The 144,179-nt window shown below is 35.7% G+C and overlaps 1 protein-coding gene across 1 annotated transcript; it reads left to right on the top strand.

Moving 5' to 3' along the window:
* The first annotated feature begins 136,470 nt into the window (after positions 1-136,470).
* Positions 136,471-138,674, top strand: LOC131856491 (uncharacterized). The gene is made up of 5 exons (XM_059208285.1): positions 136,471-136,584; positions 136,684-137,001; positions 137,055-137,300; positions 137,430-137,990; positions 138,207-138,674. The coding sequence occupies exons 1-5, from the start codon at positions 136,471-136,473 to the stop codon at positions 138,672-138,674; spliced, it is 1,707 nt and encodes a 568-aa protein (XP_059064268.1).
* Positions 138,675-144,179: the final 5,505 nt, after the last annotated feature.

The raw sequence follows: 144,179 nt of genomic DNA, 5'->3' as shown, positions 1-144,179 counted from the left end.
AGGCATGATCTCAAATTTAAAATCTCAGTTATCTATGAAATTTGAAATGAAGGACTTAGGAGCAGCAAAGTACATTCTGGGAATGGAGATCAAAAGGGATAGATCTAAGAGGAAACTTTGGATTAGCCAAAGAAAGTATATAACCAATGTTCTTGACAAGTTTCATATGTTTGACTGTAAATCATAGATTGTTCCCATCTTGCAGGGAACTAAGATATCTATGCTTGACAGTCCAAAATCTCCCGAAGAGATTGCTGACATGAAAAACATCCCTTATGTAAGTGCTATTGGCATTTTGATGTATGCTATGGTATGTACAAGACCAGATATTTCCCAGCTAGTGGGAGTACTTAGCAGGTTTATGTTGAATCCAGGAAGGCAAAATTGGGATGCTGTAAAGAGAGTGTTTAGATATCTGAAGGGAACTTCAGATTTGCTTTGTGCTATCATGGTAATCTAAATGATTCAAAGAGAACTCTCAACTTTTGTGGTTATGTGGATTCTGATTGGGCAAGGGACATTGATAGTAGAAGATCCACCAGTGGATATATTTTTGTTTTGAATGGTGGAGCAATAAGTTGGATGAGAAAGCGACAGTCTGTAGTCGCTTTGTCCACTACAGAGGCAGAATACATGGCAGCCACACATGCTTGTAAAGAAGTTGTTTGGCTTAGGCGTTTAAGTACAGATGTTGGTTTTGATGTAGGGTAGATTGAAGTGCGATGTGACAGTCAAAGTGTTATATGTTTAGCAAAGAATCCCACATTCCATGCTAGGACTAAACACATAGATGTGCAATTCCATTTTGTGTGTGACATGGTAGAAGATGGAAAGGTTAATATGAACAAAGTAGACACTTAGTAAAATGTTGTGGACACATTAACAAAACTAGTGAGCACTCACAAGTTCAAGTGGTGTTCTAACTCGATGGGTCTCAATACCCATCCCTCTCTATAATGTTTGGAAAGTGCTCAAGCAGTCCAGTGAATTCCTCGTCAAGTGGGAGTTTGTTGGAAATGTGCCTCTAATTCACTTGACCTTTGTCCATACTGATCGGGTTAACTCTGGCTGATGAAATAGTATGAAGAAAATCTATGAGCTCTATCGATATAACCTTTGACGATGAACTCGACATATCAGAGTAGGTATTGGTCATCGAGAGTGGTCTCAGACTGCTATACCAATACCCGATGAGTCCATCTTCCTATGTCTTGAACTATAACAAAGCTCAGAGAAGCAGGTTTGAAGTCATCCCGATGACCTGATGAAGTTGTCTTCAGTCATCAGGGTAGCACTGGCTATTGGGTGGACCTGTTCGACGTTATGTCGATACCCGATGGAGTTGCCTTAAGTTGACATTGGCTATTGAGAGGAACAGGATGGAAGCTACACCGAGTCTCGATGGATCCTCCTTGGGTCATCAAAGTGCTATCGACTATCAGAGGAGTCTATGAGAAAATACGCTGATATCCGATGGATTCGCCTTCGGAGATCAGGTCTACCTATTGAAGGCTATCTTGATGAGCCATTGGAGCTGACCTGTTTGGAGCCACATTAGTGGAGTCATCTACCGGTTCATCGGGAGATCAGAGCAACACATTTGTGGTCTTTCTGATGGCCAATGGAGTAGAGACCGACTATGAGTGTGCACTCGAACCGAAGTCCAAAAGGTGAACACTTGGACACTAAAGATGGTCTTGTCAATGTATATGAATACGAACTGACCCCACTTCCTAGTGCATGTGGGATATTGTGTTTCTCATGAATGCAGACTGATGCAGATGGTTAGAATTCCAACCATTAGTGTTGTTGCTTAGATGAACTGTCAACAATTTGGTATATGAAGCCATTGGATAACTATTTGTGTATTAACTAATTCTGTAAGCCGATTGTGGTGTCCAGTTTGTGAGAATTTGAGAACGAATACCTATAGTTGCAGACTGAAACTTTGTTGTAAAATTCATTTACTAAAAATAAAGTGTTCAACTGTTGGTGGTGGGTTTTTTCTCAAAAGGGTTTTCCCATGTAATTCTTGGTGTTTTGTCTTTGTGTTGAATCTATTTGTTTTTGTCTATGATATTCTTAAGGTTCTGTAAAAGTTTTAAACTTCATTCTTGTATGATCTTCCCTGCTAATTGACATTAGGAAGGCATTTCTGCACTGTGCTTTTCTTTCACAACCTCACTATTAGAAACAACAACTGACCCTACCATCTGATCTCAATCAAAATCTCTATATGCATTCAATGTGAAATCATCATCCTTCTTATGCCATAACGCATAATCTAGAGTCCCTTTTAAATATCGAAACATCCTCTTCATTGCTAGATTATGAGATTGATTAGGAATATCTTGATATCTATCCAACAATCAAATAGTCTACATAATATCTAATCTTGAAGTACTCAAATTCAACAAACCTCTAATCATAGATCTATAGTTTTTTTATCAACATCTAGAGATCCATCATCCTTGCTTAACTTACAATCAGTATTCATAGGGTTGGAAACTAGTTTAGAATTCTTTATCCCAAAATTATTCAATGCCTCTTTCATATACATGGTTTGAGAAATAAAAATATCTTTTTTTGATTGAGTGACTTGTAGACCAAGGAAAAATGACAACTTGCCTATCATAGACTTACCGAATTCATTTTGCATCTCTTCTAGAAACTTCCTACAAAAAGTATCATCTCCTCCAAATATGATATTATCAACATACACAACAACATTTAATAACCTATCACCTTTAATATATTTTAAAATAAATATTACTATCCATAGTAGCTTTTGTGAAGTTATACTCTAACAAATACCTATGCAACATTGCATACCAAGCTCTAGGAACTTGGTTGAGTCCATACAATTCCTTCTTGAATCTACAAACTACATCCAAACCCATCTGATTGTTTAATGTATACTTTTTCTTCAAGTTCACCATTCAAAAAGGTTGTCTTGACATCCATGTGATATACCTAAAAGTTCTTATAAATGGTAAATAAGAGAAACATTCTTATAGCTTCCATCCTTGCTACTAAAGAAAATGTCTCCTTCAAATTTGTACCTTCAACTAGTGAATAACCTTTGCAGACCAGCCTTGCCTTGTTTCTAATGACTTTTCCATATTCATGTATCTTGTTTTGGAACACTTGCTTGGTTCCTATCACATTTTTGTCAACTGATCTAGGTACTAGTTCCCATGTCTAATTATTTTCTATTTTATTCATCTTCTTCCATTTCTTTTATTGAATTCTCATGTTCACTAGCTTCCATATAGGTCTTCATCTCTACTTGAGATAGGAAAGAATAATTTGCTTGTTCACTAGATTCTACAATTTTTCTTCTTCTCTCCAATGATATGATCTTTTAGGTGATTCTTAAACATATAAATTTCTATTAGAAAAAATACTTAAATTGATTTCCTCTTGTATTAGATACCATATATTTATACATGCAGATATGATGATTCCCATGTAACAACTTGTAACCACGAGTTCAACAGATAGCTTAAATTAAGCTAACAAATAATAAGAACCCAAAAAAGTAACAAAAACAAATTAAAAAACATTACCACAACCTATCTATGTGGAATAAATAATGGAGTAACAAACATTCCCCCCTTATTACACCATTTCTTTAAAGTGCTAATAAGAGAACCCTAAAAACTTTCATACTTCACACATGTAAGAGGCTTGGTGAAGATATCAACACATTGTTCCTGAGTTGAGAAAAATTAGAGCTGGATGTTGTTTTGTTGAACATGTTCTCAGATGAAGTGACAATCAAATTAAATATGCTTGGTTCATTCATGGAACACTGGGTTGCAAAAAAGCTTGAGAACACTCTAATTATCACAATAGAGGATGACAAGTTGATTTTGAGGTATGCCCAGTCCTTCTAATATGTGATGTAGCCAAACTGCTTCACATATTGTTGTACTTGGTGCATGATATTCTTCTTCATTTGAAGAATGAGCAACTGTTGCTTGCTTCTTACTTCCCCATGAAATGGGTCCTGAACTAAGAAAGAAAACATAGCCAGAATTGGATTTTCTATCATTGATTGAACTTCCATAGTCTGCATATATGTACCCTGTTATGAAGAATTGATCATTCTTTTTGTATTTCAAACCATGATCCATTATACCATGTATATACCTTAATAACCTATTTACTACATTCCAATGAGATGTTTTTGGTTCTTGCATGAATCTTGATAGATAATTAACAACAAAACTAATGTCTGATTTGGTATAAGTTAGGTAAATCAAACCTCCAATCATCTGATGATAGAGAGTTGCATTCACCTGAGATGATGATAGAGAGTTGCATTCACCTAAGATGATGTATCAGATGTAGATAAATGTAAACCTACATTCATGGGTGTAGAAATGGGTTTGGAATCCATCATTATGAACTTCTCAAGTAATGTCTTGGCATATTTTCTCTGTGACACAAATATATGGTGATGTGTTTGCCATACTTCTAAGACAAAATAATAATGGAAGGAACTGAGATTTGCCATATCAAAATCCTTCTTGATATCATTTTTGGATGACTCAACCATTTCTTCTGAGCTGCCTGTGATGACTAAGTCATCAGCATATACATTATTGATCACAATATCCTTCTCTTCATCCTTGAGCTAGAGATTTGGATCATATGGATGCCTAGTGAGCCCATGTTACAACAAATGCTCATCAATTGTGATATACCAGGCTCTAGGGATCTGTTTGAGACCATATAGGGATTTTACAAGTTTGCACACATTTTCTTCTTTACCAGGTGCAACATATCCCTCTGGTTAGGTCATATAGACCTCTTCCTTAAGGTCTCCATTAAGAAAGGCACTCTTTACATCCATTTGGTACAATTTTCATCCAAATTGGGCAGCTAAAGAAAAAATCATTCTACTGGATTTTATCTTTGCAATGGGAGCAAATGTTTCCTTATAGTCTATCCATTCTTTTTGGGCATAACCCTTGGCTACAAGTCTAGCCTTATGTTATCTAAACTACCATCTTCTTTAAATACTTATTTTTAAAAATCCATTTACAACAAATTGCTTTCTTACCAGGTGGTAGACCAACAAGCTCCCAAGTGTTGCTTTTCATCATAGATTGATACTCTGCATCCATAGCCTCTTTACAAGGATTTGATTCAAGTGCCTCCTAAATAGTAGATGGCTCAAAATTTTCAACAACTGAAGTCATTAGTGCAAAATTTATCTCATTACGAGCCATGTTGCGAGTCCTTGAAATTGAAGTTGAAGTGTCTATAACTCCATCTAGCTTTCATCTCAAATTGTACTAGTATACCACTTTGGCAATGGTTTTTTGACATTGATGGATGGTGATCGACTATCAACATTCCCATCATTTTTATCATCTATATTGAATATAGGAGCACTATCTTCAGTAGGTGAAGATGTAGGAGGAGAAATTACATCATTCTTCTCATCAGAGATTACATCCCTACTAATATATATGTTCTTTGTATTAAGATCCATAAGGCCATACACCTTAGACTCACTAATATAGCCAAGAAGTATACATTTCATGGATTTTTCATCAAGCTTCTTTCTCTTTGTTTAAGAATGTGCATATAGGAAGTGCATACAAAAACATGAAGATGTAAGATAAAAGGCTTCACCCCTATCCATGCTTCTTCTGGAATAATGCCATAAAGGGCTTTGGTTCGAGCACGATTCAAAAGATAAACTGCAGTGTGTACAACTTCAGCCCAATATGCATGCTCTAGTTGTGAATCTTTCAACATATTGTGGACCATCTCCACAATGATTTGATTTATCTATTTTGCACCACCATTCTGTTGAGGTGTGTATGTTATAGTTAGCTGACGCCGAATTCTATTTTCCTTTAGATATGTGGAGAATTTTGTGTTGGTGTATTCCCCCTCGATCTAAGTAGAGGACACAAATATTATGATTCGTGTCTTTCTCTAGAAGTGTGCAAAACTCTTTGAAGTAGGAGAATGTCTCATCTTTATGCTGCAAATAATACACACACATTTTCCCTATGTGATCATCAACAAAAATCTAAAAATACTTGTATCCATTGTGACTAGGTGGCATAGGGCCGCACAAATTGGTATGCACTAGCTTCAAAGGTTGGTTGGCACGATGCTCACTTAGATATAATGGGGCTCTATGTTGCTTGGCAGTAAGACAACTAGAAGAAATTTTATTGGACTTTTCAAGAGATGGAAGCCCTTTGACCATGCTATTTTTACAAAGGTTGAGCAAGTAACTAGTGCTCAAGTGACCAAATCTATGATGCCAAAGAATTGAAATTTCATTATCTTTAGTCACTAAGGCTTGATTATTAGAAATGGTATCAAGCCTAAACATTCTACCAACCTCAGTAGCATGAGCAACAATCTTATCACTTTTAGAATTATCTTTGACAAGACATACCTTTTTATCCTTAGTTTAATCAAATTCAATCCTAAGGTTATGATCAAGAAATTGAGTAATAGAAAGAATATTTTTGGTAAGTCTTGGAAGATACAAAACATTAGTAACCATGCACTTATATATGCCAAATTGTAAAGAGATGTCACCAATAAATTTGATTTCATTGGTGGTATCTGTAGACACCAAAAATTGTCTAGTCTAATTAAATAAATATTTTATTTATTTAATTATCTAAGCTTAATTCTTCTATTAATTAAATAAATCTTTATTTATTTAATTAATTCATTTATCCTCTTCTAACCTTATTTCTCATTTAAATAAATACATTTATTTATTTAAATTATCCTTTTCCTAAATTAAATAAATATCTTATTTATTTAATTGATCCCACTTCTTCTATTAATTAAATGAATCTTTATTTATTTAATTAATTCATTAACCTTTTCTACCCATGACACATTTCATTCATCTCTTAATTCATACACTACCTACCCCTTTCATTATTTTATTATTTCTTTTACCCACCCTCTAATCATAGCCGACCTCCTTTTACACCTCTCAATCTTGTCCCTCCATTTCATATAGTGTCTTCTATATAAGGAGATTCTTCCTTCATTATCAAACCCTAATCAATCATTCTAACTACTTGATCAATTTGATTACTTGGCATATGCGATCCTACTTGCAACCACATTCCATTCTTTGTTGAGCTCTTGTGCACATAAAATCTGAGAGCAAATATATCAAGCAAGATCAATGGAGATAGGAAGAATGGAGATCCAAACCCTATTGGACATGTGATGGTATAATATTTGTGATTTCATTTGATTTGCATTGTCTTAGGTAATCTTCATATTTTATGGTGGATTTTTGTTGTTGTTAGGCTAGGGTTTTGTGGTTGAATTCATTTAGCCTTTCAATATCGTTATTATTGTTATCCATTTTCACCATATACATTTTGGCACACCCCATGGGACATGGATTTTTGTTAGATCTATGTTTTTTGTAGATTTTTCTAACCCCATATTGCTGTTTTGTAAAACAATTTGGAGAATAACCTTGTGCAGCTAGGGTTTTGGACACAAAATCAAGATCTTGGAGAGATTTGATCATATCTCACAAACGGCTAAGAAATTTTGCACCAAATTTTTTTTGCAAGTTGAAATAAGTATCAGGAGATCTAAATCTAAAATTTAGAATTTTTGGAGCACATTTTCATTTTCTATGAAGTTTTTATGATTTTTCATAAAAAATTAATTTTGAGAGCAAATGAGAGAATTTTTCAGATTTTCTTACATTTTTTGAAATCTCTCATAATTATACATAGGATCTATTATTTGTGATTTTAATTTTTATGCAAAATATTTCCCCAAAAATTGGATCTTTAAAAATTAGGGTTTTTCCTTATTTTGATTAGATCTCACAAACAGCTTCAAATTTTGACATCAAATTTTTTGTGTAGGTCAGAAACAGTATTAGAAGGATCCAGTAAAAATTTCAGATTTTTTAGATCAATTTGTCAATTTATATGAATTTTTTATGAGTTTTCATAAAAAATTAATTTTGAGAGAAAATTAGTGAATTTTTTGGATTTTATTACATTTTTAGAAATCTCTCAGAATTTTAATAGGATATGTTCTTTTTGATTTTAAATTTGATACAAAATAATTCCTCAAAAATTAGATCTTTGAAAATTAGGGTTTTGCATTATTTTACTCATATCTCACAAACTGCTTGAATTTGTTGCAGAAATTTTTTTATGCAAGTTTGGAAGACTATCAAGACTCTCTAGTAAAAATTTTAGATTTTTTGGATCGATTTTGCATTTTATATGAATTTTTTATGATTTTTCATAAAAAATTAATTTTTGGAGCAAATTAGCAAACTTTTTGGATTTTCTTACATTTCTGGAAATCTCTTGAAATTTTATAGGTTTTTTTTTTATGATGAATCAGATCTTTGAATTGGTCAACAAAATGCATTGTTGAAGGCCCCTATTTCACAAAGTCTTTTGGATCTAAAATTTACCTAACTTGTGTGCTTGCAGGAAGGGGTGATTATTTCAAACAATACAAACTACTAATAAATCTTTGTTGCAGGTCCTTGGCAAGGTTTTTTGGATTTTTATTGTGTGCCTTATTTTCATAGACTAGCAAACACTTCAATTGGTGCACTAAAATTGAATCATTGTCTTTTGTGTCATGAGCAATAGGCTCTTTTTGTTTAATCTTTAGAGGGCCTGTCTTCCCGTGTGGTCATTAGGACTACTAGTGAGAAGAGAATGACCCAAGTGGTAGCAAAAGAAAAGCCATCTTCTTCCAAACCACTATAAATAACTGTATTCATGGTGAAAACTATGAATAACATGTGTTGATTAGTTCATACCGACACTATGTCTCCCCATAAACCCGTTTGATCAAATTTATTTGATCAGTTGTAGGGCATAACCCCTACCGGCTGGGAGCCTTCTGTATTTACAGAGTTGAAAGTGCCGCATGTATGGCCACATGAGCGGATGCCCTTACTAGCACCTTTTTGTTTTAGAAGCCCAAATCCTTCTAGTTGTTGGGGCAGGAGCTCGAACCTCTGGTAGCGGCCCACACACATACGGTTCTTAGTAGAGATACAAAGTTCGCCATGGGGAGTTTTCATGGGGACTGATGCTTGGCTAACCCGAGAAGTGAGTGCCGAGGGTGGAGCCAGTGAGGTCAAGCATCTAAGTATCTGCTCTGAATAGCATAGCCTTGGGGGTAAAACCCCATGTGGGATCAACAACTATTGTCTTGGCCAGCCATAAGAATTCTGCTTGACTTATTTTAAACATTCAAAACATTCAAGACCAAACAACAAAACATTGTGTCTTTTGTGTCTTCAAGTGTATGCAAAACATTTTTACATCAAACAACACACTTTTCTTGGAGTCATTTTGAGTCTAAACACTTGCAAACATTGAGTCCCCATCAACATTGTGTCCTCTTGTCACGAAAAATAGTGAAACATTCAGATTTGGTCACAACCAACAGCTTCACAAATTGGAAAAATTTTATAGTCCAGCAAACAAGAGCAATCAGTTTTAGAATTCTTGAGCTTCCTAGGTTGTTTCTCCAGGTTTTCATCTAGCATTCAACTTGTCTTTGGGTCTCACAAAGTCCATCATTGCTTTACATCTTGCATTAAATTTACATTTGTCTAAACTTGAGTCAAAAGGTCACTTGCTTGTCCTCATCATACTTTGTCAGCACACTACATACAACAACATTTTGCTAAGTGGTCCCTCATCAAGGTCTATCACCTTTGGGTCTCCTTTGGTCTTACTTAGAGTCAAGATCAACTTACCTCATCAAGAGAAACTATCCTCTCTTTGGAAGTCACACCTACTCTACTACATACATACTTGGTCTTACACTTTGGACATTGCAAGTACACCTCAGATTCATTTACATTCCATCCAACTCTTGGTCTTCCATACTTTTTCCATTTTTCATCTAGTCTCACACATCTTGGTCAATACCTAGTTCATGGTTGAAACCCGTCTTCAAAAATCTAGTAGAGAAACTAAAGAGGCCCAAGAGTCCGTAAACATGAGTTCTTATGAGTATGACAATGATATCTTTTTTAATTCTAATCATACTACATTACCTGACATGGATGCCTATAGAAACATTCCAAATGTTGAGAACATGGACATTACAAACAACAATGATACACACAATGATGATATGGACAACTTTTTAGTACATTTAGCAGATGTGGAAGACACCATTATGAATCCCCATTTCAATCGATTGGTTGAGGAAATAATGAGGAGGGATAGACAATACTTCTTACAAATGATGGCACAAAGTGGAGTCAAGATACCTCATGACTTTGACATGTCTCAAATAATGGAAAATCGACCTTTGCAACAACCTCACTCCAACATGAATCAAAGGAGGCCTAATAGTGGAGGCAATAGAAGACCACATCTTGTGCCTAAATCACCATCATCTTTGTTTCAAAAACCAGAGGTCCCACATACACATGGTCAAGCATATGATACTCACCTTCGCAAACCATTATGGAAGACTTATGTAGAGAAATATGCTCAATCAAATATCAATGCTGAGGATCAACCACCAAAGCAATTGGATATTCAAAGGCATGCTCAAAATTTGGACACAAGGAAACCCCGTGTCAAATTTGGGGGCAACACATTAGAACATGACATGCCAGTAGAGTATGGTATACATGGACAAAATAGATATTTCATTCCTCAACATGAATCTATAACAAGTGGTCCATATATGCAACATCACTATAGACCTCCTCCATATGAACATGTGTATGATCAATATCATCCATATATGCAACATGCTCCGCCTCCAATTGGTGCCTCAAGCATGGGGTATGGTCCAAGAAGTCGATCGCCACCTAAGAGCAATTTGGAGCAACAAATTAGGGACTTACAAAAGAAAATGGAGGACATAAATACACTGAAGCCAACATACACAATGAGAGACATATGTCCTTATCCATTTGACAAGAGCATTCCAATGCCTCCTTTTCCTACATACTTTGTGACGCCTAAATTTGATAAGTATAGAGGAAAAGGGGATCCTAAGGCACACATACGATAGTTTTTCATAGCTTGCATTGAGGTAGCTTCAGAAGAGACATATTTGATGAGATTATTCCCACAAAGCCTAGGCGATCAAGCTATGGAATGGTTCTCCCAACTTCCACCTAGAACTAAGTCATGGGGTGACTTAGCAGAGGCATTTATTCAACATTTCTCCTACAATATACAGACAAACATCTTAGTCACTACTTTGTGCAACACCAACCAAAAAGAGGGAGAGTCTTTTGCATCATTTTTACAAAGATGGAGGAATCTAGCCAGCAGATGCTCTTGTGAAATTCCACAAAAATAATGTAGTGCCCCGCCAGGAAACCCCTAAGGGTTTAAGTTAAAAACACTCAATTAGAGTGTAAATTGTTTTTTTTTTAAATAATAATTAAGAGCGTTAATGAAAAGATACATTATTAAGATAGATTGAAGTTATCTCAAGTTATCTCTAGCTAGATAACACAGCGGAAGGCTAAAACGATCCTAAGGAGTTTCCCAACGCGATTACACAACCTTACACCTAACCCAACTTGCATCATTAGATCCATTAAACAGGTTATCATAATTACGAGATAATACATAGGTCTTGATTACATATGTGTCCAATGGTTTAACACCTTATAACTTTAGGAAGCGTCCATTTACTTTGGGTGGATTGGAGGCCTTTGATAGGTTATTTGTTCGATGTACTTAAATTCATAATTTCAGTTAGAGGTCTCCAAATAGGTTCAAGCGTTTAAAATGTAACAAAGTTCATTCATTAGGTTTTTTTAAGATAACCAACCACACTTGACGTCATCCTTTATTACTATAAATATGCTTAACGAGATTCATTCGTTTAGGGCTAAACTACGATTAGTAAAGCGAGGATTCCTTCATTTGATTTTAAAATATTTACCCACATTTGATATCTTTCTTAAATATTAAAAGATATGGTTAGTAAGAAGAATTCGTTCCTTAGGGATTAACTACAACAATTAAAGTGAGATCCCTTTATTTGGTTTCATGCATAGCCAACTGATGAGTTGAAGATTCTTATGAAAGGTATAATGTGAGTTGCCATGGGAATTCATTTGAAGTTTTAAAATACTACTACTAGATGGCTAGAACCATTACATTGAAAATGTAATTGGGCCACAAGAGTTCATCCTTTAACTTCAAGATATAGTTAGCAAGATAATATTTAACATTTCAAGATTGAAGTATAAGTTCCAAGAGATGTTCCATTAGGATTGAATTACATTTATCTTGTTGCATATCTTTTTTTTTGTTAAACGAAATTAATAGGAGAGAGATACTTTTACTAAGATTTAATGTATAAACAACTAATCAATTATTTCCCATTCTAGTTCAAATTTAGCAAACATGAGGGATTCCTTTTATAAGGATTAAAATATGGATATCTAATTGAGCTCACCCAAATATAAAATAAATCTGGTGAGGATTATTGATTATAATTACAACATGGATTATTAAGTATATCCATCCAATATACAACATGGATGCCTAGTTGAGTCCACACGAATTATCAAATTAATCTGATGAGGGTTATTGGTTATGATTAAAGAGTGAAATAACTTACACAAATCATCCAATGCAATGAAGCAAAATTAACATGGCGTGAATTTCATTCACTAAGGTAAAAGGATAGATGTTGATATGATGTTCAGCCTTTAGATTTCAATCTAGGAATTGTGACATAAATTTTAACTTTGTTTCCTTTTTACGTCCATTCCATTTATATACTTAATAACAAGTTAATCCAATAATGAAAACTAGCAAGGTTCCTTCCATTATTACTACATTTATTTAACCTTATCAAAATACTCCTTTCCACAACTCTAATTACAATATTTTAAATATTTTGCCATATTCATAATTTACAACGTTTTATGAACTTAAATAACTACATTTAACCATATGAGTAATGTTATGCACTTAATTTTGAATTCATTAAATTTTCACCATACACTTATGCAAGAATACAATCGTTCATGATAATTTAAAACATAAAACAAAGCACGCTATAAACATCGCATAACACAGATATGATCTCAGAGTTCACCCCGGATGGGCTACATCTCCGGGTCTGCTCAACTGCAAGACCCCTCTGGCATTTAATATAGTTAAGATTACAAATTTACATGTCTTTTACAATCTTGCCCTTAGGCGAACACATACACTATTCAACGTCTACCTCGATTGATTATTACATAGTGATCCCTTTTAAAAGCGGGTCAAATTGATTTGTAACCAAAAGAAAACAACAAACCTAGAGTCTATTGCTTGACGGTAGCCTAACTAGGGGCTTGACCGACTTATAACCAACCACTATCATGACAAGTCTTGCCATTACATAACCAAATTCTATTAAAGAAATTTAAACCTACATAGGCAGAATCCGATAGAGGTATTCGTTTTATCATATTGCCCTGGCTAATAATATCGATACTTCGGTATACTAGCTAAATTAACTTTTATTTAAAACTCTTATTAAACCACCATCACTATTTATTCCATGTTAATAATGAGTATTAACTCGAGTATAATGTAATCAACATGAAATTAAAAACTGGTATTAGCGTAAGGATTTACTAAATGTTGCTTCTCGAACTCCAAATATATTATTTACTAATTTGAAATTAAATAAGATAAGATACTGAATTTAAAATTACTTAATATCAAGGCAAACTAGATTCAAATCCCTTAAACTAATTTTTAATTCACTAAATAATCTGAATTCTCTTTTTTTTTTATATGTGACATGCATATATCTCTTTTTTTTTCTTTTAAAACATATTATATAAAATAATAAACAAATAATAATTTAAAATCAATTAAACTAAACTTTTTTTTAGTTTCAAAAAAAGGAGGGAGGGAACCCACGTGGCCCCCCCCCCCATTGGCAGCCTACGCTACATTTGGTAGCGCTGCTACCAAATGGTAGCAGAGCGCTACCTTTGGTAGCGCTGCTACCATTTGGTAGCAGTTCGCTACCACTGGTAGCGTTGCTACCAGCTGGTAGCAGCTACCAAGGCCCAAACAAAAAAACAGTTTTTTTTTTTAAATTTTCTTTTTTTTTTAAATTTATTTTGTTAAAGCCATTAAAATACAGTCTAAAAAAAATAAAAGAAATAACAAGTTCTCAGTGCACTCACACAGCCTGAGACAGAAAGAAAAGAGCATTCTCCAGCAATTTTTATATATATTTTTTTTGAATATCATGAACAAAACACCCCAAATGAAAAAGTAAAAAAAATAAATCCCTATTTTTACAGTCCTAAAATAGATTTCCAGATTTCTCATAGCAAACAACCAACTGGGGAAACTATATTTTTTGAAATGATCATAAACAAACAACCAAAACAAAATGTAAAAAAAAAAACCCTCATTCATTTTTATTTTTATTTTGTTTTGTGTTTTCTATTCAATTTCCAGATTTTCCCAAAACTTCATTATGGAACAAGTGTCCCCACATCCGGTTTGGAGACACAAATTTCTTTAAGAAACAGAAAATTCATTTCATGAACAACCAAACTGTTAAAAGAATCTGAAACTAATTTTCAAGAGCCTTCATGGTTTTAAAAAAAAACATTTCTTTCTCTTCTTTTCTCAACATTTCATGGAGATCATAACAATAAACAAACGGGTAGATAGAATCCTACCTCCAAATGCATTCCGGGAAGAGTTTTCTTTGACAAAGAGCTCCACCTGCAACTCCCATGCAAATCCCCCATTTTTTTCCAAAAAAAAAACTCCCCAAGCAAAAGAACCCCCCAAAATGCTTGCAAAACTAGGTTAAAAAGAAAAAGCCCTAATTTTGCCCTAATTTTCAGTTTCGAAATTAGGCATTTATTTTTAAAATAAAATGAATGAAAATCCCAAATGGAAGTCATTCCTTTCCATTATTTATTAATCTTATTTGTTTTCCCTTATTAAAATTAAAATGCTTCTTTTTTCTTATTGAGTTTTAAATTTTAATTCCTCAATATTAATTTTAGGCCTACTTTTATAATTCGGAACTATTGACCAAGAAGGCGTTTTGATTAATTTAATTTTCTAAAAGTCAAACTTTTATACTATATCGGCTTTTCAAGTAAAAAGGAAATAATTTCATTTAAATAATAATAATTTATCCCTTTTCTTCCAAAATGCGAAAATGAGTAATTTAATTCTATCTCTCAAATGACTTTAAAATTTTTCCTTTCTAATACGCATAACTCGATAAATTCGTTATTTTAAAATTAACTATTAAATTAACTCGCTATAACATAATAAAGCGACATTTTTAAATAAAAGACTAATCTAATGCAAGAGTCTTGTTTATTCAAATTTCTCAACTACAAATGCATAAAAGTTACAAATGCGTAAATGAGCACACTAACCCCAGTTAAATACCTTAAGCTTGGTACAATAACAATTTAAAGCAATCTCTTAAATTAATGATTAATCATATAAAAGAAGCTACCTATTTAAATTCCTATATCACTATTGTGTACGCCTACTCATTAATTTTGAATTTAATACTTAGGATAACAAACCTCACTTACCTCGTGCAAGGCACGCTAATCAAGGAAGTCCTCCAAATCTCTCAACACGCATCCCAATGAAAAGCAAGCCCCACGAATCCACACACGATGCTCACCTAATCATGGCTAAGGCAAGACGAGAGTTATATGACCACTAAATCCGAATTCAAAAGATGAAGGAGCATACTCAACCTTGCAAATCTCAAAGGAGATGAACCTTGCCCTAAGCGGTGTTGTACTTGCAATCTCCTGCACCCATGAATTCATACAAGCATGCATATACATATACATATTCAATGAAGGCGTTAGCTCAAGATTTATCTCAAGGGTTAGGAAACAATTACATTTACACGAGAATCGATGCAAAAGCACAATAATAAGTATGCACAATTTATTTCTATTATCTAAACTACACATTGCATATCGGTTAATCTATCATTCAAGAATGCCACATAGGAAGTCAATCAAGGTTAAACGGGTTTTAAAAGTCCGACTAGGGTATGGGCATTACAAATAAATGATAGAAATGTTCACCCAAAATGTTAACAAAGAGATTGGTTATGACTTAAGGAAAGCTTGTTTGTCCACCTTCAAGGACATCATTGAAAAAAGCTTAGCAACAGAGAAGGTCCTAAATGAACAAGGAGTCATTAAGATATTCAAGGAAAACAAAGATGACTTTAAAGGAAAAGACAAGTCAAGATTTTGGAATAAAAACAAGAACACAGTCAATGATGGTGTTGTTGATGCCAATACAGTTCGACCCAAATTCATTTTTTTTGGATCAAATCAGGTGAATACTCAAACAACTTCTAAATCACAAAGGAAGTATACTCCATTGGGAGAACCACTTGAGTTAGTTTTCAAGAAGCTAGTGGCAAACAAAGTAATCACAATTCCAGATTTTCCTCCATATGAACCAAAGGTTAAACCAAATTGGTGGAATGATGATGAATATTGTGAATTGTATAAGAGCAAGGGCCATAAGATAGGAAATTGTTATCGATTGAAGAACATCATACAAGATCTCATTGATAGAGGTGACATTGAGATTGAAGGACACTCATCCAATCAAGAACATGAAATGTTTAAGGAACCATTCCCAAAACATGACAAAGGAAAAGCTAAAGTCACAGATGATCAAACCAACTATACCAGAGCATCCTACAACTATGATTCAACTATCAATCACATCTCAATAGACAATTATGTCTCTACCATTATCATCAAGGACAAAAACCCTGAGAATTCTACCCAGAGACCCAAGATTGTCTTAAAAGGTGTTGGATCTTCTTCCGAACCTACCTCTGAATGTCATGTTACAACCCATCAAGGTAAAATCACTTTGCAAGGTGCTCCAGCCAAGAACACCGCTTTCTCATCAACCAAACCTGAGTATGACCTTGTAGAACAATTATGGAAGACACCTGTGCTCATCTCCATTCTTAAGCTCCTATGCATATCCCCTGCACATAAATCCATTCTTGACAAAACTTTAAGAGACACTTCTATCCCCATTGATATAAACATGGACTAGTTTCAAGCCATGGTGGGATACCTTTCCATTCCACACTCTCTTACATTCACAGAAGCTAATGACGCCTCTGTAAGTCAGCCACATAATGCACCTTTACACATTGAAGCCTTCATACACAAACATAGAATCAAATGAGTCCTTATAGATGGAGGAGCAGGTCTAAACATTTGTACATTGAGCACTATTAAACAACTGGGATATTCTGATAAAGCTGTGAATTCTACAAATAAAATTACCATCAAGGCATATGATGATGAAGAACATTCATCCAAGGGCACAATCACCTTACCTCTCAAAGTTGGGCTAGTTACAAAGGATGTGGTTTGTCAAGTCCTTGATCTAGATCTCACATACAACATATTACTAGGACATCCATTGATTCATGAGATGAGTGCAGTCCCATCTACATATCATCGATGTATCAAGTTTCCACACAATGGAGTTGAAGTGACCATCAAAGCTGATCCTAACCCATTCATATATTGCAACAATTTGTGACCTAGATCAGAAATAACAATCCTAGTCAATCAAGAAGCTATTCCTTCATCAAAATATGTGGATCCAGAATCCTTGAATCTTTCTACATCAAAGCAAGTAGAGCTCAAAGAAAAATTCAAGGTTAAAGACCTAGGATGTGGTGAGTATATCTTTCATGTTGATCAACTCCCACTATCTCCTAAGACATTCAGTCAACAGGAACAATCTACAAACAATTTGCAATGCCAAGGAATTGGGTGTGAACCACCTAGTGTTGTGGCTACTAAGTCTAAATACAAATCTCCTCTAGTGGTGCAAGCATCTCTTGATATCAATAGTCCTAAGAGTGGTTCCAGAGAAGAATCTATTGAGTGTATTGTCAGCCCTCTTGAGAACTCACATAGCCTTACCATTTCATCCACTTGTTCCATTTCCACTTCTCTCCCAGACTTGGATCAACAAGAATTACAAAAGCCCTTACTCATTGGGGATCAAAAATCAAGCTTTGAAAAGAAAAATCTAAAAGTCAAAAATAAAGAGAAGTTCTGTAGTCCAAATCAAAATCAAAAGCTATTGGACTCTGCAAAAATCAAAGTTAAGGATAAAAATCCTATGAAGAAAAAAGAAAAAGAGTTGATCTCCCCTAATATCAAAATAACTGGGGGCAAAAGTTCTAAAATTTTGAGTCAAAAAGCATACTTGTTGATCCTAAGTCTCCATCATGCTATCCTACTTTCACTTCTTTTCACAATCATAAGCCTCCATCACTCATCCACTTGTTCCACACATCCTTTCCCTTTTGGCGATACATCATGGACTTTTAATGGAGCTTCCTCAAGGGACTTTGTTATCAGGGATGCCCAAACTTCTTCAGGTGACATGCATACGGGCCTGTGTAGTCCACACACTAGCAATTCTATCTCAGTCTCTTCATCAAGGAAGATAGTCACTCAAGCTAGATATCATTTAGTCAAGGAACAACACAACTTCAATCACAAAGTCAAGCCTCGCACATTTGAGGTAGGTGACTTGGTTCTCAGAGAAAACCCCAAAAATTAGCAAGACAGAGAGAAGAAGGGCAAGTTCGAACCAAATTGGCTTGGTCCTTACATCATTATAGCAGCATATGGATCTGGGGCGTATCAGCTCTCAACTACAGAAGGTGAACCTTTGGAGGATCCTATCAATAGCATGCACCTTCGCAAGTTCTACACATAGCTCTTCAAAGTATCCTAATTCAAAAAATACAAAAAAATCAAAAAATTCAAAAATACAAAAAAAAATTATAAAACAAAAAAAATCATTACTTGGTGAAAACTTGACAAACAAGCGCCTTGTGACACAAAAAAAACAAAAAAAAAAAACATTGAAAAATCAAAAAAAGTAAAGAAAAAATATTTCGTCCAATGGTGAAAACCACTTCGGTGGCGCCCTGGGCAAGTACCATGGTAAAAACTAGGTCACTAGCGCCATGCGTAGAGACATTGCTCCTCCCTCCTTTAGGATTCACTTTCATCCTTTCACTTTTCACACACTCAGAACCTATTTGTTCATAATAAACTTACCCATTCCCATCATGGCTTGTTACTGATCTACCCAAGATTGGTTAGCCATTCATAATAAACCTCCCTTTCCATCCACAATAAATCAGATCCTATCTATGGCTAAGGCAAATCCTATGTCTAGTGATGGGTATGGAACTGAGAACATCACATGTTTCGAGGAGTACAGTTTCTTCCAATTTTCTTCAGTCTATCCGTGCACAATTCGCAATAAAGCAACATTTGCATCACAGATCCACAATAAAGTTTCAACTTCTCCTCAATAAAGTATCAATTTCATGGATTCAGTCAGTTTCAGATGAGACACAACAACAACAATGGGCTTCAACAAATCAAATCTTTCAACAGACTCAGACAACATATGGTTCAGTGCTATCTATCCTTTTTGTGAAAGTAAACATTGTGACCACAATCAAATAAGACTTATACAAGTGACAAGAGACACTAAATTTGAGGACTACAGTGGATGTTGGTGTCGAGTCTTGGTTTTCTTTTGATTTTATCTTTTGGTGACATATCTTTTAGCTTTTCCAGGATGTCTCTGACTAGAGACTTTATTTCCAGGATGTCTTTGACTAGAAAGGTGAGGATGGGGTATTGTCACCTATTTGTATTTGTTGTCTGCAGATTGTCTCTTAGTAATGCTATGACTTGTCCAAGGATATGAGGACACTATGAGTCTAGTATGAACGTGTGATCATTGAATGAGGATATGTTCAAATTTTTTTGGCACATTTATTCTTGTCTAGGGAAGAAGCAAAGTGGATTGCATCTAATGCATAGCGTGTGATAAGTTACACAGATCGATGAAGCGATGATCATTGAGCAGTTGAAATTGTCTTGAAGAATGTGAAGAGATTGTCATGATTTCTAACGATCAAGATTGTACTGACTTGTTTGTAATCTCGATGATGAGAATTAGGTTTTTGTTGTGTTACCGACCTAATTGTTTATGTATTTAAGGTCGATGAAGTTGTTGTAAAGGTTGTTGGAAAGATTGATAGAAAACCTATTGAGTTTGTAGTTGCCTAACTAGTGAATGGATCTACACTTTGAGTGAAGGCATATTGAAGGTTATAGAAAGATCTAATCAAGCAAAAGTAGTGTTATTCAGACAGATCAACAAAACTGTTGTTTTCTAACAATTATAGTAGAAGTAAAATCCCTTAACTGAGTAAACTCTCAAAAGCTTGGTTAGTCATTAAATCCTCTAACAAGTTGGTCCATTAGCTTGGATTCTCAAATCCTCTAGCGAGGTTACTCCTAACAGGGTATTGTGCTTTTCATCAAGGCATATTTGTAAAATCCCTTAACCGGGTGATTCCTAACTAGAATTAGTTCTTAACAGGACTTATTGTAAAGCTCTAATAGGCTTTGGCTCCTAACAGGGTGAACTTTAGAAGAGTTCAGATAGCTATCCTTGTGAGTCCCATCTCACCGTGGTTTTTACCTATTTGGGTTTTCCACATATAAACATTTGTGTCAAGTGGTGAATGATTTTGTAGTTGTGACTTTATTTGTTGGTATGGTTAATTTCTGATAAGGCATGTTATGTAGAAGCATTGAGAGATGAACATGTTGAAGGTTATGATTAAGATTTGCTGATGTTTACAATATTGAAGTTGTTTACTGTTAAAGTTGTCATAACAGTTAAACTGGTTGATGTCAATTATTCCTATGAATATTGATCTTGACTGAGATATGTTAACTTTGTTTGATTGAGTATGAGTTTGGGAACTTTGTATTAGTTTTTCAATATACTAATTCACCCCCCCCCCCTCTCAATATTCTACCGAATACTTATTCTTTCATCATACCATCACTACTCACTGACCTTCTCCCTTAAGAAATGATGCTTGATAGAAATATGCTTAGTCTTTAAATGTTGCACCAAATTATTAGACATATTGATAGCACTAGAATTGTCATAGTAAATAGCAGTAGGTTCATCATATACAACTCTAATATCCTTCAATATTTGTTTCATCTAAACTACCTGACTATAGTTAGTAGTAGTAGCAATATATTTAGCTTCACCATTAGATAAGGAAACTAAATCTTATTTCTTACTTGCCCGTGCAACCAACTTCTTTCCCAAAAAGAATGTACCACTAGAGGTAATCTTTTAGTCATCAACAACACCTTCCCAATCTACATCAGAGTAAGCACACAACTTGGAATCATCATTCTTTGGATACCACAAACCATAATCAACAGTTCCTTTCAAATATTGGAATGCCCTTTTTATAACAATCACATGACTTTCCTTCAAATTAGCTTGATATCTAGCAGCCATGCACATAGCATGCATAATGTTAGGTCTAGTCTGAGTTAAATAAAGCAATCCACCAACTATAGATCTGTACAATGTCTGACTAGGCTTCAGAGATTCATAATTCTTAGACAATTTACAACTAGCCACTAGAGGAGTTCCAACCGGTTTAGAGTCATCTAACCCAAACTTCTTCAATAATTCCTTAACATACTTAGCTTGAGATATAAAAATGCCTTTACCAATCTGTGCAATGTGCAATCTCAATAAGATTTTCATCTCACCTATCTTAGACATCTCAAATTCTTTTTGCATATCACTGGCAGACTTCATACTCAAAACATCATTACCACCAAAAATAATATAATCAACAAAGACCTCAACAATAAAAATGTTATCATTCTCAATCTTGAAGTATAGATTACTACCAATAGTACCTTTAGTGAATCCCAATTTTTGCAAATACTTATCCAATCTAGCATACCAGGCTTTAGGGTCTTGTTTTAATCCATAAAGAGATTTCTTTAGTTTGCATACTATTTCTCCTTCATCTGATAGAGAAAATCAATCTAGTTTCCCAATGTAAAGCTCTTCCCCAAGTTCACCATTCAGAAAAGATGACTTGGCATCCATCTGATACACCTTGAAATCTTTGTAAGCAACATATACAAGCAATAGTCTAACACCTTCAAGTCTGGCTACCAGAGAAAAAGTCTCTTCATAATCAACTCCTTTTTGTTTTCAATATCCTTTGCAAACCAATCTAGCTTCAAATGTTTCTAACAACTTCATTGGCTTCATTCAATTTTTTTCTGAATACGCATTTAGTAACAATCACATTTTTGTCTTTAGGTCTATGCACAAGTTCCCAAGTGTTATTATTTTCAATCTGATTCAGTTCTTCTTTCATAGCTTTTATCCAATTTTCATCTTTACAAGCTTCAACAATAGTCTTAGGTTCAATCTTAGAATTAAAACATATCTCTTCTATAGCAAGTCTTCTTCTACTCATAACACCCTTATTCTTGTCACCAATATTCTAATTTTTTTAGAGTGATTCAATCTAACATACCTTGGAGTCCTCTGATTTGTCTCTGACTTTCAAGGTCTTGCACTTCTTCACCAGCAACAACAATATTTGGATTAACAGTCTCTACTAGATCATTTTGCTTCAAAACTACAATTTAATTAGGATTTGAAATATCTTCCGGATCATCATTGTCATATCTGCGAGCTCTTATTTCTTTTCCAAAGTTTTAATCCACTTTCATATTTGCACTTTCTACTATCTTTCTCAATCTCTTATTATAACACATGTAGGATTTTCTCTTATTAGAATAACCCAAGAAGATACCTTCATCACATCTTGCATAAAAATTTCCTATATCCTTATCTCTCTTGATATAAAATTTGATTCTAAAAATTTTAAAATATTTAACAATAGGAACATGACCAAAACATAGCTCATAAGGAGTCTTGCCAGTATCACCTCTTATATGCACTTGGTTGAATGTGTATACAATTGTGCTAACAACTTCTCTCCAATAGGTGTTCAGAATGTTTCCTTCATTCAACATGTTCCTTGAAGCATCCAAGATAGTCATGTTCTTCCTTTCAATAACTCCATTTTGTTGTGGCGTTCTAGGAGCTGATAATTCTCTTCTAATCCCATGCTTCTCACTGAAAGAATCAAACTCGTGGGAGAATAATTCTCCACCTCTAACTGATCTCAAACACCTCAACTTCAATCCTATATCAGTCTCCACCTTAGCTTTAAATATCTTAAATCTATCCAATGCTTCTGATTTCTCTTTCAGAAAAACAACCCACACCATCCTGGAATAATCATCAATGAACAACATGAAATATCTATCACCCTGCAAACTTCTCAATCTTGTAGGTCCACACAAGTCAGTATACACAAGTTCTAATGGACTATTACATGTATATTGCTTACTCTTATAAGAAATTCTTGTTTTCTTTCCCATCTCACATTCTTTAGATACCGGATTAACATGCTAAACAATTTTAGGCAAATATCTAATAGATTGAGTAGAACTGATCGTAATCCTTGAATCAAAATTAACATGACACATTCTCCTATGCCATAACCAAGTTTCATCAATCTAAGAAATCAAACAACTTTTCTCACTGATATTCAAATGAAAGATGTTACCTTTAGTCTTAGTTTTGGTTGCAATCTCAATACCAGATGCATTAAGGATCTTACATTTTCCATTATGAATTGTAGATGATATCCCTTGTCAACCATCTACCCAACACTCAAAAGATTATGCTTCAAACCTTCAACATATAAGACATCATTAGTGTTATACTTACCATTAAAGGAAATAGAACCTCTACTACAGATCACACAAGATTTATCATCTCCGAATCTCACTATACCACCATCATACTTTTCCATATTCACAAATTTTCTTTCTATTGGTATTTTGGTATGGTTTTGTCATTGATGTCAACACCTACTAACACTTATCAACTCTAGCACTTTGGAGTATAGTTTATGTTCACTGGCAAGCAAGTGACTTTATGTATAGTCACTGGTATTTGGTACACTAGTAGGATATATTGTTCACCGGCACTTGGAATGATATGGAAAACACTTGGTTATGTAAAGACAGCGTTTGGACACTTTATCTTGGAGATTTATTCATTGGTATATTCAAGTTTGCATATTTGCCGTTACCAACAAATAGGTCCAGAAGAAGCATCGACGGGCTTATCTATTCCAGATCAGCATGACATGCTATGGAGATGATTTATTAATATTGTAAATGCATTAAGCCGACATGTTGAATTGGATATTGCATCAGTTATTGATTTACTTGTAAATTGATTTTATTGAAATATCTTTTAGAGATGACCTACTAAAATTGGTCTTAGGTTATGGTATAAATGTAAGATCTTATTTGTAATATCGATATATGATTTGGAGAAAGAATAATAATTTGGTATATGCGAGAATAAGTAGAGCTATACATGAAAACATCATTTGAAGGTGAAGGAAGGTTTTTGTGAAGGCAATCAAAACTACACCTATACTGAATCTAGCTTATGAAGATGCTATTTTGAGCAGTACATCTTTATTGGATCTAACCATCCAATTGTAGTTAGTGTGACTCCCATTTGTGTTTGAGCAGTGAGCTCTAGGCGCTTGGCCTTTCTACATGTGCAGACCCCATTTGTATACACATACTATCTGCAGTAGCATTATCTGATTATGGGTAAGGTTTCCCACCATATTTTTTCCCCTTATAGGGTTTCTACATACAAACATTGGTGTTATGTGTTGTGGATGTTATTGTCTTTCTGTTTCATGCATTAATCTTTATCAGTACTGTAATTAATTGATAAACTATCTACCGACATAAAGTTTGGTTTATTAGCATTAAGTATTAAGCTTTGGTTAAGTTAATTTTGGTTTGAATTTATTGACAACTGATTCAGCCCCCCTCTCAGTTATCTCCAGGACCTAACAATTGGTATCAGAGACTAATCCTCTTTTTGTAGAAGTTTAATAGCTTGAGGAGATCCAATGTCTACTAACTATTTTCGGAAGGATAGTCCTAAACTTGATGGAACCAACTATGGCATATGGAAGATCAGGATGGAGACACATCTGAATTGCATTGGAAAGGACATTTGGGAAGTTATAAAGAATGGCTATACTTCTCCTACTCAAAGTCAGCCTAATCCACCTAACTTGGCTAAAGATGAAGAAAATGATTGCAAAGCAAGAGAAGCACTTTTGAGTGCATTATCAGGTCAACAAATCAAGGGATTAATAGATTGGTCTACTGCTAAAACTATTTGGGATCATCTAGAAACACTAAATGAAGGTGATTCCATAGTCAAAATTGCAAAACATGAAACTTCCGGGTCAGGTATGAAAATCTGAAAATGGAAGAGGATGAAAGGATTTCTTCTTTTATGGAAAGAGTAAATGAAATTGTTTTGGGTATTAAATGTTGTGGAGGAACCTTAAGTGAAAATGAAATTGTTTCAAAAATTTTAAGAGGATTGCCACCGGCATACAAAATGAAAGTTACTTCTATAAATGATTTGAGAACAATGCCTAATACATCAATAACTAGGGATACATTGATTGGAAAACTTTTAGCTTTTAAAATTGAGGAATTTGGTCCTGTTGCTACTATAAAGACAAATTTAGCTTTTAAAGCATCAACATCATCTACATCATCATCATCATTTAACAAGTCTGATAGGAAAGCCTTTTATGCAAGAGAACTTGAAGAAAGCAGGAGAGAAAATGAAGAACTTGAAGAACTTAAAGCACTATTTGCAAGGAAAATGCCTAAAGGTCCAATTGGAAGTAAGTATGAAGGTAAAGCGCCCTTTAAATGTTTTAACTATAATAAGATTGGTCATATGGCTTCAAGATGCCCTAATAGACATGCAAGATTAAGACAAGAAGCTAGAAGAACATATAAACCTAACCCTTAATATCAGAGATATTGATTTAAGAAGAATAAAGACAAATCTTGTTATCTTGTTGATGAAGGAGTCACTGATGATTCTGATGAGGATCTGACAGACAATGGATGGGTCTTTGTTGCTATAACAGAAGATCAACCGACACCTATTGTTCAACCGATAGAGTAAGCCCTGGTAGCTAAAGTTGAGAACAAAGATGAGTGGATCATTGATTCAGGATGTTCACATCATATGACTGGTGATAAAAGTAAATTATTGACTTTTCAGGAACATAATGGAGGTCTAGTAAGATTTGTAGATGATAAAGCTTGTTTGATCAAAGGTAAAGGTACTATATCTCTTGATGGTAAGCATAATACTGACAATGTTTACTATGTTGAAGGTTTAAAGCACAATCTATTGAGTGTTGGTTAATTAGTTGAGAAAGGATTTTAGTTACAATTCAGGAATGGAAAATGCAAAATCATGAACAGAACTGGTTTGGAAATTGCAACCGGTAATCAAACTAGAGGTAATATCTTTCATTTGAATAACAATGAAAAGACATGCATGATTGCACATATTGATCAGAGTTGGCTATGGCATAAGAGACTCTATCATGCAAATTTTGATTGCATTGTGAAAATCAATACTACTAAGGCAGTTAGAGATTTACCTAAGATTGTCAAACCTCACAATCCGATATGTAAGGAATGTCAATTTGTAAAACAAGTTAGAGCATCTTTTAAAAGTATTCCAGAAAAATCCAATAATGCTCTTGACTTAATTCATACTAATTTATGTGGTCCAACTAAAACTAAAAGCTTACAAGGTGATAGATATTTCATGCTAATCATTGATGACTATTCTAGAATGTGTTGGGTTACTTTTCTCAGAGAAAAATCAAAAGCACTTGGGAAATTCAAGCTATTCAAGGAGATGGTAGAAAATGAAACCAGTAAGAAAATCAAATGTCTGAGATCAAATCAAGGAGGTGAATTCACATCTAAGGAATATAATACATTATGTTAAGTGAATGGAATCAGAAGACAGCTATCAGCACCCCGGACACCACAGCAGAATGGAGTTGTAGAAAGGAAAAATAGAACTATCTTGGATGCAGCTAGAAGTATGCTATCAGAAGAAAATCTACCACATGTATATTGGAGAGAGGTAGTAAGCACAATGGTTTACACATTCAACAAAGTTCACATCAAAGGTGAAACTTGTAAGACCCCTCATGAACTATGGTTTGGTGTTACTCCTACTCTTAAATATTTTAGAATATTTGGAAGAAAATGCTATATTAGAAGATATGAGTATATTGGAAAATTTGATCCTAGAAGTGATGAAGGAATATTTCTTGGTTATTCATCTAAGAGCAAGGCATATAGATGTTTTAACAAGAGATTGCAGAAAATTGTTGAGAGTGCAAATGTGAAAATTGATGAACAATTTAGAGGAACTTCAAGGCATATAGACTCTGAACCGGTAATAGAGATACTGGCAAATGAACCTAAACTAAACACCCTGGTGCAAAATTAAGATCCAGTTACACCGGTATCATCTGAAAATTCCACAGTAACTGAAGAACAGCAACAAACAAAGACACCCTGGTATGTAAGATTGAACCACTCTGAAGATCAGATAGTTGGGAATAAGTATCAAGGAGTTATGACAAGAAGAAGACTAACAAATGAAGAGGTATGTCTTATTTCTCAAATTGAACTATAAAGTGACTAATGATGACATCTTGGTTATAGAAGTTTTGTTGATGATATAATCTTTGGAGGAGAAGATGGACTATGTAAAGACTTTTCTATTGAAATGCAACAAGAATTTGAAATGTCTATGATTGGAGAGATAAAATTCTTTTTAGGATTGGAGATCTCATAGACTGATAAAGGTATATTCTTGAGTCAATCCAAGTACTTAAAGGAGTTACTAAAGAAATTTGGAATGGAAAACTCTAAACTGGTAAGAACACCTATGACTACAAATGACAAATTATCTCTAAGGGATGAATCTACACCTGTTAATCTGACTAGATACAAATCTATGATAGGAGGCCTACTGTATTTGACACAAACAAGACCTGATATTATGAATGCAGTATGTATTGTTTCAAGATTTTAGAGTAATCCTAAAGAAAATCATGAATCAGTAGTAAAAAGGATTTTTTGGTACTTACAAGGCACTACAAATCTTGGCTTATGGTATCCTAGAGATGAAAACTTTGAATTATGTGCATACATGGATGCAAATTGGGCAGGAGATGTGGATGACAGAAAAAGCACCACCGATGGAGCATTTTTTCTTGGAAACAGATTAATTTCTTGGTTGAGCAAGAAACAGAGTTGTACATCACTATCAATAGCAGAATTAGAATATGTTGCAGTAGCAAGAAACTGTACACAAGTATTATGGCTTAAACAAATGTTGAAGGACATAAAGGTAAAATGCAAGGAATCTATAACTATCTATTGTGATAACACTACAGCAATTGATATATCTAAGAATCTGGTACTACATTCTAAAACCAAACATGTTTCTATCAAATTGAATTTTCTAAGGGAGAATGTTGAAGTGAAAGAAATAAAAATGGTTTATGTAAATACTAAAGAGCAGATTGCAGATATTTTCACTAAAGCTTTGCCTAAGGAGACCTTTGAATATCTCAGAGATTAGCTTGGGGTCATACCCCACCGGTAGAGACTTAGACAGTTGATGTTTGTCATCAACCGATAGATATAACAGACAAATCTTTTATTCCAGCCTTGATGAGGAAAGCTACTTCTCAGAGGGAGTAGTTGGTATACTGAATAAGTTGGTATTTTGTACCTATTTTTAGCTTAGGCATTTCATGACAAAGGGGGAGAGATTGATATGGAAAAACATAAGGAAAAAACATGTTACTCCTAGGGGGAGAGATTGTTACTTTGGGGAGATATTATTGGAGAGATTGATTACTCTCTGTACCTAAATTTTGATTTCTGGTTATTATCTCTTTTTGGGAGATTGTTGGTTTTTGGTATTTGGCATTTTTGTTTTGGCACTTTGATGGTTTTTCCATCTTGTGTTGCCATCAATGTCAAAGTGGGAGATTGTTGGTATTTTGGTATGGTTTTCTCATTGATGTCAACCCCTACTAACACTTATCAACTCTGGCACTTTGGATCAAAGTTTATGTTAACCGACAAGCAAGTGACTTTATGCACATTCATCGGTATCTGGTACACCGGCAGGATATATTGTTCATTGGCACTTGGAATGATATGGAAAACACTTGGTTATGTAAAGACATCATTTGGACACTTTGTCTTGGAGATTTATTTGTTTGTATATTCGAGTTTGCATATTTGTTGTTACAGGAAAATACATCCAGAATAAGCACCGATAGGCTTATCTATTCCAGATCAGTATGACACACTATGGAGATGATTTATTAATGTTGTAAATGCATTAAGATGACATGTTGAATCGGATATTGCATCGGTTATTGATTTACTTGTAAATTGATTTTATTGAAATATCCTTTAGAGCCGACCTACTAAAATTGGTCTTAGGTTATGGTATAAATGTAAGATCTTATTTGTAATATTGATATGTGATTTGGAGAAAGAATAATAATTTGGTATATGCGAGAATAAGTAGATCTATACATGCAGACATCATTTGAAGGTGAAGGAAGGTTTTTGTGAAGGCAATCAGAACTACACCTGTAATGAATCCAGCATATGAAGATGCTATTTTGAGTAGTACATCTTTATTGGATCTAACCATCCAATTGTAGTCAATGCGACTCCCATTTGTGTTTGAGTAGTGAGCTCTAGGTGCCTGGCCTTTTTGCATGTGCAGACCCCATTTGTATACACATACTATCTACAGTAGTATTATCTGATTATGGGTAAGGTTTCCCACCATGGTTTTTCCCCTTATAGGGTTTCCAAGTACAAACATTGGTGTTATGTGTTGTGGATGTTATTGTCTTTCTGTTTCATGCATTAATCTTTACCAATACTGTAATTAATTGATAAACTATCTATCGACATAAAGCTTGGTTTACCGGCATTAAGCATTAAGCTCTGGTTAAGTTAATTTTGGTTTGAATTTATTGACAACTAATTCAGCCCCCCTCTCAGTTGTCTCCAGGACCTAACACTTTCATCACCGGTCATATGATGTGAACAACCACTGTCAATCACACATTCATCTTTCTGCTCAACCTTAGCAACAAGAGTGTTTTCTTCAATAGTGCAGCTTGTAGAATCAACAGGTAATAGATTATCTTCTTTGATAGTAATGAACACAATTTCATGTTGTGAATTTCCATTTTTAGACTCATCATCTATCACACCTTCATTAGTAGCATAATAGCAATTCTTCTTATATTTATGCTTTTGGTTAGGCTTATCAGGATTTTCATACTTCACATGCTTCTCATATTTATCATTCTTATCAAATTTATCATGCCTATCATACTTAGACATTCTCTCTAGACATCTAGATGTAAAGTGTCCTATCTTGTTACAAGAAAACCATTTTAAAGGTACTTTTCTATCATTCTTACTAGCTCTCTTAGGCAATCTTCTAGTAATCAGGGCTTCAAGCTCATCCAATTCTCTTTCGTGCTCTTCCATCTCTCTCTTTTCTTTCTCATACCAAGATATTCTACATGAACTTTATCCTTGATCATATATTTTCTTTCTGGATACAAATTCTCTAAATGCAATCTCAAACTTTCCATGTGATTCTCCAAATTCGCTCATCTCAAATGCAACAATCTTTCCAACTAGCAGATGTCTCTTGTTACAGTAGTCACACTTCAGATTTTATCAATATCAGCTACCTATGCTTGTAAGTATCTGAAAAATGATCTCAACACCTTAGCAACAATATCATCTTCTTCAAGAGTTCCACCAACACATATGATTCCTAGGACAAGCTCATTCACCTTGGTCATAAAGAATGATATATTTTCATCTTCACTCATCTTCAACTTCTCATACTTCCCTTTCAAACTCTCCAATTTTGCAACTTTGACATGTTTATGTCCTTAATACAAGGTTTCAAGTTTTTCCCAAATCTCATCTGCAATCAAAAGTCCCATCACATTATTCATTTCAAAATTCTCTAGGGCACTCAGCAATGCTTCCTTTGATCTAATATTATGTTCTGCATCTTTGATCTCATCAGGTCTACTTTGATCATTCTGAGGTACAACATAATTATTCTATAATATTCTAGTACTCATCTCCGAGACATTTCAAATGAACTTCCATCCGGTTCTTCCATACAACATAGTTGCTTCCATCAAACCCCAGACTCTCCTTCTTGAACACATAGGTTGAAGTGGCCATCCTAGATCTCGTCAAGTGGTCAAGCTTCTTGCAAAGGATCTAGTTCTAATACCAATTTTTGGCAACAACAATGAAGGAAAACTAAGAGGGGGGAGGTGAATCAGTTTTCACTAGAAACATAAATTCAACCTTAAATGCAAATCTGATGAACTGCAACAATAAGAAAGATAAACACAATAACAACACAAACAAATAACACCAAGATTTTGACATGGAAAACCTAGTTAATGGAAACACCATGATGGGAACCTACCAACAATAAGATGATACTCTACAATAGTATGTGAAATAATTATAATGAGAATGCACTTGCATTAATGCTCACTACTTAAGATACAATAATCCAAAAGGTTACAACCCTTAGGGAAGGTTCGCTACCTTACCAGGAACTCTCACTGACTTATAAAATATTCAAACAATAATCTGAAATCAAATGAAATGAAGAAATAGCATCTGCAAATTTCTGATGATAGTTCTGGTTAAGCACACTTTTCTTCTCTGCACCACTTCAATCTCTATTCAAACCGAAAGATATATTCACTATGCTTGCATAAAAAACCTCTACTGATAATAAAAACCTTCACTGATCTCAAAAACATATGAATAATGCATCCATATATATTGATCATCAACCTTGAATCAAGGTCAGCTCAACCCAAATAGACTTAATTAAAATAACAACACCTGATAAAAATGGCGACCATCAAACCAATATAATGACATAAATTAAATAACATGTTCCCAAATCAAATGTCCAAACATGCAACACCACTGAAATCATCTCCATGAACAATCACAACATGATATACCATAGAATAGGTCTCACATAGCATGAAGAACATCACCAGATAAACAGAACATGTAAACCATACACAACAATCAATGCAGATCATCAAAACAAATAGGACATAAATAGGAAACACCACAAAGCATGTTATAATAATCTACAACAACCGCACCAACACCACTTACCAAATCTTCATCTATCAACATGTGAAACTCAAGAACACACAAATAACAACAACTATCACAAAGAAAGATAACTTGCAGAGCACCAAATCATGAGCCATCTGAAATGAAGATACACATGAACATTCCAAACAATATCCCAAAACTACATCTCATGATCAGATCTCAATAGAATATACTAGAGGAAATACTGAACTCTATAAGGTATCTATTAAAATAACCAAACGATAAAGCGGATCAAAAAATATGATCAATCAATCTTCCAGATCACTGAATCATAATTTGATAAACAAATCTTTAATAACTTGATCAGAAAATCACAAGAATATGTTGGCATCAATGACAACAACATATCCTAGCAGCAACAATATCCAACAGGTCATAGGCTGATCTAGAATCAATATAATTTCACAATCTCCTAGATTCAAACATTTAAATACCGCTAAATCATGCTCTCAAAATTTAGGGAGAATATGTCAAGACCAAGAGGCATCCTCTTGGTCTAACCAACATTTTGCCAAATTTTTAGGGAAGCAAGATATTGTGATTCTAAAGTAAATTGCAGAAGGATGTGGACATTCAAGGTGTCTAGATATGCAAAATCAAGCCTTGAACGTTGAAATAGGACATAATTAGGGATGTTGATGAATTAATTAATTGGAGAATACTTAGGGTTAAGTGCCTAATTTGATGATGTGTAGAGTGATGTAAGAAGACTTTAGATGTAATTAAATAAATTAATTAAATACTTAAAGGGAAATTGAAATACAAGATGCAAACACATAAAGGTAGGTGTTAACTTAAGCATGAAATTGTACCACCTAATTAAGGGTGTACAATTTACGATGCTAAATTTATCCCCCACTGTAGTCATCATATAACACTGCATGCTTATGCAAGCTAAAGTACATAAAAGTAAAAATTTCATGAAAAAGGATATATCCATAAGGTGTCTAACAAAGCCCCTAGCGGTATCTACAGTACATTGTTAGGAACCACATCCTACAAAACCACGTTTTTAGATAAAATCACAAAATCACCTAAATTATTACTAAGGAAGTGATGAAATTCATGGGTAGCTATATGCCCCCCTATTTTGTCTTCCCACTTAGTGAGGTGTAATAGGGTATCATGTTTATCATAGTGAATTATGAAAAGAGGTGATGACAAATGCTCACAACGAAGCTTGATACAAGATCAAAGCACGTCACGGAACATTTGGTAAGAAAGATAATTCAAACTAGTTCCAACACAACTAAGAGTGTGAGGATTGGAGCTCTCTAACACAAGATAAAAGATTAATCAAAAAATGTAGAATTAGGTTTTAGAAAAGAATTACCTTTTAAATTTTGAAAAGACAGGAAGAGATCATTATCAAAGACATCCACATTCAAGAATATAAGGGGTCTTTGATAAAGATAAAATATTTAAAAGGAAGAGAAGGAATAGAACAATACACATCTTCTCCAATATTTAAGGAAAAGAGGATTCCTAGCAAAGAATTGTATACTTTCGCTAAGTAGAGAGTTTTCAAGGAAGATTTCCAACAGAGAATACGTCTTAAATAAGGAAGACACATATTCTATGCAAGAAATGTAGGAAATGCCATCAAATTAAAAATACAACTCAACAAAGAAATGGTATATCTTTAGTAAAAGAGATAAAAGATAGAAATATCATATTTGCCCTCCAAGTATAGAGACAAGGACATCAAAGAGAGATCACTTATAAAAAAAAAAAATTTCTAAAAGAAGGAAAGAGATCCTCATCAGGGATATGCACGTTCACAACATAGAACGGTTCCTCATAAAAGATAGGTCACTCAATGAAGAAAAGAATGTGATGTATGATTATAGACTTCCAAAACCAAGGAAGAGGTTCAATTAAGGACACGTAGGGTGAGTACACCAAGCTGTGGTACCAAAAAGGTGCCACGTTTTATCTTTTTATAAAAATGCGTCATTGGCAAGAAATGGTTGTCCAAACCTTCGGGTTGGATGCCCAAAGGGTTGGTATTCTCCAATGCAAACCATTTGGCGAGAACCAAATATGGTGCTCGCCAAATTCAAAATTTTGAATTTTCACATTTGGCGCATGCCAAATTTGGTGCTCTCCAAATGTGAAAATTAAAATTTTTGCATTTAGTGAGGGCCAAATTTGGTTCATGCCAAATGTTTTGCATTGTTAAATGTTGTGCATTATTAATTTTTGCATCTTCCAGGTATTTGGGCACAAGTAATACCCAACCCCGGAGGAGAATATATACATAAAATATAACATTAAGGTATAAGTCACATTTCAATATGTATGTTTCCTTTCTTATAATTTAAGTTATATTTCATGTGTATATTGGCAAGATGTTTGAGAGTTGATTCAGCTCTATAGGAGCTATAATGTAGATTCTAGTTTTTAGAGGATCATATAAAATTTTAGATAGTCAAATTGGAGTAATCAGCATGCTCCTATTAGCATTTCTTCTTTGTATCTCACTCTCATTATCTTCCCCAAACTCTAGACCTATCCTTCTCCCTCTCTTGCCTCTCTCACTTCTCTCTACACTCTCTAAGTATATTCCACCCTCTCTACCTTTCATTCCTTCCTTACCTGGACTTATATCTTAACTCCCTCCCTCTCTCTTCTCTCTCACTCTCTTATTGTTTCTTTCCCCTCCCTCTCCATTCTCTTGATTACTACCTATCCCTTCTATCCTCTCTCTCCACATATCTAGTGCTCTCCCTCCATCCCTATATTATTACCCAACTCTCTCCCCCTGTTTAGATTTATCACTTATCTAATTGTCTACATGAATGGAATGAGAGTCTTGGTGATAAAGGACATAGAATGGAAGGGAGGTGAGAGGTCTAGAGGGGAGAGAGAGGTGAGATGGGGGTTTAAGGAAGGTGGGGGGGATAGAGAGGTAAAAAGAGAGGGGAAGGCAAGTGAGAGGCCTAAAGGGGAGAGAGAAGTGGGAGACTTTTTGATAAAGGACATAGAGGAGAAGGGAGGTGAGAGGCCTAGAGGGAGAGAGATGTGGGATACTTGGGGTAAAGGACATAAATGAGAAGGGAGGTGAGAGGCCTAGAGGGGATAGAGAGGTGAGATGGGGGTTTAAGGAGAGTAGGGGGGTAAACATCAATGGAATAAGATACTTAAGGATAAAGGAAATGGAGAGGAAGGGAAGTGAGAGGTCTAGAGGGGAGAGAGAGGTGATATGGGGATTTAAGGAGGGTGGGGGAGATAGAGAGGTAAACATAGAGGGGAAGGGAGGTGAGAGGCCTAGAGGGGAGAGAGAGGTGAGATAGGGGTTTAAGAAAGGTAAGGGGATAGAGAGGTAAACATAAATGGAATGAGATACTTTTCCCGATAAAGGACATAGAGATGAAGGGAGGTGAGAGGCCTAGAAGGGACAGAGAGGTGAGATGGGGGTTTAAGGAGGGTGGGGGGGATAGAGAGGTAAACATGAAGGGAACAAGACACTTAGTGATAAAAAGAATATAAGGTACAAGAGGTGAGAGGTCTCTAGGGGAGAGAGAGGTGGGATGGAGCTTTAAAGAGGGTGGATAGGATAGAGAGGTAAACAAAGATGGGAAGGGAGGTGAGAGGCCTAGAGGGGAGAGAGAGGTGAGATGGGAGTTTAATGAGGGTGGGGGAGATAGAGAGGTAAACATGAATGGAAAGAGATACTTAGGAATAAAAGACATAGATAGGAAGGGAGGTGAGATTCCTATAGGGGAGAGAAAGGTTAGATGGGGGTATAGAGTGGTAAACATGAAGGGAACAAGAGACGTGGTGATAAAGGGAATAGAAGGGAAGGGAGGTGAGAAGTCTACAAGGAAGAGAGAGGTGAGATGAGGGTTTAAAAAGGGTGGGGGGATAGAGAGGTAAACATAGAGAGGAAGTGAAGTGAGAGGTCTAGAGGGGAGAGAGAGGTGGGAGACTTGGGGATAGAGGAAATAGAGGAGAATGGAGGTGAGAGGGCTAGAGGATAGAGAGAGTTGAGATGGGGGATTAAGGAGGGTGGGGGGGATAAAGAGGTAAAGATGAATGGAATGAGATACTTAGGGATAAAGGACATAAAGAGGAAGGAAGGTGAGAGGCCTAGAGGGGAGAGAGAGGTGAGATGGGGGTTTAAGGAGTGTGGAGGGGGGATAAAGAGGTAAACATGAAGGGAATGAGAAGGGTGGGGGGATATCCTATCCTAATTGGCCATATGGTGTCTTAAAGGGTCATATGGTGTTCTAACACATGTTTGGCCCCTTACAAACCCCAAATGACCCCTAACAACACCATATGATGCCTTATGACACCATATGACCTCTAACGACACTATATGACCCATTAGGACATTATATGACCCTCATAAGACCATATGTCACCTTAAGACCCCATATGACCCCTAAAGACACCATATGACCTCTTAGGACATGACCCCTTAAGACACCATATGAACCATTTTAACATCCTAGTACACAACATGACCCCTTAGGATACTATATTAACCCTTAGGACACCATATGGTGTTATAACACATATGTGGCCCTTAGAATCCTAAATGACCCCTTAGGATACCATATGACCCCTTAAGACACCATATGACCCCTTTTAACATCTGTGTGTATGGCATGACCCCTTAAGACACAATATGAACCCTTCCTAGTACATGACATGACCCTTTAGGACATGATATGACCCCTTAGGACAATCTAAGGCATCATATGGTTTCATAAGGGGTCATATGGTGTCCTAAGGGGTCATATTATGTTCCAACACATGTGTGGCCCCTTATGACCTCAAATGACCCCTAACAACATCATATCACCCCTTAGGACCATATGATGTCCTAGTGTATCATATGTTGTCCTAAGGGATCATATGGTATTCTAACACGTGTGGCCTCTTAGGACCCCATATGACTCCTAACAACATATCACCCTTTAGGACACCATATGACCCCTTAGGACCATATGATGTCCTAGTGGGTCATATGGTGTCATAAGGGGTCATATGGTGTTATAACATATGTATGGCCCTTTAGGACCCCAAATGACCCCTAAGGACATCATATGACCCCTTAAGACATCATATGACCTCTAATGACACCATATGACCCCTTAGGATACTATATGAACCTCAAGACACTATATAACCCTTAGGACACCATATGACCCCTTAGGACACCATATGACCCCTTAGGACACCATATGTTCCCCTAGGACTCTATATGACCTATTTTAACATCCTAGGAAACGACATGACCCCTTAGGACACCATATGACCCCTTAGGACCACAACATGTTCGAATGGGTCATATTGTGTTCTAACACAAGTGTGGCCCCTTAGGACCCCATATGACCCATAATGACACCATATGACCCCTTAGGACCCCATATGTCCCCTAATGACACCATATGACCACTCAGGACACTAGATGATCCCTTTTAACATTCTAGTACATGACATGACCTCGTAGGACACACTATATGACCCCTTAGGACCAAATGATGTCCTAATGGATCGTATGGTGTCCTAAGGGGTAATATGGTGTTCTAACAAATTTGTGTCCCCTTAAAGCCCCATTTGACCCCTAACAACACCATATGACCCCTGAGGACACCATATGACCCCTTAGTACCAAGTGATGTTGTAATGGATCATATGGTCTCCTAAGGGCTCATATGGTGTTTTAACACATGTGTGGCTCCTTAGGACCCCATATGACCCCTAAAAACACCATATGATCCCTTAGAACAATATGATATCTTAATGGGTCATATGGTGTCCTAAAGGCTCATACGGTGTTCTAACACATGTGTGGCCCCTTAGGAACCCAAATGACCCCTAATGACACTATATGACCCCTTAGGACACCATATGACCTCTAACAACACCATATGACCCCTTAGGACACTATATGACCCTCATGACACTATATAACCCCTTAGGACCCCATATGACCCCTAAGGATACCATATGACCCCTTATGACACTATATGACCCCTTAAGACACCATATGAACCATTGTAACATCTCTCTTCTCCTCCTATTATTTCTCTCCACTCTCTTTTTTATCTCTATCACTACTGTTTCTTCCCAACCTCTCTCTCCTTCCCTCCTTCTTTATCCCTCTACCTCTCCATATTTGTCTCATTACCCAATTGTCTCTTCCCCTCTATCTCCCTCACCTCTATCTTTCCACCTTACATATCTCACCTCTCTCTTGCTAGGCTCTAGATCTCTCACCTTTATATCTCTCTCCTCTATAATTATTTCCTCTCTACCTCCTTACCCCTCTTTCTCTCTTATTTTCTTCTCTTTCTCCCTTTCCTATCTACCTCTTCCCCCTCTAGGTCTCTCAGTATATCCCTGCCCACCTCTGCCTCCCTTTCATAGGATTCAAATAATAATTTGTATGATATAAGGTTTAGGGTATAGGGTACATGATTGATGGTACATAGTTTAGGGTATATAGGGTTGAGGGTATTGGTTGTATTGATACTTCTTTCAATCTCTTCATCTTCCTCTCTCTCTCTCTCTCTCTCTCTCTCTCTCTCTCTCTCTCTATCTCTCTCTCTCTCTCTCTCTTCTCTCTCATCTGTGTCTCCCCTCTATAGGTTTCTCTCCCTTTCTTCCTCTCTCCATGTCCATCCCCCTCTCCTTACCCTCGTATCTATCTCCCTATCCCACTCTCTCTTATTACCTTTCCATCTCTCTCTCTCTCTCTCTCTCTCTCTCTCTCTCTCTCTCTCTCTCTCTCTCTCTATTCTTTAGGTTTCTCCCTTCTTCCCTCTCCACCTCTCAAATTATCCATCCTTGTATAATTGCCAACCTTTCTATATCCCCTCCTACTTATGTCATTTCTCTCTCTCTCTATCTAGGTCAAGAGAGAGAGAGGGTGGTAAGAAGGTAGGGAGAGAAGAACTAGAGATATAAGATACCTAAAGGGGGAGAGAGACATGAGATACCTAGATAGCAGTAGAGAGAGAGAGGTTGTTAATGAGATATGGAGAGAGAAAGAGGGAAAAACTTAGAGAGCAGTAGAGAGGGTGTGATGGAAAGTTGATGATGGAGATGGTAAAGAGAATAAAAATTATTAGGAAAGGGAGAGAGATGGGGATAAGGAGGGAGAGGGAGAGGGATAAGGAGAGGGGAAGAAAATAAGGGAGATACCTAAAAATGGGAGGCGGGGATAAGAAAAGAGATGAAAGAATAAATAGAGAGAGGAGCATGATGAGACTAAGGGAGAGGTAGACATGGAGGGACTGCAAGACCTAGGGAAGGAGAAAATAGAGAGGTGGGGGGAGAGATAGAAGAGAGGGAGAGAGTTAAAAAATAAATATGGGTAAAGGGGGAGGGAGATAGAGGGGAAGAGAGAGGAAGAGAACAAGCGAGGGGAAAAATAGATAGGTGAGAGAACTATATGGGGAAAGAGAGATGAGAGAAATAGATGGAAAGAGAGAGGATCGAGATAGATAGAGGGGGAGAGAGAGAGGCAAGTAATGAGACATGATGCAGAGGTAGATAGGTGGAGAAGGAAGTGAGAAACCTAGAGAGATGAGAGAGAGTTGATGACTTAGAATATAGAGAGAGAGAATACAGGAGGAAGAGAGAATAACAATGTGCAGAATTGAGATATATATGGGGTTATTTATGGTTGGGAAGATAGAGAATGAGAGGAGAAGAAAGGGAGGGATATACCTAGAGAGGGTAGGGAGATAGAAGAGGAGAGAGGAAAGAAAAAAGAGACGAGTAAGAGGGAAAGGATGTAAAGGTAGACATGGAGGGAGTGATAGACCTACAGAAGAAGGAGGTAAAGAGGTAAGGAGGGGAAGAGAAGAGGAGTGAGTTCATAAATGGCTAGGGTTAAGGAGGAGGGAGAGAGAGATAGAGCGGAAGGGATAGAACTATAGACAAGATATATGGATAGGTGAGAGACCTAGATAGCGAGAGAGGAATGAGATAGATAGAGGGAGATAAAGAGAGGTTGGTAACAAGACCTATATGTAGAGGTAGATAGGTGGAGAGGAAAGGAGGGAGAAACCTAGAGAGGGTGGGATGGAGAGGTAATGACCTAGACAATAAAGATAGATAATAAGAGAGGAAGAGAGAAGACAAGAAATTGGGGGAGGGAAATAAAGAGCGAGAGGGGAATAATGGAAGGGAGAGACCTAGAGAGGGGAGGGAGGGAGAAGAGAAGAGATAGAAGAACAAAGAGATGAGTAAGAGGGGATGGATCATGGAGAGGTAGAAATAGAGGGAGTGAGACACCTAGAGAATGAGGAGATAGATAGGTTTGGAGAGAGAGAAGAGAGGGAGAGAGTTCATAAATAGATAGGGGTAAGGGGAAGGGAGAGAATTAGAGGGTGGACAATTAGATAAGTGAAAAACCTAGAGGAGGAGAGAGGTGGGTAATAATATAGGTAGGGAGAGGTAGTGAGGTTAATAGGGAGGAAGGGAGAGCCCTAGATATGGAGAGAGAGAGAGAGGATAAAAGGGATAGGTAGTGACCAAGAGAAAGGAGTGAAAGGGGAGAGAAACAGTAAGAGAGTGCGAGAAAAGAAGAGAGAGGGAGGGATTCAAGGATAGAAATGGGAGTACAAGGAAGGAATGAAAGGTAGAGAGGATGAGATATACCTAGAGAGGGGAGAGAGAATTGAGAGAGTCAAGAGAGAGAGATAGATAGGTATAGAGTTTAGAGAAGATAAAGTGAGTGATATATAGAGATAAAGAATGCTAATAGTGTTGACATTGTACACTCAAATGAGAATTGTTGATGTTGTCATTGATGGCAACCAATTGGTAATATGGTTCACAGGTTACACCAAAAATAGACATCATCTACTAACACTGATAGGCACTACAAGTTAATTCACACTGACATCTAGTCTACACCAATGGCAGATCACACTGACACTCTAAGCCGAGTTGGAAGAATATTGTTTTTTATTGTAATTATATTTTTATAGCCGACTTGATTTATTGTAAAGCCTCATATATGTATGAGATCTTGTAAGTCATTTTGTAATGTAACTATGCAATGAAATGAGCAGTATATGAGATATTGTTGGTTATGATATTGCATAGTTGTTTATGAAATTTGATGTATCTATTTTGAGAGTGAATAAGAAGCAAAGAAAAGTGAAGGTTATTTTGTGAAAGCAGAATCATTTAACGGCAAGGTTTTTGGTTAAGATCTTAAACCAATACTAAATATAGCATTGCAGATGCTATTTTGAAGTAGTACATTGTTATTGGATCTAACCATCCATTTGCAGTCATTGGGACTCCATTTTGTTGTTGAGAAGTGAGCTCAAGGCTGTTGGTCTTCCTTCATGTGCATGCCCCTATTGTACGAGTAATATTTATTCATATTCACCAATGAGTAAATATTGTGGGTCAGAAATCCCACTAAGGTTTTTCCTTTACTATGTTTCCTCACCAAAAATATCTGTGTTATGGTGTGCATTGATGGTTATACTTTTGTTTCTCTTTACTACACTATTATTTGTTTACCGGTTTATTAATTTAGGTTGTAAAGTTTCAAATAAGTATAAATCTTTCTTCAACTGGTTAAACACTAATTCACCCCCACTCTCAGTGTCTTTGGGTCTGTCCTAGCATCTAACAATTGGTATTAGAGCCTACTCCTCTAGTTGCAGAAGCCTAACAGCTTGAGGAAGATTTTGAAACTAGTACCAATGGAAAGTTTGAGACAATAGTTGGAAGGAGCTCTTGAAGATTTTGATGCAAAAAAATTGAAGAATATCAAACTGGAAGATGATCTCAAAACTTCCCAAGATTTCATTAAACCACTTTAGGAGAACCTAGTTATGGCACAAAATAAGAGGAAGGAACTTCGTGAGGAAATGCAGAAACAAGATGATGAAGAAAAGGAAACTCTTAAAGATATTGTAGAAAAATTGAGACAAGAGAACACTAACATAAAGAATGAGATGCAAGATTTAACCATGAGGCTATGTAAGGATATTGAAGACAAGAAGAGGGATCAAGAAGATTTGGCTAGAAGATTTAAAGAAAGAGCTGATGAAACTCTAAGGCTTAGTCATGAAAATGATATGCTTTAGACAAAGTTGATTCACATGCAACATGATAAAGAGGAACTTATGAGACAAGTTAGCACTCTGGAAAGTGAGTTGGTCACTACAAATGAATACAAAGACAAATTCAAGAAGAGTTTAGAGAAGCTTGATGATATGCTGAAAAGTCTGAAACCTAATGGAGATACAATTGGACTTGGATTTGAACATGGACAAAGTTTCAAGACTGCAAACAATCATGATCACAACAAATCGATAAGGCAACCTAATGCTTATAAATTCAATGGAAAATGTTTTAATTGCAACAAATTTGGTCATAGAGAAAATTAGTGCAAATTTAGAAATAATTAAAATACAAACTTACCCATCGGTAAATGTTCCAAATGCAATAAAAATGTACATAACTCAGAAAATTGCAGAATGAATGTAAAATGCTATGCTTGTGGTAGATTTGGATATTTATCTAGTCAATGCAGAACTCAAACTGGTCAAGGTTATGGAAAATATATTCAGAGGAACAATGTAACTTGTTATGCATGTAACAAGATTGGGCATATTGCAAGATTTTGTAGAAGTAAGATTGTACCAGCGAACAACAAAGGATCTAATGACAAAGGCAAAGAAAAGGTGAATGAAATCAAGAAAGAATTTTCTTAACAATGGATCAGGAATAGAGATCACAGAATTGATGAATTTGTCTTTGCACTGGTAGAATAGGCAACAAATTGAAAATCATGCATTTACCCTCAGTTGGTGGTAAGAAGTTATAATTCTTCTTTACCGGTAGATATGTGGAGTGTTCACTTTATCGGTGAAGCATTTATTGTGGTTGTAAGTTAACTTTTTGGTTATAAAGGAACTGTAACTTCTCATTTCAACTCACCAAACATTCAAGCATTCAAAGATAGCCAAATTGAGAAAAGGAATTCTAAAGACAAAGCAAAAAAGGTTTTTCAGAGCATTCAAGGATTTCTCAGCTAAAAGGTATTTATCTTATGCAATGGCTTCTTAATCCTCCATTCTTAAATTTGTTGCAAACCCTACCATTGTGGAAAACATAAAATGACCTAGACCCATTTTCAAGATAATTCATAAGATAGAAAAATTGGATGACTCCATTGGTGCATTTTCTAAAATCTCGAAGGGAGTTGCATTTGCTGAAGACCCTAGGGCATACATACATTGTAACATTGAGATTTTAGGGTCTGAAGATTTGAAGAATATGTTCATAAATGTTATCACTGACAAACATGGGGTAGTTAAGCTGGAACACAAGGTTGTTAAGGATTTAGGGTTTATTGATATCCTCCATATGCTAGAATTCTCAAATGAAACCGTTTGCTATGTTCTTAGCAGGATTCACAATGAATTTATGCGGTTAGACTTAGTTTTTAAGATTACTAGGGAAGTTATAAGGGTTGTTACTAGTTTACCCTCCACCAACATTAGGCCTGACAAGAAAAAGAAAATCCCAAACAAAGAGGTTATGAGCTTAACCGGCGCAACATCTGATAACCGGTCACTTAGGGTTAATGATATAACAGATGAAAATGTTAAATTTTCAAGTACGGTCATTGGTTATAGAGTTTCTCATACTAACAGACTAACTTTTGTATCTAGCTTATACATTCATAGTGCTCATGAAATGATCTTGATTAAAGGATGAATTGCTAGAAAACTTGGACAAAATAAAAGGAGACAAGAAAGGAACTTTTAAATTTGGAAATTTGATTGTGTGCTTAATGCTTTACTTTTCAAAAGAGATTCTCGGTATTGGACATACGGATTTTTCCTATGATATTTCTATTGGAAAACAGATAAAGGAGGCAATTATCAGCATGGGATTTGATAGTGATAAACTGGTATGAGAATATTTTAAGAACTTTCAAGCAAAAATGAGGCAAAGGGAACGGATTCCCCAAAGAATTGTAGATAAGTATGATAAACAAATATGCTTTGTTGTGAAAAGAGATGAAATATGGATGGCGGTAGTTAGACCTAGCACTTTTTGGATTACTGAAATGGGCTATGAGGTGGATTCTCATATCTTGGATTCTTATGCTAAAATACTCTTAGATGCTCCACCGAAACCATTAGAGATTTTTTTTGGAAATATAGAAACAATTGAGAAAGATGTAGACATGTAGAAGCAGAGGAAGAAAAGAGAAATTTCTGAAAGATGCTTCAAAATTAGTAAAAGATGTTACAAAGAGGTTAATGAATCTTGGCAGTATTGCTACAAGTGAAAGAAAGTCAGTCAGAAAAGAAACAGGTAGCACATATCTCTCATCTGGCTACTTCATCTGATTCTAACAGTGACAAGGCAGCCAAATTTAAGAGAGTGGACAGGGAGAAAAGAAAACCCTCACCAACACCTGCTCCATCTCCTTAGAAGTCAAGGACACTGAGAAAGAAACAACAGGTTATAAAAGAGCCTAGTGGTCCTATGAAGAAAGTTACTCCAAAGAAGAAATTTGAACCAAAGGCACCAGATACTCTTTCACCGGAAGAGTTGGTCAATGAAATCACCCAAGATGGTAACCTTGGCAATGTAAATAAATTTTATCATTATTTTAATGATTTGGATAAGGAAACTATAGAAGAAAGTATTATTTTGTATCTAGATATATACAAGAAAGTTCTTATTGAGGTAATAGATGTTCTACCTAATGATTTGTACTTAAGATTAGAAGCAAAGAGAATGTCTATCATGGAGATTGATAAGAAATTGAAGGTAGAAGCTCTATTATCTATGCATCCTATTAATTTCAAGCAGTAAATTGATGACCTTATATCTGAGGCAAATAGAACTATTTTTGTGAGTGGTCACTGGCAATTTAGTCTTATGGTCAACGAAGATAAGGAAATTGCAAATGAAATGGCTAATAAGTGGGACATATTTTTTGTTGAGAGAGAGAAGAAAGAAGAGAAAGACAAACAAAAAATGGATAAGTCATTTAATAAGGTACATCAGAAGGTAGATAAAGGTAAAGGTAAAATTGGCAGTGTACCTGATATCACCATTAAGGACAACCTATCACCACCGGCATAGGTCACCCCACCAATAATTTCAAAGGCACCGACACAAACAGATAGTCAACCTGAAGAGAAAGTAGAGGAAGTAACAAAATACACCATTGATCCAAAGTCAGACATTCTTTTTACCATGAATGTGGACACTCACGATTTTAATATAGTAATGGACAAGGAAACAACTGAAGTTAAGAAATCAGAATCCATCCCTAATGATACTCAGCTTAACATTGAAATACCAATAGAAGCCAAAGGAGAAACTGAAACAGAAATAGGACTTAAACAAAATGTATCTGAACTGGCAGATAGTAAGGTTGATAGTAAGGTTGAGGACAAGATAGAAGAAGTGGTTAAGGTAATTGTGCAGACATCTGAAAAAGAAAAGAAACAAATTGTAGAACCAAGCACTCCGCTTAGAACTTCCACCATGGATTACCGACCAACAAATGTTACAAATGTACTTTTAGATTCAATAAAGAAGATTACTGAATGTAATGTCTTAGCATTTAAGGCCATTGATGATTCTTTACCTTTTTTGCAAATGATTGCACTGACATGTAAAGTTGATCATATTGCTAGATCTTTAGGTAAATTGGACACATTGTCCAAATTTATTGCTTCTAATATTCAAACTATGGATAAAATAAATGAAGAGACTATTAAGGAAAGAGTGAATAAGGAGAAAGATGAATTCTTTGATAGGAGAATTAAGCACTGTATATAATCGATTGATTCTTTATTACCGACACTAAATTTTACCATTTTGGAATACAAAGAGTTGTACAGGGAAGCATGTAAGCCTCACCATTTAACCAAGGATATTGATGAGGAAATAAAGAAAACACAGAAGAAAATTGATGATATAGCTGATAATATGATTGGTTCTTCAGAACTTACTTCAGTTTTGGATCAAGAAATGGCAATCTATGAAGAGAAGATTGAGAAATTGGAAAGGGAGAAAGCAAGGCTAAGAATGAAAACCCAGGAGATGAAGAACAAACTTGGTCCCAGATTGGACAACTTATTAACACACTAGAATGAGCTATCTAAAGCAACTATTCAAGGGGAAATATCACCAGAGCAATAGATGCATTATTTGATCGGGATGACCCAACAGACCGAGACCATTATTTCTAATAGTACTAAATTTTTGCAGAGTCTTAACTTGGTTTTGGCGGATATCTTTCAGATTGCACATAACCGATTATAGGTCTCTACGTAAATTTTGAATTCTTTGATTCTTTTGACATTCTTTGTCATTGATGTCAAAGGGGGAGTAGTGAATGAGAAAAATGTAAAGAAGGGATTATTTTCTCAGGGGGTGCACTCTCTTTTTTGGATATCAGTTTTTGGATTTTTCTCATGAGTTTTGCCATCAATGCCAAAGGGGGAGATTGTTGGCATTATACACTCAGATGAGAATAGTTGATGTTGTCATTGATGGAAACCAATTGGTAATATGGTTCACAAGTTACACCAGCAATAGACATCATCTACTGGCACTGACAGGCACTACAAGTTTATTCACACTAGCATCCAGTTTACACCGATGACAGATCACATCGGCACTCTAAGCCGACTTGGAAGAATATTGTTTTCTATTGTAATTATATTTGTATAGCTGACTTGATGTATTGTAAAGACTAATATATGTATGAGATCTTGTAAGTCATTTTGTAATGTAACTATGCAATGTAATGAGCGGTATATGAGATATTGTAGGTTATGACATCGTATAGTTGTTTATGCATTTTGATGTATCTATTTTGAGAGAAAATAAGAAGAACAATAGAGCAAAGGTTATTCTGTGAAAGAATAATCATTTACTAGCAAGGTTTTTGGTTAAGAGCTTAAACTGGTACTGAATCCAGCATTGCAGATACTATTTTGAAGCAGTACATTGTTATTGGATCTAACCATCCATTTGTAGTTAGTGGGACTCCATTTTGCTGTTGAGCAGTGAGCTCTAGGCTGTTGGCCTTCCTGCATGTGCAAGCCCCTATTGTACAAGTAATATTTATTCATATTGGCCAGTGAATAAATATTGTGGGTCACAAATCCCACTAAGGTTTTTCCCTTACTAGGTTTCCTCACCAAAAATATTTGTGTTATGGTGTGTATTGATGGTTATACTTTTTTTTTCTCTTTACTGCACTATTATTTGTTTACCAATATATTAATTTAGGTTGTAAAGTTGTAAATAAGTATAAATCTTTCTTTAACCGATTATACTCTAATTCACCCCCCCCGCCCTCTGAGTGTCTTTGGGACTGTCCTAGCATCTAACAAATACGAGCCTATGGATTACTAAAATTTGACATGTTAATTACTGAAATTTGACTAAGTCTAAAATTTTATATGATCCTCTAAAAACTAGAATCTACATTATAACTCCTATAGAGCTAAAACCACTCTAAAACATCCTTCCAATATATACATGATATATAACTTAAAGTATAAGTCATGAAATGTGATTTATACTTTAATGTTATATTTCATGTATATATTCTCCTTCTAGGCTTGGTATAACTTGTTCCCAAGTTGAAAAATTTGTGCATTCATAGAACCTTCAAATTAGAGAATGCAGTGCATTTGGCGCGTGCCAAATGTGAAAAGTTAATTTTTTGAATTTGGAGAGCACCAAATAGGGCAAGCACAATATTTGGTTCTCACCAAATGATTTGCATTGGAAACCACCAATCCTTTGGGTTGGATTGTACTTGGACATCCAACCCAAAGGTTTGGACAACCATTTCAAGCTTGAGACATGTTTTTATCAAAAAGATTAAAAAATTTCATATATTTTTGGCTATGCTCTCTATCAGGTTTGCCCATGTTTCAATGAAACAAAAAAAACACCATAGTGACTTCAAGCTATCTCTTAGCTATCCAAGCATGTAAATTTTCTAACATTTTGATTTCATTAAGGCTTTCATCTATAATTTCTTTTCTTAGTGTGTCTATTTTTGGTCAAAAACCAACATGCACTATTTTTTATATAATTTTTTACACGTTCATCAGATTTTGAAGAAACTTACATTTTTATAAACTAGACACCATTCTATAGAATTTAAAATTTGTTTATTGTTTATTTTTTATTAGTTTTCAATGATTTTAGTCAAGAGCACGCTCAAATTTTTGTTTTTTAGGATATTTCCACTTCAAAAATTAGTAAGAGATCATATACTCATTAAAAAATTATCCGAAAAAACATGGCATAAATTACAAGGTGTTAGATAATTTATCACTCAAGAGATTTTAAAAATTCAAAAAAAAAGTTAACATTTTAGGAGGGCCACAATAGACACTGTTATGTTTTTTGCATAAAAATAGGACCACTTTTTATGGTCCCCCTTTTTGAAGCCCTTAATCTCCACCATTTTCAAAAAAAAAAATAGTAGTTTAGAAAGTAGACTCCAAGTACTTTGACTCTTATTCTTGTTACATCTTCAAATTTGGAGTGTAACTATATTCAATTTGTCGTTGAAATTCAGACTTTATTGGTTTCAGAAAAAGAGTGGCATCTTAAGACCCCCTTTTGGTACCACAACTCTTTACACATACCCTGTACTTAAGATCCTCATTAGGGATGCTTGTTCCAATATGAGAGAAGGAAGTCCAAATAGGAATATACACCTCTAAAATCAATAAGAAATATTTATAGAAGATACTACTTCGCAAAGGGGAAAGTTTTATTCTTAAGAAGGAGAGATGTTTGAAATCACTCTTGCCCCCATAAATAGAGACAAGATATGGGACAAAAATATGCTATTGTGTTGCTTCCAAAGTATGATTTCATGTGAAATTATACTATCATGAATGAAATTGAGCCCCCAATAAGTGAGCTACCAATGTCACATAATGATGAACAACATAATAGTCACTAATGTTATTTGCATATATGACAAATTGGATGAGGAATTTGAATATGGCATGTTAAATTCTTTACAATCAATGAGAGGAAAAACATGTATAAGATGATATGTATTGAAATGTTTTGATCAATAAAGTAGTCTCTAATAGGAAAAGAATAGGCCACTAAGTCATGTTCCTCTTGCACACAAGAAACCTTCGGAGAGGGATTGGTATAAATCATTAGGGTCTTATTTCTAGAAGAGGGCATATTAGAATGAATAGAAGATAAAGCCTCATGAGTGGAATTGGAAATATCTAGAGGAGATTCATAAAGAAACTTGTCAATCACCATAATTTCCTTACAAGTGGGATGAGTGTCAAGAGCTGTAGAGGGTGATCCAATTTAGATGAAAGCATTATGACAACTAAATATAGCATTCACATTGAGAGATGGTCTTTTAGATGCTTTGGTAAGCTTTGAAGGATTATATCCAAGTCAAAATGAAGCTTCACATATGTTATTTTATAAAGGAACTTTAATCCCTTGTTTATTTGCACCACAACCATTGCCATTATATCCACTCTCAGCTAAAATGTGAAAACCTGTACCATAAAGGGATGTCATATCGGAAAAGGATGGTGGGGTCTCATAGGTCTCAATGTTATAATTAGATGAATAAGAAGAATATTTTGAAGGATTGTTTGAATCAGAAGTAGCCACAAAATTGTTACTTAGTTGTTTAGAAAAAGTGGGTTCCTTTTTAGGCTCATCCTTATTGTGAGATTATGCTTGAAGAAACCAAGATCAAAGAGACCAAAAGATAGCACAATTAAGAGAGAATAAAATATGACAAGAATAAATTGTATTCCTATCAAGATGCAAAATACTGATCAACTAGATCATTACAAGATCCTACTTATAAAGGCAGGGACGACAGGCAAAAGAGCACACAATGATGACATGTGGCTCAATGAGATGCAAGGGTAGGTAAGGGTAGGTAGGAGAAATAGTAAAATATTCCACATAAGGTGAATCACCCACCAAAGATGGAATTATCATCCCACAATAAGTGGATATGATAAAGTAACAACAAGATCACATCATAGAAGGTGGAAATTCTCCTACATACACACTCCCAATGTATGCACATCTCCCTAAGTGTCTCATATGAAAACTACAATGTTATGCATGTACAAAAGTAAGTTAAGTGTAATTATATCCAAGATGTATTAATAATTACACCAACACTTAACTTTCTCCTTCTCAATCTTAGATCCTTTCAAAGAGATCCTATATTCTCCAACAAAAGTAGGGTTAAAGTCTAGAGATCCATAATTATTATTTGAGAGTACCCCTTTAGGAGAAAATATATCTTTGGGGGAGGATTAAAATAAAGTAGAATCCTTTTCAGGAGTCTTGGAATCACTAGAGGGAACAAGGGTATTCAAGGAAATAGGGATACTTGAATATGTAGGAGAATTGGAAGAAGTTGACCAAGAAGACGAGGTTAGAAATGGAGCCTTTAAATCAGTATCAACAAATAAGGTATACATTTTATTGTTGTAGATGACCTTAAGTTACCTATACAAAGTAGAAGGGACAACTTGCATACAATGAAGCCAAGGTCATCCAAATAGAAGATTATAATTAAGATCATCACACATGACATGAATAGGTGTAGGTAAAATAACAGGTCCCACCTTAATAAGCAAGTTTATAGTACCTAAAAGAGGCCTAGAAACATTATCAAAGACATAGATAGTAAGAGAATCTTGTTTAATAAGAGATCTATCCACCTTGATTTTATGCAATAGGCTAATGCTACAAAAATTAAGGCCAGATCCTTTGTCAACAAGGGTTCTTATAGAATTACCTTTGATAAGGACCATAATCATAAGGGGATCATATTGATGTTAGATCTCATGGGAGGGAAACTCATCTTGTGTGAATGCAATTTCAACTTTGGTTGTTGTCATGGAGTCAATAAGAGAATCCATATTATTAGGTGTCACTGTGGGCAAGACATCTAAGTTCTTTAAAGAATTTGATAACATTCCATGATGAGTGGATGAAGTTTGAATCAAATACCAAAGATATATCTTAGAAGGATTATCTTTGAGTTTTCCAATGAGATCATACTCTTTACCAGGAGTTTGTGATGTATGAGGTGCTTGTGGAAGAATAGGTTAATGTTGGCATTCTACACTCTTATGAGAATAGTGGTGTTGTCATTGATGGCAACCATCTGGAAACCTTTTGGCACTCACCTTTCAAAGCCACCGACAGTTATCAACACCAGCATAGATGTCTACATACACCGGCAGACACTTCACCGGTAGTGGCAACAATACATACCGACACCCCAACCGATAGGGAATAAACTTTTGTTTATTGTATTTAAATGTAATTATCTTTTGTAAAGTCGACATGGCATATTGTAAGAGACTCATATATATGTATGAGATCTTATAGGTCATTTTGTGCATTAAGGTAATATGCATGGAGAATATATGGATGATATTTTGTATAAAAAGATATAGTTGAGAGTGAAGGTTTTGGCTTAAACCGGTACTAAACTTGGCATAGTTGATGCTGATTTGAAGCAGTACATTGTATTGGATTTCAAAATCCACTTTTGTAGTCAATGTGACTCTTATTGAGCAGTGAGCTCTAGGCAGTTGGCCTTCCTACATGTGCAGGCCCCTCATTGTAAGTAATATTTATTCATTGGCCAGTGAGTGAATATTGTGGGTCACAAATCTCACCAAGGTTTTTCCCACACTAGTTTTCCTTGTTAAACATCTTGTGTTATGGTGTTCTTTCTATGTTGTCTTTATTGTTCCTATTTATTGCATTAATTCCTATTTACTGGTACACTATTCTAGGATATAAAGTTCTTAATAAATTTAAATATTCTGCTAACTGGTTAGATACTGATTCAGCCCCCCTCTTAGTATCTTTGGGATTGTCATTAATCCTAAAAATTGGTATTAGAGCCTGGTCCTCTATTTTCAAAAGCCTAACATCTTGAGGAAGATTCTAACACTAGTACAGATGGAGAACTTAAGAAAACAATTGGAAGGAGCTCTTGTAGACTATGATGCAGAGAAGTTGAAGAATATCAAACTTGAAGATGATCTAAATATTGCATAGGAATTCATTCAAGGACTTCAAGATAATCTTACTATAGCTCAAAATAAAAGAAAAGAACTTCATGAGAAGATGCAGAGTGATAATGATGAAAAGGAAACTCTTAATGAACTTGTGAACAAGTTGAGACAAGAAAACAGTACTAGAAAAAATGAAATGCAAGATATGACTATGAGGTTTTGTAAAGACATTGAAGATAGAAAGAAGAATGAAGATGACTTGACTAGGAGACTCAATGATGCTAGAAAAAAATTTTTAAGACTCAATCATTAAAATGATATGTTGAAGACAGATCTAATTCACATACAACATGACAAAACTAAACTCATGAGACAAAATGGAATTCTAAAAATGAGTTGGCTACTGCAAATCAACACAAAGACAAATTCAAGAAAAGTTCAAAGGGAATTTGATAACATTTTGAAAAGTCAGAAACCTAATGGAGATACTAATGGACTTGGATTTGAAGTTGGAGAAAGTTTTGGTATTGCAAACAATCATGATCACAATAAATCAGTAAGACAACCTAGTGCTTATAAATTTAATGGGAAATGCTTTAACAGTAACAAGTATGGTCATAGAGAAAATCAGTGTAGATTTAGAAATAATCAAAACATTAATGCACCCACCGGTCAATGTTCCAAATGCAACAAAGTTGGTCATAATTCAGAAAACTACAAAATGAATGTGAGATGTTATGTTTGTGGAAGATTTGGGCACTTAGCTAATCAATGCAAAACACAACCTGACATAGGATATGGAAAAGCTATTCAGAGGAATAATGTGACTTGTTTTTGCTTGTAACAAAATTGGACATATTGCAAAATTTTGTAGAAGCAAGACTTCACTGGCAAATAATAAAGGACCCAATTTTAAAGGCAAAGAAAAGGTAGATGAGGTAAAGAAAGAATTTTCAAAACAATGGATTAGAAAGACATATCAAAATGTTGATGAGACTATTTCTTCACTGGTAGAACAGAGTATTACTCCACCGGCATGATATTCTTCATCCAACTAAGAAGTAACCCTTTGGGGGTATTGCAACAAATTGAATATCATGCAAATTACCCTCGGTCGAGGGTGAGAAGATAGATTTCTTCTTTACTAGTAGATGTGTTAAGTTTTCACTTAACCGGCGAGCATTTAATGTGGTTATTGAGAGAAATTTCATTATAAATCATCGATTTTCCCTCATTTTTGATTCACCGAGCATTCAAATTAGCAGAGAGCATGAAATATGAGCAAAGGCATTCAAGGCGAAGGTGTGAAGTGATTTCTTTCAAGAATTCAAACGTTATCAAGCAGCTAAAGGTATTTTTCAAATGGCTTCTTCTTCTGCTCCCGAATTTATTGTGAACCCTACTATTATGGAAAACATAAAACACCCTAAGCCCATGTTTAAAATTATTCCTGAAGTAGCTAAGAAAGACGATTCCATAGGAGCATTTTTGAAGATTCCTAAAGGTGTAGCTTATGTTGAAGACCCTAGGATATATATTCATTGCAACATTGAAGAATTAGGTTCTGAAGAATTGTTGAAATTTTTAAAACCATAATGTGTGATGAAAATGACACTGTTAAACCTGAGCACAAAATTGTGGAGACTTTAGGTTTTGTTGAGATACTGAATATCCTTGAATTTCTTGAAGATGTAGTGAGAATTGTCCTAAGTAGGGCACATGGAGAATTTCTATCGTTGGATTCTATTTGCAAATTTACCGAGCAAGCAATTAGGGTAGTAACAGGTTTACCCTCAACCGACAGCAGACTAGACAAAACAAAGAAAGTTCCTAACAACAAAGTAATGACCCTAACTAGAGCAACATCAGACAGTAGATCACTAAGAGTGAATGACATTAAGGAAATCAATGTGAGATTCATAAGTATGGTTTTAGGTTACAATACTACTCATGCAAATAGACTTAATTCAGTTTCTAGTCTTTACATTAATAGTGCTTACGAAATGGTGAACAACAATGCAAAAATAGATGTGTGTGAATGGTTGAAAGATGAACTCATAGATAATTTGAAAAAGATTAAGGTGATAAGAAAGGGACATTTCGCTTTGGTAATCTCTTAGTATGCTTAATGTTGTATTTCATAAAGGAAATCCCTGGTATAGCATAGAAAGACTTTGGATATGACATATCGGTAGGAAAATAATTATAGGAAGCTTTTACTGACATGGGAACTACAAAGGACAGCAATATAACTGAATACATTAAATCTTTTCAAGCCAAAATCAAAACTAGAGAAAGACTACCACAAAGTGTAGTAGACAAATATGATAAAGAAATCTGTCATGTAATCAAAAAGGATGAAACATGGATGGAAGTTGTACTTCCTAGGACTGTATGGGTAATTGAAATGGGCTATGAGGTAGATCTCAACATTATTGAGAATTATGCAAAAACTTTGTTAGATGCACCAAGAGAACCAATAGAAGAATTTTTTGGTAGTGCTGAAACAATTGAAAGTAATATGAAAACAATGAAGCAAAGGAAGAAAAGAGAGAAATATATAAGAGATGCATCAAAACAGGTAAAGGAAATCAAAGAAAATGTTATGAACATTACTAGTATAATGGCTAGTGAGCTAGAAGGACTACAACTAGAGGTACACATTTCACCGGTTGGCACATCTTTTGACAGTGAGATACCATTTGAATTCAAAAGAGTTGAAAGGAAGAGAAAACCTTCACTGGTACCCTCTCCTCCACCCAAAAAAACAAGGACCTTAAGGAAGAAACAACAGGTAGTAAGGCAATCGGCTAAGAAACTAACTCCCAAGAAGAAACAAAAACTGGTCATACCCTCATTAGATAATTTGTTAAATGAAATAATTGATGATGGTAATTTGGCTAATGTGAGAAAATTGTATAACACATTCAATGATTCAAAAAAGGAAAGCATTGAAAACAGTATAATTTAACATCTGTATATATACAAGAAAGTTTTAATTGAAGTAGTGGATTATTTGCCCAATGAACTATATAGAAGATTGGATGCCAGGAGGATTGCAGTGATGGAATCGGACAAGAAACTAAAAGTTGAAAAACTTCTACCTGTACATTCGATTAACTCCAAAGAGGAGATTGATGACCTAATTTGTGAGGCTAACAGATCCATTTTTGCTAGTGGTCACCGACAAGTAAGTTTGATGGTAGGTAGAGTAAATGAGATTGCAGAGGAGACTACTGATAAATAGGATATTTTTTTTGTAAGAAAAACAAGAGGAATTGAACCGACCAAAGAAAACATTCAAAGTTTATCAGAAGGATAAAGACAAAGGGAAAGGTAAATTTGGTGGAATACCGAACATCAAGATAACTGATAACTTGTCACCACCTTTGGATATCGCACTGGTACATACTGTTGATCCACCCATTACTGAAAGTGAAGGTATCACACATGATAACACTAATATTGAATCTCAAATACTATTCACCATGAATGTGGATACTCAGGAAGTGAACATTGTTGTGGATAAGGACGGTACAGAGGCTAAGGATGATAATGTTGACAGTGGCAACATTGCTGATAAACCGGTAGAAGCTATTGAGGTTGAGATCCCTACAGAGCAATCATTACAAACAGAGCAACCATTGGATACTGGGAAGAATACTGAAAGTATAGATATTGGTGTATACAGTGAAAATGGATAAAACAACAATAATATTGAAAGGCTAAATGAATTCAACCACAAAACCCTAGCCTAACAACAACAAAGATCCACCATAACATATGAAGATTACCTAAGACAATGCAAATCAAATGAAATCACAAATATTATACCATCACATGTCCAATAGGGTTTGGATCTCCATTCATCCTATCTCCATTGATCTTGTTTGATATATTTACTCTCAGATTTTATATGTGCACAAGAGCTCAACAAAGAACGAAAATGTGGTTGCAAGTAGGATCGCATATGAAAGTGCAAAGGTGTAGTGTAGTCAATTGATTAGGTAGTTAGCATGATTGACTAGAATGTATATGTCCAGGGGGTTGATAATGAAGGAAGCATCTCCTTATATAGAAGACACTATAAGAAATGAAGGGATAATATTGAGAGGTGTAAAAGATAAATGGTCGGCTAAGATTAGAGGGTAGGTAGAGAAAATAAGAAAATAATAATAGGGTAGGTAGTGTAGGAATTAAGAGATGAATGACATGTGTCATAGGTAGAAAAGGCTAATGAATTAATTAAATAAATAAAGATTCATTTAATTAATAGAAGAAGTGGGATCAATTAAATAAATAAGATATTTATTTAATTTAGGAAAATGGTAATTTAAATAAATAAATGTATTTATTTAAATGAGAAATAAGGCTAGAAGAGGATAAATGAATGAATTAAATAAATAAATATTTATTTAATTAATAGAAGAATTAGGCTAAAATAATTAAATAGATAAAAATATTTATTTAATTAGACAGGACAATTTTAGGTGTCTACATTTTGCCCCTCTTTGAGACAATGCAGCTTGTCGCGTTGTTTCAAAGAAGATAATATGAACTGATACAAAGTTGCCCCAAGATGGGAATGATATGCCCCCTCGAGAGATTGGATGAAAATTTCTGGAAAGATTGTAGACAATCTCTTGATAAGAAAGAATGGCTAGAATGGATTGACCAGATAGGATAGAGTGACAAAGTCACTGGATAAATAAGACTGACACGAGAAATGAGGGCTAGGGCTAGGGCTAGGTCAGTCTATAAAATAGACTATGAGGGGAAATACATCCTCATTGTCATCCACACATCAAATAGATCAGAGTGTCAAGTGAGAATAGAGTAGCAGCAGTCAGCAACGATGGCATTGGTTCACAGATTCGATCATGTTCATCGATTTCAGAGGCCAGCAGAGGCAGGAGAGCCGGTAAGTACCACAAAACCTCTTTGTACTTTGTTGTAATAAATGTTGTCATTAATTCATCTTAGGTAGTGCAATAAATGCACTTTAGGTAATGTCAAAAAAACACTGAGGTGCATCTATGTTGGTGCTAGGCACATCTAGGTTGGCTAGGTGCGTCTGCATTTGTGCTAGGCACATCTGTGCTGGAAAAAGTGTCTGTGTCAAATGCGAGCATGTCTACATTGTGCAGGCATGTTTATGCTATGTGGGCATGTCTGTGCAGAGTAGGCACATCTGTGCAGAGTAGAGGTACATCTATGTATTTTAGGCACGTCTATGCAGAGCAAGCGCATTTGTGCAATATGTAAGCACGTTTATGTTATGAAGGCACATTTATGTCTTCTAGGTCAAATCGGCAGTTCTGTGATGAACATACACTATCGATTGGATAAGCTGCTAAGAGGATACACTCAAGCAGGTCCTCTAGGGAAGACTAGGATAGATTGAGGCACTTTGTGATGAGCAGTGAGTACCAAGACAAAGTACTTTGTGATGAATAGGGAGTACTAATATGAGTAGCACTTTATGATGAATAGTGAGTGCAAATATGAGCAGCACTTTGTGATGAATAGGGAGTGCAAATATGAGCAGCACTTTGTGATGAACAAGGAGTGCAAATATGAGCAGCACTTTGTGATGAATAGGGAGTGCAAAAACACGTAGTATTTTGTGATGAACAGGGAGTACCACTAGGATAAATAGAAACACTTTGTGATGAACAGTGAGTGTCACTAGAATAGAAGCAACACTTTGTGATGAACAATGAGTGTCACTTTGATTGACATGATTAATTTTCTTGACTGCAGGAGTGCTTACCTATGCTGGAGTCAAGGGAGAGATTCCCATTGACTCATAGGTTACGACTAGAGCTGACCTTTGAGGACAAAGTTGCGATTAAGGTTATGGGTTTGAGATTTATTCTATATGTGCCTAAGTTTCAGGCAATCATAGCATTGCTGACTGCGTTAGCTAAGAGATGGCACTCAGAGACGTGCACTTTTAATTTTCTGATGGGTGAGATGACAGTCACCTTAGAGGATGTATATAGGATTCTGAGGATACCGATCGATGGGGAGTTGATACCCTATGATCGAGATGGAGATAGGGATGCCCTGAGACGAGTGTTCTAGGATCCAGGATTGGAGATGAGGGCAGGACATGTCACTTGGGATACCATGACAGTGATAGGATTGGCACTACCAGCGGTGCTAGGAGGAGTGATTAGTGGGTTCCTGTGTTTGGATAGGGCGACATGAGGGTTGGCTATGGGCTGAGGGAGCACCTTGGAGACACTGGTGACACGACATACTAGATATGCCTAGGGACAGTGCGTGCTAGCGTATTTATATTATGAGATCCATCAGTTCATCTACCATGGATCCATAGGATTGGGCTACGGAGTGACATTGTTACAGGTATGGGCATATGAGAATCTACTAGTGACACAACCGATACATTTCAGAGGCAGGGGTCATGGATGCAATTTTGTTCACTTGTATGATATGATTACATCATAGCCATGGATTGGTAGGTTGGAGTACTAGCGTCAAGTCATCGGTGAGATTGACACTGTGGTATGGAGGCCATACCGAGAGTGTGAGGAGCAGGAGGATGATGCAGTGGAGCTACCATACACCTTCAAGAGAAGATATCTGATTGGGTGGATGCCCTATGTACTAGAGAGGTAGTTAGTAGATAGAGTATGCAGGCAGTTTGGTAGGATCCAACAGATGCCATGGGGTTCTAAGATGTATGCTCAGATAATGAGGGATCAGGTAGACTTTAGGACATTGTTATCATATGATTACCCTATGATGCAGTTGGTAGAGATGACTCCCTTGCCGTGGGATATGTGGCCAGAGATCGAGGATGTAGGGATGGATACAGAGTATACTACATATTGGGCAGAGCATCCATTTCCATGGTTGATAGATCCAGGAGAGTTGATAGATGGAGATGGTAGAGGGGATGAGGATGATGATAGAGATGGCGGAGGTAGAGGCTGACGGAGTAGGTGAGGTATGATAGGAGAGAGGAGAGTGCCTCTACAAAGAGAGGGTAGAGAGGAGAGACAGGCTCAAGTTGTGAGAGGCCGAGGTGGGTTTCCATTATAGGTACCAGTAGCACAGGGTCCTAGACAGGTGCAGGGACGGGTACAGGGGTAGAGGAAACCATAGGAGTAGCCATAGGTACATGGATAGGGGCAACTATAGAAGCAGCCATAGGTACAGGGAGCTGAGGAGGAGGATGAGCTATTAGATTTGAGAGAGATCTGCCAGGGATAGGTAGATGAGATCCAGGATCTAGAGAGGGAGAGGGATCAACTCAGGAGATAGCTCAAGGACACTGAGCAGGAGAGAGATCAGGCTATCCAGCATTATACTGAGGCTGAGACAGCACTGAGCACTGGGAGGCAGGTGGTAGAGGACATAGGTGCTAGATACGCCTATGTTCTATGGCAAGCAAAGGAGATAGGATACTGGTGAGACCTATACTATAGGGTAGTACCACCATATCAGTGGGCTAGGAACTTCTGCAGACCATCGTGAACAACGACGACCACTGGAGGGAGTCAGAGGAGACAGGCATCTAGCGGTGGGGTTATGGGTCCTCCACCACCACTAGATAGGGGGGTAGGAGAGATGATCTTAGGGCGGGTCCTTCTAGGGCTCAGACTCCATCGAGGCTAGTGGCTCCGAGGGAGGGAGTTCGTCATAGCCTTAGATGGCTCCCTATGTATCAATTTTGTACCATTTTGTATTATGATGTAGACACCTTCGGGTGATTGTAGCCATATGATTTTGACATCATTGTATCATGATACTTATGATTATATATATATGAGATGATTCATCCTTGCGGTAGCTATATGCAAGTGTACCTATGTGATGAGATGTTTCATGATGGATGTTTTTATGTGATGCTTATGATATGGATGCAAATATGTACATGATGCAATGCAATATTTTTGTTCTTTTATGTTTTTAAATATTATGCATGATGTCAATGTGAATGTATGAAATGCAAATGAATATGACGATTCAAATAACTATTTACATGATGAAAATGTAAAGTGTACTAACATGTGTTGTGTGCAGGATGTGTTGCATTTGTGATATCTATATGTATGTATGAAATGCTTATGTGTGTTAATGCAAGTGCAACTACATGAAATGCAGATGTTTTTGGTGTGTCATTATACTCAGTCATGTGATAGCAGGCTATGCAGACTCAAGAAGGACAATGGAAGTCAATCAAGAAAGGGGTATGAAAGATAGAAGATATGGAAGTGAAAGAGCTTCTTGTGTGTTATCATCATTGAGCTTTATTATAGCAAAATAGGTTATGACAATCAAGGCATATGTTTGACCTAGAAAGTCATTGTACCTGTTTGCATGGAGATCAGACAGTTGCAAACAAGAAATTCCCCAGTTCATACTAGACTCATAGTGTCCTCATATCCTTGCACAAGTCATAGCATTACTAAGAGACAATCCACAAATAGCAAAGAGAAATAGGTGATGATACCCCATCCTCACCTTTCTAGTCAAAGACATCCTGGAGTTAGAATCTCTAGTCAGAGACATCCTAGAAAAGCTAAAAGACATGTCACCAAAAGATAAAATCAAAAGAAAACCAAGACTCGACACCAACATCCACTGTAGTCCTCAAGTTTAGTGTCTCTTGTCACTTGTATAAGTCTATTTGATTGTAGTCACAATGTTTACTTTCACAAAATGATAGATAGCACTAAACCATAATGTTGTCTGAGTCTGTTGAAAGATTTGATTTATTGAAGCCCATTGTTGCTGTTGTGTCTCATCTAAAATTGACCGAATCCATGCAACTGATACTTTATTACAGAGAAGATGGAACATTATTGTAGATTGTGATGCAAATGCTACTTTATTGTGGATTGTGTGCAGATAGACTGAAAAAAGCTAGAAGAAACTATACTCCTTAGAACGTGTGATGCTCTTAGTTCCACACCCATCACTAGACGTAGGATTTGCCTTAGCCATAGATAGGAGCTAATTTATTATGAATGGAAAGGGATGAAAAAGGGAGGTTTATTATGAATGGCTAACCAATCTTGGGTAGATCAATAACAAGCCATGATGGGAATGTGTAAGTTTATTATGGATGAAGAGGTTGTGAGTGTGAGCGAAGTGAAAGAATGAGATGGAATCCTGAAGGAGGGAGGAGCATTGTCTCTACACATGGTGTCGGTGACCCAGTTTTCACCATGGTACTTGCCCAGGGCACCACCAAAGTGGTTTTCACCATTGGGCAAAATGTTTTTCTATTTTTCAATTTTTTTTTTTTTTTTTTTTTGCATCACAAGGTGCCTGTTTGCCAGGTTTTCACCAAGTAACTATTTTTTTGATTTTTTTTTGAATTTTTTTTTTTTTTTTTTGTATTTTTGAATTGAGATACTCTGAAGAGCTATGTGTAAAACTTGCGAAGGTGCATGCTATTGATAGGATCCTCCAAAGGTTCACCCTTTGTGGTTGAGAGCTGATATGCGCTAGATCCATATGTTGCTGTGATGATGTAAGGACCAAACTAGTTTAGTTCAAACTTTCCCTTCTTCTCTCTATCTTGTTGATTTTTAGGATTTTGTCTGAGAACCAAATCACCTACCTCAAATGTGTGAGGCTTGACTTTATGATTGTAACTGCGACTCATTCATTGTTGATAAGCCTTGAGATGATTAAAAGCAGTTTGTCTTCGTTCATCCAATAGTTCAAGTTCTTGTAAGCGAAAGACCCTATAGTCTTCATCACTGATAATGTTTTGCAAAGAGACTCGTAAAGAGGGTAAATCAACCTCAATAGGCAAGATAACTTCAGCATCATAGACAAGTGAATAGGGTGTAGCTCCTGTAGGTGTGTGGACACTTGTGCGATAGGCCCAAAGTGTAGGATTAAGTTGGATATGCCAATTGTGGCCAACATCATCGACTGTCTTTTTTTAAGATTTTAAGGATTGTTTTATTAGACGCCTCAGCTTGACCGTTACCCTAGGGGTAATAAGGTGTGGAAAAATGATGGGTAATATGGAAGCAGTCATAGAGTTCACGAACATCCTGATTTTTGAAGGGACGCCCATTATCGATGATGATGGAAGCAAGAATACCATATTGACAAATGATATAGTTGTGAATGAATGTAGCAATTTATTTTCCAGTGACTTGTGTGAGAGGCACGGCTTTGATCCATTTTGTGAAATACTCTGTGGCAGTGATAATGAATTTATGACCATTGGAAGAAGGAGGGTGAATCTTCCTATGAGATCGAGTCCCCATTGACAAAAGGGCCAAGGAGTCGCAATTGGTTGAAGTTCTTGTGCTGGCACATGGATGAGGTCTCCATGAAGTTGACACTGCTTACATTTCTTGACAAACTGATATGAGTCTTTTTCCATATTGGGCCAGTAATATCTAGTCCTGATGAGTTTCTTGGCTAAGGTAGGACCACTAGAATGTGGACCACATATCCCTTCATGCACTTCATGTAACGCAATCTAAGCTTTGTCTCTTTCTAAACACCTAAGAAGAGTGCCATCTAGACCTTGACAGTATAGGATATCGGCTAAAATGACGCATCAAGGAGATTGGTGAATGAAAGTGCGACATTGGTTATTGGATAGGTCAGGAGGAAGGGTATTGTCACGAAGGTATGTGAAAATGGAACCATATAACTGGGACTCGGGACTGATGACATATATCATCTCAGTAGGAGTGATCTCATATGAGGGAACCAAAAGGTTATCCACCAAGAACTCATAGCGGGTCTCATTCTGTGGTAGATCAATTAGTGAAGCAATTGTAGCCATGGCATCCATGGCTCAATTCTGCTCTATTGGTATCTGCTCAAAGTCTAACTTCGTGAAATTTTGTTTCAAGTCATCCACCATTCTTTTATAAGGCATTAATTTCTCATCCTTTATTTGGTATTCATCAGTTTCTTGACGAATTACAAGTTGAGAGTCCCCAAAAACCTGAAGTTCCTGGATCTTCCACTAAACTGCAATCCGTAATCTAGTTGTTAATGCCTCATATTCTACTATGTTATTAGTACAGGGAAATGATAATCGATATGATTTTGGTATAGAATCCACTTGAGGAGTTATGAAGAGGATACCAGCTCCTACCCCATGCTGTGTGTATGAGCCATCAAAGTATAGCTACCAAGGCTTTGCATGTGACACTGTTAAGATGGATTCATCTAGAAATTCTAAAGTTAGAGGAACATCATCTATCATGGGAGCTTTTGCTAACTGATCTGTGATAGCTTGTCCTTTTATTTCTTTTCTGTCCACATACTCAATGTTAAATTCACTCAGGAGCATCACCCATTTGGCTAGTCGACTAGTAAGTGTTGCTTTATTGAGAAGGTATTTCAATGGATCAATCCTTGCAACCAACTTAGTTTTATGAGTTAGCATGTAATGTCATAATTTCTACGAAGCAAAGACCATAGCGAGACATGCATGCTCAATTGGTGTGTAATTTAGCTCATATCCCACTAATGTGCAACTGATGTAGTATACTGTCTTTTCTTTGCCCTCAACAACCTATTGTGCTAAGAGTGCCCCCAATGTTGTTGAAGTAGCTGATATGTATAGTAATAGAGGTTGATCTGGAACTAGTGGCATCAAAACTGGCGGATTCAAAAGATAGTCTTTGAGTGTCTAGAAAGCTTGTTGACAATTATCATCCCATTTGAATTTGATGATTTTATGTAGCAAGTGCTGAAAAGGATTACATTTATCTGCAAGTTGCGCTATGAATCTTCATATGGACTGGAGTCTCCCTTACAAAGATCGAAGTTGACTGATATTTCTTGGTGGTTGCATCTCTAGGATGGCCTTGACTTTTGCTGGATCAGCTTCGATTCCTCTTTTTGACAATGAATCCCAGGAGCTTCCCAGAGGTTACTCCAAAGACACATTTCTTGGGGTTTAATCTTACTATATTTTTCCAACCGATCAAAGACGACTGAAAGTATGTCCAAATGTGTATCTCTATCTATTTATTTTCCCAAGAGGTCGTCAACATGATCTTCCATAGTAACATGCATGAGATCATGAAAGATAGTAGTCATGGCTCTTTGATATGTAGCGCCTGCATTTTTTAGCCCAAAGGGCATAACATTCCAGCAGAAAGTTCCCCAAGGACAAGTAAATATTTGGTAATAGAAAATCATCCTTAGGACAAGCTTTATTGATGTCTCTGAAATTTGTACATATTTTGATGCTACGATCTGGTTTACTGACAGACACTAAGTTGGAGATCAGGATAATCAATTAGGTGTATGAATCCGACATCCAATAGTTTCTCTAGCTCCACTTTGACTAATAATGCCACTTGTGGATGCATCTTTCTTAATTTCTATTTCACTGGTTTTGCCCCTGGTTTAACTGTCAGATGATGCATTACCAAATCTGGATCTAATCCAGGCATATCAGCGTATGACCATGCAAAATTGACTTGTTGTTCTGTGAAGAAACTTATGAATTTTGATCTTTCTGTCTATATCAGAGATTGAGCCAAGAATATGCTATGTGGACTTTCTTCTATGCCAATGTTTGTTTTGATGGTATCCTCTACCAACATGGATGACTTTTCCTCATATGATGCTGGGAGAATGTCGAGCCTTCCATCTTCGGGTGCCTTAGAGAGGTTTTCACCCTCAGATACGTCCTTTCTTTTTACTTTTTTGGGGTCAGACAATGCCACAATGTGGTTTTCACCATAAGACCCTTGATTTGTTTTTATTTTTATATTTTTGTGATTGGAAGGCCTGACAACCTCACCAAAATACGCCACGCTATTGAGTTCTATAATGTATCCTGCCTTATCGTCCTAAGGGGGAAGATCATCTCGTATGCCTAGATAGTCAATAAAGGCTTCATCATTTTAGAATGTGTCAAACTATGCAGGTCCTTCATGGTCCCAGTCAATAAGTTGGTGGTGAACAAGGGGAAGGCCTTTGATGTCTTTTAAGTTAGTGGGGCTAAGAGTGAAGATGCAGTTATATTCAGGTATGTCAAGGTAGTCATCAAGGTCATCGTTGGCACTCTCCTCATCAATATCAATCATGAACGAATCCAAATTGTCATCACTAGTAGCTCATTCTGGGACAGGTGTTCTCATTCTATGTGATTTCAACATAGAACCTAGAGGCAAGGACTGTATGGGATCCTCCAGGGTTGTTTCTTGACCAACTTTGAATTTTCTATAAAATTCCCTCTTTTTTTGTGGGTTCACCTCGTTCTCTGAATGTCTCAGTGAGCTCATAGTCACTAACAGATTTGTCTGAATCCCATTTCCATTCATTGGAGTCTGTGGAATAGCAAAACTCTTGTTGGATTTTGGCAGCTTTGATTTGTAATGCTTCTCCTATCTTTTGAGTGTTGACCCTAGAAGTCATGAAACCAAGTCCTTTTGAGTGCTCTTTTTTGAATGTCAATTCAGTTTGTAAAGGTTCAATGATGCCTTCCTTTCTTAAGCCAAGAGGACTTTTGCCATCATACCCAAATTTTTGTAGGATCTTGAACCCTTTGCCATATTTTTCACATGGTATGGTGATGTGATCTTGTGTACCATTTTTAGGGTCTTTGTAAAGTATTTTGTATAAGTCTTCTTCTTCCATTTCACCCCATTTTTGGAAGATTGTAGGATCCCATTTAAGTGTAATGATAGATACCCGCTTAGTAGAATGTGGTCGTCCATATTCTTTTGGTGAACTCATGACTTGTTGTAAGTACATGGTTTGATTCAAAGTGTATTCACCCATGCCCTTATCCTAGAATTTCCCTTTAAGCTCACCTTGTTTTGATGTTGAGGGTTTTAATGATTCAGGATCAATGTGTTGGCATTATAAGAACCAGTATGAGGATATAATGACATTGTATGTTGTCATTGATGTCAATATGCTAAAGAGGAGAGAATTGGCACATGTGAGAACTGGTATAACATTGTGAACTGACATTTGCGCCAAAGTGAAGCAGTGTGTTTGTTTAAGATGAACTGACATAAGGTTATGGGAACCGGCACATGGAAGCAGTGTATGATTACCGATTGGTGGTCTTGATTTCAAGGTTTCCAGTTGGAGTGCTTCAAGTCCGTGTTTCTCAATTGATGACATTGTGTGATGAGTTAGCATTATAAAGAAGAACAAATCATGTTGCCACGTAAGCCTGTGTGCGTGAAGAATCTTGCATGAGGGAGATTGTTCCTATCCACCTCGGGAATGTGCAAAGTCTGTAAAATGGTGATAACATGTGATGGGTTATCAACTACCATAAAATTGGTGGAAATGGATGATGGAGAATGTCTTGAGATTGGATCAAGACTATTGCATTTAATGTAGTGTTCTCAATAGTCAAGATTGAACCGTTTGAATTCCTTAACCTAACAGGTTTAGGGTTTAGGGTTTATGCTACTGACCTATCTGTTGTCCTAAAAGGTTGATGTTGTGACACTTTCAGAGGTTGTTGGCAAAAGTTGTATGTGTGTATCCAAGAGAAGAGATATGTGTATCTTGCCAGACCAAGAAGAGAGAAGTGATATCTGCAGAGTGTTGGCAAAAGTTGTATGTGTGTATCCAAGAGAAGAGATATGTGTATCTTGCCAGACCAAGAAGAGAGAAGTGATATCTACAGAGTGTAAGTGCAGAAGGTGAAGAGGAGCTCAAGCAGATCTACATTGGCATTGAGTGCTATTATCAGGTCATTGTTATACCTATTGATCTTTAACCACTTCAACAGTTGTGAAATCCCCTAATAGGGTAGCCTTAACCAGCTTGCTATGAAATCCCCTAATAGGGTAGCCTTAACCGGCTTGTTGAAAATCCTTTAACAGGGTAACTTGCAACTACAAAGTCATTGATATCCTTTAGCTATTGAGTTCTTGAAATCCTCTAACAAGGTAACCTTAATAGGGTTTAACCCTTAACTGGGTATTGTAGCCATCCCTTAACCAGGTGATCCCTAACAAGATCAATTCTTGATAGAACATTTTGTAACAGTCTTTAACCGGACTAGGCTCCTAATAGAGCAGACTTCTAAAGAGTTCAAAAATCTTGTGGGTATTCATCCCCACCGTGGTTTTTTCCAGTTGGGTTTCCACGTGAAAAATATGTGTGTCATGTGTGATGTCTTCTTCATGTGGTGATATGATTGTTTTCTGTTAAGTGATGATTCATGTTGATCTAGCAGTGATAAGTACATATTTGTTTATGGATTACTAGTTCATGCACTAGAGTGAAATGGAAATGAAGTGTTAAACTATATGAGAAGATAAGTGTCAACCGGTTTATTCTTGTCTCAGTCATTTTGAGTTTTGCTAGTTGTACTTTGTTTAAGGACTGGTGTTACTATTTGTCTATCAATGCACACTGTCTATTGGCAAACCGGTTCAAGGTTGTGTTTTTATCTGTATTGATTCATCCCCCCTCTCAGTACCGATTTAGTACTATTCATTCATCATTGAGTTATCAATTAGTATTAGAGCATACCTCCAGGTCCTCTGTGTTGTAAGCTTAATCACTTGAGGAAAAGATCCTATTGAAATGATGAAGAGGGAAGTTCCAAAGTTCAATAGAGATAATTTCAGTATATGGAAAGATAGAATGAAGATATACATCAGAAGCATGGGTGCTCAACACTGGAGCTATGTTGAGAATGCTTATGTAGCCCCTATCGGTACTCTTACCGATGACCAAAAAAGAGAAATGCAGGAGAATGGGCAAGTCATGGAAGCCCTAATTAGTAGTTTATCTGACATTGAGTTTATTGATGTCCAAGATAAAGTAAATCCCAAAGAAGTATGGGATGCTCTTGAAAATATCTATGGCAGTGATGAGCATGTAAAACGAGCCAGGGAAGAAAGCCTTAGAGGGAAGTTTGAAGACATGTGGATGGTTGAAGGTGAGACCATTCAACAGTATGGAATAAGCATCAAAATTGTTGTCGGAGATATCAAAAGTGCAGGTGGTACCATGGATGATGCCACCATGGTAAGAAAAGTTCTAAGAACCTTATTACCAGTCTATGTAATAAGGGTTTTAGCTATTTAGGAGTTGAGGTCAATAGACAAGGCTAAGGTATCTCTAGACTCCATCATTGAAAAAACTGACTGCTTATGAGCTAAATAGTTTTGATGGCAGTGTTCAAAAGACTGAATCAGCTTTTAAAGCTTCTACTGTACCATCCAGAAAAGGAAAAGAAGCAAGCACCAGTGATGGAACAAGATAAGGCATAGTAATGGATGATGAGGAATTTCTAATGGAATTTGAAGCTCTTCTTGCCAGGAAACTTCCTAAAGGAACTGGTAAATACAGAGGTAAGCTTCCTTTGAAATGCTTTTCTTGCAACTAGATAGGACATATTGCTGTAAACTATCCTAATGGTGACAACAAGGACAAACCAGAAAGGTTCAAGAAATTCAAAGGAGGAAACCGGAGAAATTGTCTTGTGGCAATTGATGAAGGTGTCACAGATGAGGAATCAGAGGATGAAGAAAATGAAGATATTGTGTTTGTTAATGTCAAGGAAGATGCATCAAACAAGAAGGCTCTTGTCTCCTGGTTTGATAATTCCAATAAGTGGATCATTGACAGTGGTTGTTCTCACCATATGACTGGTGACCAGAGCAAGCTTCTATCCTTGGAAGAATATGATGGTGGTGTGGTTCGCTTTGGTAATGATGCACCATGCATGGTCAAAGGTAGAGGGTCCATCTCTCTGAATGGAAAGAGCAGTGCTAACAATGTGTATTGGGTTGATGGTCTCAGACACAACCTTTGGAGTGTTGCCCAGCTAAATGATAGTTTTCTCACTTTGGAATTCAAGAATGGAGTGTGCAGAATCAAAGGAAAGAATGGTGAAATTGTGGCCACCGGCATGCAGACCAAAGGTAACCTATTTCAGCTGAATGCAAATGTAAGTACATGTCTTATGGCCAAATTTGATGATAGCTGGATATGGCATAGGAGACTCTGCCATGTAAACTTTGATAACATTGTGAAGGCTAGTAAGATCAAGGTAGTTAGAGGGTTGCCAGTGCTAAGAAAACTAGATAATACCTTGTGTAGAGAGTGTCAATTGGGGAAAATTTCTTCTTCAACTTTTAAAGGTAAACCTTTCACTGCTGACAATTTGCTTGATCTTGTGCATACTAACTTGTGTGGTCCTATGAGACCAGAAGTGTGCAGGGTGATAGGTACTTCATGATTCTCATTGATGACTGCTCAAGAATGATGTGGGTCACATTCTTGAAAGATAAGTCTGAAGCTTTTGTAAAGTTCAAAGCTTTCAAAGCATTAGTGGAGAAGGAAAGCGGCAAAAGGATCAAGTGCCTAAGAACTGATCAAGGAGGAGAATTCACTTCTAGTGAATTCAACAAGTACTATGAAGAACATGGCATCAAGAGGCAACTATCTACCCCCTGAACTCCACAACAAAATGACCTAGTAGAGAGGAATAACCAAACTGTGGTCGAAGCAGTTAGAACCATGTTGATTCAAGGAAAGGGAGCTCACACCTTTTGGAGAGAAGCGGTGAGCACTACAGTCTACACAATGAACTGGGTACTCATCAAGAAAAGAAAAGATAAGACTCCTTATGAGTATTGGACTGGTAAGACACCTATGGTTAGCTACTTTAGATTGTTTGGCAGGAAATGTTACATCAAGAGGAGTGAACACCAGAGAAAATTTGATGCGGAATGTGATGAGGGGATATTCTTAGGGTATTCCACCAAGAGAAAAGCTCTCAAGTGTTTCAATAATAGGACTCAAAGAATTATGGAAAGTATCAATGTAAGAGTTGATGAAACCTCTGAGAAAACTGAGGAAACTGATAGTTAGCAAGCGGTAAATGAACTGGTTGTAACCTTCTAGGAATCAGTTGTCAGTCAACCAAGTACCAATAAAAATGTTCCTACACCGCCAGATGTAGATGCTGATACTGATGGAGATGAGGATGAATAAGAAAAGCAAGAAGAATCTGTTAAGACCATTCCTCGATATGTCAATTTGAATCATGATCCTAAGAAAATCATAGGAGATAAGGATGTTGGGATCCTTACAAGAAGAAAGGTCAAAGAAAGCTCATGTTTGATCTCTAAATTTGAGCCTAAGTCATTCAAAGAGGCACATAAAGATGAAGACTGGATCAAGGCAATGGAAGAGGAACTTGACCAAATAGAGAAGAATGGTACATGGTCATTGGTACCTAGACCGAAGCATAAAAATGTCATTGGAACCAAAGGGGTTTTCATAAATAAGCTGAATGAGGATGGCACAGTGATAAGGAACAAAGCCAGACTGGTGTGTGAGGGGTATGCTCAAGAAGAAGGAGAAGATTATGTTGAAACCTTTGCTCCAATAGCAAGATTGGAAGGAGTTCATATGCTTCTTGCATATGTAGCTTTTAAAGGATTCAAAGTATACCAAATGGATGTAAAATCTGCATTCCTAAATGGAGTACTTGAAGAAGAGGTATACATAGAGCAACCAGATGGGTTTGCCCCATCTGAAGATAGTGACATGGTATGTAGGCTACATAAAGCCTTATATGGTCTAAAGCAGGCACCTAGAGCATGGTATGATCATCTGCACTCCCATCTTGTGAAAATTGGATTTGAGAGAACAAGTGAAGATAGCAATATCTACTTGAAAACTAAAGGAGATCAGATTCTAATCTGTGAGGTATTTGTTGATGACATTATCTTTGGTGGAGATGACAAGATGAGTCATGAGTTTGCAGATGAGATGAAAAAGGAGTTTGAGATGTCACTCATAGGGGAGATTAAGTTCTGTATTGGACTGCAGATTCAGTAGATGAAAGATGGAATCTTTATCACTCAGTCCAAGTATGTCAAAGAGGTGTTGAAGACCTTTGGCATGGAAGATAGAAAACTGGTTGGTACACCGATGGTGACCAATTGTGAACTATCCAAAGAGGATGACTCAGCATTGGTTGATGAGAAGGAATACTGATCAATGGTTGGTAAATTGCATTATGTAGTGCATAGTAGACCGGATATTGCACATGCAATTGGCATTACTGCAAGGTTCCAGAAAAATCCAAGAGAATCCCACTTGATTGTAGTCAAGCGGATTCTTAGGTATCTAAAGGGAACAGTTGACTATGGATTGTGGTACCCATATAGCAATGATTTCAACCTGAAAGTATTCACAGATGCTGATTGGGCAGGTAATGTGGATGATCGGAAGAGCATAACTGATGGTGCATTCTTTCTCGGTGATAGACTGGTCTCATGGATGAGTACAAAGCAGAGCTGCATCTCTCAGTCTACAGCGAAAGTGGAGTATGTTGCAGCTTTCATGAACTGCACTCAGACAATCTGGATGAAGCATGTATTATATGGCTTCAAAGTTCCTGTATTTGAATTGGTAAGCATATTCTGTGACAACAAAAGTGCTATCAATATTTCAAAGAATCTGGTTTTACATTCTAGAACCAAGCACTTTGAGCTTAAGTATCATTTATTGAGGGAAAAGGTTCAAAACAAAGAGATTGCACTAGAACATGTTTCCAGCAAGGACCAGTTAGCAGACATATTCACCAAGCCTCTCCCAAAAGCCATATTTACCCACTTGAGAGGTGAATTAGGGGTGCTACCCCTTTAGGAGGTGAACTAAAGGTATGTGCTCCACATTAGTCAGGTATTGCATGGTCAAATCTTTTCAAGATTGATGTGTTGAAGGATGCTACTCCTCAGGGGGAGCAGGATAATGGATCAGGGAAGCTTGTGCCTCCACTTTTGCATTGTTGTCAAAGGGGGAGAAGATGTGAAGCAGGAAGATATTTGTGTATATTGCCATCAATGCCAAAGGGGGAGATTTTTGGCATTATAAGAACTGGTACGAGGATATAATGACATTGTATGTTGTCATTGATGTCAATATGCTGAAGAGGAGAGAACCAGCACATGTGAGAATTGGTATAACACTGTGAACTGGCATTTGTGCCAAAGTGAAGTAGTGTGTTTGTTTAAGATGAACTGGCATAAGGTTATGGGAACCAACACATGGAAGCAGTGTATGATTATCGGTTGGTGGTCTCGATTTCAGGGGTTTCAGTTGGAGTGCTTCAAGTCTGTGTGGCTCAATCGGTGACATTGTGTGATGAGTTAGCATTGTAAAGAAGAACAGATCATGTTGCCACGTAAGCCTGTGTGCGTGAAGAATCTTGCATGAGGGAGATTGTTCCTATCCACCTTGAGAATGTGCAAAGTCTGCAAAATGGTGATAACGTGTGATGGGTTATCAACCACCATAAAATCGGTAGAAATGGATGATGGAGAATGTCTTGAGATTGGATCAAGACTGTTGCATTTAATGCAGTGTTCTCAATGGTCAAGATTGAACCATTTGAATTCCTTAACCTAACAGGTTTAGGATTTAGGGTTTATGCTACCGACCTATCTGTTGTCCTAAAAGGTCGATGTTGTGACTCTTTTAGAGGTTGTTGGAAAAAGTTGTGTGTATATCCAAGAGAAGAGATATGTGTATCTTGCCAGACCAAGAAGAGAGAAGTGATATCTACAGAGTGTAAGTGCAGAAGGTGAAGAGGAGCTCAAGTGGATCTGCATTGGCATTGAGTACTATTATCAGGTCATTGTTATACCTGTTGATCTTTAACCACTTCAATAGTTGTGAAATCCCCTAACAGGGTAGCTTTAACCAGCTTGCTATGAAATCCCCTAACAGGGTAGCCTTAACTGGCTTGTTGAAAATCCTTTAACAGGGTAACTTGCAGCTACAAAGTCATTGATATCCTTTAGCTATTGAGTTCTTGAAATTCTCTAACAAGGTAACCTTAGTAGGGTTTAACCCTTAACCAGGTGATCCCTAATAGGATCGATTCCTGACAGAACATTTTGTAACAGTCTTTAACCGGACTAGGCTCCTAACAGAGCAGACTTCTAAAGAGTTCAAAAATCTTGTGGGTATTCATCCCCACCATGGTTTTTCCTAGTTGGGTTTCCACGTGAAAAATATGTGTGTCATGTGTGATGTCTTCTTCATGTGGTGATATGATTGTTTTCTGTTAAGCAATGATTCATGTTGATCTAGCAGTGATAAGTACATCTTTGTTTATGGATTACTAGTTCATGCATTAGAGTGAAATGGAAATGAAGTGTTAAACTGTATGAGAAGATAAGTGTCAACCAGTTTATGCTTGTCTTAGTCATTCTGAGTTTTGTCGATTGTACTTTGTTTAAGGACCGGTGTTATTGTTTGTTTATCAATGCATAGTGTCTTTTGGCAAACCGGTTCTAGGTTGTGTTTTTATCTGTACTGATTCACCCCCCCTCTTAGTACTAGTTTGGTACTATTCATTCATCATTGAGTTATCACAATGTATGCAAAAGAAGGGATAGCTTCCCTATTACTTGGAATGATCATCTCAGTTTTTGGTCTTAAGTTATTGTAGTATATGAATGGATTAGGATCACCATTAACTATTATTTCAACTCCATTGTGAGGAAACTTAATGCATTGGTGATATGTAGATGGGACTGCCCTCATTTCATGAATCCAAGGATGTCCTAGTAAGATATTGCATGTGAGATCTAGGTCTAGGACTTGACAAACCACATCCTTTGTAACCAGCCCAACTCTAAGAGGCAAGGTGACTATTGCCTTGGATGAATGCTCTTGATCATCATATGCCTTGATGGTAATATTTTTTGTAGAATTAATAGCTTTATATGAATATCCCAATTGTTTAATAGTGCTCAATGTACAAATGTTTAGACCTACTCCTCCATCTATCAAGACTCATTTTATTTGATGTTTGTGTATGAAGGCTTGAATGTGTAGTGGTGCATTATGTGGTTGACTTACGGAGGCATCACAGGCTTCTATGAATGTAAGGGAGTGTGGAATGGAAATGTATCCCACCATGGCTTGAAACTGGTCCACATTTAGATCAGTAGGAATAGCAGTGTCTCTCAAGATTTTGTCAAGAATGGCTTTATGTGCAGGGGATATGCGTAAGAGCTCAAGGATTGAGATAAGTGCATGTGTCTTCCCTAACTATTCTACAAGGTCATACTCAGGCTTGGTTGATGAGGAAGTAGTGTTTTTAGCTGGAGCACCTTACAAAGTGAATTTACCTTGATGAGTTGTGACATTACATTCAGAGGTAGGTTTGGAAGAAGATCCAATTCCTTTCAGGATGATCTTAGGTCTTTGGGTAGAATTCCCAGGCATTTTGTCCTTGATGATAATGGTAGAGACATAATTGTCCATCGAAATGTGATTGATAGTTGAATCATAGTTATAAGATGCTCTAGGATAGTTGGTTTGGTCATCTATGGCTTTTGATTTTCCTTTGTCATGCTTTGGGAATGGTTCCTTAAACATCTCATGTTCTTGATTGGATGAGTGTCCTTCAATCTCAATGTCACCTCTATCAATAAGGTCTTGTATGATGTTCTTTAGTCAATGACAATTTCCTATTTTATGACCTTTTCTCTTATGAAATTCACAATACTCATCGTCATTCCACCAATTTGGTTTAACCTTTGGCTCATATGGAGGCAAATCCAAAATTGTGATTATCTTGTTTGCCACTAGCTTCTTGAAAACTGACTCGAGTGGTTCTCCCAATGGAGTGTACCTCCTTCATGACTTTGAAGTTGTTTGAGTATTCACTTGATTGTTTTTAGAGCTTGATCCCGAAAAAATGATTTTGGGTCGTACTGTATTGGCATCAACAACACCATCATTGACTGTGTTCTTGTTTTTGTTCCAAAATCTTGGCTTATCTTTTCCTTTAAAGTCATCTTTGTTTTCCTTGAATATCTTAATGACTCCTTGTTCAATTAGGACCTTCTCTATTGCTAGGCCTTTTTGAATGCTGTCCTTGAAGGTGGACAAGCAAGCTTTTCTCAAGTCATAACTAATGTCCTTGTCAACATTCTGGGTGAACATCTCTACCATTTGTTTTTGTGAAATTTCACAAGAGCGTCTGCTGGCTAGATTCCTCCATCTTTGTAAAAATGATGAAAAAGACTCTCCATCTCTTTGTTTGGTGTTGCATAAAGTAGCGACTGGTATATCTGTCTCTATGTTATATGAAAAATGTTTGATAAATGCCTCTGCTAAGTCACCCCATGACTTAATACTAGGTGGAAGTTGGGAGAACCATTCCATAGCTTGATCACCCAAGCTTTGTGGGAATAATCTCATCAAATATGTCTCTTCTGCTACTACCTCAATGCAAGCTATGAAAAATTGTCTTATATGTGCCTCACTATCCCCTTTTCCTTTATACTTATCAAACTTAGGTGTCACAAAGTGTGTAGGAAATGGAGGCATTGGAATGCCTTTGTCAAATGGATAGGGATATATGTCTCTCATTGTGTAAGTTGGCTTCGGTGTATTTATGTCCTCCATTTTCTTTTGTAAGTCCTTGATTTTCTGTTCCAAATTGTTCTTAGGTGGAGACCGACTTCTTGGACCATACCCCATGCCTGAACCACTGGGTGGAGGAGGAGCATGTTGCATATATGGATGATATTGATCATACACATGTTCATATGGAGGAGGTCTATAGTGATGCTACATATATGGACCACTTGGTATAGAGTCATGGTGAGGAATGGAATATCTACTTTGTCCATGTATACCATACTCTATAGGCATGTCATGAGTTTGTTCTAGTGTGTTGCCCCCAAATTTGACGTGGGGTTTCCTTGTGTCCAAATTTTGAGCATGCCTTTGAATATCCAATTGCTTTGGTGGTTGGTCCTTAGCATTGGTAAGTGATTGAGTATCTTTTTCTACATAAGACTTCCACAATGGTCTACGAAGGTGAGTATCATATGCTTGACCATGTATGTAGGGGACCTCTGGTTTTTGAAACAAAGATGATGGCGATTCAGGAACAAGACGTGGTCCTCTATTGCCTCCATTATTAGGCCTCCTTTGATATATGTTGGAGAGAGTTTGTTGCAAAGGTCGATTTTCCCTTATTTGAGACATGTCAAAATCATGAGGGATCTTGGCTCCACTTTGTGCCATCACTTGTAAGAAGCATTGTCTATCTCTCCTCACTATTTCCTCAACCAATCGATTAAAATGGGGATCCATAATGGAGTCTTCCACTTCTACTGAATGTAGTGAAATGTTATCCATATTGTCATTATGTGTACCATTGTTGTTTGTAGTGTCCATGTTCTCAACATTTGGAATGTTTCTATAGGCATCCATGTCAGGCAATGTAGTATGATTAGAATTAAAAAAGACATCATTGTCATACTCATAGACACTCATGTTTGCAGACTCTTGAGCCTCTTTAGTTTCTCTCCTAGATTTTTGGGAATGGGTTTCAACCATGAACTAGGTATTGACCAAGATGTGGGAGACTAGATGAAAATGGAAAGATATGGAAGACCAAGAGTTGGATGGAATGTAAATGAATCTGAAGTGTACTTGCAATGTCCAAAGTGTGAGACCTTGTATGTATGTAGTAGAGTAGGTGTGGCTTCCAAAGAGATGATATTTTCTCTTGATGAGGTAAGTTGACCTTGACTCTAAATAAGACCAAATGAGACCCAAAGGTGATAGACCTTGATGAGGTACCACTTAGCAAAATGTTGTTGTATGTAGTATGTTGACAAAGCAAGATGAGGACAAGCAAGTGACCTTTTGACTCAAGTTTAGACAAATATGAATGTAATGAAGGTGTAAATAAATGATGGACTTTGTGAGACCCAAAGATAGGGTGAATGCTAGATGAAAACCCAGAGAGATAACCTAGGAAGCTCAATAAGTCTGAAACTGACTATTCTTGTTTGCTGAATTATGAAAGTTTTCACTTTTGAACACAGACATGCCTGTATACTTCAAAGACGTGCTTAAAGGACACAAATGCTATTTTGTCAGACACAGACATGATTCTAAGATGTTGTAAATGCAATGTTGTTCAAAAGACACAAACGTGTTTATGCCCTTCACAGACGCATTTAGATGACACAGACGCTATTCTGTTAGACACAGACACATTTCTAAAAACTGAGTGCAATTTTTCCAATCTATGAAGTTGTTTTGTTGTGACCAAATCTGAATGTCTGACTATTTTTCGTGACAAGAGGACACAGTGTTGATGAGGACTCAATGTTTTCACGTGTTTAAACTCAAAATGACTCCAAGAAAAGTGTGTTGTTTTGATGTAAAATTGTTTTGCATACACTTGAAGACACAAAAGACATAATGTTTTGATGTTTGGTCTTGAATGTTTGAATGTTTAAAATAAGTCAAGCACAATTCTTATGGCTGGCCAGGACAATAGTTGTTGATTCCCACATGGGGTTTCACCTAAGGCTATACTATTCAGAGTGGATACTTAGATGCTTGACCCCACTGGCTCCACCCTCGACACTCACTTCTTAGGGAAGCCAAGCATTAGTCCCCATGAAAACTCCTCGTGGCAAACTTTGTATCTCTACTAAGAACCGTATGTGTGTGGGCCGCTCCAAAGGTCCAACCTCCTACCCCAACAACTAGAAGGATTTTGGCTTCTAAAACAAAAAGATGCTAGTAAGGGAATCCACTCATGTGGCCATACATGCAACACTTTCAGCTCTATAAATACAGAAGGCTCCCAGCTGGTAGGGGTTACGCCCTACAAATGATAAAACAAATTTGATCAAACGGGTTTATGGGGAGACATAGTGTCGGTATGAACTAATCAACACACGTTATCCATAGTTTTCACCATGAATACAGTTGTTTATAGTGGTTCACAAGAGGTGGGTTTTCCTCGCTACCACTTGGGTCATTCTCTCCTCACTAGTAGTCCTAATGACCAAATGGGGAGACAGGCCCTCTAAAGATTAAACAAAAAGATCCTATTGCTCAAGGCACAAAAGACAATGGTTCAATTTTAGTGCACCAATTGAAGTGTTTGTTAATCTATGAAAATAAGGCACATAATAAAGATCAAAAACCCTTGCCAAGGTCCTACAACAAAGATCTATTAGTAGTTTGGATTGTTTCAAATGATCACCCCTTCCTACAAGCACACAAGTTAGGTAAATTTTAGATCCAAAAGACTTTGTGAAAATAGGGGCCTTGAATAAAATGATTTTGCTTTCAAGACAAGCTGCACCAATTTCATTAGCTAGATCTGAAGATGTTAGCTCAAAACAAACCAGATCTGAAATCCGAATGATGAAAAACCAAATCAAAGAAACATAGACGGGGTTATCAGAAACACAAACGTTATATAAATTCGCAAATGTGGTTCAATTTAACATAGATGGGGTTCCCGCACATAGACGCATTTTCTGAACACAGACACATCTGAAAACCTCACAAACGTGACTAGGGAACATAGACGCATTCCCATAAATCTGCAAAGAAAAAATAAAATACTGTCAGAGGCGCAGATGCGATTCCAGGTGTCACAGATGCGGCAAAAAATAAAAAACGTGATCTGAGAGTTTGCAGACACGAAAATATCACAATGTTGTCAGAAATATCAGATCTGTAACTTCAAATACACAAAATCTGCAACAAAAGATGTTAAATGGAAAAGGGACAAGAGTCCCATCGGGCATGCCAAAATGTATACGGTGAAAATGGATAAAACAACAATAATATTGAAAGGATAAATGAATTCAACCACAAAACCCTAGCCTAACAACAACAAAGATCCACCATAACATATGAAGATTACCTAAGACAATGCAAATCAAATGAAATCACAAAGATTATACCATCACATGTCCAATAGGGTTTGGATCTCCATTCTTCCTATCTCCATTGATCTTGCTTGATATATTTGCTCTCAAATTTTATATGTGCACAAGAGCTCAACAAAGAACGGAAATGTGGTTGCAATTAGGATAGCATATGAAAGTGCAAAGGCATTGTGTAGTCAATTGATCAGGTAGTTAGCATGATTGATTAGAATGTATATGTCTAGGGGGTTGATAATGAAGGAAGCATCTCCTTATATAGAAGACACTATAAGAAATGAAGGGATAAGATTGAGAGGTGTAAAAAATAAATGGTCAGCTAGGATTAGAGGGTAGGTAGAGAAAATAAGAGAATAATAATAGGGTAGGTAGTGTAGGAATCAAGAGATGAATGACATGTGTCATAGGTAGAAAATGCTAATGAATTAATTAAATAAATAAATATTCATTTAATTAATAGAAGAAGTGGGATCAATTAAATAAATAAGATATTTATTTAATTTAGGAAAATGATAATTTAAATAAATAAATGTATTTATTTAAATGAGAAATAAGGCTAGAAGAGGATAAATGAATGAATTAAATAAATAAAGATTTATTTAATTAATAGAAGAATTAGGCTAAAATAATTAAATAAATAAAGATATTTATTTAATTAGACAAGACAATTTTAGGTGTCTACAACTGGCATAGAGAAACCTACTGAGACTGAGATACCGATAGTTGAGCATATAGAAAAACCTATAGAGGTAGAGGTACATATTGAAGAAGAGAAACCGGTAATCACTGAGATACCTAAGAAATCAGACAAACCTTTACTCGTTGAAATGCAAATTCAGACTGATCTACAGGAGGTTAACACAAGAAAAATGGTTACAAATGTTGGTAGCATAGAGGTAATTAATGTAGTTGGTCAGACATCGGGTACTTCATCAAGTGAATTCAGACCTACTAATGTAACAGAGGTACTCCTGGACTCTATCAAGAAGATAACTGACTATAATGCATTGGCTTACAAGGCAATTGATGACACCATACCAATTCTTAAATTGATTGCACCGAAATGTAACATAGATCATGTAAAGGATTCTTTAGGTAAATTGGACACATTGTCCAAATTTATTACTGACAATGTAATAACAATTGATAAGGTGAATGAGGAGACATTCAAAGAGAAAGTTGAAAAGGAAAAGGATAAATTCTTTGAGGACACAATAAAGAAGTGCATAAAACACATGAATACACTATTACCAACACTAAACACTACAATTTTGGATTACAAAGAGTTGTACAGAGAAACATGCAAACCACAGCTTTTGACACAAGACATAGAAAAGGAAATAAGCAATGTATAAAAAGAAATAGATAACATAGATGATAACATAATTGGTTCATCCGAACCTATATCAGTTATTGAGTAGGAAATAGCAGGTTTTGAGGAGAAATTGGAGAAATTTGAGAAAGAGAAGGCAAGGATTATGGCTAATGCCAGAGAACTTAAGTATAAACTTGGTCCTCAGTTGGACAACCTTATCTCTCTAAGAAATGAAATCTCTAAGGCATTACTTCAAGGAGAAAGATCACCGGAAGAGAACATGCATCATCTCACTAGCATAATCCAACAAATTGAGGCAACCCTGGATGACAACAACAGATTCATGCATAGTGTTAATTTGGTTTTGGTAGATATATTCCAGATTGTAACCAACCGGTTACAAACTTTAAGGTGAAATTTTTGCACTCATTTGACAAATTTTGACAACCTTTGTCATTGATGTCAAAGGGGGTCTAGTGGACAGATAAAAATGATTAATCAAAGGAGATCATTTGCTTAGGGGGAGCATATCTTTTTGGCAACTTTTTGGACTTTAGTTTTTGGAACAGTTTTTGGATTTTTCTCATGAGTGTTGCCATCAATGTCAAAGGGGGAGATTGTTGACATTCTACACTCTTATGAGAATAGTGGTGTTAACATTGATAGAAACCATTTGGCAACCTTCTGGCACTCATCTGGTAAAGCCACCGGTAGTTACTGACACCGGCATAGACATCTACATACACTAACAAACACTTCACCAACAGCGACAACAATGCATACTGACACCCCAGCCGACAGGTAATAAACTTTTGTTTATTGTATTTAAATGTAATTATCTTTTGTAAAGTCGACATGGCATATTGTAAATGACTCATATATATGTATGAGATCTTATAGGTCATTTTGTATATTAAGGTAATATGCATGGTGAATATATGGATGATATTTTGTATAAAGAGATATAGTTGACAGCGAAGGTTTTGGTTATAGAATTAGCTTAAAATAGTACTGAACTTGACATAGTTGATGCTGATTTGAAGCAGTACATTGTATTGGACTTCATAATCCACTTTTGTAGTCAGTGTGACTCTTATTGAGCAGTGAACTCTAAGTAGTTGGCCTTCCTGCATGTGTAGGCCCCTCATTGTAAGTAATATTTATTCATTGGCTAGTGAGTGAATATTGTGGGTCACAAATCCCACCGAGGTTTTTCCCACACTGGGTTTCCTCGTTAAACATCTTAGGTTATGGTGTGTTTTCTATGCTGTCTTTATTGTTCCTATTTATTGTATTAATTCTTATTTACTGGTACACTATTTTGGGATGCAAAGTTCTTAATAAATTTAAATATTCTACTAACCAGTTAGATACTGATTCACCCCCCCCCCCTCTTAGTATCTTTGGGACTGTCATTAATCCTAACACGTTAAGAGACGGGTATTAAAGAAGAAATAACCGGAGGAAGACTAGGTTGCCTATTTTTTTGTGTATTATATGTTTAATAAAATAAATTATAACTTGTTCGAATCAAGGATCATTATGAGGGGGGTTGAATCCGTGATCTACTGGTATACAAATTTTTTGCTTTAATCTTAAACCACTAGAAGCATAAACATGAAACTGAAATGAAGAAGCTCAAAGAAATCAACCACAAAAACATAACACCAATATTTTTATGTGGAAACTCAAATGGGAAAAACCACGATGGGGTTGGAACCCATAATATTCATATACTATGGCCAAGAGTACACAAATGGGGAATACACTTGCATTCGGGCTCACTACCTAGAGCTCACTTCTCAATTACAATTTCTTGAAAGGCTACAACCTTCAAGGAAGTCTCACTAACTTACAATTTAATTATAATGAGAAAATACAATTAAATGAACTCTCAATTAGCATCTGACTATGCAAGAATGAGTTTTTGTTAACCATTGAATCTCTAACTGACTTTGCTCTATTGAATACTCTATTTCTATCTTAGTTAGCTACCGGTTGGTCTGAAAGAAAAGTGCACATGTGAAACTATGTTCAATAACATCAAGACTGATCACCACATTGCTAACATACCAAAAATAATCACCAAATCAATCTTATATATCTGCAACCACAAAATAATCAATTATCAAGTTGGCTTGACCATATCACCAAAAAAATGTGGATCACCAAAATGATTCTAGAATGATATTACTATGTTGGCCCAATCATCTTATGCATGATTCATGACACTATAATCTGTTAGGCCCAATATGGAAAGCTAATGTACTGAGAGGGGAGGGGTGAATCAGTACTTCAAAACTTTTCTTGCACAATAACTTTACTGTTAAGCATAAACTGAATATTGTTGTAACATAATATAATGCTAAAACAAATAAATGGCAATCATACATGATTCACTCCATAACACATATATTTTGGTTACGCAGAAACTCTTGGTTAGAGAGAAAAACTGCGGTGGGGATGACACCCACAACTTCACTACAGTAATAATAAAGGTTGCTCGGTTAGAGCTACATGTTTAGCTATTTCTGATAGCTTACCCTATTAGGAGTATCAAGATCTTTAGATCTACCTTGCTAAAGGATTTTACAACACTTATTTTAAATGTTGTACCTGGTTAGAGGCTTTATAATTTATAGACTTAGTTAGAGTCTTTTACCCTGTTAAAGGTTTCTCTTACAACTCAAAATATTACAATCAAAATCTTTACAAAATATCTACAACTTTACATCTGGAATGTTATAGAAGATTCTATGTGCTCAAAATTATATTACCTTGCTTATAGCATACCTCGGTAATCCACATATTAACTTGGTAAACCCTTCTGTTTACTCTGTTCCTTGACTGTACTCTGAAATCCTTCTCGGTGACGTCTGTGTCTCTGACAGTCACAATACTTTGTGCTTCCTTATCTATTACACATGTCTTTCTTCATACACTTATCTTATCCTTAATTCATGCTGTATAAATAGATCTCTTATGTCGGTGATCAGGTTCATGCTTCGATCTTACAAACATGATTTATCGAATGAATAACCATACAAAATATTTCATTGGATAGATGACCTTAAAATCATACAAAATCTATAAGTGCAATTTCCAATGAGATAACGATTCTATGTTCCTTGATCTTGTAACACGTTTCCATATGTGTGTCCAGGTTCAATGAATCTGGTAACACGTTTCACTCGGTGTATCATCCTTGTTTCTCGGTAGTCATAGAACATTACTCAGTAGACTGATCGGTGTATACTAAGCTCTGAGACTACTTTCTCTTATAACCAACTGCACTATGCTTATCGACTAAATGATTTGGTAGTAGTAATCGACTAGAATAACTTTGAACATAGGACTAATGGCAACTTAATTAAGTAGTAACAATCTCCCCTTTTGACACTAGTTGAGATGTTTGACAAAACTACTTTCAAAGTTATAACTCAAAAATCTATATACTTACAAAATTTGACTAAATTGACAGTATATACATTTGTCAATGAAATAGTATAATTAGATATACTCCCCTTATGAATATACTATACATAACTCTGATTTTGTATGCTCGATGATCAATATTCTTTAATCACTGCTTGGTTATCACTATTGTTCTACTCGGTTCACTGCTCCCCTATCAAATTCAACTATGCATTTGGATACTCTGCTCGGTATACTCCCCCTGTATACTACACTCCCCCTTACTTTGATATTATACTCCCCCTTTTTGACAAACATCAAAACTTAGTTACCATTTGGTGGAGGCAACTAGTCAAAAATGGATTTATACTTTGTCCTTGCATCGGTGAGTGCGATAGAGAGGGCATCCTTGACACTGTCCATTAAAGAATTATGTGCTTGAATGTTAGATAATAGGGAAATTAAACCATCTAATGTGCTTCCCTCTTGTGTAGTAGATAAATAGGTGGCTCGGTTGATTTGTTCTTGGACGGAGGACAAGTGTGGAATGAATAAGGTTTGAAGAGTCATAATGTCCATCCTTATTTTTTTCTCTTCATTCCTAAGTTCCAATTGTTGAGCCATGAGCTTTTGTAACTTTGTATAGAAATTCTGAGCATAATTGGGCTTAGTGGTCAACTTATTTGAGAGATCGGTGATCTCTTTCTCAATCACTTCAGTTTTATTTTTGATATCTTTAATGAATAAAGAGAATGTACAGAGTTTCTGAAATAAATAAAGAACATGCTTGAGTTGAGGGGACAACTCAGCAATAAATTTGACAAGTTTTACTTTGCCAATAGCAATTGCTTTCTGTACCTCTTCAATCACTTTTGCAGTGAGCTCTTTGTCCTTCAATTTGCTCAAATATTCAGATGCATCAACTCCAGATGTCTCTATTTGATTTAGGAGTTCATCCAGTTGAATATGGATGGCTGCATCTTTTGACACTATAGCTGTAGGTAGCATATCAGTTAATAGTGCCTTTACCTTCTGAAGTACTTTATTTTTTTTTTGAATAGCCATTTACTTCTCTTGTTCGGCTTTGGCTTTGCATAGTTCACCAAATTCAATGAGTGCTTGCCCTTTCAATTTGGATATGTCTACATTGGGCAACACTATTGGTTTTGACAAATCTAATTTGAAACTATGCTTTTTCATTTTCATTTTCTTTTCTTTAGATTTCACCAGTTGAACTAATACAATAGCTTGGGAAGCTTGTTGACCCTCGGTGGGTTGGTCGATGGAGGCAACACTTTTGTCGGTTCTCGTAGCCTCTATTGAGTCCTTCGGTGAATCTTTGCTCGGGGTCTCAGTTGTAACATTTTTAGTGTTAGAAGGGGCTTGAGAGTTCTATTTCCCGGTGGCCTGAGGAGTAGCTTCTCCTTCTATAGACTTGTGATCCTCTGTTCCTTGTTCAGTATCATGAGGGGCCTCAGTTGAAATAGGTTGAGTAACTGGAAGATAGGGCTGAACTTGTTCTAAAACTCACTCACTAGATACCAATTTTTCATATGCATTCCCTTCTATCATTTCCTATTCTCATGCCTCGGTGTCCATGATATCTTCATCAATTTGTATAGTGTTAGCAAGGTCTTTCTTGGTGATATCAAGATCTTGCTTTGTGACATCAACTATTTCAATGTCACCTTGCTCAATAGTACTCTTGATGCAAAAGATTGCCACTTTTCTTTTGTTTCTTGCTCCACTTCAATATAAAGGCCATTCATCAATTTTAAGGCTCTTTGCTTGATGAGGAAATTTGTGTGGTAGTTTTTCAGATGTTCCTTGAACTCATCTACTAACATGTCTAGAAATAGATGTACCAGACTTCTTTCTCTAATCTATTTTTTCGAGTCCATTGCATATTTCCACCTGTTATCAATATGCAAATATAATTCTGTTGGAAGAGAATTAGATACTTCCAATGGGACCAATCAGAATTTCATAAGTGTGCAGATGACAACTTCTTCTATTTGTCTCTTTTCATCATCAGATCTGGATTCATACTTGACAAATCTGAATGATCCAAATCCACCCTATTGCTATAGATTTGCACAAAAATTTTCAACACTATGTACATTTTCCTTTGTACTCTTAACAATCTGAAATTTGTTAGCATCTTGAGACTCCGTGTCACTGGACTCTTTAGTCAAAATGAGTCTCCAAGTAGATTTCTTATAAGTTTTTGTTACCTTTGGAACAACAACATTCTTTGGTTTCTTAATCGGTGACACTGTAGATGATCTTGTGTTTGGGCGCTTTACTAAGGGAGGTGGTGATACCTTTGATGTATCTTGTTTCTTTATTTTCAGAATTTTCCCTTTAGGCAACTCGATGCTTAATGTAATAGCAACCTCTTGGGCTTTAGGTTCCTCCTCAATGATGACTAGAGTGCCTTTGACAAGTGTGGAGGAAGAACCTTCTCCAAATTTCTCTGATAATGCCTTGATCATTTTTTTTGTTTTCCTTATAGCTTTTGGTACTGCAATGCTCATCTTTACTTTCTCTTTAACTTATTCATATGTTCCATATCTCAGCTTAGTAGCATGCCTTGTGGTGCAAGAGCACCTCAGCACACAAGCATACCAAGAGGTCAAAAGTCATAATGTGAACAATTTGATTGTATTTGATTCATTCATAATGTATTAAGGTCATTTGAGTCCATTGAATCATAATATGTAAGGCTAAATGAGCCATTTTGTCCAAAGTTGCCCAAGTTGTGTATTTGAGTCTTGATTGGGTTTATGAGGTCAAATTTGTGTAAAATTATCATGAAGGGGGAAAATGATGTAAATTGTGTTATTTGGTCCATTATAAGGTGTTAATAATTTCCATGTAATATCTTAACAAGTTTTGAGTGCAAACTCAAAGAGTTGTCAAGACAAAACCTAGATAGAGGAGGTGTCATTTGGTTGAAAGGTGGTTATTTAGTTAATTTTCAAAGGGAATTTGACCCAAGAGGTTGATTTATGTATTTAAGGATTGTAATCCATGAAAATGAAGAAATGGAAGGCATTGGGAAGCATTGAAATCAATTTGGTAACAAGTTCTTGGTTTTTCAATTTATTATTTTGGTGTTTTAAAGGTTTTCCTCTGGTTTCCAGGCCTTGTACGGCCATGTACAGCCTAGAAAACCATGTATTATTAATTGGATAGTGTATAAAAATGAATAATCTTTCCATTTCTTTTTGTTTGAGTTTATTTCATGCATATTTGAGAAAGTTATGGAGGAAACAGTTTGTAACTACCAAAACCCTGCCTAGGGTTAACCAGTTTTGGGAAAAGCTTCATAACTTTTGATTTAACCGTTGGATCTGGCTATAACTTGGGGAAAAGTTGTTTATCTAACCTATCTAAAATTTTAATGAAGAGATTGGATTTATTTTCAATATGTAAAAAGTTATTAATGACTGTTCATCTGCATTTTATTGTGAAATCAGACTGGTAAAGGCAGGAGCAGTCCTGTTGCAGCATTTGATATGGAAAAATTAAGAATAATGATGAAGAAAGGATATATTTTTTGGAAAGGTCTCTGAACCCTCTTTCAATTTATTTTTATCTCACTTAATTTGGTTAAGAATTGAAGAAGTTGTGGTTATTTTTGTGAAAACAGTTTTTAAGGATGAAACCTTGAACTAGGGTACTCCATGGGAATAAAGAATTTGTTGTCTCATGTTTTGGTGAATTTTATGATCTAAAATATTGAATTAAGGTCTCTATGGATGGAATATAACCTTTTAAAGTGGTTTGGGGTTGATTGGTGGCATATGGTGGAAGTATTTGATAGACAACCCTTGTGTAAAGATTATATTGTGATTGCATTGTAGAATGGATGAATACCATTTGCATTGCCACTTAATGATTGTAATGATGATTGGATCAGTAAGATCCTTGGTTGTGAGTTGGTTTTCCATGATTCTCTGCATCACCTTGGTAGTGTAAGAAAATCATCTATCTGCTATTGTGTGATGTCAAAATCAATCTCATAACCCATAGGTGGCAAAGATTGAGTTTGCAGTTCCACAACATTCACATAGTAGTAGTCGGTGTCTACTTCAAAGCATATGTCATCCTTATATTTCACCACTAGATGGGGTGGAATTCTATACCTGTTATCCATCTTTTCTTGAAACTTACTGAAATAGTCATCCATAATATCATTAAAGTTATCACCTAGATGTTTGATGAAGTCATTGATTTGATGGGTGATTGGTCGGTGTAGCTCCCAAACTACTTTACCAACTAATGCAAAGAATTTCTCAAAATAGAAAAACATGCATACCAGAAGTGATCCAGACTTCAGTGTATTCACTGAGTTGTTCTTCTTTGGCTTCCTTATGGTGTTTAGATTCTCAAATAGTTTTTTCAGCAATACTTCACAAAGATCAATTTTCATTTCTTTCTTCACAATTTTATATGCTAAATCAACTACTGCACAGGGTACACTATTTTGCCTTGCCGATTGGAAGAAACAATATCCTATTACTCTAATGGCAAACTTTAGCTCTGCATCTGTCACATTGTTTAGTTTCAATCCTCTGCAATTGGATTCAACTATGGTCAAAGTGATCAATTCCTTTTGTGATATCATTTTCTGAGCTCGAGCATGATCAAAAATAGGGTAACCGGTGATCAGATGAATGATTTCCTTGGTGATTTTGAATGGTTGCTCCTCTAACCACATGAAATCATCGTGAACTCTACTTAAAACAAACTTGACCCACTGGGGTTTGAAGACACAAGGATAGGTTAGGGCTTCAATCAATCCCTTGACTTTAATGTGTTCATACTTGCTATCTAATTTCTCATCGGTACACAATTCATCATATGTGTCTTTGATTTCAACATGACCTAGTTCCTCAACTCTACATTTGGTGAAGACTCTGACATCCTCAACTAGTAAAACCCTATCCGGAATGAGTGAAAATGTAGTTTTGTAGTTTTATCATCCGGTTCAGATGCTACTTTGGGAGTTAGAGAATATTTCGGTGAGGGCTTTTCAACATTCTTAACAACAATGGGCTCTTGGATCTTAGGTGCCATTGTAGATTTCGGATAAATAATAACAAAAGATTCTTAGGGTTTGAAGACTTTCAAACGGTAGATGCTTTCCTCTTAGCAAATATGAAACATAAATTCTCAACTGATATAATCAGTAAACTAGCTTGATAATGCATTGAGATTGATGTAAATACCTTGAATTTTGCTTCAGAGGAGGTTTGATCACCTTGGAATCACTTGCTCTACTTTCTTGAAAACTTGGTAAGTGTGAAATGACTGCATAAATGCTTTAAGTACATAATATACCTTATCGAGCTCCGTACAGGTTAGGTCAAAAACATGAAATGCACTCGGTTTCACTAAACCAATTTACTTTCCTTTTTGTGCTTTAACCGAGTAGCCAAACTTCCTACATTTACCGACTTCACAGACTTCCTATATTTACCGACTTGACAGGCTTCCTGTATAGTGCTCCAAAACACTTTGATAGAATTTCAAACTTACTAATACATCTTAGCTATGTAGATTTTGAATTAAGTACATACTAAAATAGGAACTGTTTAAGATTGAACCTTGAGAGAATGTAGTCCCTTCATACCTTTGCTGATTAATTTGGAATAGATGCACCTAACTCAGTAGGTAAGGTTCTTTCTTCATTTGACACTATTTCCTTCTTTTTCCAAATCATCTGGAGTTTGCCTTTTATTTCTTCAATATCTCCTCTAGGTTGATCTCTGCAATCTCTAGCCAAGTGTCCAACTTTGTGACAATGAAAACATGCCATACCAGGATTTCTCCATGATCTTTGGTTTTTCATTCCAAACCTTATAAAGCAATTGGCAATTATGTGTCCATATCTTCCACAACATTCACACCATATCCTTGTATTGTAATCCCATGGTACTGCAGCATATTGTCGGTTAAGATCTGTGTGAGTTTGGTAGTTTCCAGTATTTCCTCGATGTGTAGACCACATATAGTTCTTTTGCTTAAACCAATACTTCTGAGTACTATGTCCATATCTATTGTAGTTTTTACAAAACCCTTTGAATTTTGCCTTTTGATAAATGCTAGCAGACTTTGTCCTACATTGGTTAGATGTGTGACCATATTTATTGCAATTGTAACAATAACCATTAGACTTAGTGACATTCGGTTGTTTAACTTTTCTGATTTGGCACATGTTGGCAGTATGACCTTGATTTCCACAATAGTTGCAAATAGGCTTCTTTCCTTTGATGTTCTTATTTCCAACTTGCTTTGATGATTCTCCTCTCTCGATAGTGATGATTCCCTTCTCGGTAGAGTCTTTTCCTTTGTAACCGAGTCCTATAACTTTGTTGGGTCTTCTTGTATTCAGTTGCTCATCCAACATCTTTGATGCTTCATAACTCTTCTTCAATGTTTCTTTGGATTTCTTCTCTATTTCAAGTTCATCGATCAACCTTGATAATTCAAGTTTAAATGCTTGATTCTCATCATCTTTCATATTTGCTTCATGATGTGCATAACCCAATTGATCTGATAGATTTTGTTGAATACCAATTAACCTTGTGATTTCATCATTCTTTTCAGATACTAATGCTGCAAGCTGTTGTTTTTCACTTTCTAGATCTCTTACTTTATCCTCGGTTGTCCTCAATGCATCAAGATTTTCTATCATCTGTGTGCTGAAATGTTCATGTTCTCTTTTCATTGCTTTTAGCTGATCAGTCAGTTCTTTGTTCTTTTCTTTCAATACTTCAATCATTTCTTCAGTCTCTTCAGACATACTATTCTTAGATGATGTCTCAATTTGTTCCACCAGCTCTTGAGAGTCCTACAAATCATCAGACAATCTTCTTCTAACTTTCAGAGATTTTTGCATTTGTCTTTGCATGTCTGCAATCACTTGATTAGCATGATCTAACTCTTCTTGCAGATACAAAATTCTCTAAGATTGTTTATAGCCTTCCATTGATAAGATCTTTCTCTTTAGGCAGTTAAACCCTTTTCCAAGATTCAAGCTTTGATACCAATTGTTAGGCCCAATATGGAAAGCTAATGTACTGAGAGGGGAGGGGTGAATCAGTACTTCAAAACTTTTCTTGAACAATAACTTTACTGTTAAGCATAAACTGAATATTGTTGTAACATAATATAATGCTAAAACAAATAAATGACAATCATACATGATTCACTCCATAACACATATATTTTGGTTATGCAGAAACTCTTGGTTAGAGAGAAAAATTGCGGTGGGGATGACACCTACAACTTCACTACTGCAATAATAAAGGTTGCTTGGTTAGAGCTACATGTTTAGCTATTTCTGATAGCTTACCTTGTTAGGAGTATCAAGATCTTTAGATCTACCTTTCTAAAGGATTTTACAACACTTATTTTAAATGTTGCACTTGGTTAGAGGCTTTACAATTTATAGACTTAGTTAGAGTCTTTTACCCTGTTAAAGGTTTCTCTTACAACTCAAAATATTACAATCAAAATCTTTACAAAATATCTACAACTTTACATCTAGAATGTTATAACAGATTCTATGTGCTCAAATTGATATTACCTTGCTTATAGAATACCTCGATAATCCATATATTAACTCAATAAACCCTTCTATTTACTCTGTTCCTTGACTGTACTCTGAAATCCTTCTCAGTGACCTTTGTGTCTCTAACAGTCACAATACTCTGTGCTTCCTTATCTATTACACATGTCTTGCTTCATACACTTATCTTATCCTTAATTCATGTTGTATAAATAGATCTCTTATGTCGGTGATCAGGTTCATGCTTTGATCTTACAAACATGATTTATCGAATGAATAACCATACAAAATATTTGATTGGATAGATGACCTCAAAATCATACAAAATCTATAAGTGCAATTTCCAATGAGATAACGATTCTATGTTCCTTGATCTTGTAACACGTTTCCATATGTGTGTCCAGGTTAATGAATCTGGTAACACATTTCACTTGGCGTATATCAACTCGGTGTATCATCCTTGCTGCTCGGTAGTCATAGAACATTACTCGGTAGACTGCTCGATGTATACTAAGCTCTACGACTACTTTCTCTTATAATTGATTGCACTGTTCTTACTGACTAAATGATTTGGTAGTAGTAATCGACTAGAATAACTTTGAACATAAGACTAATGGCAACTTAGTTAAGTAGTAACATAATCATCAGAAAGCATCTAGACCAAAATTGGTCACTAAAATACTAGTTAACTGGCTACCGGTTTGCATCCACTTCCAGTTTTGAAGAATTGTGGCTACCGGTTCAAATCTCCAAGAAGAGTTTTCATTAATGACAACCCTAAGCCAATAATCAAGAAACAATAATCATTGAATGAGTTTCAATTACCAACAATCTCCCCCTTTGGCATTGATGGCAACATGTGAAAAATGGTTGTGTTGAAACATGTACATTACACACTGAATAAAAATTCTATGGCTCCCCATTAGACAAAAAACCCAAAATACTGTATGTTCTATTCTCACACAATTTGTACTTTTTTCACCCTAACTCTCCCCCTTTGACAGAAATGCCAAAGATGGGGTGCAACCCAAAACTTATGTACACGAATAGCAACCAGATACATCATACATATTTAAGGATATCTACAAAAATGGTCTTCAAAAATCCTAAATGATTGTCCCATCCAGTCTTCAGATTTTCCAAAATTGTAATAAAAGCACTGAAGACATATGCATAAACCTCTACATCCTTTAGTTTTAATGGAACTGCCTATCCTATTATTTTAAGACAATTACTTTATTACTAAGCACGGTTTCCATTTGTGGGGCAATTATGTTCCAGAGTTCACCAACTCTCCTCAAAATTTCGTCCTTCTCTGCATTGAGGCTTGAGATTTTATCATTTAGAGCCATTACCTATCCTTCAATGTTGCTTACATTGATAGATATTTATTTTCTTGTCTATGTCAGTAGTAAATTTGGGCAAAATTATACAAGACTTGTATATTTTACTGCCTTCATCTAGAGCATCAAAAATAGATTTCAAACCTTGATTCAAAGGATCTATCATCCTCTATCATCTTCTAGAAATTTTGCATTCTGACCTCTTTAAACCTATCCAAAACTTGCTTTGTAGTAGATTTCTATAATGATTCAAAATTTGTATTTGCATTATTAATCAATTGAAGTAAGTTACTAGAGGCATTAGTGCTTGCATCTAAATTTATTTCCAGTACTAACTTCTGGAAAACATCAATAGTCATCTGAATAAGCTTCTTGTCTACACTCTTCGACTTCACTAGATCCTGATTGGCTTGTACCTGCACAATTGCTGCTAGCATAAGATTTTCAGTGGGAGACATTTTCCTAATGTCAAGTGGTTTGTCAAAATTGATTATAATTTGGGGAACGGACTTGATAGAAGGAGTTCCCATTTCCACCTTCTTTCCCTTATCAGCCTTAGCAGATTCATCAATTGTTTCTACAGCCTTATTATCTCCTTTTTCTTCCTCTCCTTCATCGGTGTTGCCACTTGGTGCAAATTCAACCACTGGATCCTCACCAACTATATCAATGGTCTCAGTCACCACGAGATTTTTTCTATAATCAACATCAAGAGATTGATCTTCCAAATGTCCCTCAATCTGAGTTTCATCCTTCTGATCACTAAAATACAGAGGGTTTCTCTTGATGATCTTTTTACAAATGTCCTCGATTTCCTTCATAACCTCTTCTACTTGGCCAATCATCAATCTATTTACCCTATTGTGGCTCCTGAATTATTTCTTGTTTGCATTTTCAATTAGCCTATGAGCCTCATCTTGAGTGATACAAGTGCAAACATTTATCAACTCTCTCTCCTTCATCTCTTTATCTACCTTCTGGATTGCTAATCTTCTTGCATCAATGATATTATAAAAATATTTAGGATGGACCCTTCAAGATCTATCAGAGGTTTACTAAAGTTATGAAAATGCAAAAAAACAACATCCTCAACCTGTCTTTTCTCATTCCATCCAAATTCTCATAATATGCATTAATATTTTTCAAATTACCATTAGTAACAATCTAATCAACTACTGCTTGACTAACAAAGGAGGAACAATAGTATATGTACCTTCAATTTTACTGGATTCAAGAGCTTCATCAAGCTCTGACCTTACCTTCCTCCCTCTCTCAGGCCTACCAAATGGTGTTGGTTCAGATTTGGCCTTCTTGCTTGGCTCAACACTACCGGATTGTGATTTCCTAGCCACTCGCACAAATTCTCCCTTAGATTTTTCTTTAACTACTTCTTCGTCTAACTCAATGTCAAAAGCAATCGAAGATAATGACATATGTCCTTTTAGGTTTTTTATTTTTTCTTTAGGAGACCTTTTCCAGAGGGGCTCAGACCTTCTGATTGCATCATAGGAATAGGGGTAGAATTAGTCTCCCTAGGTTTAGCTTTGGATGATATCAGTTCACCCTTAGGCTTCTTGGTTTCCTCTTTGTCCTCCATCTGAGCATGTTTCTCCCTAGCCTACTTCACCTCCTCCCTAGTGAATCCCATCTTTATTGCCACCTCTTCAGCCATTTTAGAAACTTTCCTCTTTCTAGCAAGTGTAGTAAATTGTATATGAAGCTCCATATCTTTTTCTTTGAAGGTGCCAAATCTAGGTACCTTAGGGTCCATTGGATTACTCAAGAGGTGTTGAGCATATACCTCAAGAGTTTGAATGTCCACCTCCTATCCTATAGGAAAAATCCAGATTTTCCTTGGGTCAACAACTTTCATATGGCATTCATCTTTATCCATCATGAAGAAAATAGTGTTTTTCATATTTCTCAACTATCACCTTGAGGATTCTCTCTCTTTCCTTCATTAGAATCTAAAAATTCTTTAAAAACTCCACATACCTCGAGTCTGATCTTCTCTTCTACCCAACCTTTGCAAACCTTGCTTAATTTGCATTGCTACTGGAACATCAAATGCCCACTGCACTTGGCCTGATCCAGGAATTTGGTTCATGAAGTATAGAGACAAACAAAGAATAAGAGAGACAAATTTGAATACATTCTTCTTTAGGTTGCTTAGGAGTTATTCAAGAAGAACTGAACAAAGATCATATTGCTTGTCTACTTTCAATATTTGATATGCAGTATATATTGTTGTGTCAGAGACAAAATTCAGTCTTCTCAATTGATAGACCTTGTACCCAACAATCGTAAGTGTGAATCTCACATCATGTTCCAAGATATCATCAATAGTCATAGACTGGTTATCATACTATGCATCGGTTACCTTAGTCATGGTTGTATTTGAAACTTTTTCTTAGATTCAACTTCTCATCGGTTTGGGGTAAATAGGTTACAACATGAATGTCTTCCTTGGTGATCCTATATGGTTTATCAAGACATATGAATTCATTATGCATGTGACTAAGAACATACCTTCTACATTCAGCTTCTTTGAAAATAGGGAAGTTTACAAACTATGTGAAACCCTTCCTCTCCAATACTGCGTATTCTAATTTAGGATTTCAGTCCTTGTGTGTAATACGTTGGTTATACAATGCAAGGATTTCTTCATTACCAGTTATTGGCATATTGTTGGCATGACCGATGGAGATGATAATGAGATGAGTTGCTGACATAACTGATGATGTGAAGATGACTGGTAAAGTTGATATGATATCAAGATGAAGATTGTTGATGATGATAATTGTTGTAAGTTGTTTGATTACTTTATTTGTTTTTTCATTGATGGAAACCATGTTTGTTGAGTCATCTAAGTCATCTAGATCTACTGGTATAGCCCAACTAGTAGTGGAACTAGCGAAACTGATTAACATCAAGGTTAGCTAGATCAAAGCATTGATCAGAAGACTTGTACGAATGATCAATGAAGAGTTAGGTGTTACAGTTTGAAACATATGTTTATAACAATGGCATGAGTTTGTGATTGCAATTTCATCAATAAAATAAATGTATTGAGTAAGTTATGATTAACTGTCATGAACTCTGTGAAGAAGAATGTATACTGGTGATAGATCTTTGATTGATGATGATTTATGGTTTCATGGTGGATCTTATCATTTTCAAAACTTAGTGACGATGTGTAAGAAACTGTGTGTAATGATAAGATGATGTTTTAATGCATACAAAGATCAAATTTCTTGGGAAACAACAAAGTGATTAGCAGAATATGACAAGGGTATGATTGCTTATCAAATCGATATGCGATGATCATTCAATGGTGGAAATTGTCTCAAAATTTGTTGCAATGATCTATAATTATCTGTAATGTAATCTTGTTCATGTAATTTGGGCTTGTAGCCACCCTATCTGTAAAATGTGTTTAGGGCTAGTTTGAGAAGGGTTTTAGTGTCAGTGGTTTTGAGAAGTGTGTTGCTGATCCAGATTGAAGTGTCTGCATTTGTGAAGTAGATGTGTGCTAAAAAGGATCTATACTAGCATGCAAGGAAGTGTTGTGATCCAAATATTTACACTGTTGTTTCCTAACAGTTACAGCAGATTGAAATCCCTTATTTAGGTAGACTTTAACAGGTCTTATTTGTAAATACCTTCACCAGATGGCTCATTAACTTGGTTTGAAAATCCTATCACAAGGTTACTCTTAACAGGGTACAGCTCCTAATAGATCTAAGGTAAAATTCCTTCCCCGAGTGACTCCTAACAAGGTCTATTCTTAGCCAGACATATTCTAAAGCTCATAACCGGGCTAGGCCTTTAACAGGGCGTATTCTCAAAGAGTGCAAATATTTTGTGGGTGCCAATTCCCACCATGGCTTTTTCCATTTGGGTTTCCACGTGAAAAATCTGTATGTTCATATGGTTGTTGTATTATTCATGTGTGGATTTGATATATTCACTTTATATGCATATTGATGAACATTAATGTGAGTGTTTGATAAATCAATTTAAAGTAATGTTTGAATAGTTTCTGGAGAATATTCAATCATTGGAAGCCATTGTAAGTACACTTTCTAATTATGAGTATATTGATATTCATGGTCTCGAAACAACTTATCAATTCTAGGAGAAGTTGAAATTGATTTATGGTGGAGATGAGCATGTGCAAAAAGATAAAGAGGAAATTCTTAGAGGTAAGTTTGATGACATGAAGATGATGGAAGGAGAGAACATCACCCAATATGGACAAAGCATAAAAGAGTAGTTGGAGGAATCAAAAGTGTCGATGGAAACATTGCAAAAGAAATAGTGGTGATTAAAATGCTTAGAACTTTATTGCATGCTTATGCTATGAGAGTATCTGCTATCCAAGAATTGAGGTCAATTAGAAAAGATAGAGTTATAGTTGATTCTTTGATAGGAAAACTTACTTCTTTTGAGTTGAATAGCTTTGATAATACTATACCTAAAGAATAATCTATTTCAAAACATATGTATCCAATACATTGGTAAGAAAAGGAAAGGATGTGTATAGATCAAGTCATCATGGTGGTGGTAATGAAGGAATGGATGATGAAAGTAACCTGATAGAATTTGAAGCTTTATTAGCAAAGAGACTTCCTAGAGGCACCAGTAAGTACAAAGGCAATCTTCCTCTTAAGTGTTTCTCTTGTAACAAAATAAGACATATTGCTACTAACTGTCTTAACAGTGATCAGAAGGAAAAGCTTAGAAAGTATAAAGGAAAAGGAAATAAACAATGTTATGTTGCAGTTGATGAAGGTGTTACTAATAAGGAATCTAAGGATGAAGACAATGAGGAGATTATTTTTGTAGCAGTTAAGGAAGATTTTTCTGACAAGAAGGCTTTAATATCTCATATTGATAATAGTTATGAGTGGGTTATTGATAGTGGTTGCTCACATCACATGATCGGTGACAAGAACAAGTTTATATCACTTGAAAAATTTAATGGTAGAGTAGTAAGATTTGGCAACAATACACCATGCTTGGTAAAAGGTAAAGGATCAATCTCTTTAAATGGTAAAAGTAATGTTGATAATGTATATTGGGTTGAAAGATTGAAGCCTAACTTATTGAGTGTTGGTCAGCTAAATGTTAAACGCTATCATCTTGAGTTTAAGAATGGAGTGTGGAGGATTTTAGGAAGCAAAGGAGAACTAATTGCTACCGGTAAATAGGCAAAAGGTAACTTATTCTGAATACTAATGTTAATAGTTGTTTGGTTGCAAAAGTTGAAGATGGTATTCCATAACTAGTCAAACCAGACAATGTGATTTGTAAAGAATTTCATTTGGGTAAGATGACTACTTATTTTAAGAGACAATAATTTTCTTCTGAGAATATTTTAGATTTGGTGCACACTGATTTATGTGGTCTTATGAGGACTAGGAGTTTTCAAGGTGACAAGTATTTCATGATATTTATTGAAGATTATTCAAGAATGATGTGGGTTACATTTTTGAAGGAGGAGTCTGAAGCTTTCAGCAAGTTAAAGCCATTCAAAGACTTAATGGAGAAGGAAACTGATAAGAACCTAAAATGTCTGAGATCTGATCAGCAGGGAGAATTCACATCAGTTGAGTTCATGAAATATTTTGATGAGAATGGAATAAAGAGACAACTATCTACACGAGGACACCACAACAAAATGGGATTGTAGAAAGGAGGAACCGGACCATAGTTGAAGCAACAAGAACTATGTTGATAGAAGGAGATGTACCTAAGATGTTTTGGAAAGAAGTAGTTAGCATTGCAGTATACATAATGAATCAAGTATTGGTTAAGAAAGGTAATGATAAGGCTCCCTATGAACTATGGTATGGTCATACTCCTAATGTTAGTTATTTCAAATTCTTTGGCAACAAGTGTTACATAAAGAGAGATGAGTATACAGACAAGTTTGATCCTAAGAGTGATGAAGGAATATTTCTTGGTTATTCAACTAAGAGAAAATCATTCAAGTGCTTTAACAAAAGAACCAAGAAGATTGTGGAAAGTTTCAATGTGAAAGTTGAATAGTACTCTCACAAATCTGATGATACTAACAAGTCTGATGTAGTTGATGAACAAAAGATAGTGATAATTTAATTGAGAGTTTCAAAGATGCTAAGAAGAATAGCGTGGAAGATACTGCTCAACCGGTAGAAGATGAATATGAAGAAGTAGAACAAGAAGAAACTTCTATACCGGAACCAGTTATACCCAGTTATGTAAAGTTGAATCACTCCATAGATTAGATTATTGGAGACAAGAATGTTGGAGTATAAACAAGAAGAAAAATCAGAGAAAGTGCTTGTCTAATTTCCATAATTCAACCTAAGACAGTGAGGGAAGCTCAAGGATGATGATTGGATAAAGGCTATGAATGAAGAGCTCGATCAAATAGAGAAGAACAACACTTGGTCACTTGTCCCTAGACTGACTAATAAAAATGTGATTGGTACTAAGTGGGTGTTTAGAAACAAACTGAATGAAGATGGTGAAGTGGTTAGAAACAAGGCTAGATTGGTTTGCAAAGGATATGAACAAGAAGAAGGTGAAGACTATGGAGAAACCTTTGCACCAATTGCTAGACTTGAAGGAGTTAGTATGCTACTTGAATTTGTAGAATATAAAGGATTCAAGGTTTACCAAATGGATGTAAAATTTGCATTTTTCAATGTAATCTTAGAAGAAGAGGTTTATATTGAACAACTGGATGGGTTTGCATTAACTCAAGATAATGATATGGTGTGCATGGTTTGAAAGACTCCATTCACACCTGATGAAGATGAGATTTTAGAGAACTAGTAAGGACAACAATATTTACTTGAAGAATAAAGGAGACAAGATATTGATTGTAGAAGCATTTGTTGATGATATCATAATTGGAGGAGATGATGATATGAGTTTTTCTTTTGCAGAAGAAATGAAAAAAGAATTTGAAATTTCTTTGATGGGTGAGATCAAATTTTTCATTGGTTTGCAGGTTCATTAGTTGAAAGGAGGAATTTTTATCAGTCAATCCAAATATGTGAAGGAGGTATTGAAAACCTTTAGAATGGAAGACTCTAAACTAGTTGGAACCCCTATGGTTATAGGTTGCAAATTATCAAAAGAAGATGATTAAGATCTAGTGGATGAATCTCAGTATAGATCTATGATTGGAAAATTGCACTATGTTGTTCATAGAAGACAAGATATTTTTCATGTAGTTGGTATAGTGGCTAGATTTCAAAAAAGTCCTAAAGAGACTCATTTGGTGGTGGTGAAGAGAATTTTCAGATATCTTAGAGGAACTATTGATTATGGATTGTGGTATCCATATAAGGAAACTTATTTTTACAGGTATTCATAGATGTTGATTGGGAAGGTAATGTAGATGACTGAAAGAGAACAACCAGTGGTACATTCTTTCTAGAAGGAAGACTAGTATCTAGGACCAATAAGAAACAAAGTTATATTTCTTAGTCTATAGCAGAAGTAGAATATGTCGCTACATCTACGAATTGTACTCAATCTATATGGATGAGGCATGTATTGGAAGGATTTAAAGAGAATATGACAAAACCAGTGGTCATATATTGTGATAATACAAATGCAATAAACATTTCAAATAACTCTATACTCCATGCTAGGACAAAACATATTGAACTGAAGTATCATTTTCTGAGAGAGAGAGTGATGGAAAAGCAAGTCAGGATGGATCATGTGTCTAGTAAGGAGTAGTTGGCTGATATCTTTACTAATCCATTACCTAAGGATACCTTTGAATATCTCAGAGGAAAGTTAGGGGTCATACCCCTACCAAAGGTCAACTAAGATGTTGTTGAAGCATCAATTCAATGGACTTATTGAATATCTTTTACTATGGATTGATGAGAAGTGGGCTACTCCTCAGGGGGAGCAATAGAGATAAAGGAAACTAGTATCAACAGATAGATGAATTTGACACTTTCCAGCTTTGACATTGTTATCAAAGGGGGAGAAGAAAAGAAATATGGTGAAGAAAATAAACAAAGAGAAGAAAAGAAATAGAGGAGAAGAACAATGATAGGGGGAGAAGTGAAGAGTAGAAAGAGAAGACAAGTACAATAGTCATAATAGTTAAAGTTTAATGTTCTAGTTTTTCATGATGAGTTTTTAATGTTTCTATCTTTTATTTTGGGTGTTTCCATCAATGAGAAAGGGAGAGATTATTGGCCTATTATTGGCATGACTGATGGAGATGATAATGAGATGAGTTGTTGGCATAACTGATGATGTAAAGATGATTGATAAAGCTAATATGATGTCAAAATGAAGATTGTTGATGATGATAATTGTTGTAAGTTGTTTGATGACTTTATTTGTGTTGTCATTGATGGCAACAATGTTTGTTGAGTCATATAAGTCATCTAGACCTACCGGTATAGCTTAACCAGTAGTGGAACTAGTGAAATTGGTTGACAACAAGGTTTGCTGGAACAGATTGATGATCTAAACATTGGTATGAACGATCGATGAAGAGTTAGGTGTTGCAGTTTGAAACATATGTTTATGACATTGGCATAAGTTTGTGATTGCAACCATGCCAACAAAATCGACATAATGAGTGAGTTATGATTGATTGTCATGAACTATGTGAAGAAGAATGTATACTGGTGACATATCTTTGACTGGTGATGATTTATGGTTTGGAAGTGGATCTTATCATATTCATAGCTTAGTATTGATGTGTAAGAAACCATGTGTAATGATAAGATGATTCTTGAGTGCATACAAGGATCAAATTTATTGGGAAACAACAAAGTTCTTAGCCGAATGTGATAAGGGTTTGATTTCTTATCAAATCGATATGCAGTGATCATTCAATGGTGGAAATTGTCTTGACATTTGTTACAATGATCTGTAATGATCTATAATGTAATATTGTTGATGTAATTTGGGATTATAGCAACCATAACTATAGAATGTATTTAGGGCTAGTTTGAGAAGGGTTTTAGTGTCGGTGGTTTTGAGAAGTGTCTTGTTGATCCAAATTGAAGTGTCTGCATGTGTGAAGTAGATATATGCTGAAAAGGATTTGTACTAGCAAGAAATGAAGTGTTGTGATCAGATCATTTACATTGTTGTTTCCTAACAGTTCTACCAGATTGAAATCCCTTAATCGGGTAGACTTTAACAAGTCTTATTTGTAAATCCCTTCATCAGGTGGCTCATTAACTTTGGTTGAAAATCCTCTCACAAGGTTAATCCTAACAGGGTAGAGCTCCTAACAGAGCTAAGGCAAAATCCCTTCAGCGGGTGACTCCTAATAGGGTCTTCTCTTAATTGGGCATATTGCAAAGCTCCTAAATAGGCTAGGCCTTTAATAGGGCACATTCCAAAAGAGTGCAGATATTTTGTGGTTTCCAATTCCCACCATGATTTTTCCCATTTGGGTTTCCACGTGAAAAATATTTGCATTCATATGGTTGTTACATTGTTCATGTGTGGATTTGATATCTTTACTTTATATGCATATTGATGAACACTAATGTGAGTGGTAGATAAATCAGTTTAAAGGACTGTTTGAATAGTTACTAGTATTGGTTTTTGAATTTTCGTAGAATTATTTTAACTACTAATTTACCCCCCTCTCAATAGTTACCGCATCCTCATAATAACACCATTTTCCTCAATGTTGTAGTGAATATGCATTCGAACATCATCGTCATGCAATACACCATAGGGCACAGACAAGAATGCACCAATCGGGTTTTCCTCCATAGATTTGAATGGCTACCTTTTGAATTCAAGCCTTTCTCTTTCTGAAACCTCAACTACTAGTGGAGTATGAATAGAAGAAGATGCCATTTTGGAAATTCTAGGGTTAAAAGAGAGTTGTTCTGTAAATACCTTTTTCTCTAATCAAACGCACAAATGCTCTTGTCAGATCACTTCAAGCTCTTAGAATGTTTTTATAACTCATTTTCCTTTCTCTCATTCTCAAACTCTTCACTCACAAAGTGACAAATGATTCACATTTTGCCTTTGTAAAGTGGAAAATTGGATCCTAGTGGTTCCCCATCTAGGAGAGAGAAAGGAAATCACTAGGAAGATTTTCACTTGGGAAATACTTTATATTCAAAAGAGGGATCAAATCCACTAGATCCAAATCCTAGGGAAATAAGGATGTGAATGCCAAGTGGATTGCAAGGGTTGGAATGTGATTTGCCCTCTTTTGTAAATGGATATGTAGACTTGTTGACTATGCAAAAAGTGAAGATAAAATGGATGAAATGAAGAGCTACCAATTTTGGATTGCACTATAACTTTAGATCTGAGACATTTAGACTAATACAGATCTACCCTGCAAATTTGGGGTAAACTCATCCGGACCATGTTGAAGTTGCACCTAGTCCTCCAAAAAATTCGTGCGCCGAAAAGGGTTTTTTCGTCTCTGAAAAATGAATCTTGAACCTGCTTGATTGTAGTCACTCACCTACAACCTATATTTAGAAAAGAAGGGAGGAAGGGTTGTGGATAGGAGTTTTCCTTAGTCAAACCTCAGTTGAGGAATCAACCTTGAAAGAAAGTAATTGCAAATGCTTAAATGTGAATAATTGAAATGCATACCTTGTAGATCTGCAATTTCTTGATGAGGATTACTTTGCTTCTTGAATGTAATCACAAGTGTTGCATGAAATGGCATGTAACATGACAAAACCCTAACACATACACATGCTTGCAAATGGATGTTGTAATGTTGCTCCAATAGATGAATCGAGAAGACACATGAAGAAGAAGATGTTTGAAGACTTCAATGCTTGAATGCTTAATTTTGCTTATCTTTTCTTATTCTTGCCTATTTTTTTCTTATGCAAACAAGAGGACTAAATAAATTTGTATACTTTCCTAAGAGGATTAATTCATCTCATCAAAGGCTGACATAGGGAAATTTAATTCTCAAAGTGGAAATCAGAGTTAAGGGTCAAATGGACCCATTTTAGGGACACCCAACGAGGGAGGATATGGGCACCACACCCCTATCCAAGGGGGACAAGGGCACCATGCCCCTATCCTACCCTATTTTGAAGCCTAGATAGGGTCACAAGGTGGCACAAGAACTGAAACAAGATGAGATTTGGATGGATGATGCATCGAGGAGTCCCAATTGAGTAGGGAGATGCAGTCGGAAAGGTGAGGGCCTAAAACACAATCAAAATTCCAAGGGTCACAATTTTATGATGCTACATTTATCCCCCACTTTAGCGAGAGTATGGCTTACATATATACTATCGGTAAAGTAGAAGAAAGAGATGAAGATGAGAAATGCGGAGCAATACCACAAGGAGCATAAGGCATCACTAGTCTTGAGGAACAAAAGCCCCCAAACATAGGATCTTAACTCACTCAAACATATGCAAGAGCACACAAAACAAAAGAATAAGAAAAACAAAACAAGACAAAGCACAAAAGACACAAATGAAAAAAAAAACACAAGACCACAAATCAACGAGCCGAATAGACCTCAATACGCAAATGTCTCGACAACTAATTGAAACACAAAGACAAATGCCATCACATAAACACTAATAATAACATAAAGGAGCAAAGCTGACATCATCCATGAACCATCAATAGTAAAACTATGAGTTCATGAAAGGAGGAAGAGAGGGAAGATGAATGCAAACTTTGGTGATCCATGAGAAGAAAGGTGAACAAAAGGAACCATTGACATCTCAACCCTAGAATTTGATAGTTCTAATACTTAATGTAAGTACAGATCTAATAACCAACAAGATGAGAGGGGGGGGGGTGAATCATACAAACTTAATCATCAATGAAAACATCAGATTCAACCTCGGTAACATATATCAGTCATAGAATAAAAACTGTCAAACATACAAACTCAAAAGCATATGAACAATATAAACCTCATAACACCAGATTTAACGTGGAAACCCAAATAGGGAAAAACCACTGTGGGATTTCTGATCCACTAAGAAATATACTCTTCTAGAGTATGCTCGGTTAAAAGCCAATCCTGTTAAAGATTACAAAACACATTGCTAGATGTGACCTGGTTAAGGGATTTCCCTCAAATCTATTAGGATCTTCACTTTGTTAGAAGTGACCTTGTCAAAGGATTTCAAACACTCATTTAGAATGTCACCTTGTTAGAGGATTTACTTATAAGACTGTTAAGTCCACTTGGTTAAGAGATTTCCTGTTACTTTCCCAAGCTAATAGTAATACAATCTATCTGCAACTTTACATCTAAAATGCTAAAGCAGATTCTTATTTGTTCAACACAATCTAGACATAGAACTATTCTTGTCTATCTGCTAGGCATCAATACTCTGTTATTCCAACAGGTCTTCAAGCTTCTATGCTTGATGATCACTATGTAGCATCCCTATGCATACACTTGCCCGCATACACTATTTATCAACAGTTCCCTATTTATAAACAATCATCTAACCGCTTAATCTCCTTGATCACATTTCCCATGATCAATCATAGCCATCAGATCTTCAATCTTGTCCAGGTTCATTGTATCTTACAATCTGAAAAATGTTTTACCCTACCTCAGAACTTGCACAATCATCTTGGAACTTGTGTTAGGGTAATGCGGTTCAATCTGAGTTGTAGATCTTCTTGCCGACTTTCCATTGCCTTAGATTTGTTAACAGACTTCTTCCATGGCTTGCCAATCATTGATCCGCTCTAGCTCATCAGCTTCTTTCATTAAATATCACATGTAAACATTTGATGCATTTTGTTATAGCTCGGTTACAACTCGGTGAATACTAAACTTTATTGGGTAGACATTCTCTCTTCATTAACCGATTGCGATAACCTTAGGGTTTACCGACTAGGTTCCTTAGGGTTTACCGATTGGGTTCTTTGCCTGATAACATAGTGTAGTATTAACCTTTACATTTTACAACATATGTATGATGTTAAAACAATCTAAAACATCAAGATCTCATCATTGTCTAACTCGATAGAGTTGCCCATTGAATAACTTATCCCTTTATTCATCATATTCTTTCCTGTGTCTTTACCGACTTCTTTATAATCATCATATCATATTTCTTAAGATATGGCAACATCATACTGAATTAGAAAATCAATTTCTTGATGCCAATGATAAAATAATAATATCAAGACAGTAAAACATCTTTAATCAGTTATGTCCATAATCATCAACAACCTTCTCAATATCCTTGTTATATTGCCAACAATCTCCCCCTTTGGCATTGATGGCAAAACCAATTGATTTGATCATTAAGAATTTAGATTGCTGTGATTCTGAAATGCTGAAATGCTCTCCCCCATACATCAGACTTATCTTCTGGTTTTCTCTCAATCTTCTTAGGTCTTCTTCTCCTTTAGTCTTCTCCCCCTTTGACAACAATGCCAAAAAAGAAAATAACTAAACATAAGTTGTTTTTGTAAGAATTTATTTCCTTCTGATGTGTATCAAATGAGTCTCGATCAGAGCATTCATTTACAATTCCAGTTCCTTGTATCATTTTCTGTATTATCCCAATATTGTTCTAGTACACTTTCAGAAAAAGCATTCTTAAAGTGTATTGCTCCAGCATCATCTCCCTAAAAGATATTCAATAGATTCATCGAAGAGATGCTTTCACTGAACTCGGTCAATGAGTAGAAGATAGGGGTAGGACCCCTAACTTACTTTTGAGATATTCAAAAATGTCCTTTGGTAGTGGTTTGGTGAAGATATCAGCTATTTGTTCTTTTGTGTTAACATATTCTAACACCACTTTCTTTTCATGAGCTTCTTCTCCAAGATAATGATATTTGATAGATATGTGCTTTGTCTTAGAGTGCATAATAGGGTTCTTTGAAATATTAATGGCACTAGTATTGTCACAGAATATATTTACTAGCTCGGTAACTTTCTCATTTACACCTTCCAACAATTGTTTGATCCATGCAATGTTGGTACAATTCAGTGCTGCAGCAACATATTCAACTTCGGCTGTTGACTGAGAAACACATCCTTGTTTCTTGCTAATCCAACTCACTAGTCTTTCTCCTAAGAAGAAAGCTCCTCTACTTGTGCTTTTCCTGTCATCAATGTTGCCTACCCAATCAGCATCAATATAAACTTTCAAATCAAAATCATTTCCTTTCTGATATACTAAGCCATAATCTTTAGTGCCTTTCAAGTATCTAAAAATTCTTTTGATTGTTGTCATGTGTATTTCCTTAGGATCTACAGAGAATCTTGCAACAATACCAACTACATGTGCTATATCTGGCCTATTGTGAACAACATATTGTAGTTTTCCAATCATGGATCAGTAGAGTGTGTCATCAATAGATGCAGATTCATCATTCTTTGATAGCTTGCAGTTTGTAGTCATAGGAGTACTTACTAGCTTTGAATCCTCCATTCCAAATTTCTTCAAGATTTCCTTTATGTATTTGGATTGAGTAATGAAAATTTCATTTTTCATTTGCAGTATCTGTAAGCCTATAAAATACTTTATCTCACCGATTAATGACATCTCAAATTCTTTGCTCATTTCTTTACCAAAGTTTTTGCATAAAGAGTCATTTCCACAAAATATAATATCATCAACAAATATGGCTGAGATTAGTATTCCATTTTCATCATTCTTCATGTACATGTTGCTATTCTCACTTGTCCTTATAAAACCAATCTTAATCAAATAAGAGTGCAATCTTTCATACCATGCTCTAGGTGCTTGTTTCAGACCATATAAAGCTTTGTTCAATTTACATACCTAATCTTTATTATTGTCTTCAACAAATCCTTCAGGTTGTTCAATGAAAACTTCTTCTTCTAATATTCCATTCAGAAATGTAGATTTGACATCCATTTGATGTACCTTGAATTTTTTCAAAGCAACATATGCCAACAATGTTCTAACTCCTTCAAGTCTGGCAACAGGTGCAAAAGTCTCACCATAATCAATTCCTTCTTCTTGGGCATAACCTTTGCAAACCAATCTTGCTTTGTTCTAAATGACCTCTCCTTTCTCATTTAGCTTGTTTCTGAAGATCCACTTTGTACCGATTACATTTTTTTCCTTAGGTCTTGGAACTAGTGTCCATGTGTCATTTTTCTTGATTTGATCAATCTCTTCCATCATAGCATTTATCCAATCTTCACTGTTAAATGCCTCTTTCACTATTCTTGATTTAAATTCAGATATTAGACATGTGTTCTATCTCAGTTTGTTCCTTATCATCACTGGATCATCCTTATCTCCTATAATCTGACTTGGTGCATGATGTCTTCTAACATATTTGGCTAATATAGGCTCGGTAGGCTCTGTATGATACTCTTCATCACTCAATAACTAGATATCTTCCTCATTTCCTTTAGCAGTTATCTTGATAGAACTTTTCGGTTGCACATAGACAAATTCATCATAGTCTTCTGGTTCTTTGGAATTCCTATCATCAGTTCTTTCTGCAAATTCATCAATTTTCACATTTGCACTTTCTACTATTTTGTTACATGATTTGATCAGACATTTAAATGCTTTGCTTCTAGAAGAATATCCTAGAAATGTTCTTTCTTCACTTTTCTGATCAAACTTGCCATTTCTATCATCTTTATGAACATAGCATTTGCTTCCAAAGATCTTAAAATAACTTACATTAGGTTTCTTGCCATACCAGATTTCATAAGGTGTCTTCAAAGTACCTTTCTTCAATTGAACTCGGTTCAAGGTGTAAATAGCTATGCTTATTTCTTCTCTCCAAAATGTTTGTGGAACCTTCTTCTCAATCATCAGTGTTCTAGCACAATCCACAATAGATCTATTTCTTCTTTTAGCTATTCCATTCTGTCGTGGAGTCCTCAGTGCAGAGACTTGTCTTTTAATACCATGATCATTGCAAAATAGGTTGAACTCATCAAATGTGAACTCTCCTCCTCTATCTGATCTAAGACATTTCAGTTGTCTTCCTGTTTCATTTTCAACTCTACCCTTGTACCATTTGAACATTTGAAAAGCTTCTAATTTTTCTTTTAAAAACATTACTGACATCATCCTTGAATAATCATCCACAAATAATATGAAATACTTATCACCATAATAACTTTGAACTTTCATAGGACCACAAAGATCAGTGTGTACAAGAACTAAAATTCCCTTAGAAGTGTAGGACTTACTTGTAAAGCTGGATCTTGTCATCTTGCCCATTTGGCATCCTCAGCATATAGCATTCTCAGGTTTTTCAAGACTCGGTAGACCTCTTACTCTATGCTTCTTACTTATCTTGATCAGATTATCAAAATTAACATGACAAAACCTTTTATGCCATAACCAGTTGTTATTAATTTTTGCATGCAAGCACTTGTTGTGAGTAGAGTCAAGGTGAAATGTATTACCTTTTGTTTGTGTCCCGGTAGCAGCTAACTTTCCATTTTTGTCATGAACTTTGACAATTCCTTTTTGAAATTCTATTTGGTAACCTATGTTGCTTAGTTGTGCTACACTCAACAAATTATATTTCAAACCTTCAACCCAATAAACATCATTGCATCTTGCTTTATCAAGAAGTGTTATGGATCCTTTACCTCTCACCGGGCATGGTGCATCATTACCAAATCTAACATAGCCTCCATCATAATCTTCTAACATAACAAACTTGTGTTTATCTCCTGTCATATGATGTGAGTAACCACTATCTATAATCCAAGAATCATTAGTGTTTATGTGAGATATTAGGGCTTTTTCTTCATACCTTTCTTCATCTAATCCATCCTTGATAGCCACATAAAAAACTTCCTCTATATCAGTCTATTCCAATTTATCATCTTCAGATTCCTCATCAGCAATTAAGCAGGTCTTTCTATCTCTTCTTTTGAAGTCTCGGTGACCTCTGTAATGATTATCTTTCTGTTTGTCATCTCGGTAATCTCTCTTTTCAGTGAAATCTTTGTCAGGACAGTTAGAAACCATATGTCCAATCTTATCACAATTGAAATATTTCAAGGGTAGTTTTCCCTTATACTTACCTTTGCCTCTTGGTAACCTTTTGGCCAATAATGCTTCAAACTCTTCTTGCTTTCTGATTTTTTCATATAGATTGTGTACCTCCTTCATGTCCTTCCGAAATCTTTCACTTGCTCCACTATGATCTCCTCCAGAGTAATTGTACTTTCTTTCATTGTAATCATTAGTTTCATTTAGATGAAAAGAACTAAATGCAGATTCAACTTTATTTACTGATGACCCACTGTTATCAAAATTACTTAACTCAAATGCATGTAGCTTACCAATAGTAGCATCCAAGGAGACTAGCATATTAGGTATAGACCTCAATTCATTGATTGCAGAGACTCGGATTGCATAGGCAGGTAGAAGGGTTCTTAACAACTTACTTGTCACATCTTTTTCTTCAACAATTCCTCCTGCTCCCTTGATTTGATTTACAATCTCCTTTAGTCTTGTACTATACTAGGTTATGTTCTCACCTTCATTCATCCTCATAGATTCAAGTTTTCCTCTTAGACTATCAACTTTTGCTCTTTGAACATGTTCATCTCCTCCATATACAGATATGAGCTTAGTCCACATAGCCTTTGCATCATTGCAGCCTTCTAGATCATTAAACTCAGAATTTGTCAATGTAGATGTTATTTCAATCATTGCTTGAATGTGTTCTTGTTTTGCCTTTATCTCTTCCATAGTCAATGGATAGGTGCTCGACGTAACAAAATCATTCTCTAGATAGTATATAGCATATTCTCCAACTCTTGATAGATGTAGCTTCATCCTTTTCTGCTATGTTGAGAAACTCGACTTATTCAACTTAGGTGCATCCCTCTTATACATCTTTGGGTCTTTAACTCAAGTGCTTTTAAACTTTCCTTTCAGAGTCCAAAGCTTTGATACCAATTGATAGTTCTGATACTTAATGTAAGTATAGATCCAATAACCAACAATATGAGAGGGAGGGGGGTGAATCGTACAAACTTAATCATCAATGAAAACATTAGATTCAACCTCGATAACATATATCAGTCATAGAATAAAAACTGTCAAACATGCAAACTCAAAAGCATATGAACAATATAAACCTCATAACACTAGATTTGATGTGGAAACCCAAATAGGGAAAAACCACTATGGGATTTCTGACCCACTAAGAAATATACTCTTCTAGAGTATGCTTGGTTAAATGCCAATCCTGTTAAAGATTACAAAACACATTGTTAGATGTGACTCGGTTAAGGGATTTCCCTCAGATCTATTAAGATATTCACTTTGTTAGAAGTGACCTTGTCAAAAGATTTCAAACACTCATTTAGAATGTCACCTTGTTAGAGGATTTACTTATAAGACTGTTAAGTCCACTCAGTGAAGAGATTTCCTGTTACTTTCCCAAGCTAATAGTAATACAATCTATCTGCAACTTTACATCTAAAATGCTAAAGCAGATTCTTATTTGTTCAACACAATCTAGACATAGAACTATTCTTGTCTATCTGCTGGGCATCAATACTCTATTATTCCAATAGGTCTTCAAGCTTCTATACTCGATGATCACTATGTAGCATCCCTATGCATACACTTGCCCGCATACACTATTTATCAACAGTTCCTTATTTATAAACAATCATCTAACCACTTAATCTCCTTGATCACATTTCCCATGATCAATCATAGCCATCAGATCTTCAATCTTGTCCAGGTTCATTGTATCTTATGATCTGAAAAATGTTTTACGCTACCTTGGAACTTGCACAATCATCTTGGAACTTGTGTTAGGGTAATGCAGTTCAATCTAAGCTGTAGATCTTCTTGCCGACTTTCCATTACCTTAGATTTGTTAACAAACTTCTTCCACGGCTTGCCAATCATTGATCCACTCTAGCTCATCAACTTCTTTCATTAAATATCACATGTAAACATTTGATGCATTTTGTTATAGCTCGGTTACAACTCAGTGAATACTAAACTTTACTGGGTAGACATTATGTCTTCATTAATCGATTGCGATAACCTTAGGGTTTACCGACTGGGTTCTTTGCCTGATAACATAGTGTAGTATTAACCTTTACATTTTACAACATATGTATGATGTTAAAACAATCTAAACATCAAAATCTCATCATTGTCTGACTCGGTAGAGTTGCCCATTGAATAACTTATCCCTTTATTCATCATATTCTTTCCTATGTCTTTACCGACTTCTTTATAATCTTCATATCATATTTCTTAAGATATGGCAACATCATACTGAATTAGAAATCAATTTCTTGACATCAATGACAAAATAATAATATCAAGACAGTAAAACATCTTTAATTAGTTATGTCCATAATCATCAACAACCTTCTCAATATCCTTGTTATATTGCCAACAGAATTAGGTGATCCCTGGAAAAAGGAGGATATGGAAAAATAGCCCCTAGTTTTTGTCTAGGTGATCCATGTAATGGAGGAGAGTGATAACACGGTTAGTTCCACTCAACCTCATGTACGTGTGTGCAAGTGAAGTTCAAAGCATCTCATAGGAGTCTATGCCTGAGTATGATACAACCTATATAAGATGTATAGTACAAATGTCAAGAAAGTGGCGATATTTCACTCTAAGAGGCTTCCCTCTAGTTCCAAGAATATCCCACTATATAAGAGAAAAGTGGCGATATCTCACTCTAAGAGGTTGCCCTTTGGTTTAGAGAATGACCCACTATACAAGAGAAAAGTGGCGACATCCCATTCTGAGAATGACCCACTGTATAAGAGAAAAGTGGCAACATCTCATTTTGATAATGACCCATTGTATAAGAGAAAAGTGGTGACATCTCATTCTGAGAATGACCCACTGTATAAGAGAAAAGTTGCCACATCTCATTCTGAGAATGACCCACTATATAAGAGAAAACTGGCAACATCTTGTTGTAAGAATGACCCAGTGTATATGAGAAAAGTGGTGACATCTCATTTTGAGAATGACCTACTGTATAACATATACAATGCGTAAGAGAAATATAGTAGAAAAGGAGTAGTGTGGGTGCCCCCCCTTAAGATGTCAGCATAGTTTAATGTTGATATCTTAAGGAAAGTAGAACAACGATACCTACTTTTGACACCAAAAAGATATCCATCATGCAACAATATCATAAATCTAAGTAAGAGAGGGAATAATCTCCAAGAAAGGATAAGATATTTGAAAAAGAGATATCTTTCTATAAGTGTAAAGGATATCCTTGGAGGAGAAGATATCTTTTCTCAAAAGACATCTACCTCCAAGAGGAATTGTCTTAGACAAATATAACATCTTCTAGAATGAAGCACATAAGATAACAAGAATTCAATCCTTCCTCTTGTTGCTAGGTGAAAAGGATTCTTGATGAAGGATGACTCACTTTTATCCCAATGGGGATAGGTGAATTTATTATAGATGTACATTACCAATCATAAAAGAGGTTATAGTCAAGGACTTACACCTCTTGTATAAGAGAGAACCCTTGAGCAAGGAACAACAATTTCACATAAGGCATGACATCAAGTAATAAAAGTCACACCATCCGCAAAATAGAAAATTGTGGATCCTTAGAGAAAGAGAGAGAGAAATATCATTTCCCCCCAAGTGTAGAGACAATGAGAAGAGCTTACATAATCTTCTAGAGAGAGATTAAACATAAGAAAATGCACAATGTACTTACATGAATGCATGCAAGAAAAGACAATAGTATATGGAAAATACATGTCTCAAGAAGTGGTAATATTCTAAGAGAAGAGAGAAAGAGAATCGCATATTCCCCAAGGGGGATTAGTCATAAGAACACACCATTGCAAGAAATGATAATCACATATGAAAAATGCAGCCCCTAAAGGAAATAATGATAAATGAGATAGAAAGAAAGAGAAAAAAGAAAAATCCTTGCCCCCCAAGTGAGAAGAACAAGGAGAAGTGTTACACATCTTCTAATGGTGATTATTTTCAAGTGATATGCCTTCCTAATGGAAAAAATCCTCTCAGGGAAGGGACATGTACTTCACAAGAGATCATTCTATGCTAGTGAGCAAAACATACTTGTGAACAACCAAAACCATAGAAGAGTTAAGTTTTCCAAGAGAATGAAGGAAAGAGAATAAATTGATTACTCATTAAAGATGCTCCTCTCTAGGAAAAGAGGAAAACCAAAGAACAATTATATCCTCACATAAGAATAACTCTATGCAAGAAAGGAGATCTAATAATGAATAATGCACAAAGATAAAGATAAATCCATAGAAAAAAGAAGGAAAGTGAACTTCATGTTGCTACCCCAAGGTATGTAAAATTGAAATAGCACCACCAAAAATGATGAAGAGCCCCTAATTAAGTTGGCTACTTATGTCATAGGGTGAAGAGCAACATGAAGAGAAAAGAAGTGCTAAGGCACTATGTTTTTGCCAAGAAAGACAGCTAGATCTATTGTAAGATAAATTCGTGCAAGATCATATTGCTTTTGAACAAATTTCTTAAATAAATGACATTTTCCAAGAGAATGTGAATATGAATCATTAAAAATGCAATATTCCTCACCTTTCCCTTGCTCAAGATTGTTGTTTTGTTGTTTAAGAGGAAAAGAAATATTCTTATCATATTTCAATCTCCAATAGATTCTTGTAGCTAGTCTTTTGGGATGATAAATATGTCTCAATTCATCTTCTTGACATGGAGGAAAAATTGTTCAAAGAAGAAGGATTACTATCCACAATTCTAATTTTGCAATTTTTTATGCCTTCTTGAATAGGTTTATGAAAATCAGGGAAATCATCGGCATTGTGATTATGGGTTTGATGAAATGAGCAAAAAGGACATTTTGAAGAAGAAGCATTCTTATGGGATCTTTTGATTTGTTGTCTTTGGAGATAGTTTTTAAAGTTTTGGAGCCTAAGGAGCTCATCCATAGGGAGAGGAGTCTCATTTCCTAAGCCTTCGGTAGTAGCTTGTGTGGGAGGGTTTATAGGGACACAAATTCCTTGTTCAAATTTCCCAAGTCCTTGTCCTCTAAAACCTTGTTTTGCTATTATATTAAAGCCATGACTATAATAATGTTGCAAATGACTAGGTGGGAGAATAGGATCATGAATTTATTTGAAATTTGACGTGTACAGAGGAATAAAAGGATTTGTAGATGAACAAGGAATATCATGGGAAAGGACATTCTTCTTTCTTTTAGCATGCTTATCCTTTTTGGGAGATTGGGGTTGAACATCTTCATCATCTAAAGTCTCATTTTTACTTATTTCTATGCAAAGAGAAAGATCATAAACAAAATGCATAACATCATCCTCTCTACATATATTTTGATGTTGAAGATAGGTCCTAGGAGAATAAAGAGGGTCTAAAGATGTAACAATGTTAATATTTTGATTTTGCCCCCCTTGCTCAAGGGTATGTGTATGAAAAGAAGATGGGCCCAAGTTTCTTTCCAATTCTTGCTCTCTTTGAAAATATTATTGGTTGAAGCATTGGCTCTCATCTCATCCACACAAGATACCCTAGGAGAGGTAAAAGTATTATGATCCCTAAGATTGGGATCTACAAAAGCCTTAAGGTGATTACCATATGAAATGGATTTTGTTAGTAACATCACCATAATGAAACATGAATGATACATGAAAGCTTTGAGATCAAATTGGAAAGGAAATGACTTTCAAATCCTAACAACACAATATGACCAAGTGCTATGAATGAAAAGAAGCAACATGAAATGAAAGAGGCCATTATCCAACACATGATTGTAATAAATATATGTTAAAAACAATGAAATAATATCTGAAATGGAAAATAAATCTATCCCATTGATTGCCATTGAAAGTCTCTTCTTTAAAATCTTAATTTGTTGAAAAAGAAGATCTAAAATTAGGACACTTTTATGAAAGTTAAATTAAAGTTGAGGGTGTTGAAATTTGAATTTGTTTTCATCCTTAAGAGGTGTAAAAATAAATGAAGTATGCCAATTTCCTAGATTGAAGCAGAAAAATATAGTCAATTCCGATTCCCAAAATTCTGGGAAAAAAACTATTGACCAACTTTTTCTGAAATTTTCAAGGATTAAAGAATTATGGTTTTATTGTATAATCCAAAAAAACATCTGAGTTGGAGATGTCTAGATAGGTTAAATTAGCAGTCAAAGGTCAAAATAGGAGAAAAAAAACATAGGGTTTTGCCATTTAACCACTTAATTTTCAGAATGAAAAGACAAATTTTATTTGTAATTTAGAAATAGAAATAAAATCTGAAACAAGAAACTAAAATGCTATACTTCACAAGCTTAATTTCCTCAAAATGAAAAATTAGATTTCTTATGCAATTAAACTCTAAAATTTGCAAAAAGATCAAACTTGAAAATGAAAATTTGAAATTCAAATTGCAATTATTTAGATCTAACAATAAGGAATCAGAATTAAGATGCAAGACTTTGGGCTCACCAAAATGTAAAGTGGAAAATTGGATCCTAGTGGTTCCCCACCTAGGAGAGAGAAAGGAAACCACTAGGATGATTTTTAGTTGGGAAATACTTTACATTCAAAAGAGCAATTCCTTTAGATCCAAATCCCATGGAAATAAAGATTTGAATGCCAAGTGGATTGCAAGGGTTGGAATGTGATTTTCCCTCTTTTGTAAATGGATATGTAGACTTGTTGACTATGCATAAAGTGAAAAGAAAATGGATGAAATGAAGAGATACTGATTCTAGATTGTGTTGTAACTTTGAATCTGAGAAATTTAGACTGATGTAGATCTGCCCTGCAAATTTTGAGAAAAGTCGTCGAGACCGGGTTGAAGTTGCACTTGGTCCTTTGAAAAATACGCTTTCTAAAAAGGGGTTTTACATCTTTGAGAATGAAGCCTAAACCCGCAATTGTAGTTGTGCACCTACAAACTACACATAAAAGAAGGGAGGAAGGGTTATGGATAGGGTTTTTCCTTAGTCAAAACCCAGTTGAGGAATCAACCTTGATAGAAAGTAATTGCAAATGCTTAAATGTGAATAATGGAAATATATACCTTGTAGATCTGCAATTTGTTGATGAGGGTTGATTTGCTTCTTGAATGTAATCACAAGTGCCACATGAAATGACATGTAACATGAGAAAACCCTAACACACACACATTCTTCCAAATGGATGTTGTAATGTTGCTCCAATAGATGAATGAAGAAGACACATGAAGAAGAAGATGTTTGAAGACTTGAACACTTGAATGCTCAATTTTTCTTATCTTCGCTAATTCTTACCTAATTTTGTCCTATGCAAATGAGAGGACTAAATCCCTTTTTATACTTTCCTAAGAGGGTTAATTCATCTCATTGAAGGCCCACATAGGAAAATTTTAATCCCAAAGAGGAAATTAGGTTTAAGGGTCGGATGGACCCATTTTAGGGCCACCCAAAGAGGGAGGACAAGGGTTCCACACCCTTGTTTAAGGGGGATAAGGGAACCACATCCCTAACCTAAGGATAATAGGGGAAAAATGCCCCTATTCTATCCTATTTTGGGGCCTAGGAAGGGTCACAAGGTGGCACAAGAGCTGAAACATGAGGAGATTTGGAAGGATGATGCAGAGAGGGGTCCCAATTGAGTAGGGAGATGCAGTCACAAAGGTGAGGGCCTAAAACATGCTCAAAATTACAAGGGTCATAATTTTATGATGCTACACCCTTTTTATCCTTGCAAACCCTAATTTTTAGTTTACATAAATGCACTAGCAAAGTCCAACCGGATGCCCTGTCTAGCATCAATCGACTCATCGGATGATCTAAAGATCTAGATAATCAACTCCAAGCATCTGCAATCTACCTTGATCGATTACATATCTCACCAAAGGGGTTCTGCAAGATTTAGCATGAAGATGCCACACCCTACGACTAAAAGCCTTAGTTATCAGATGAAGTCTCTACACAAGATACAGGCACAGATCCACTAGATGATTCGGATTCATCTTTTCTCACCCACAACTTCTAATGTTGATCTTTGATTTATTCAACCTTCTCATCTTCTTTGTTCTATTTTACTAGAGCATTCTTGCTTCCCCAATATTTTGCAATATGTCCAAGCTTGTTGCATGCATGACAAGTAACATTCCTCTACATAGGTCTGAAGTTCATCTGATTTGGTCTCATCCTACACTAGTTAGAAACATGTCCAAACATTCCACAAGCATAGCATATCTTATTTTGGAAATTATTCATTATTGCTCTACACATATTTGACTTGTGACCAAAATTGTTGCATATAAAACATTGACCAGTAAAGATGGGACCATTATTCATATTGTTCATTATATTATTGTTGTTCATCATTCCATTATTCATCTTACTTCTACACTGATTTTCCCTATAACCAAATTTATTGCAAGTAAAGAATCTACCATTAAACGTATGGGCATTAGGCTGTCTTACCAAAGGGTTCTTGCTCTTCTGGTGATTTGGTCTAGAATTGTTCTGTCTGAAACCAAAGAATTCTCCTTTCTCATATCCAAGTCCTCTTTTGTCTTTTCCATGTCTTTGACTGTCTATCATTTCTTCAAGCATTGTTGAACTGTTTTTGAATGTCTTTGTACCCATTTGCAGTAGAAATCTCATCTCTTAAGGAAATAATTTGTCTTTCAAGCTCTTGTCCATCATTTCTTGATCGAGTTAGTTGCAAATTCAACTGATCATTCTCATAGGTAAATTTGAAGCTTTCATCAGCTCATTCCTTCAATGATTGAACCAAATTTTCTTCATTTTTATTTTGATCCTCAATTTCTTTAGTCAGCCTCATCACAATGGATTGCATCTCGTTCTTCAATGTATCATTTTCTCTAGCAAGATTTTTTACATTCCTCAAATTTGCTTTGATCTTTACTTCTTTTCTCCTTTTTCTCCTTCAGCTCATCCAACAACTCTTTTCTCTTGGACATCTTCGAAAACATTGACTTTCTCTCTTAGATCTTCATGAAATCTTCTACAATACTTAAGCTTCTTTTTAGGGAACTAACTTCCTTCATTGCTGAATCAAGATCCTCAAGGGCCACATTGAGTTGTCTCTACAAACTAGAATCCATGGATTCAATCTCTCAGACCTTCCTCAAGAGGTTAAGATTCCTAAGAGGAACTAGGCCCTGATACCAATTGTTGGAATCAAGGATCATTAAGAGGGGGGCTTAATTAGTGATCTACTGGTATACACATTTTCTGCTTTAATCTTAAACCACCAGAACCATGAACATGAAACTGAAATGAAGAAACTTAAAGAAATCAACCACAAAATCATAACACAAATATTTTTACAAAGTAACCCAAATGGTAAAAACCATGGTGGGGCTAGAAGCCACAATATTCATATACTATGGCAAGGAGTACATAAATATTACGTAGATGGGGAATGCACTTTCATTCAGGCTCACTGCCTAGACCTCACTGCTCAATTAAAATTGCCTCAAAGGCTACAACCTTCAAGGAAGTCTCACTGAATTACAATTTAATTATAATGAGAAAATACAATGAAATGACCTCTCAATTAGCATCTGACTATGCAAGAATAAGTTTCGGTTAAGCACTGAATCTTGACTAACTTTGCTCTACTAAATAATTTGTTTCTATCTTAGTTAGCTACCGATTGGTATGAAAGAAAAGTGTGCACATGAAACTGTTCTCAATCACATCAAAACTGATCACGACACTGCTAACATACAAAAAATCAATTGCCAAATTGATCTTATATATCAACAACCACAAAATAATCAATTATCAAAATGACCTTGAAGTGAGTCCTCTTGACCGGATCACCAATAAAAATGCAGATCACCAAAATGATCATAGAATGATATTACTATGTCGTCGTAGTCATCTTATGCACAATTCATGACACCGCAATCACCAAAAAGAATCCAAACCAAAACTGCTCACTAAAATACCAGTTAACTGGCTATCGGTTCACATCCACTTCGAGTTATGAAGAATTATGTCTATTGGTTTGAATCTCCATGAAGAGTTTCTATCAATGACAACCCTAAACCAATAATCAAGCAATAGTAATCACCGAATGAGTGTCATTTGACAACATAAATGTCTCGAGTGATTTGTTTAGCATACTCATAAGGGCTCTTAGTAGGATAACCTCCTTGCACAATAAAAATAAGTTTATTAGGAGTGCAAAATGCATCATTAGTATAGCCACCTTGAAGAAAAAAGAGAGGCTTGTTTAGAGGTTGAGAATTTGCAAAAGATCTAGCACCTTGAACTATGAAGAGGGGTTTATAAGGTGTTTCATAACCATTCATGTGTATCATATTGATCAAAGATGGTTTATGCTCCAAGGTATCCTTTTGAATTTTAGAAGAAGGATGAAAATCATTTGTATGATAAGGATAATTAAAAGAAGTGTTGATAGTCTCTTCGTGCACCAAAATGTTATCATGGATAGGATCAATTTTAGGAGATAGACTAGACGTAGGCATTAATGTTTTGTCCCTAAAAGTAAAGTTATTGAAATAGGGTATAGTGTTAGTAGGAAATATCTTCATGGAAGAGGGACTCTCTAGGATAAGGATCAACATTACTCTTCAAAGCTTCATCCTTGAAAGGGAGATCTTTAAAGGAAATATTAACAATCTCTTCTTGGACTAGGACTATCCTCATGAGTAGAACCAAGTTTGTAAGAGGGGAGAGCATTATGTTTTAATGCTTCATCCTTGGAGGCAAGGTTATTGAAATGAATAGAAGGTGAGGTAAGTAGGAGTTATTTCCTATAGCAAGTCAAACTATGATATTGCTATCAGGGTTCAACTGTGTAGTTTTTGAGTCAAACTCATTGACCCATGTTTCACGAGTAGTGGTTCACAAGAACCCATCTCTCATGAGAATGAATGGTACACTTAGCACTCATTGTATCTAGGTGATTCTCAGAGAGGTGAAGCATTGGGACTTTCTGGGAGGTCACCCATCCCAGTACTACTCCAACTCAAGCGTACTTAACCATGGAGTTCCCTCCAAGGTGAGTTGTTATTAAGGGAACTATCAATCATATCACCCTCTTTTATCATAATATCATCTTATTTGACCAAGGTATTATTATGAGGGAGGGACATAGTAAGAGAGTAATCAACATTATTCTCCAAAGGTTCATCCCAAAAAGGCAAATCATTGAGAGAGGCGTTAAAATTATCCTTTTCCACCATGGTGTCCCCATTGTTAAGGCCAATTTTGGGAGAGGTAAAATCACTCTTTAGTAATTATTCATCCTTATAAGGGAGGGCATCAATACATGTATTGTTTAAATCATCATCTTTCCTCAAAATGTCTTTAATAGGATCTTTAGGAGAGAGACAATTAAGGAAATTACTTATAATTTCATCTTCTTTTTCCAAGGTGTCTTAATGATTAAGACAAGATTTAGGGAAAGGACAACCATAACTCATTAATGCTTCATCTCTATTGGGAAATTTATTGAACTAAAATGAGGGTATGCTATCACTAGGAAAAGTAGGGACAATACCATCTACTTGCACCAAATGATCCTCATGGGGGAAGTAATTTTTAGGAGGAAATTTAACATCATTGTTCAAAGATTCATACTTAGGAAGGAGATCTTTAAAAGAATTATTCATAACCTCTTGTTGCACTAATATCCCCCCATTGGTAAGAGAAATTTTGTAAGAAGATAAATCAATGTCCATCAATATACTTTTTCTCTAAGAGAAGTATCATGTATGGAAGGTATGGTAACACTAAGAAAGGTGTTTATGATATCATCCTCTTCTTCTAAAATAGTTTCATAGGAAAGGTACATTTTAGGACAAATATCATTCTTCAAATCTTCATCCTTATAACATGTGAGTCTTTTGAAAGAATTGCTAACAACTCTTTTTTACACTAAAGTGTCCTCATGGATAGGAGGATGTTTAAGAGAGGGGTAAACTGTAACAAGGGAGGCTAACCCATTACCACATCTATGAAAGGAATGCATTATGACAACAATCAAATGCAAAATAGGAAATAATGTTCAATATTTATAATGTTTTCACCAATGCAAGAACTCTAAATTTATGAAATTTGATTTAGAAAATGAGATCTCTCAAATCTAAAATAATTGATCCAAATTAAGAAATCCACAAGTTCAAATTGAAAAATTAAGGTTTTAGTGAAATTAACCTCTAAATTTTTAAAATTTGCAAGGAAAAAAAACTTGTAAATGAAAACTTGAATTTTAAATTGCATAAACACTCATATCTAAGAATATAAATTAGAATTAAACGTGTAAGGAGTCAGGTTCACCAAAATGTGATGGTGTAATTTGGAACTAGGGTAACACCAAGTAGTTTAAGACCACCAATTAGCCAAAATAACTGAGACATTAAGAGGAGGATGAACCTTCAATAGATCCAACCTCAATTCTATTAGGAAGAGGGTTGAATGTTGATTGAGGTCCTATATCCCCTTTTGTTTTAGTTGAAATTGTGTAATTTTGAATTAGGTTTAGAAATTATGAATACTAAATCTATTAGAATGAAATGATAAAAACACAATATTGCAAAAATCAAACAGAGACACAAGATATGATCTAAGCTATAGAAGAGGATGAGAGTCCACACCTAAAAAGCTTGGGATAAATTGTTGGGATAAAGAGGTAGTGCCTAGGTCATTGTCAAGACCAAGAGGCAGCGCCAAGGTCCTCATCTAACACCTCGATCCCTCTGTAGCACCCTAGTCAGGAGGTGTTCAGAAGATCTATAAAAACAAGTTCACTTTTTCTTGGTCTCCTTTGTCCTTCCCCCCTATATGGCTCCCGAATCTGCAACTTACACACCAAAAGAAGGGAAATTTTGTTATGGGTGGCTATATAGGGTTTTGCCTTAGTCAAACCCCTTTTTTTGGTGATTTCTACCTCCACAAATACTCGATAATTTATTGAAAATGTCTTTGCAAGAATCTTGTGTGTATGCAAGATCCTAAAAGAACAAGAAAGTAGATCTAGAGTTCTACCCTACACTTTGGAGAGTAAACCCTAAATACGTGTAAATGTAAATGTTAATACTTCAAAATAAAAATCAAACAATAGATCTAAAGCATGAATGTACATATGAAAATGAATGTTATGAAGCTCATACAAAGACATGAAAATAACATGAAATCATACCAAACCCTAAGGGAAAGGTACAAGCCAATCAATAGTCGATGATCTCATATTATTCTTCAATATCTTCAAATCTCCAATTGATGATGAAAATAGTTGATGTAGACTTGATAAATGCTTGATGAATGCTTGATTTTTTGATTCTAGACTCCACATAACCTACACTTTCACTTCATAAGAGGCTACTTCTAAATTGCTTGATGTCTCAAATGAGGAAAGGAAAGGCAATATGTATGAAACCCTAACTTTGTTTTTGGTCATAGGTTGACCTAGAATAAATATAGTTTCACAATACCGTGGATTAAAACATTAAAATACCACCTAATCATGCTCCCAAAATTTAAGGAGAAAATGTCGGGACCAAGGGAGTGCCTCTTGATCTAACCAACCTTTTGCTAAATTTTTCAGGGAAGTAAGATATTGTGATTCTAAAGTTAATTCTAGAAGGATGTGTATATTCAAGGTGTCTAGATATGAAAAATTGGGCCTTGAAGGTCGAAATGGGACTTAATTAGGGCTTTTGATGAATTAATTCATTTGAGAAATAAAATAAAAAGGGGCACACTTAGGGTTAAGGGCCAAATTTTATGATGTGTAGAGTGATGAAAGAAGACTTTAAATTTAATTAAATTAATTAATTAAATACTTAAAAGGAAATTGAAATGCAAGATGCAAACAGACTAAGGTAGGTGCTAACCTAAGCATTAAATTGTACCACCTAATTAAGGGTGTACAATTTACAATGCTACAGTGGTATATATTCATTGTAAATTATTTTGTTCAATAAATAATAAAAAATTATATATATGTTAAACTATTATATTTTTATAATATAATTTAAAATTATTTTATTTATTGTGAAATATATAAATGTATATATAAAATTTATTAATATTATAATATTTTTTTTGGTATTACTATGAATATATTTATTCTATATAGGATAGGTATTGCAAACATATACTATCACAATAGTGATAGTAAATTCATTGATGAAAATTGTGATAATAAATTATTAACAACTCATTACACCTAGCCTTATCATTATCACTTAATCAGGTATCCTCACATGCACTAATAAATACTCATAATTTCTTTCACTTCTTTTTTTTCAAAAGTAAATGTTACTAAAAAATTATAAGTCCCCTCCATCTACAAATATAAAATTAGAGATAATGGGATACATTAGAAAATATAATTTATTGAATATTTACATATTCTTGGTGAAAAAAATAAAAATTTAACTTATTAATATTTTAATTACAATAAGCAATTGGGGTGATGGAATTCAAGTGCCTATTTGAGGCATGATGCACATTAAAATATAAATGTTATTCATTTTGGAGTATTCCATCATTAACAATTTTTCTCGCATAGCCTCATGCTTGGGTATTCCTTAATAATTGAAAAACCATTATAGATTGGAGCATGGAAATGAAAACCCATAAGTTTTAGATGACCAATAATGAAAAAAATTTGTTCATAGAGGATAATTCCATCTCCCTCTCTCTCTTATCTCTCTCACCTCTCGCTTACCTCTCTAGGTCTCTCTCTCCATCCCTATCCCCATATTTGTCTCCCTCCCCCACTGTCTATTATTCTATATTCCTATCTTATTCTCTCACTCCAATATCTAGGTCATCATGTCTCTCTCCAAACATCTCTCTCTCCTTACTATGTTTTTCCCTCCATTTTTGTCAACCTCTCTAACTCTACATGAATTTCTTATTACCCACCTCAATCTATATTACCCCCCTCACTCACCATCTAGGTATCTTACCTCTCTTTCCTACCCCAGATCTCTTCCCTCTCTATCTATCACCTTTGTAGTCATCTCCTTCCATCTCCACCTTTATTTCCCTCCCACCTTACCATTGTCCCTTTATGAACTCTCTCATTATCTTATCTCTCCTCCCTTGCCTCTCTATCTCCTGCTTGCATACGTCTCTCACTCCCTCTATCCCGTTCCTTAAAACTAACATGCTAATTTAATACCCTAAACCCTATATTGTATAAAGTGGAAGGAGGAAGAATAGGAGAGTCAAAACAAAAAAGAGAGAACGAGGAGTAAGAAGGGATGGGGGTGAAGGTAGACAAGGAGGGATTGAGGGACCAAGGGAAGGATGAGATAGCTAAGTGAGGAGGGAGAGAAGAGAAGGAGAGACTTCATAAAGGGAGAGGGTTAAGTGGGGATGGGTGAGATAGCTATAATGGGAGAGAGAATTGAAATACCTATGGGAAAAAGCGTGGAGCTATGTCACATTTTGGACCAACGGAGGGTAAACCAGCCAAACTCAGTTCGGCTAGACTACTCCTTGGCTGCATGGCACCACATGCCACCAAAATGGCAATAGGAGTCTAGCCGAACTCCCTTAGTTGAAAAGCCACCATAAAAAAAAAAAAAAAAAAATTTGAAATGTTGAAACTAAGGGTAGTTCGGCTAAACTATCCTATGTGGCCTACCATGTGGCACCAAAAAGGCTACTTTTTGTGCATTTTTGCTAGATTCAACTTCTGGATAATTTTTCATCAATTTGAATTTTTTTTTCAAAAAGCAAAAAATACCCTTTTGCAGATCTCGAAGTCATGAATGTTGTAATATAATTTTTCTACTTTTTTGATAATTTTGAAAAAAAATTATTAATTAAACATTGCAAGTAGCTTGTTAAAGTAAAAAAAAGAGTTTGATTCAAAATTAAAAAATAAATATTCAATAAAATTTCAAAACAAAAAAAAATTCACTAGATGAGAGAGTCTTCTCAAAAAGGGTATTTTTTGTTATTGGTTAATGATAAATTTACTAGTCAAGAGGTGGTGTCGGCCAAAAACTGGCAAATTTAGCGATGTTGGACTTCAAAATATTATAACGAGAAAAATATACATCAAAATTTAATTTTTTTTATTTAACACTGCATATATATATTCTCTACTTGGAAAAAAAACAATCAGAAAAAATAAGTCCTTTTCATTTTCTTATGTGGCGCCGACTAGAACCCCTGATTTTCAGCATTTTTCAGCAATGAAAAATCTGTATTTGAAATTATAAAAAAAATATCAATTTTTTCCTTAAAAAATTAAAAAATAACAAACATAAATTTCATTAATATCTATAAATTTGGTCGGTTTACATCATTTCAAAATTCAATTGGAAATGTCACTTTTCTACGATCGAAGTTAAATTGTTTTAGTTTTGTTGGCCGACGCCTTTATAAAAGTGTGACACAACATTTTGCTTTTACCCCTATATGAGTAGACAGGTAGATAACGAGACATATATGTAGAGGTAGAGAGGTAGGTAAGGAGAAAGGGAGAAACCTAGAGAGGGTTAGAGAAAAATATGGAAGGGAAATGTGATGACCTAGATAATGGATAGAGAGAATAAGTGTTAATGGGGAAGGCATAGAGAGAGAGGGCTAAAGAGGAATGGATAGGAAGAGAGAGAGAGAGAGAGAGAGAGAGAGAGAGAGAGAGAGAGAGAGAGAGAGAGAGAGAGAGAGAGAGAAGATACTTGGAAAGAGAACTCATACAAGGATAGGGGTAAGGGGTAGGAAAAAAAAGGTGGAGAGGGATTGGGAGAAATAACAAGGGGATAGATAGATAGGTGAGAAACCTAGAGGAGGAAAGTGATAACCTAGATGGAAAGAGAGAGGTGAGATAGATAGAGAAGGATAGAGAGAGATTGGTAATGAGACATGGATCTAGAGAGAATAACATAGACTGGGATAGTGAGATAGATATGGGTTTAAGGAGGAAAGGGAAGATAGAGAGAGATAGGGGAATAAAGGGAAGGAGAGACCTAGAGAGGTCATAGAGGTGAAAAAGAGAAAGAAAAGAGAGAAGGAGAGGGAGAGGGAGATATAGAGGAAAGTATCAACACATGCCATTACTCTTAGCTCCCTATGTACACTAAACCTTGTCCCATCAATATTTTAGCTTAAACCTATACCAATAGCCTCAACCGTAAACCCCATACCCTCAAATATATACCCTAAATCCCATATCCTACAACCTATTATCAAAAACCTATACCGTAAGAAAATTATATACCCTCCTATATAACAAAGAGAAGGAGGAGTAAGAAAGGATGCAGGGAGAGCTAGACATGGATGAAATGAGGGACCTAGAGCTAGAGAGAGAGAGAGAGAGAGAGAGAGAGAGAGAGAGAGAGAGAGAGAGAGAGAGAGAGAGAGAGAGAGAGAGAGAGAGAGAGATGGGTAAAGAAAGATGGAGAGAGAGGTGGAGAGAGAGGCAGATACAAAGGAGATAGATAAAGAGGTGAGATACCTAGAGGAGGAGAGTGAGGTGAGACACCATGATGGGGAGAGAGAAGGGTTAGGTAGGTACAAGGGAATAGAGAGAGGTGGGTAATTACACATGGATGGAGAGGTAGAGAGGTGGAGTGGGAGGAAGGGATAAACCTAGTGAGGTGAGCGAGAGGGTGTGAGGGATATGTGATGACCTAGACAATGAAGAGAGAAGCAGAATAAGAGAGAGTTGGGAAAGGAGATAGATATGTGGGTAAAAAGGGAGGGGGAGATAGAGATATAGATAAGAAAAATGTGAGGGAGGGAGCTAGAGATGGGAGAGATATAAGATAGAGAGAAGAGAGAGGGAGAGGAATAGATAGTAGGTAGTATAAGTATAGGTAATACCCTCAATTCTATTTTCCCTAAGCCCTATACCACAAATCTTGTACCCTAAACCATATACCAATATTGTTCAACCTAAACCTTATACCTTTTACCCTCAACTTTATATCCTACAACATATTCCCTAAACCCTATATAAGGGAGGGAGAGGGTAGATGATTTAGAGAGGGGAGGGAGAGAAAAAATAGGAGAGATTTAAGAAAAAGAGAAAAAGAGGGATAAGGAGGGAGAGAGCGAGAGGTAGACAAGGACTGGTTGAGACACCTAGATAGGGGAGAGATAGAGAGGTGAAGTATAGAAGTTCACAAAGAGAGGAATAGGTGTAAGGATGAAGTGAGATTGGTGGAGAGGGAGAGAAAGAATTAGAGGGGAGAGATATAGAGGTGATAGACCCAGATCTTGGGAGAGAGGGGTAAGAGACCTAAGGGACAAAGATAACGGTGAGAGACATAAAAGGGGTAAATAGATGGATAATGAGATAGAGAGGGAGAGGTAGTGAGGAAAAGAGGGATGGAGGGAGAAACCTAGAGATGGGGAGAAAGGGTTGGAGAGATAGGTAGTGATTGAGACAATAGAGAGAGGGGACAAAAACTATAAGAGAGGGAGAGAGAAGAGAAAGAGAGGGAAGAAAGGATAGAGATGGGGGTGCAGAGGGAAGATTGGGTAGATAGGGTAGGAGAGACATAAAGAGGAGAGATGGAGGTGAGAGAGAGAAGAGAGGGAGAGAGACAGGTCTAGAGTTTTGCGAAGATTAGGAGAGTTAGATAGAGAGAGTGAGAGAATGTTCATAGAAGGATGTTTATTACTAAAATTTGATTGTCTAAAGATTTATATGATCTTCTAAAACCTATAATCTACACATTTAAAATTGTAGAGATTTGAAACTAGTACCTAACATCCTACCAATATATACATAATATATAACATAAAGCATAAGAAATAAAAAACACTTATACTTAAATGTTATATTATGTATTTATTGGACTCAGAGAGAGAGAGAGAGAGAGAGAGATTGAGAGAGAGAGAGTTGATTTATTTAAACCATTTGGCGAGTGTCAAATGACGCACTTGCCAAATAGGTTTGGTGTGACCAACGCTGAGGCTTGACATGCCAAACCTATTAGGCGAGTACTCTATTTGGGGCTCACAAAATGTATTGATGGGGGTCGAAAAAATAGTGGCATCTTTTTGGTCCTCCATCTTGGTGCACATGCCCTTATAGTATACTTACATCTTTTGATAGAATAGATTCGCTATTTCATATTTGATTTGTCTTGTACTTTCATACAAGGTTCTAGATCTTTGATGTCTACAATCTTCAATCAAATTTGGCATGACATAGAGCATTTTATACCAACTCCCACAATATTGAATATTAAATTAAATAGAAATGATAATTATTAATACAAAATGAAAATATTAAATTTATTATTACAATTCAAAGTAATTTTTAAAATAGAAAATTAAAAATTAAAAAAGAAAAAAAATCTTGTTAGAATTATTTTAAAAATATATATTAATATTATAAATTTAAACGCTATGTTATAGTTGAACATGATTTCAGATGTTTTGAATGATAAAGTTGGATTGCAAACATAGAAAGAAAAAATTTACACGGTTTTTGGATCGTGCAGAAAATATATTTATGTTTATACTAATTGTAATATCTCCAAGTTAAACTATAAAATCTAAAATCTCCACGCCATGCAGAAAAGAAAACAAAGTGGTTTTGTGCACGTCCTAGGATTTAGTCAAGCTATTGCAGGCGAATGGGAAAAGTGTGTTGTTCAACAAAGGTGGTGAAACTCTTTAATCAATGTGTTTCAAGATCGGATTGAGATTAGATTGGTTAATTTTTTCTTAAGACTTTCTTTTGTAATTCAGGATTGGATACCCCACTTTTCTTTGTTGATGTTGACCATAGGCATAAATGTCCATGAATGATATTGATACACCATTTATAACAATGTTTGACAGAGGTGAATTGAAATGTTATTTTTTATTTTTTTTTGTCAATGGGCTTTTGGTCTACTGGTGAAGTTGAATGGCTCAAAATGAGCCCACCAAGGATCAAGTCTTGCTGAGTGCAAGGCTCCAACATAATAAGGGATAAGGTCAGGATCGTGCCCTTGGAAAATTTTATGGAATGGATACCCCTCAGTCCTTGGTTTTTAGTTGAAGAGGTTCAGCCTATTGGCTCGTGCCCCCGTATTGGGAAGAAAAAAATACTTTGTGAAGGCTCTCACTGGGTTTGCAGCTCACGGGCTTCATGCCCTTTCCAAGCTATCGTGCTCATAGGTCTGGAACTCCATAAAAAAAAATGTGTTTTTGCAAAATACCTCCATTGTTTTGATGTTAGAACAAGTTTGAATCTCTAATTCAGACATCCATTTCCCTCATCAACAATCTTTGTCCAAAATCTACACAAATAAACAGGCTCCACTTGCATACCAAATGTGCTAATTCATTTGATGATATCATTGAAAGAGATGTTGCTATCAAAAACTATCCTATTTATGAACGCCTAGTCAAATTCTATAAAGAGAACAAAGATAAAGACAAAAATAAATCTACTGAGAAATATTTCTTTCAGAATAATAAAAGAATGTTATTTAATAATGGCCTCATCAATCTAAAACATGTCCAATTTTAGTGTCCTAAAATTGTGACGCTTGCAATTTTGACTACATTTGGGTCTTCACGATGGCGACGCAACACTGAACCTGAATGGAGACCCCGAAACTCGTCCATGACATCAAAAACTGCATTTTTCAGCACCCTGGCCTGATCCTCCTTGCACCCTGCTGTCCCTGGAGGTGGGACCATGGCGCCCAATGCCCTGGTCCCTGGCCCTATTTTGGGCCCAGTCTCTTATGGGGCTTCGGGTCTTTAAGTTTGCAAATTGGAAAATAAGGTTCCTAGGTTGGCCTAAGGTCGGAAAAATCAGTCTTTCAACCCTAATTGGCAAGTATATAAACTACATTTCCCCTCTCAAAAAGGGGAGATGAAAAAAAGGAAGGATATATGTGTGCAAGACGCGGAAGCGATATTAAAACATTCAAGCATTCAAGCATTCAAGCATTCCTTCAAGCAATTGATCATTCTAAGTCTCCATTCAAGGCTAAGTGTTGCATTCAAGACAAGGATTCAACCATTGAAGAGGAGATCACATACAACATACAACATACAACAACATTTACACCTTTGCATGTAAGAATACAAACATTCTTACAACAAGGTATCAGTACTTGTTTACATTACAATCATTTACATTTACAGCATTCTCATTTCTTGGTTAATTCCAAAACCGGGGTTTGACCTAAGGGCAAACCCCTAATCCCTAACCCCCCAATCGTCCTCACTTTTCTGTGTGTAGGTTGCAGGTATGTGGCTGTAATTGAAGATCTGGAATCCTTGTGCAAAGACAAATAGATCCCCCTTCGTTTCGCGGATTTTTTGGAGGACCATGTGCACACCGGGCGCCATCGTCCCATCAACTTTCACTCAAATTTGTAGGACAGCGCCGTCTCGACATTTTACTGCTAATTCCAGGTCCGCAGCTTCATCCCATATTCCTATCTCTGTTTATAAGTGAATCTTTCTCACTTTTCATGCATTCCTAGCTCAATCCTTCTATCTACATTCTTTACAAAAGAGGGTAGCCTTGCTGTCTTAACCCTTGAAACTCATTTAGAATCCAATCTTGCATTGTGTGGGATTGGATCTTGTGGGTTCCAACCCCTCTTTTGAATGTAAAGTCTCCCCTAAGTGAAAACCATCAACCCTACTGACCTCCTTTCTCTCTCCTTGGAGTGGTGGGGGGAACACTTAGGGTTCGATCGCGCTTTTTCCGCTTTACACCAATGTATCTAAATTCCCACACCATTGTTATCCCAAAATAATTAAGTTTCACACAAAATATAACTATATGCTCAAATTGTGGTACCTACCAAAGAGACACAAACAAAACAAACACATCAATGGGACATTGCATTAGAGATTAAAATCAACAAAACAAGTTAGTTAATCAAAAACTCTCAAAATCATCTCATTGTCCTTTATCTCCAAGGATCTTCAAGATTCAAGGTGGCTCTTTGCTTGGAAGAGCACTTGATCTCTAGGATGATGACATAAAGAACAAGAGATATGTATGATTCTAAGATAAAAATGGAATGCAGCTAAGATCTTAGTGATATGCTAAATGGATATGAATCTAGATATGTTACCAAAATGATAATATTGGTGTGAGATTAAGCTAGCTTGAGAATGCTATGAAGATGAGATTGATCTAGCATGAAAAAGAAACTAGCATGATATACTAAAACATGATGAAATCTATGCTATAATGCCACTAAGATGATCTAAAAATTATAAGACAAGACAATGGAGCTCCTTATTAACCTACACAAAATAATTTAGCTATAGATTGGATGCAAATAGAGATGGATGATTTTGAAGAGGAGGCTCTTTTTATAGGGAAAATAGAGGAATGGATGGTTGAGATTGAGTAATCTCAACAAGGCTAGGATTGAAAGTTATCAATCTATGTGAGGGATTCAATCCAATCCCAAGTTGACAAATGTCACCTTGAGAGGGCTTGAGAAAATATGGTGGTTACCTTAGGAGGTAAGGTTATGGTTGGCTAAATGGATAACTAGGGTCAAAGCCTTACCTAGGGGGTAAACTCTTGTGCATGGGTTAATAGGATAACTAGGGTCAAAGCCATGACTGCTTGATGCAACCCTTGGGTTAGATGAGGATTAAGTTAGAGAGAAAATCTCTAACCATGAAGGGAGGTTGAGTTAACCATTAATGATTTTGGGGCATAAATCTTGTAAGAATCCTTCCAAATTTGGGGAATTCATTGGAGACATGAAGCCTTTAATGCGTTTAAAAGACTTTCTTCCAAACTTGAGAAGTGATCTCAAATTTGGGGAAAGGATATGATTAAGTGGGTGAGGGAAAATAGGTAATTTTGATCAAATAAAAGATTTATTTTAGTAAAAATAGAAGATGAAACTTACATTTGTAGGATTTTGCAAGTGGGGGATTTTTAAATAAATTTTGATCTATTTAAATGCAAAGGGGATTTTAATTAAATGTAGATTTAATTAAAGGGGGAATTGACATTGTTTATTAAATGTGAATTTGATTAAAATGGCTAGAGGGGGGATTTAATTAAATGTGAATTTAATTAAAATGGCTTAGATAGAAGAAGGAAAATATTAATCAAATATTTAATTTGATTAATAGGATAATTAAAAGAATAGGGATATTAATTAAATCTTAATTTAATTAATTGGATGAATTAGAGATAATCAAATGAATACAATTCACTTAATTTGATGTGCAACTTTTAGGTGTCTACATTTTGCTCTTCTTTGAGTCGACGTGTGACCACATGTTGATTCAAAGAAAAATGCTCAATTTTTAATCAATTTTTTTTTATATGGTTCTATCGCGAAAATAATCGATTTGATTCCTTGGGTATGAAAATTAATTTTGATATGAAATGCTGATATGAAACTGATTGGTCGATATGAGACTGATGATAATGTCGACCCGATAGGAAGCCGATATTTGATATGATAATGATGATATGCCTCCTCGAGCAATTGTTGGCATTATACACTCAGATGAGAAGGGTGGATGTTGTCATTGATGCCAATAAGGTTCTACAAGATCAATAGGCCATAGACTTCACCTACCGGCAGTAGTAGATACAACAAGTCTTATTCACACTAGCATCCAGTTTACACTGAAAAAAGATTATACCGGCATTCTAGGCCAACTTAACAATAAATATTGTTTATGTGAAATAAATTGTAATGTAAATTATAAAAATAGCCGACATGTTGTATTGTAAAGACTCATATATTTATGAGCTCTTGTAGGTCATTTAAAGAGAAGTAAGCGATAATATGAGATATATAGAATATGATAGAGAATAGTTTTATATGCATTTTGATGTGTTCATTTTGGAGCGAATAAGAAGAAAAGTATAGCGAAGACTATTCTGTATAAGTAGAATCATTTGACAGAATACCGGCTATGGTTTTTGGTAGAGACAAAACCGGTATCAGAAAGAGCACAACAACGAACTCATCCAGGATTTTGATGCAAGTTGTTAGAGTTCATTTTTATGTTTACATCAATATGATGTTGTAGTCAGTGAGACTCCACTTTTTTTGTTGAGCAGTGAGCTCTAGGAAATTGGCCTTCCTACATGTGCAAGCCACTTATGTACTAGTAATATTTATTCATATGGCCAGTGAGTAAATATTGTGGGTCACAAATCCTACCAAGGTTTTTCCATTATCGGGTTTCCTCGCCAAAATATTTGTGTTATGATGTGCATTGATGTTGATTCCTTTGTTTCTCTTTACTGCATTATTGTTTGCTTACCAACATATTAATTTTAGTTACAGTATTGTAAATAAGTTTAAATATTTCATTTACTAGTCAGACACTGATTCATCCCACTCTCTCAGTGTCTTTGGAGTTAATAAATTATCTAACAATTGGTATCAAAGCTTGGTCCTCTATTTGCAAAAGCCTAACAACTTGAGGAAGATTCTAAAATTGGTACCCATGGAAAATTTGAGACAACAGTTGGAAGTGTCTCTTGAAGATTTTGATGCAGAAAAATTAAAGAATATCAAATAGGAAGAAGAACTCAGATCTTCTCAAGGATTCATCAAATCACTTCAAGAACACCTAATCATGGCACAAAATAAGAGAAAAGAATTGTGTGAGCAACTACAAAAACAAGATGATAAAGAAAAAGAAACTCTCAAAGATATTGCAGAGAAACTGAGATAAGATAAGAATAGCATGAAGAATGAGATGTAATAGTTTACCATGAGACTATCTAAGGATATTGAAGATAGAAAGAAGAATCGGGAAGATTTGGCCAGAAAACTTAATAAAATATCAGATGAATCTATAAGGCTTAGTCATGAAAATGATATGCTTAAAACAAAGTTGATTCAGATGCAACATGACAAAGAGGAACTTATGAGACAAGTTAGTATTTTGGAAAGTGAGTTGGTCAATGCAAATGAATACACAGACAAATTCAAAAAGAGCTTAGCCAAGCTTGATGATATACTGAAAAATCAAAGACCTGATGGAGATACAGTTGGACTTGGATTTGAACATGGAGAAAGTTCTGGAATTGCAAATAATCATGATCACAAAAAACTGGTAAGGCAATCCAATGCTTACAAATTCAATGGAAATTCTTTAATTGCAACAAATTTGGTCATAGAGAAAATCAATGTAGATATAGGAATAATTAGAATACAAACTCATTTATCGGTCAATGTTCCAAATGCAATAAATGTGGTCATAAACTGAATAATTCCATAATGAATGTAAAATTCCTTGCTTGTGCTAGATTTGGACATCTATCTAATCAATGTAGAACTCAAACCGGGAAAGGTTATGGAAAAGTTATTCAAAGAAACAATGTAACTTGTTATGCATGCAACAAAATTGGATATATTGCAAGATTTTGTAGAAGCAAGAATGTACTAGCAAACAACAGAGGATCTAGTGACAAAGGAAAGGAGAAGGTGATTGAAATCAAGCAAGAATTCTCTAAACAATGGGTCAAGAAGACAGATCAGAGAAATGATGAATCTGCCTCTGCACCAGCAAAACAAAGCAATCCTGCACCGGTAAGAAGTTCTTCATCTAACTAAGGAATAATCCTTAGGGGTAAGACAACTAATTGAAGATCATGCATTTTGCCCCTCAGATGATGGTAAGAAAGTCATAATCCTTCTTTACCAACACATATGTTGAGTTACAATGGAAATTCACTAAACCAACGAAGCATTTAATGCGGTTGTTAGTTAACATTTTGGCTATAAAGCATTGAAATTTCTCATTTTGACTCACCAAGCATTCAAGTATTTGAAGAGAATAGAAGTAGAGCATCGGAATTCAAGAAGTGAAGCAACAAAGATTTTCTAGGGCATCCAAGGTTTTCACTTGCATTCGACAGAAAAAGGTATTTACTTTGCATCATGGCTTCTTCATCTTCCATTCCTGAATTCATAGCAAACCCTACTATTGTGGAGAATATCAAATGTCCTAGGCTAGTTTTTAAGATAATTCCTAAGATAGCTAAGGTGGATGGCTTTGTTGGAGCATTTTCAAAAATTCTGAAGGGAGTCACATTCGCAGAAGACCCTAGGGCATATATTCACTGTAATATTGAAGATTTAGGGTTTGAGGAGATGAAGAACATGTTTATGAAAGTCATCACAAACAACCAAGGTGTAATCAAACCTAAACATAAGATTGTGGAAGATTTAGGGTTCATAGACATCCTTTATATGCCTAGATTCAAAGATGAAATTATTTGATATGTTCTAAGTAGAGTTTACGGTGAATTCTTATGGCTTGAATCCATCTTCAAAATCACCAGGGAAGCCATTAAAGCTATTACAGGTTTACCCTCTACCAGCTCAAGGCCTGAGAAGATGAAGAAAATTCCAAACAAAGCTGTTATGGATCTAACTGGTGCTACATCTGATAACAAATCACTTAGGGTAAGTGACATAAATGATTACAATGTTAAATATGCTAGCATGGTTATTGGTTACAAGGTTGCACATATAGATAGGTTAAATTATGTTTGTAGTCTATGCATTCACAGTGCTTATGAAATGGTAAAGAATAATGCAAAAAATGATCTTTGTGAATGGTTAAAAGATGAATTGATAGATAACTTGGACAAAATCAAGGGTGATAAAAGGGAACATTCAAATTCAGGAATTTAATTGTATGTTTGATGCTATACTTCTTGAAGGAGATTCCCAAAATAGGACATAAAGACTTTGCCTATGATATTTCTATTGGAAAATAGATTAAGGAGGCAATTTATGGCATGGGTTCAAAAAGAAACAAGCAGGAATGGGGATACTTCAAACTTTCAAGGAAGAATGAAGCAAAGGGAAAGAATCCCTTAGAGTATTGTTGATAAGTATGACAAATTGATATGATTTGTTATAAAGAGATGAAATATGGATGGAGGTTGTCACACCTAGAACTGTTTGGGTAACAGCAATGGGATATGAAGTGGACACCAACATTCTGGAAACTTATGCCAAGAGACTTCTAAATGCCCCACTGGAACCTACTAAGAAGTTCTTTGGCACTACTGAAACCATAGAGAAAGATGTTTCTATTCAGAAGCAAAGAAAGAAAAGGGATAGAACATTAAAATATGCTTCAAATTTTTTTGAAGATGTTACCAAGGGAATATTGAAACTTGAATAGTTGAGTGATGTTGCTTCAAGCATAAAAGAAGGAAAATCTGACCAGCAACTAGTAACACATGTTTCCCCTATTGTTACCTCATCCGAGACTGATAGTGACAAAGCTGCTGAGTTTAAAAGAGTGGATAGGAAGAAGAGAAAATATCCAATGGCACCTACTCCTTCTCTGCCACCAAAGAAGGCAAGGACACTTAGGAAGAAAGAACAGGCTATGAAAGGGCCTAGCAATTCAAAGAAGAAGATTGCACAAAAGAAAATGGCACCAAAGATATCTGATGCACTTTCCCTAGCAGAGCTCATTAACGAAATAACTCAAGAGGTAATCTTAGCAATGTCAGTAAGTTTTATCTTTCTTTTGTTGATTCGAATAAGAACACTATTGAAGAAAGCATAATCTTGTATTTAGATATATTTAAGAAAGTTCTCATTGAAGTCATTGATGTTCTCCCCAATGACTTATATCTAAGACATGAGGCAAAAAGAATGTCCATCATTGAATTGGACAAGAAATTGAAGGTTAAAGCACTGTTGGTTGTTCATCTAGCCAAGTCTAGACAAGAAATAGACGAATTGATAGCAAAGACTAACAAAACTATTTTTGTAAGTGGTCACTGGCAAGTAAGCCTCGTGGCCAGCAGGACAAAGGAAATCACAGATGAGATAGTAGACAAATGGGATATTTTCTTTGTGGAGAAAGAGAAAAGAGAAGAAAAAGTAAGACAAAAAGCTGATAAATCTTTTTCTAAGGTATACCAAAAAGGTGATAAGGGGAAGAATAAAGTTGACAATGTTCCTGACTTAACAATAAAGGATAACTTACCACCACCGGCTCAGGACACCCCACCAGTAGCAGTAGAGGCACAGGCAGAAGTGCAGAATCAGCCCACAAAAAAGACATCAGAGGAACAAAAATTAACAGATGTGGTTGACCCCGAGTCAAATGTTCTATTCACAATTAAGGTTGATACTCAGGACATCAACATTACAATGGATGATACCTCTATTCCAGAAATTGGTAAGGACCATCCCACTAACACTCCTGTAAATATTGATATTGATAAAACAATTGTTGATGATACAAATAAAGCTGTAGATAAAGAAAGTTTTGAGGAGAAGAAATCAGAATCCGTAAATATTGAGATCTTTGACTCATCGGTCAAGGCACTTAACACTCAGCATGATATAAATAATGATGACATATATATAGATACTACTAAGGTCATCGATGATGAGATACTAACAAATAAAGCACAAGAACAAACAACATCTGAACCGGCAAAGGATAAGAATGAGAATAAGGAAGAGGAAGTGATTAAGATAGCTTAACAGAAAATAGAGGAAGGGACAAAGAAATCAGGAGAAGAGAAGAAAGATAATGCAAAACCTAGCACCTCTCCTAGTACTTCAATTTTGGATTTCAAACCAATATCTATCACATCACTACTATTGGATTCTATAATGAAACTAACAGAGTGCAATGCCTTAGCATTTAACACTATCAATGATTCTCTACCAATTTTGTAGATGATTGCACCAGAGTGCAAGGTAGATCATATTATTGGCTCGATAGGTAAATTGGACACATTTTCCAAATTCATTTCTGCTAACATTCAGTCATTAGACAAAATAAATGAGAAGACTGTTCAAGAAAAAGTTGATAAAGAAAATGAAGTATTCTTTAGAGAAACAATAAAGGAATGTACACAACAGATTGATACACTGCTACTGGCATTGAACTCTACCATTTTGGAGTATAAGGAATTATATTGGGAAGCTTGTAAACCACACCAACTAATAGAAGATATTGATGATCAGATTAGAAAAAATCAAAAGGAAATTGATGATAATGCGGATAATACAATTGGTTCTTCAAAATTATCATCAATCATAGAACAAGAGATGACTACACATGAGGAGAAGATTGAAAATCTTGAAAAAGAAAAGGAAAGACTGAAAATAAAAGCCAGGGAGTTGAAGAATAAGCTTGGTTAAAGATTGGACAATCTAATCACTCACTAGAATGCACTATCAAAGGCTACAATTCAAGGAGATAGAACACCAGAACAACAAATGCACTATCTTATCGGAATGATCAGGCAAACAAAAACAATAATCACTAATAGTATGAAGTTCATGCAGTGTCTGAACTTAGTTCTTGCGGATATTTTTCAAATTGTACACAACAGACTTTACGGATCTAAGTAAACTTTTAAATTTTTGAAATTTTTTGACATCCTTTGTCATTGATGTCAAAGGGGGAGTGTATAGTGAGAAAAATGTACTGAGCAAGGAATGGAGAAAAGTGTACAGAAGAAGATGAATAGATCATTTTCTCAGGGGGAGCCCTCGTAGTTTTGGATTCACAGTTTTTGATTTTTCTCATGAGTGTTGCCATCAATGCCAAAGGGGGTTATTGTTGGCATTATACACTTAGATGAGAAGGGTGGATGTTGTCATTGATGGCAAAAAGGTTCCATAGGATCAACCAGCCATAGACTTCACCTACTGGCACTGACAGATACAACAAGGCTTATTCACACCGGCATCCAGTTTACACCGCCAGAAGATTATACCAGCATTCTAGGCTAACTTGACAATAATTGTTGTTTATGCAAAATAAATTGTAATGTAAATTATAATTGTATGGCAGACATGTTGTATTGTAAAGACTAATATATTTATGAGCTCTTGTAGGTCATTTAAAGAGAAGTAAGTGATAATATGAGATATATAGAATATGATAGCGAATAGTTGTATATGAATTTTGATGTGTTTATTTTGGAGCGAATAAGAAGTAGAGCAGAGACAAGACTATTTTGTATAAGCATAATCATTTGACAGAATATTGGCTAGGTTTTCTGGTAGAGGCAGAATCGGTATTAGACAGAGCACAACAACTCGAACGAATCCAACATTTTGATGCAAGTTGTAAGCGTTCATTTTTATGTTTACATCTGTATGATGTTGTAGTTAGTGAGACTCCACTTTTGTTGTTGAGCAGTGACCTCTAGGCAGTTGGCCTTCCTGCATGTGCAGGCCCCTTATGTACTTGTAATATTTATTCATATGGCTAGTGAGTAAATATTGTGGGTCACAAATCCCACCAATGTTTTTCCCTTACCGGGTTTCCTCACCAAAATATTTGTGTTATGGTGTGCATTGATGTTGATTCCTTTGTTTCTCTTTACTGCATTATTGTTTGCTTACCAGCATATTAATCTCAGTTACAAAATTGTAAATAAGTTTAAATCTTTCATTTACCGGCTAGACACTGATTCACCCCCCCCTCTTAGTGTCTTTGGGATTAATCAATTATCTAACAATAAATTGAGAAAAACTGTGCGTTGCGAAGGAGCAGCGCGAAGTACGACGATCTTCAGATTTTTGCGATTTTTTGAAAAATTTGATTTTTTTGGATTTAAACAAAAAATCGGTTTTTTGTTTGATTTTTTAAATTTTTTATTTTTGTTTGATTTTTAAAACTTTTGATTTTTGTTTGATTTTTTGGATTTTTTGAAATTTTGGATTTTTTGAATTTTTGAAATTTTTTCGTTTTTTTGTTTGATTTTTTAAATTTTGTATTTTTTGGATTTTTTCAAATTTTTTTTTTTTTGGATTTTTTGATTTTTTTTTCGTTTTTTGGTTTGATTTTTTAAATTTTTTATTTTTTGTTTGATTTTTTTGAAATTTTTTATTTTTGGATTTTTTTAAATTTTTCGCTCGATAGATTTTATTTAAAATGATATTTAAAAATGAGGTTAGGACTGTGTGAGGATAGCGTGTACATGCCCTACATGTCCATCGAGGCATCACATCCACCTGCCTCAACATGGGCTATATAAGTCTTCAAGTGCCCATTTCTAGCTCATTTGCACACTTCTCGTTGGAGCATTGGAGCTTGGAGAAGAAAGAGGAAATCGCATGCATTACCACCGTCAACGTTTTAAGTGAGTTTGTTGATTTGAGAGGCCAACAAAGTACGAACCACTGGTGAGTTGATTCTGTAGACACCTAAAATTGTCATGTCTAATTAAATAAATATTTTTATTTATTTAATTACTTTAGCTTAATTCTTCTATTAATTAAATAAATCTTTATTTATTTAATTAATTCATTTATCCTCTTCTAGCCTTATTTCTCATTTAAATAAATACATTTATTTATTTAAATTATCCTTTTCCTAAATTAAATAAATATCCTATTTATTTAATTGATCCCACTTCTTCTATTAATTATATAAATCTTTATTTATTTAATTAATTCATTAACCTTTTCTGCCCATGACATATGTCATTCATCTCTTAATTCATACACTACCTACCCCTTTCATTATTTTATTATTTCTTTTACCTACCCTCTAATCATAGCCGACCTCCTTTTACACCTCTCAATCTTATCCCTCCATTTCTTATAGTGTCTTCCATATAAGGAGATGCTTCCTTCATTATCAAACCCTAATCAATCATTCTAATCAATCTATGCAAACCCCCCGTTGACTACTTGACTACAGTACGCTTTTGAACATAGGCGATCCTACTTGCAACCACATTCCGTTCTTTGTTGAACTATTGTGCACATAAAATTTGCGAGCAAATATATCAAGCAAGATCAATGGAGATAGGAAGAATGGAGATCCAAACCCTATTGGACATGTGATGGTATAATCTTTGTGATTTCATTTGATTTGCATTGTCTTAGGTAATCTTCATATGTTATGGTGGATTTTTGTTGTTGTTAGGCTAGGGTTTTGTGGTTGAATCTATTTAGTCTTTCAACATTATTGTTATCGATTTTCACCATATACATTTTGGCACACCCCACGGGACATGGATTTTTGTTAGATTTGTGTTTTTCGTAGATTTTTCTAACTCTATATTGTTGTTTTGTAAAACAATTTGGAGAATAATCATGTGATGTTAGGGTTTTGGACACAAAATCAAGATCTTGGAGAGATTCGATCATATCTCACAAACGGCTAAGAAATTTTGCACCAAATTGTTTTTCCAGGTTGAAGAAATCATCAGAAGCTCTTAATCAAAAATAAAGAATTTTTGGAGAACATTTTCATTTTCTATGAATTTTTTATGATTTTTCATAAAAAATTAATTTTGAGAGCAAATGAGAGAATTTTTTGGATTTTCTTACATTTTTGGAAATCTCTCATAATTATACATAGGATCTATTCTTTGTGATTTTAATTTTGATGCAAAATATTTCCCTAAAAATTGTATCTTTAAAAATTAGGGGTTTTCCTTATTTTGATCAGATCTCACAAACAACTTCAAATTTTGACATAAAAACTTTTGTACAAGTCAGGAAAATTATTAGAAGGATTCAATAAAAATTTCAAATTTTTTGGATCATTTTGTCAATTTATATGAAGTTTTTATGAGTTTTAATAAAAAATTAATTTTGAGAGAAAATTAGCGAATTTTTTGGATTTTCTTACATTTTTGGAAATATCTTAGAATTATACACTGCTTAGATTTGTTGCAAAAAAAATTTCATGCAAGTTTGGAAGACCATCAAGACTCTCCAGTAAAAATTTCAGATTTTTTGGATCGATTTTGCATTTTATATGAATTTTTTATGATTTTTCATAAAAAATTAATTTTTGGAGCAAATTAGCAAATTTTTTGGATTTTCTTACATTTCCAGAAATCTATTGAAATTTTGCAGGTGGTCTTTTTTATGATGAATCATATCTTTGAATTAGTCAACAAAATGCATTGTTGAAGGCCCCTATTTCACAAAGTCTTTTGGATCTAAAATTTACCTAACTTGTGTGCTTGTAGGAAGGGGTGATCATTTGAAACAATCCAAACTACTAATAAATATTTGTTGTAGGTCCTTGGCAAGGGTTTTTGGATTTTTATTGTGTGCCTTATTTTCATAAACTAGCAAACACTTCAATTGGTGCACTAAAATTGAATCATTGTCTTTTGTGTCTTGAGCAATAGGCTCTTTTTGTTTAATCTTTAGAGGGCCTGTCTTCCTGTGTGGTCATTAGGACTACTAGTGAGAAGAGAATGACCCAAGTGGTAGAAAAAGAAAAGCCATCTTCTTCCAAACCACTATAAATAACTGTATTCATGGTGAAAACTATGAATAACGTGTGCTGATTAGTTCATATCGACACTATGTCTCCCCATAAACCTGTTTGATGAAATTTATTTGATCAGTTGTAGGGAATAACCCCTACCAGTTGGAGCCTTCTATATTTATAGAGCTGAAAGTGTCGCATGTATGGCCACATGAGCGGATGCCCTTACTAGCACCTTTTTGTTTTAGAAGCCCAAATCCATCTAGTTGTTGGGGCAGGAGGTCGGACCTCTGGTAGCGGCCCACACACATACGGTTCTTAGTAGAGATACAAAGTTCACCACAGGGAGTTTTCATGGGGACTGATACTTGGTTGACCCAAGAAGTGAGTGCTGAGGGTGGAGCCAGTGAGGTCAAGCATCTAAGTATACACTCTAAATAGCGTAGCCTCGGGGGTAAAACCCCATGTGGGATCAACAACTATTGTCTTGGCCAGCCATAAGAATTGTGCTTGACTTATTTTAAACATTCAAACATTCAAGACCAAACAACAAAACATTGTGTCTTTTGTGTCTTCATGTGTATGCAAAACAATTTTACATCAAACAACACACTTTTCTTGGAGTCATTGTCAGTCTAAACACTTGCAAACATTGAGTCCTCATCAACATTGTGTCCTCTTGTCATGAAAAATAGTCAAACATTCAGATTTGGTCACAACCAACAACTTCACAAATTGGAAAAATTTTACAGTCCAGCAAACAAGAGCAATCAGTTTTGGAATTCTTGAGCTTCCTAGGTTGTTTCTCCATGTTTTCATCTAGCATTCAACTTGTCTTTGGGTCTCTCAAAGTCCATCATTGCTTTACATCTTGCATTAAATTTACATTTGTCTAAACTTGAGTCAAAAGGTCACTTGTTTGTCCTCATCATACTTTGTCAACACACTACATACAACAACATTTTGCTAAGTGGTCCCTCATCAAGGTCTATCACCTTTGGGTCTCATTTGGTCTTACTTAGAGTGAAGGTCAACCTACCTCATCAAGAGAAACTATCCTCTCTTTGGAAGTCACACCTACTCTACTACATACATACTTGGTCTTACGCTTTGGACATTGCAAGTACACCCCAGATTCATTTACATTCCATCCAACTCTTGGTCTTCCATACTTTTTCCATTTTCATCTAGTCTCACACATCTCGGTCAATACCTAGTTCATGGTTGAAACCCATCTTCAAAAATCTAGGAGAGAAACTAAAGAGGCTCAAGAGTCTGCAAACATGAGTTCTTATGAGTATGACAATGATATCTTTTTCAATTCTGATCATACTATATTACCTGACATGGATGCCCATAGAAACATTCCAAATGTTGAGAACATGAACACTACAAACAACAATGATACACACAATGATGATATGGACAACTTTTCAGTACATTCAACAGATGTG

The sequence above is a fragment of the Cryptomeria japonica genome, chromosome 7 (assembly GCF_030272615.1).
Source record: "Cryptomeria japonica chromosome 7, Sugi_1.0, whole genome shotgun sequence".
In the NCBI taxonomy this organism is placed as follows: domain Eukaryota; kingdom Viridiplantae; phylum Streptophyta; class Pinopsida; order Cupressales; family Cupressaceae; genus Cryptomeria; species Cryptomeria japonica.
The sequence above is the reverse complement of the archived record's forward strand: the minus strand, read 5'-3'. Positions and strand labels throughout refer to the sequence as shown.

Bases quoted from the DNA above. Each gene is read 5' to 3' on its own strand.
- LOC131856491 (XM_059208285.1), top strand. From the start codon at position 136,471: ATGGGATATGAAGTGGACACCAACATTCTGGAAACTTATGCCAAGAGA. The intron at 137,002-137,054 runs GTAATCTTAGCA...GATTCGAATAAG, and splicing joins TTAACGAAATAACTCAAGAG to AACACTATTGAAGAAAGCAT. The intron at 137,991-138,206 runs GTGATTAAGATA...CCAATTTTGTAG, and splicing joins ATGAGAATAAGGAAGAGGAA to ATGATTGCACCAGAGTGCAA.